The sequence below is a fragment of the Podarcis cretensis genome (assembly GCF_951804945.1).
Source record: "Podarcis cretensis genome assembly, chromosome: 8".
Lineage (NCBI taxonomy): Eukaryota > Metazoa > Chordata > Lepidosauria > Squamata > Lacertidae > Podarcis > Podarcis cretensis.
In genome coordinates, this window is record NC_137177.1 from 36,179,171 (window position 1) to 36,323,349 (window position 144,179).

General features: G+C 43.0%; 2 long non-coding RNA genes across 3 annotated transcripts; one reads left to right on the forward strand and one right to left on the reverse strand.

The window, feature by feature from the left end:
• Positions 1-43,935: 43,935 nt before the first annotated feature.
• On the reverse strand, positions 43,936-114,280 carry LOC307222922. Of its 2 annotated transcripts, none has more exons than XR_013841906.1 (3): positions 114,151-114,280; positions 49,659-49,747; positions 43,936-44,200 (listed from the first exon to the last, which is right to left on the reverse strand). It is a non-coding gene; the product is annotated as an uncharacterized lncRNA (long non-coding RNA). The 2 variants fall into 2 exon arrangements; XR_013841907.1 differs by lacking the exon at positions 49,659-49,747 and adding an exon at positions 94,105-94,187.
• A 1,046-nt stretch (positions 114,281-115,326) lies between these two features.
• On the forward strand, positions 115,327-117,821 carry LOC307222921. Its single transcript, XR_013841905.1, has 4 exons — positions 115,327-115,420; positions 115,764-116,088; positions 116,209-116,348; positions 116,933-117,821. It is a non-coding gene; the product is annotated as an uncharacterized lncRNA (long non-coding RNA).
• The last annotated feature ends 26,358 nt before the right edge of the window (positions 117,822-144,179 follow it).

Sequence of the window (144,179 nt, forward strand, 5' to 3'; positions counted from 1 at the left end):
GAACTGGATATGGAACAACTGATTGGTTCAAAATTGGGAAAGGAGTACGACAAGGCTGTATATTGTCTCCCTGCTTATTTAACTTATATGCAGAATTCATCATGCGAAAGGCTGGGCTGGATGAATCCCAAGCCGGAATTAAGATCGCCGGAAGAAATATCAATAACCTCAGATATGCAGATGACACAACCTTGATGGCAGAAAGTGAGGAGGAATTAAAGAGCCTTTTAATGAGGGTGAAAGAGGAGAGCGCAAAATATGGTCTGAAATATGGTCTTCAAAAAAACGAAGATCATGGCCACTGGGCCCATCAGCTCCTGGCAAATAGAAGGGGAAGAAATGGAGGCAGTGAGAGATTTTACTTTTTTGTGCTCCATGATCACTGCAGATGGTGACAGCAGTCACGAAATTAAAAGACGCCTGCTCCTTGGGAGAAAGGCGATGGCAAACCTGGACAGCGTCTTAAAAAGCAGAGACATCACCTTGCTAACAAAGGTCCGTATAGTTAAAGCCATGGTCTTCCCAGTAGTGATGTATGGAAGTGAGAGCTGGACCATAAAGAAGGCTGATTGCTGATGAATTGATGCTTTTGAATTATGGTGCTGGAGGAGACTCTTGAGAGTCCCATGGACTGCAAGAAGATCAAACGTATCCATTCTTAAGGAAATCAGCCCTGAGTGCTCACTGGAAGGACAGATCCTGAAGCTGAGACTCCAATACTTTGACCACCTCATGAGAAGAGAAGACTCCCTGGAAAAGACCCTGATGTTGGGAAAGATTAAGGGCACAAGGAGAAGGGGACGACAGAGGACGAGATGGTTGGACATTGTTCTTGAAGTTACCAGCATGAATTTGACCAAACTGCGGGAGGCAGTGGAAGACAGGAGTGCCTGGCGTGCTCTGGTCTATGGGGTCATGAAGAGTCAGACACGACTAAACAACTAAACAAAAACAACAAAAGACATCAGCAGCTGTGAGCCCTTGCCCCACCCCCAACATTGTTCTCAAAGCTACAAACATGAGTCTGACCAAACTGCGGGAGGCAGTGGAAGACAGGAGTGCCTGGCGTGCTCTGGTCCATGGGGTCACGAAGAGTTGGACACGACTAAATGACTAAACAACAACAACATTTTCATTGAAGAAATGTTGGAGGGGTATGGAGTTATCCAACCCCTGAGCCGTCTGAAGGGAATCCTGTCTAGAAAAGGGGTTTGTTTTTTTTTAATCATCATTATTTTTATATGTTGGAAGCTGCTCAGAGTGGCTGGGGCAACCCAGTAAGATGTGTGCGGTATAAATAGTAAAATTATCATTATGGAATGGGACGTCCCTATTTTCTTCAGAGAAATGTTGGAGGGTATGCATATAAGCACTATATATATATATATATATATATATATATATATATATATATATATAATTAAACTATCTACATCTGTCACTTTGGTCTGTTGGTCACGCTGAACTTCCAGAATGATCAATGTGACCAGGGGATAGACAAAAGGGGCCAATCATTCTGTGAGGAAGTGAAATTCCAGTGAAGATGTCAAATGGAGCTGGTGCTGAAGTCAGAAGCAGGTGAGCTACCTGCCCCCCTCCTTTGGCTCTAGCTGGAAGGAATGTAATCCATAAAGTTGTGTGATTCATGTTTAAAGATCCTTTTGGTTCTAATCTCTTTAGCCACATTGCTTTCTCCCTGAGCTCCACAGTAGGATCAGAGAGCCTTTGCTGCTCCCTTTCATCCTGCCTCTAGATTCCTGTCCCTCTCCATGTAAGCCTCCCACATCCCTCTGATGCAGCCCCCTCCCCCTCCCTCACTGGTGGGGATTTAACTCCCCTCTGAAGCCTGTGGCTGATTGCCACTTCTGCCTCCAGGATGGAAGGTCTGGAGAAGGTTTTTGTTGTTGCTGCTGCTGTTATTGAAGAGAATCCTTGCTTTGTTCATCCGTGTTGGCCCACAAAGGGTTAATAATCTCCCCCACGAAGGAGGGGTGGGTGGGGGGACGTGGAGCAGCTCCATTTATCCACTTTGGTAATTGAAATCAATTCCAGGGCCTTATCTTTAGGAAACCTATAGAGGCAGACACTAATCTGCAGTCTGTGGCATTTTTAAAGGAGAAATCTATTTGAAAGAGAGAGAAGGGGGAAGCATTATCCCCTCTCCCCACCTCCCTCCCAAAACCAATCTCCTGCTTTTCCTTTGCAGGAAAGAATACGACTCCCCTCCCTGCCCCATGCAAGAGAGTTTCTTTTCAAATGTTAACACAAAGTATTGTTCAGGGCTTGGAGCAGCGGAGACAAAAAAATTGCTTAGATTTGCCCTCTCTCGGCCTCCTGCGATCAATTAGCTGATATCTTTGGATTTGCTCAGGCAGGGAAGTTGTGGGGGAAGGCAGGGTGGCAAAAGTTTGGATTTGTGGGTGGAGGAGAAAGGATGTGTCTCAGTTGCTGAACAGCCTGCCCAGAAACCTGGAGTCCAGATGAAGGAAGATGAGAACAGAGAACATCAGAGGAGCCCTGCAGATGGATCAAGGCAAAGAATACCCATGTAGGCCAGCATCCTGTTCTTACAGTGGCCAAATGTCCCTAATAACCCAGGCATCCAAATGGACTGCTTCTGGACCTAAAAGTTCCACAAGAACCTAAGAAGAGCCTGGCTGGTGGATCAGGCCTAAGGCGGACCATCTAGGCCAGCATCAAGGTCTTACAGTGACCAACCAGATTCCCCAATGGGAAGCCTGACAGCAAAGATGTCAGATATGGAGGACAGGGCTATTGATGACTACTAGCCAGGATCGCTCTACTCTGCCTCCACAGTTGGAGGCAGCAATGCTTATGAATACCAGTTGTTAGAAACCGCAGGAGGAGAGAGGGCTCTTGCGCTGGAATCCTTTTCTGTGACTCCTCTACACTTAGCACATGTTCCTGAAGGATGGATTTCAAAGAGTCCTAAAAAGTTTCCACCAGTTTGATAGGATGAACCCGTAAATGCTAGACCATGTTCTCCCAAGAAGAGTACAACCTCAATGGTGCACTTGTACAGGCAATGACCATTTCACACAGGGTTGTGTTCCTGACCCCCACGGGCATTGGTGGAACACATGTAAACCCACTGTACCCCATTTCACACCCTCTCCACCCCCCTTTTCGGACTTCTGGGGTGCAGTGATGCCCATGTGCAAGATCACACCTTTTTTGAATCTTGAATGCTTGAATCTTGTGAAACAAAACATTTTGCTTGAGAGGCAATCTGCAAAGTACTTTGCAGTAATAGTAGATTCCACCCCAGATTCTTCCCATACTGAACAAGCAACAGTTCTTTGGAGATACATACTTTTGAAAGAAACGCTGCATGAGAGTCAAGACAGATTTCTCAAGTTTGCAGATCGTGGCGACGAAAGCGGGGAAGAAATTGCTCATTTGATAAATGAAAGATTGAAAGAACATGCTATTCCTCTCAGTGATTGTAGAGCTCAAGCCTATGATAATGAGGCAAATATGACCAGAAAATGCAATGATCCATAAGCAAAAATGCAAGAACAATACTGAGCAGCAAATTTTTCACCTTGCAGTTGTCACACACTCAACTTATGTGGAAATGGTGACGCTGAATCCATTCCTGCTGAAATAACCTTTTCCAGAACAATTCAAACTGTGTACCACCTGTTCAGTTCCAGTCCTAAGCAGTGGGAATTACTACAAAACAATATTGGTTGTTCTCTTCAAGGTATGTCTGAAACAGGATGGTCAGATTGTGTTGAATGTGCCTTTTGCAGCTCCCTTGCCTGGCATTAAATTAGCACTGGAAGACCTAGAACTAAATGTGATGGTCAAAATGACAAATGAAGTCCATAGAATTTCATTAAATGTGACATCTTTTGTCTCTGTGTTAATGTCAGCCTTGTGGTACAAAATACTAGCTGGCTTAGATATTTGCAACACGGTCATCCAAACTAGAGATGCCACACTGGATATTGAAGTAGCAAACATAGAAACTTCTCATACAGCTGACAAAACGATGAAACAATTGGAAATGCATGTGGAATAAAGCCAAATTGGTTGTGTCAAACCTAGATATAGAAATAAAACTCTCCCATAGATGTGATGGAGTTAGGTGCAAGAGGGTAAGGCCGCAAGACACCTGATTTGGCTAACCTGGAAGAAGTGAATGATACAGGTGATACTCCATAAGAGGCCTACTTCAGAAATTGTGTGTTTTATGTTTCTGCAGACAATGTTGCAGCAGGATTAACTGTCCACTTCAATGCTACTAAGCAGTAGGCAGGAAAAAAATTGATTTCTTGTGGAAATATCTCACCATGTACGAAAGTGATGTGGAGAGAAAAGCTTTATCTTAATCAGAGCAGCATTCCTTCTGACCTTAATGGTGATGATTTTGGAAAAGAAATGCAACATTTACCCTCAGTACATAAAGCAAATTTTGTAAATGCATGGTTAAATCCATGGGATCTGTTGAATTTGTTAACACGGTACAGACTTGGTGACCTGTTTTCAAATGTTTGTGTTAGCTTAAGAATACTATTAACAATTCCAGCAACAGTAGCTTCTGGGGAGAGGTCATTTAGCAAACTTCAGCTAATTAAGAATTATTTAAGGTCTACAACATCTCAGGAGCACCTTGTGGATTTGGCCAGGCTAAGTACTGAATCAAACATTGCCAGAACAATTAATTTTCTTGCTGTGAATTGAAGTTTTTCATGAGAAAGGTTAGAAAAACTCTTTTTGGAAAGCAAATAGTAAGTTTACCTACCTTATTTTTAAGTAATGACTATTGTTTTACTAATACTAATGATCTGATTTGCACTGCAGTAGAAAAGGATGTTTTGATGTGAATTCTTTCTCATTTTCTATATTGTAGCAAAAACAAAGACGTTCAAATCAAATGTGCTTTCTTATTACCAATCCTCTTTTATTTCTTTATATTTATTGTGGAGGGAGTATAAGAGCACATAAGGTCTTAAATGCAGAGAATGAACAGAGCGCTGCACTGTACCCCTCTCTTGTCTTCCATACCCTTTTAGACCTTACAGGCTACAGCTCATGGCATAAAACTGTTGTGGATAAAAACAGAATGATTAATGGAGAAGGGAAAGGGCCCCAAAGAAACTTTGTATCCCATGATAAAATTCCTCTCAGAGATCCTGTCCCTGAGTTGCTTCCTTCCTATGCCCTACAACTCTGAGGAGGCAAGATGGATTAGCCCCAAAGGTGATCCAATGGCTTCCAGAGAGCAGCAGTGAAGACTGACAAACCTCGGTCTGCCCATAGTCACCCTTTGCCCTGCTTGCTTGCTTACAACCAGACAAGGGGGGGTGAACCTGCCAGTCAGCTTTCTTCTCCTTAGTCTCCATGCTGCCCTTGTAGGACTCAGCAGGGAAGGGGATGGGGACAAAAACAAATTTATTTATTTATTTAAGTGCGGAATTACTTGCCTGCCCTTCACCACAAGGTCCCAGGGCGGATTGCAGAAAGAGAAAATGCAATTATGAAAACAGATAAAAGCATTACAATAATAGCATATGGAAAACTGTTCCGACTGGAGCAGAACAAGATCTAGTCTGAGAAAGAGGTAGGTTCCACAAAACAAAAAACAAAACACACCTTAGCTGTCAAAGGCCAAGGTAAAAAAAAGGTGCATCTTCAGAGTAGGAGCTGTTCAATGAAAATGCTAGATGTACCTCTGTGAAGAAGGGACGTGGGTGGCGCTGTGGTCTAAACCACAGAGCTTAGGACTTGCCGATCAGAAGGTCGGCGGTTCAAATCCCCATGACGGGGTGAGCTGCTCGGTCCCTGCTACTGCCAACCTAGCAGTTTGAAAGCATGTCAAAGTGCAAGTATATAAATAGGTACCGCTCCGGCGGGAAGGTAAACGGTGTTTCCGTGTGCTGCTCTGGTTTGCCAGAAGCAGCTTAGTCATGCTGGCCACATGACCCGGAAGCTGTACGCCGGCCAATAAAGTGCGATGAACGCCGCAACCCCAGAGTCGGTCATGACTGGACCTAATGGTCAGGGGTCCGTTTACCTTTACCTTTACCTCTGTGAAGAGGGAATTCCACAACTGAGGGGCTGCCCTCTCCTGGGCTGTCCTTCCTTGCACTTCTGAGGGTGGGCGGCAGAACTAGCCAGAGATTCCCCAGCTCTGCAAATCTTAATATCTAACAAGGTCAGCAGGGATGGAGATGACGTTTCTGCTCACCATTGTTTGTTTTTTTAAAAATAATTTTTTATTAAGGTTTTAAAGATTACAGAAAAAAAAGAAATAATAACAATCAAGAAAAAACGAAAAAACAATACATATAAAAAAAATCATCAAAAACCATAAAACAGAAGAAAAAAGATAGAAAAAAAAACAAGTCAAACCTGTACATCACTTGCTTACATTCCCTTATTTTCTTGACCTCCTCACACCTCCCATTTTTGTATTCTAATTCAATTTGTTATTCCAGCAAATCCTTCCAACCTTATTTTTATCTTAATAATTTGTCTTAATATACTATAATTTTACATTCTCTCTTTCACCAACTCATTTTTACTTAATCCTTTATGTCATTTCTACTAAAACCACATAATTTTCTTTTCTCAACATCTTTCTAGCAATCCTTAATTTTGCAATATTTTTGAAGATAAACTTTGAATTTTTTCCAATCTTCTTCCACCGACTCTTCTCCTTGGTTCCGGATTCTGCCAGTCATCTCAGCCAGTTCCATCTACTCCATCACCTTCATCTGCCATTCTTCCCGGGTGGGTAGATCTTGTGTCTTCCAATACTTTGCGATGAGTATTCTTGCTGCTGTTGTGGCATACATAAAAAAAGTTCTATCCTCCTTTCGCACCAATTGGCCGACCATGCCCAAGAGAAAGGCCTCTGGTTTCTTCTGGAAGGTATATTTAAATACCTTTTTCATTTCATTATAGATCATCTCCCGGAAGGTCTTAATCTTTGGGCATGTCCACCAAAGGTGAAAGAATGTACCTTCAATCTCTTTACATTTCCAACATTTATTATCGGGCAAATGATAAATTTTTGCAAGCTTGACTGGGGTCAAGTACCACCTGTAAATCATTTTCATTATATTCTCTCTTAAGGCATTACATGCCGTAAACTTCATACCTGTGATCCATAACTTTTCCCAGTCAGCCATCATAATGTTATGTCCCACATCTTGTGCCCATTTGATCATAACAGATTTAACCATTTCATCCTGAGTATTCCATTTCAACAGCAAGTTATACATTCTTGACAAATTCTTAGTTTCTGCTCACCATTGTTGTGTATAAGCTACTTGGACTTCTTGAAGACATTGTGTTCCCATGTATCCCTAGCATGAGGGCCACATGGATGGACTTTGCAAGGATCCACCTTCCTGTCTTTCCCAGGCTCCCCCAAAGCCATGTTCTCTTCAGAGAGCTTGTAAGGCCTTGGAAATCCCGGATGACTTCAGTTGAAATGCCCATGTGACTGATGATGATGGGGAAGAGGCATGTGAGCATGTGGGATGGACATCCACATGACTCAGCAAGGGAAGTGGCAGTGCTCAGGATCCAGTCCTGACCCCCTGACACCTACATTCACTCACACTTCTATGGAACTAATTCATCCTCCCAATCATGACCTTCTCTGTCTCTGTCATTGGAAGGAAGTGGACACCAGCCACCACTGTCAGATGGCCATCCATCAGGGCTGGATTTAGGTTTGATGAGTCCCTAAGCTACTGAAGGTAATGGGGCCCTTTATATGTCCAGCTGTCCTTTGTCAACAACAAATTGCCACTGTTTTTTGTCTTGAATATATGCTATATGGTAATTTATGGACCTAAAGGTAAAGGTAAAGGTACCCCTGCCCATTAGGTCCAATCGTGACCGACTCTGGGGTTGTGGCGCTCATCTCGCTCTATGGGCTGAGGGAGCCGGCGTTTATCCGCAGATAGCTTCCGGGTCATGTGGCCAGCATGACTAAGCCGCTTCTGGTGAACCAGAGCAGCGCACGGAAACGCCGTTTATCTTCCCGCCGGAGCGGTTCCTATTTATCTACTTGCACTTTGAATTTATGGACCTAATAGGTATCTAAAGCCATTTGCACATAACAAACAGGAGCCTACACAACACAAAACACTGCCACTGTATGAAGCTTTTATTTTATTTGCTTTTTATCTTATATTTTGGAACTGTACATCTAGGTTTTTTTCCCTTTAATTTTTTTTGGGGCCCCCAAGAGAGTGGGGCCCTAAGCTATAGCTTGTTTAGCTTATACGTAAATCCGGCACTGCCATCCATGCAAGATAGTGCAACACTTGTCTGGCATGTTGAGGCAACCCTTTTCGGAGCCCTACTAAGAAAGAGGAATCCTGAAGGACCAGCTCCCCCACCTCCTCCATTAGCCAGGAAGGATGGGGCAGTCAGACTGACTTTATAAACCTTCAGTTCCTGATGCAACAACTTCCTAGCCCAGCACAGAGTTCTAGAAAGTTCCAGGATTTGGCCCTCTAATGTTCCCATAACCTTTGGGAAAACCAATGATATATCAAACCAAACCACCACACCCAACATCTGGGTGCGTAGAAAAATGATTGCTTGGTTTGCAGTTTCCTGCTTTAATCTATGGTATTCACTCCTGGAACTGACAACAGCAGCAAGAAGGAGGACATGGATCTAGGCATGTGCTCTGTGGCTCACATGACATCTCACATGTGTCATGCGCAAAGCATATGTATCCAAGGTACCACATCCTATGGGCTCATGGGAGGCAAAGCCCTTGGTGTGACTGATCCTTGTAGTTTCTGAAAAAAATAATTGCACCCAAAGGAAAGTAAACAAGAAAACCAGACACAACAATGTTCCCCCATAATCGCTTGAAGTGAGAGTCCAACAAAGGGAATGGATTTCTAATTTGAAGCCAATCAGGCTTGAAATCCCGGCTGTTCTGATTGTAATTACATAGATCAGGTAATCGATAAAGAGTTATAATGCACAGGCCCTATAAATGCAAAGTGAAAAAGGGAGCGAAAGAAAGGAAAAAATAGGGAAGAGCCTTTGCATCCTATCAACCAGGTGGAGGGCGGAATGGGAGCTGAGATGGGTTGAAGATGTCAGTCATTCAAGAGGAATTCAGGATGACACAGGGGAGATAAAGGCAAAGGCATGCAGCCAATTCAGCCTCCTTTGATCTGAGGCAAGGTCCTAGGAAAGGTTCGTGCCAACAATTTTCACAGTATTTGCAAGTAGCTGGTGCAGTTTGTACCTAAGCACTGAATTATGACAGCCTTCCCCAACCTGGTGCCCTCAAGATGTTTTCGACTACAACTTCCACCATTCCTGATCATCGGGCTGTTTGGCCTGGGGCTTATTGGATCTGGAGTCCAACAACATTTGGAAGGTACCAGATTTACCTTTCAGGCTGAATTATTTGGAGCCAGATATAAATAACCCAGAGGGCTAGCAGAAGCCAGCTCAGGAGTTTCCACTACACACACACACACTGGGTGCCCCAAAGGAAAAGGTTGTGGGCAGATCCATAAGTGGGGTGAAAACCCTTTTGGGAGTGAAATAGCTCATAAGCAAAGCTTGCAATAAGGAATAAGTTCTTCTTAAAGTGATGAACCTGCTTCTCCACATTTGCACTCATTAGCAGTACAACAATTACTACCTTGAGGAAATATTCTTAAATTGTGATGGCATCCCTTTGAGCGAGACAGAGTCACTCAAATTTTGCCGCCTTCCCTAACTCAGTTGTTTTTCCCATCATTTCTTCCTCCTGTGGATCAATTTATCTTAAAATTTTGGTCTCAGTCAGTTTCCACATCTTAAATTCAGTTCTCCACATTTCCACATCAGTTTGCAATTTTTTTTTAAAAAAACCCCCCAACCCCCTCATTATTTACAGAATTTGGGTGCAAATTTGTCTTAATATACACTTTTTAAATGTAGTTTTTCATAATGTAGACTTTTGAAAACATTTTCCTGAGCATAATGCATTTTTATACATGTTATTTGGTTGAAGAAATGCATCACACAATCCAGAGAAGTGCAAAACCTGAAGGACAAGTGCATTTCGCTTTCCAAATGGTTTGGGGAAATTTGAATTGCAAAAGAAACCAAATTTCTCCCCTATCTCTACTCTCTTCACTTTATCAATCTCCCTTATCTTTTTTTTTAAAAAAATATTTTGCTCTGCTTGAGCAAGTCTTCACTCCCATCCAAATCTTTGCTAATAGAGATCTCTTGACTGATGGCAGAGTAGGATTTCTCCCTCTCAAATCTCCTATTTTCCTGTAAAAAGTTAACAATTCATAGTTTCCTCCAAACTTCTTCTGCAAGACAATATAATTAAATGAGGCACATTAATAGCATGAGATAAGCCTCACTGGTCACATTTATGACAATATAAAAAAAGAAAGATGGGGGGAGACTAGGAGCAAAGAACAGAACCCTCTTAGACGCGATAAATCAATGCATTTTGATGCATAAAATTTGGAAATACAACTCTATGAATTGTAATAGAGCGTGACGAATTCTCATCAACAGAAGTAAATATTAAAACTGCAATGACAAATCGGCGCCTTGCATCCCGATGTTGGAGTGTTTTCTTGACACGCAAACCTCCAGCGTGGCAGCTCCTCGAACTTCATTCCTTTTTAATATAGATAATTTGCTTAAGTGCTCATCACGGCTCACAACTGACAATTGCCCTTTTAATATTCTGCTAATATGAATCTGCATTTCTGGTGCTTGATGAGGCTAGTTCCCTTGTATTTGAGCCTGGCACTTCCACTGCAAGAAGGAAACGGAGACCAAAATGACAAACTGGGGGGCCAAAGAGTGAGGTGGAAGAAGGTAGGCTTGAGTCTCAGGGTTGTCTATGGCTACATTCACACTATATCTTTACAGCACAGTTATGAGGTGAGGGTGGGGGTCTGCATGACGCCCTGAGTCCCTTGCAATTCTTGGATTCCTGTATCTGTTGGGGTAGAAGGTATGAGAGCAAGCCTGACAAACCAGTCTCAGTGTCTAGGCCAGTGGTTTTCAACCAGTGTGCTGTGGCACCCTGAGGTACCTTGAATGATAGTCAGGGGTGCCGTGGGCAACACTGGCCTCTGTCCCTCTTTCCCTCCCTCCCTTCTCTGATGCCCTCTTGTGTCTCTGCGTCCCAAAGGCGTGCACAGCTGTTTGTTGCAGCAGACCTGGCTACAAGCTCACCAGGCAAATAGGGCCTCTTGGTCTAGCCTGGGTGTGCTTCCCAGGCCCCTGTGGGGCAGTGGGAGGAGGCACTTCTCTTTGGGGCAGGGAGGCAGCTCAGAGACCAGGGGCAGTGGCAGCAACTGCCCAGAGGACTCCCAAGGATAGAAGAGAGCAGGCTGAGGAAACACTCCACAAGGGAGGGTGTTTGAAAAAGGGTGAGAGGCTTTCAGCTTGGCAGGCAAGGGGTGACATAACTGGGCTCCTGAGCCCCACAGGGTGCCACAGAAAGAATGTAGTTGGTCAAGGGAGCCATGGACTCAAAAAGGTTTCCTCTGGTCTAGGCAATGGTTTTGGCTGACTAGTTAAGCACCACAATCAGCATAACCAAAGAAGCTGTTCTGTGCCATAGAACAAATGGGTGGAGGAACAATAGCTAGAGAGTTGTGTGTGAGTAAACTGGAAAGCAGGCTGGAAGCTGGACACAGAAACATGCTTGTTCTGTGTGGATACAAAGCTGGGACTAATGGAGAAGCCAGATCTGTTGGGGTGTTATACACAGGTTGTCTAGATGTAACAATAAAACCATATATCCTAAAGACATCAACATCTTTGTTGACCTTAATTCCAAGGAAACCATACCTGGGTAAGTGCTAGGACCCATGGAATTTTTCACTGCTCAGAGATTGGGGTATCTTTAAGATATATGGTTTTATTATACACCCCATTCTTGTTGCGAGCTAGTGGGGTGTAGCAGTTAAAGTGTCAGACTAGGACCTGGGAGAGACCAGGGTTCAAATCCCCATGAAGCCATGAAGCTCACTGGGTGACCTCGAGAGCCAGTTGCTGCCTCTCAGCCTAACTGACCTCATAAGGTTGTTGTGGATTAAACAAGAAAAGGGAGAACTCCCTGCAGAAACTCCTTGAGCTCCTTGGAGAAAAAAGTGGGGTACATGACCCCAGTCCAGCTTGCAAAAAATTATCATTTGCCCGATAATAAATGTTGGAAGTGTAAAGAGACTGAAGGTACATTCTTTCACCTTTGGTGGACATGCCCAAGGATTAAGGCTTTCTGGGAAATGATTTATAATGAAATGAAAAAGGTATTTAAATATACCTTCTTGAAGAAACCAGAGGCCTTTCTCCTGGGCATGGTTGGCCAATTGGTGCCAAAGAAAGATAGAACTTTTTTTATGTATGCTACAACAGCAGCAAGAATACTGATTGCAAAATATTGGAAGACACAAGATTTACCCACTCTGGAAGAATGGCAGATGAAGATGATCGACTTTATGGGACTGGCAGAAATGACCGGCAGAATCCGAGACCAGGGAAAAGAGTCGGCGGAAGAAGAATGGAAGAAATTTAAAGATTATTTACAGAAATATTGCCAAATTAATGAATGTTAGAATGATGTTGGATAGAAATTAAGTGGTTTCCAGCTGTAATGTTTAAAAGATATGAAAATAAGGTATAGAAATAAGTAATAATTAATGATGAGGATTTGCTGAACTAACATTTTGAATTGGAATACAAGAAAGGAAGGTATGAGGAGGTCTGGAAAATAGGTTAAAAGAAAATAAGTAATGAAAATGTTATTTGGTTTTTAACTATTTTTGTATTTTTGTATTTTTGTTGTTTTTTATTCCTTTTTTCTGTTTTGTCTTGCATTGTGCTGTTTCTTTTTTGGAAAACTTTAATAAATATTCTTTAAACAAAAGTGGGATATAAACACAGAAAGAAAGAAAGAAAGAAAGAAAGAAAGAAAGAAAGAAAGAAAGAAAGAAAGAAAGAAGTGAATTGGCTTCAGTTTTCTAGTCTTGAGAAAAAACACAATGCTTGTCAAGAATTGACAGGGTTGATATGTCATGTATATGCAGCTTCAAAAACTAACAATAGGAGGAAATTGGACACAAGATTGGTCATGCAAAGACTAAGTCATTCTTTATAGCTTAGAAAGTGCCCAAAGGTGCTTGGAGAAAGATGCAGAAGATTGTGGACTCCTGCCAGCAGCAGCATCTTGTGCAGGACTGGCCAGCTCTGTCATGCAAGGTCCTGGAGGTCCTGTTAAATATGATTAGGGGAGATCAGCTGGTAAAAGGGATTCAGGTCGGAGCCAGACATTACAAATTAAAAGCTTTTGCAGATGATTTAGTACTGACCTTGCAAGAGCCAGACACTAGTACCAAAAGAGCTTTGGAATTAATTCAAATATTTGGCCAGGTCGCAGGATTCAAGTTGAATAAACAAAAAACCAAGGTACTGGAAAAGAACTTAACAAATGTTGAAAGGGAAAGATTCCAAGAGGAAACTGGGTTAGTGGTGGCAAAGAGTGTAAAATACCTGGGGATTAACATGACATCTAAGAATGTGAACTTATTTAAGGACAACTATGATAAGTGCTGGACTGAGATAAAGAAAGATTTAGAAATATGGTCAAACCTGAAGCTTTCCTTGTTAGGTCGAATTGCTGTGATCAAAATGAATGTATTGCCTAGAATGTTATTTTTGTTTCAGACATTACAAATTGTTGATAAACTGGACTGTTTCAAGAAGTGGCAGAAAGACATATCTAAATTTGTCTGGCAGGGCAAAAAGCCCAGAATTAAGTTTAAGATACTTACTGACTCTAAAGAAAGAGGGGGGTTTGCCCTGCCGGACTTAAGACTTTACTATGAATCGGCAGCTTTCTGCTGGTTAAAAGATTGGCTACTTCTTGAAAATGCAGACATTCTAGATTTGGAAGGATTTGATAATAATTTTGGTTGGCATGCATATATCTGGTATGACAAGGTTAAAGTGTATAAGGGTTTCAAAAATCACATTGTCAGGAAAGCACTATATAATGTATGGATACGGTATAAAGATTTATTGGAAAATAGAACTCCCAGGTGGCTTTCACCTATGGAGGCTAAGGAGGTAAAGAAACTTAATATGACAACCAATTGGCCGAAATATTCTGAGATTTTAGAACAAGAAGGTGGTGAATTCAAACTACAAAGCTATGAGAAAATAAAGTCTAAGGTACGAGATTGGCTCCATTATTTTCAAATAGTGGAGGCTTTCAAACAAGACAGGAAAATTGGTTTCCAGGTGGAGAAATCGAAATTAGAAACAGAATTGTTAGAACCCAATACTAAGAATTTATCAAGAATGTACAACTTGCTGTTGAAGTGGAATACAATAGATGAGACAGTGAAGTCTGCTATGGTTAAATGGGCACAGGACATAGGTCATGACATTATGTTTGCTGACTGGGAGCAGTTATGGACCACAGGTATTAAATTTACGGCATGCAATGCCTTACGAGAAAACATAATGAAAATGATTTATAGGTGGTACATGACCCCAGTCAAGCTTGCGAAGATTTATCATTTGCCCAATAACAAATGCTGGAAATGTAAAGAGACTGAGGGTACCTTTTTCCACCTTTGGTGGACCTGCCCAAAGATTAAGGCCTTCTGGGAAATGATTTATAATGAAATTAAGAAAGCGCTTAAGTGCACCTTTAACAAGAAACCAGAGGCATTTCTCTTGGGTATGGTCGGCCAGTTGGTGCCGAAGAAGGATAAGAATTTCTTTTTGTACGCTACCACGGCAGCAAGGATTCTTCTAGCAAAGTATTGGAAGACACAAGAGCTACCCACGCTGGAGGAATGGCAGGCGAAAGTGATTGACTTTATGGGACTGGCAGAAATGACCGGCAGAATCCGCGACCAAGAGAAAGAGACTGTGGAAGAAGATTGGAAGAAATTTAAGATGTATCTTAAGAATTATTATAAAATTGAGGAGTGTTAAAATGCTGAGGGAAAAGAAGACGTAGAATTGCAGCGATAATTGGGTTTAAAATTTAGGGTGGAATAGAGAAAGAGGACGAATTTATATTTAATTGGGCAAGATAGGTTGCTGAACAATGGTACTAAACTAAGGATGCAAAAAGGGAAAGGTATGGGGAAGTCCGGGAAAAGAGGGTTATGAAAATAAGGTTATGAAAATATGAGTTTTTTGTTTGTCTGTTTTTTGTTGTTTTTTGTTTCTGTTAAAAAATTGGAAATTAATAAAAATCTTTATTAAAAAAAAAAAAGCTCTGTCATGCAAGCTCCACCTGCTGAAATCCTGCTTCTGCTCAACTCTTACAGAGCCCATCCTCTTTTGCGTTTGACTACCCTAAGATAGCATAAAGATCTGAGCATCTGTGAGGGAGGGTGGATCACCTGATATAACCCAAACCAGACGGGCTCATCTGCTTTCTGACCCTCCCCTCCACCCCTCCCCAATCATTTTTTGATAAAACAACCACCTCTCTTCCCATTCATGCTGGCCCATTAGCATACCGTCACGCTTCTCTTGGTCCAAGGAAGTGGAGGCTATAATTGGACCCTTTTAACAAGGTACACAAGGCATTTTCAATGCAACTGCTTTCCTCAAATCATGTTAACCTTTTCAGCGTTGTGCAAAGGAAATTAATTACTCGTATCAGAATACGTGACCTTTTCACGGCAAATGGGATTAGTGGCTGCTGTTCCCCCCCTCTCTCTCCTCCCCTCCCCTCCCCTCCCCTTCCCTTCCCTTCCCCTGCCCTTTTTTTGAGAGGTTTCAAGCTTTCATTGTGTCCAAAGCCAAGTTTGGTGTTTGCACACAGGTTTAACTAACTGCAATTATTTTTTTAATCATCTCCATGAAGGAAACAGCCCTCATATGTTTCTTTCTCCATCTTTTATGTTTCTGTTTCGGTGCTTCCATGACAGAGGCAGAAGGGCAAATTGTTTGTTTGTTTGCTTGTTTGTTTATTTCAAGTATTTGAAAACCTGCCCTTCACCAGATGATCCCAGGGCAGGAAATGCTTAGATGTTAAAAACTCAATTAAACAATATTTCAAAACTAAAGCAGATGATACAGCAACCACACTTAAAACATCCTGGACAGTGACTTAGAATCATAGAACTGTAAAGTTGGAAGGAACCCAAAGGGGTGTATAGTCTAAGGTTACCAGACATCCCCGTTTCCTGGGGACAGTCCCCGGATTTACAAATCAATCCCCATACAAAATCCATTGAAGTTGAAAAATGTCCCCAGATTCATTGAAAAGATCTGGGAACCTTAGTCTAGTCTATCCCTGCAATGCAGGAAAAGTGACTTGAAAGTGATGTGCTAGTAATACTCACTTTTGTTGCCCCAGCCACTTTTTTACTCCAACCTTACCTGTTGTGTTGTGGTTGTTGTTGCATTCACATACTTTTTCTTCCAATGAGCTCTAGGTGGTTCTCCATCCCATTTCATCCTCATAGTAACCTTGTGAGGGAGGTTAGGCAGAGAGACAGTGACTAGCCCAACACTTTCAGGCTGAGTGGGGATTCGAACCCTGTCCTCCCAGGTATTAGGTCAACATTCTAACCCTTACACCACACTGGCTCTTTTTTATCCTCTGTGTGTACATACAGCATGAATGCACATTCGGTGTAACCTAAGAACAGACCTTGATTGCCTGGTCTCAAATTGAGCTAATACCCTACTGGAAGGAGTAACCCCATGGATTCTGTTCTTCCTCCCTGCAGGTCTTTGCCTCTCTTTTGGAAGCACGAAGTCCTTCCATTCCATTCATCTGTAGAGCTGCTGAGCTACAGAAAAGGGTGATGATGAATATGCTTTTGGGATGTGGACTGTCCCATCAATCACCTGGGCAAGCTCATTAACAAGAAAGATGCAGAAAACCTCAAAGTCCTTCAGAGAAGATGGCTTAATGTGTTTTCTCTGGTTGAGAAAACTTGCTTAACAGAACACCCAAGAGAACAAATTTTGATTACTAATTTTCTGTGTCCCGGGCACACAGCTCACAGCAACCATCTTTTTTTTTTTATTTGAGGGCAGAGAGAGAAAGATGAAACTCCTATTGCTTTGGCAAACTTAGTGACTGGTGGCAGAATTAAATTTATAGTGAATCTGGAACTAAATCAGCGGTCTGAGACTGTAGATTACCTTGGACATACATCAGCATCATTGTAATGGGGAGGGAACTATGGAGGTGCAAGATGGGGCAGAATTAATGCACCAGAGTTTTCCAATAGCCCAATGAAACCATACCTCGAATAGCTGGATATATGTACATGAATATGGTACCTATGAAATGGCTAATCATGACTCGTTGCAAAGATAAAATTAGTTTAACGACCTGGCTTTGTCTGTTTCCAAGAGGATGAAAGATGTAATCAGGGCAGAACAAGTATAAATACAATACCAAAGAGTAATTTCAGACATTCTACTGATGTCCTATTTATCAGGGCTGTATATTATTCTTTGGATGTATCCCCAATCCAAAAATATTACCGGTAAGTTCCATTTCTTTGCCTATTAACATCACTAAACCCTTTTAGATACCTCCTAAAAACATCTATATAATTTCATGATTCTGTTGATTTTATCTGCATATTATTGGTAAATGATTTTCTATTGTTTTGATATTTACTTAATTTTTTTAAATAAGGTGGTTCCTAATTTTTCCTAAACAAACAAACAGACCAAAAGCCACAATGCTGCTTTTGATGCTCTTTTGTTTTTACTTTGAAGATGGTGATTTCCTGCCGAGTCAGGTTCTTGCTGAGCTAAGTTAGGTACTGAGATACCCCAGGCATATCCTGGAAGGCTCTTTCTGTGTTGCAGGAAAGTCCAAACTGGTTTTGACATATCTATGGATTTTGGGACATGCAGGTCACCAAAGTGCATTCTTGAAGTGTGCGTAATATGGTGATTTTTCCCAAATCTACACATCACAGCATCATACATTACAACACACTTTCTCCTGATTGATTGATTCCATGTGAGCTTTGCTTATTTTAGTCAAGTGACATGGAGGCAGAAGCAGCAACTTTAAAGCCTACTGGTTTTTTTTGTTTAACTAAAGGATTAAAGTGAAATCGTTCTGCACTCAAGTTCATTGTAAGTGGGAAGTTTTCATTTTCTTTGGAAAGTGAAGGCTTGCAGCAATAAACACTATTAAAACTGCAGAGTTTGGATAATCGGTCCTGAAGACCACACAAGTGCAGAAAATATAAATTGTTTTGAATAATAATAAAAAAAGCTTTTGGTGGAATGTAGCCAGGGCTTGTTTTATATTTACAGAGTCAACCTATGAGGGTTGAATTTTTGGACTCACTATTGCATATTTAAATGCAGATTTTCTTGATAACTAATTAACACTTTACAATTCACAATTTAATGTGGAAATATGACAGAGATGACCTATGGGTGAAAGTGAGATGTGAAAGTGATAAGCACTGGAAAGAGGGTGATGATTGGGCCATCCAGGCTTCCTGGCTAGACAAGAAACAACTCCTATTCTTCCCTGTGGGCTGCCTGGGGATAAGATTCCTGAGCACTACTCTGGGACATACTTTCCTTCACTGCTGTTTTGAGTACCAAGAGAGGAGGGTGCCATCACGCCCTACTTCCTGTTCTCTCTGCTGTGTTCAGTCCTCCCCCCTCCAAATGATTGTTTTTATTATGGCTTACCACCCACCTTATATCTGAGGGCACCCACAGTCTTCCTCCCAACCCATCCAAATAAATCTACTACTTTTTACTGTAGATCGTATTTTTCAACTTTTCTTTAATTTCCTTCAATTGCTCCTCGAGTTGCTGAACTCATCACAATCAAAATGCTAGAGTCAGCTCTATGTCGGGACTACATTTCAAATGGTGCAATATCACTGTGCCTTTCACTTTTTAAAAGAGAGAGAAAGTGGGAACCCTTAAAATGGTTAATTGTCGTTCCTCCTCATCTGCGCCATTTATTTATTTTTGCCCTTGCTTCAGTGATGCAGATATCAAAAGCCTAATGTTAAAAATCCAATTTAAAAATCATGGAAACAAACAACAGGTACCCAGGTGCTGATTAACTGTGCTTTTTGTTAAGAGAGGAAAACAGCATTAAAAAGAACAGTCTTTGAGAGAGGTCACAGTGATTTATTGCAAAGCGGTCTCATTCATTCAGAATAAAAGAATGTTTCATTCACAATAAAAGAATGCAGAATGGAGGCAGTTAAGAGCTCTAAGCAAAAACAGGCTTGGCTTTATCCAGGGAGGTGCCCCACACTCATCCTCGGGTGTGAGTGTGCAGGTAGTTTTTCTTGGTGAGCCCGCTCTACAATGCAAATGCTATGAAGAATGAAAAAACCCACATTGTAATAAACAGGGTCTCAGAACTGTTGGTGGGGCTATAAAAAAAAGAGGCACTTTTCCCATCTGTGGTGGGACTGCCCAAAGATATTCATGATCTGGACAATGGTTTGTCAATTAATGACAGAAACCCTAAAACATTCCATCCCAGCTTCAACACAGATTTGTTTACTAAATATATGGGATGATCAGCTGAAAGTTTTCAGCTCTCAGGAGCTCTTGAGATAGATGTCAGTGGCTGCCAGAACCTCAGTTGCCTCTGAATGGAAAACACTATGCTGTTGGGTGGGATTTTATCTTGTAAACAACAAATACAGGCACTCAGGACTGCCTCTCTGCAGTACAATGTGAAATTTGGCTTTTCTAATCACAGAATCATAGCATCGTAGAGTTGGAAGGGGTGGTCTTAAGTACTCTACCAGTTGAATGGTCACCCGTGCCCCCCTCAAAGTCCCATTTCTCCCCTCTACCACAATTTCTGACTATGGACAAGTCTAATATATGCTGCAGAATCCCAGGGATGAAGCAAATCTCAGTGGCAGAACATTTACTCTGCATGCTGAAGATCAAGCCCTGGCATCATAACTCAGAAAGGGTTTAGATCCACCACCAGCCACAGCAGACACTCCTACAGTAGATGGAGCTCAAACCACTTCATACATTCAACCAAAATCTTTCCTCTCACTTTCATCATGGAAAAAAGCTGGTTGCAGGGAATGTCCATTTTTATAAATTCCTTCTCCATGCATGTTTACCACAGTCGTACCTTGGTTCTCGAATGCCTTGTGACTTGAACATTTTCGCTTCCGAACGCTGCAAATCCGGAAGTGAGTGTTCTGGTTTGCAAACTTTTTTTGGAAGCCGAACATCCAATGCGGCTTCTGAGGCTTCTGACTGAGTGCAGGAAGCTCCTGCAGCCAATCGGAAGCCGTGCCTTGGTTTTTGAATGTTTTTGTAAGTCTAATGGACGTTCGGAATGGATTCTGTTTGAGAACCAAGGTACGACTGTATTTGAAATGATGTTTCCATTCCTGAGAGCAAAATCATGAAGGATCCACTCCAAAGTTAATCCATGAAATATCTCCAGTTCCAAATTGTTCTGTCCAGCTGCCAGGGTTTGTTTGGTAACAGTGGTGCCCGGCTAAACAACATGACACATTGAACAGGTGGAACAATGGAGTCTGGCCCATTACCAGCTGTGAATGTTAAATGAGCTATTTCTTGCAACGAGTAACAGACATGAAACACTGTCATTCTGTGGACAGTTTGAAATGATTGCAAAGAAGAGAAGGCAGAAAAAAGAGAACAGCCAGCAAGAGAGAATGAAACATAAGAAGAAGAATGAGGCAGGTAAAGAGTAGAAAATGTCTGGCCTATTGATTTAAAAATAGCATTTTTGTCAACCTGAAATTGTTTTAAGAATTGATCATGTTCCTTCAGTTTGCCAGCATTCTTACTCAAATGATGAAGTCCCTCTATCTTTTTCCTAAAAGCAAAATAGCTCTCCCATTTATGTGCAGATACTGTTGTCAAAATATGAGATACAAATATGTTCCTTTTAAAACTGAGAAATAATGGGGAAATTTCAGCAGAATATTTTATTAGTGGCAAAGTATCCTTCCCCTGGTGATTTTTGGTGCAGGGCGCTGTGAAGGAAGGTAAAAGTTTCTACCTGTTCCGAGTGAGGGAAATGACTCCCAAAGCAATGCTCTCACTCTGTGTTGTCTGTCCGATATTGCCAAGCCAAATCTGTGTAGTGTCATGATGACAATGCACCATCTGATCTCTAATTGGCTGGGGTTATTATCCTGGCAGAAGAAGATCCAGTAGCACCACAGCAAAGTCCAGCTGGGGAATGAGCAGCCAGAAAGTGGGGTAAGAATAGAGCAGGGGAGCTGGGCGGGGGGGATATCCCCACCAATACCATGAAAGCACTATAAGCCTGTTGCCAAAATATAAATGGATCACTATGTTTGGTGCAGTGTGGATCTGTTTCTTTCAACAGATGGGCCTCCCCAATGCATTAAAAAAATATTGGGGGGACGACCATGGGGTCACAAGCACTAACCCTCCCCTACATCTGTGTGTGCAGCATATGACACCCTTTGGATAAGCAGATACAGGAGAATTGTTATATAAGTCCCTTATCATTACAAAATAAAAAAATTCCTTCCAGTAGCACCTTAAAGACCAACTAAGTTAGTTCTAGGTATGAGCTTTCGTGTGCATGCACACTTCTTACGAAAGCTCATACCTAGAACTAACTTAGTTGGTCTTTAAGGTGCTACTGGAAGGAATTTTTTTATTTTGTTTTGACTATGGCAGACCAACACGGCTACCTATCTGTAACTCCCTTATCATTAGTACTCTGGTCGGCATCATTGGCTGTTTCCTTTCTGCTCACAGTTCTTTGGATATAACTCCATAGTTTGAATCCAAAGTATTATATTGTTATAGGTGTGAAGGTAGAATGCATAAGAGGGGACCTGGTTAGCCAGTCAAACCAGCTCCTTTCTGCCCCTAGCTGGCCAACCAAGCACTGCCATATACAAGTCCCAAGAGGTTGCCATAGAGTCTTTTCCTAATTTCCCTGGCTGGATGCCACATCCACAGAGAGCAACAGGCAAAGGGAGTCTGTATATGAAAGAATTGTGTGGGTGAGAGAAAGATTTTAGCTGTTGCTGGAAGCTAGAGACACAGAGTCATGTCTGCCAGGGCCGTCTTTACCCGGGGGTGCAAGAGGTGTTGAGGCATCTAATCATAGCCTGCATTTTACTTAGGCTTATATTTTGATCAGGGCCTGTATTTTAAAAAGAGCTTAAAGATTTTCAAATGTTTCATGCCAGGCAGAAGACCAGCTGCCTAAGTACTTTGGCAAGATGTTTATCCTCCTGGACAAGGGGGCCCCCTGATTTATAGCAGAAAACAATTCTCAAAGTCGTAAAAAGGGAATTACAGGCTGAGAGCCAAGGTTACACTGACCCTACATATTACAGAATATAAAAAAGCTGAGAAAAAACATAATTAAGACTTGGTAAATAGTAAAATAAAACCATGTGCCTCCCATTAAACTTGAGCCATATTTTCCTAAGGTTAAAAGGTCAAGAGCAAATGGAAAAAGCAACAGGCTTGGCTGGAGAAGGGAGGTGTAAACAGAAGAAGAGGTTTCTTCCTATTTTATCTTGAGGCTGTAAAATGTTCCTTCCTTTTTTACTTTGAGAAGGTTTATTCTTCTAAAAAGCTATCTATGATAATGTATGAAATATATTAGCTTAAATGTAATTATGTAAAGGATTTAGAAACTAAGAAATGTTAAATCCTTATGCTAGATTCTTATTTCATATAGTTGGAAGAGACCACAGGGGCCATCAGCCCAGCCCCCCTGCCAAGCAGGAAACATCATTAGAGCACACATATGGTTGTCAGGCCTTTGTTTAAAGACCTCCAAAAGAAGGAGATCTTTCAATGTTGATGTGAACTCAAGATCCTTGACATCTGTTTAAGATAAAAATTTAAAACTATTAACCATCTGTTTTGGAGGGCAAGAGGTGAGCTGGTAATTAAGGTTCCTTGTTGAGACAAATGTAAGATATATGACTACTTATTTGTCATTTATAGATAGAAGAATATATAGCTTTTTGTTTCCCATAAAAGGCAAAAAGGAAATGGGTGTATCTTTTGTGATTGGTTCTAGCAAACAGCCAATAGGAATTTCAACCAGGCTGATTGGACAGAGGCAGCCACAGGAGGAGCAAGGGGGCTGGGTTAAGGAAATATAAGTGCTGGCCATAATGGCAGGAGGGTAGGCCAGAGCTTGGTAACCATATACCACTGTGCCTCTCATTTATTTGTCTGACAAATAAATTATTATTTTAATTTCTCTATTGCTGCGTTGAATATTTCATTCCAGCTAAGCGTTAACCACAAGCAGGGTGCTACAGTGTGGTGCACCCGGGCGCCGAATTCTGGGAGGTTCCCGCCACTAAAGCTGCCTAAGCTCTTAACCGCGACCCCTGGGTGATTGCAGTCAATGGGTCATTTCTGTTCTCGTTTGCAGAAGAGCTGCAGAATCAATGTATCTGGTGGCACCTGCTACTGGTGTCTTTCATTTTCACATGATCGCAAAAACGGAAAGACCGAGTTATCACTGCCACTTTTAATTTTTTTCATGTTAGCAGTTTCTGCTGCTCCTCTCCTGCTGCCCCTGTAAAAAAAGCTCAACAACCTTGACCTGGCCTCCCTAAAAAATGGGGGGGGGGCCGCTGGGTGGATCTTTGCACCCTGGTGCTGCATATGCTAAAGGTGGCCCTGATGAAAAAAAAAAAGGAAAAAGAAGGAAAAACATTGAACATTTACATTACAGTATACATTTCAGATACACAAATACACATTCCTTTTTTTTTCTTTTTTGCCCTTTATTAATTCTTTTTTCGTGTTTTATGTGTAAGTGTACTTTTCTTTTTTTAATTCACTTTTTTTCACGTTTATGTCGAAGTCTATGTTTATGTTATGTACGTGGCAAATGAAAATTAATAAAAACATTTATAAAAAATAAATAAATAAAGGTGGCCCTGATGTCTGCTCTTCATCGAGCCCAAAACTGTAACTTGGGAATCTTATTGGGAAACCTAATTGAGAAGCACGGGCAGCTGGAGTGTTAATGGGGTGAGCCTTTAAATCCTATGCTTAGGTTGCATGGATGTGTAAATAAAACCACATACCCTAAACTAAAGACATCTTCCACTGCCCTTCATTCCAAGGAAACTGAACCATGGAGGTGCACTGGAACCCCTAAAGTCTCTTGTCGTTTGGAGGTTGGAGTGTGTGTAGAAATACATTATATATCTAATTAGTCATAACAAATACATTTTACTGCATTGGCTTAAACACTGCTGTTGCTTCTAGCTGACACTGACTGCCAGTTGCTGTGGCTCCAATTAACAACTGGAGGGCAAAATGCCCAAAGGCTTCACTTCATTGGCAAGAGGAGTTGCAGAGCAACTGAGACACCCCTTTTCTAGAAGGGTGCCAAGTCACAGCGGGCAAACACTGCAGGGCTGGCCTGCAAGAAGCAGGCTGGTGTTGATAGTGTTGCTATGGTTACAGTGAGCTATAACAGTTCAACCCAAGAAATGGAGCTTAATATTACAGTTGTGAGTTTTTGGGTTGGTTGTGTGTGTGTAATGTTGCCTTGAGTTCCTTCCAATTCTTGGGATCCTGTGTCTGTTGGGGTAGAGTTTGTGAGAGCAAGCGTGCCAAACCAGTCCCTTTGTCTAGGGCTAGGCAATGGTTGTGACTGACTAGTTTAAGCATCCTGCTTTGCATAACCAAAGAAGTTGCTCTGTGCCATAGAATAAATAGGCGGGCCTCCTCCCCTCCCTTAGCTGCTAGGTAAGAGAACAATAGGCAGAGTGGTGTGTGAGAGCTCAGCTAGAAGCAGGCTGGGAGCTGGACACTCTGAGACATGCTTGTTCTGTGCTGAATCCAAAGCTGTGACTAATGGAGAAGCAAGATCGGTTAGGGTGTTAGGGCTGTGAGCTCTTCCATCATATGCTTGTGGGATGTGTTACATCAGTACAGTCAATTACAACATGCTTTACTTCCTAGAGTGGATGCAACTTCCTGTTCCTGCTGTAAGTGACAACAGATGAGTGTGACACTATAAAAGCAGAGTCACGCAGCCATTTTGGTTCTGTTCGATTCAACTCTCAGTTAAGTCTCATCCATTTTGTTGTCTGCTGGCTCTCAGCCAGCAGCTCTTGGGCCCATCCTCACAAAGGATGTAAGCCACGTTCTATCTTTGTAACCAGAAGCTTAAAGCCTGCCTTCTAGGATGCGTACTGTGAACAACTTGTGAGTAAACTTATTGTTATGCTTTTAAAGACAGACTCGTGAGTCTTTATTGTATTTTAAGAGGGAGAAAAGGGGACACCAGAGATAATCCATCTGGGCAAACCAGATTGGATTAGTCATTTTGTAGAGAGTCAAACGAATCTGTCAACTAGCTTCTGTGAATATAGAGGGGATTTGCTCTGCTACATCACTCACTTGTGTGAGTGAAGGAAGGATAATACTTAACAAATATTTCCTTGCCTATTATCCTAAACATCCCCACAATGCTCAGGTTGTAGAGATGTGTAATTAAAACCATATATCCTAAAGATACCACTGTCTCCATTGACCTTCGTTCCAGGGAAACAGATCCTGGATAAGTTTTTAATGTTTGATGTTTTATTGCTTGATGATGATGTTGGTGGGGTATAAATAAATAAATAATAATTAGTTCCTGGAACCCCTGGAGTCTCTCATCGCTCAAAGATTGGGGTGGCATCATGTAACTTCACTTTTGCTTCTGTTTGATGAAGTTTATGCCATAATAAAATCTGTTAGTTTTTCAGGCACCCTGCAAAATGCTTCATTGATTTCACTGCAGCAGACTAGAACAGGGCTGTCCACCTGGGATTCTTTTTTGAAGTGTGATTATAGGCATATTAGGAATTACTTCTCCTTCTGTTTCCTCTGCTAAAACTTAAAAGCACATCCTTATTTGGATTCTCTCCCCCCCAGTAAAACGAGTGGCAATTTGCAGTAACCCTGCCCACCTCTTGCTTATTTCAATGGGGCTTGTGTAAGGGAATCTATCAGGATACTGTGTCCTTCAGTGGTCATCTATCGAATGCAGTAGCTGAAAATGTAGATTGCCGCCAGTGTTGTGCAACCTGAGGAAGGCGAAGATCCTAGCATCTCTTTCTGCCCACCCTGAATCCTGCCAAAGGCAGCAGGAAATAATGGAAATGCTTCAGTCAGAGCCACAGAGAAGATGTATACAAAGCCGATGTGATGCCTCAGACGGGCTGGTTTTGTTTGAAGAGTTTCATCTGTCTCAATTCAGTTCTTCCAGATGTCACCCCAATACTTTATTCACTGCTACAAATCACACAAACAAATGAAAAATTAAAACTATTGTTATCCAGATAATCCATCAGGGGGTTGCTTCCCCCTCCACATTCTTTGCATATTTATAATGCCTCTGTAGGCAGAATGTCCAATTAGAACAGATGGTTGATGTGTTGCATTGACTTACCTATCCAGAGAAACTGGGCAGGTAGCCACAGAGACTTGATAAATGTATTCCAGAGTTGTATTTTTAAATGTGGATTTTAACCCATATGATGCTATGGTTGCCGACCAACCAACCAGAAATATCCACATCTATCCATCTATATCCCAGCCTGCTTTGCAAGCCCTTGCCAGCAGCGTGAGTGGTGAGGCTGTTCAATTGCGAAATAAACAAATCTGTGCACCTCTGGTGAATAGACAGCTTTTGGGCTAGACTTCACCCACTCAAATCCACAAAACTCCTTCTGGGAACCACTCCTGGCTCCAGCCCTGGAAAAGAGGACTCCACCCCAACCCAGATGGTACAAGAGTGCTTTACTGAACTATTTCCCCCAAAGAGCTGCCAACCTTGCCCTAAGCCCAGCAGCTGCAGAAGGACAACATGTAAAAATGGTGATCCATCATCTGAAGGACTTGAATATGAAACAGAATCACAGAATTGTAGTGTTAGAAGGGACTGAAAGGGTCATCTAAGTGCAACTTCCTGCAATGCAGGAATCACACCTAAAGAGTCCTGGACAGGTGGCCACACAACCTCTGTTAGAAAACTTCCAGTGAAGGACAGTTCACCACTTTCCAATGCTGTGTGTTCCACTTCAAAAAGCTCTTACCATCTGTAAGTTCTTCCTGATGTTCAGTTGGAATCTCCTTTCTTGTAACTTGAATCCATTGGTTCAGGTTTCAGCCTCTGGAGCAGAAGAAAACAAGCCTGCTCCCTCTTCCATGTGACAACCCTTTAGACAGTTGAAGATGACTCTCATATAATCTCTCACTCTTCTCTTTTCCAGGCTGAACGTATCCAGCTCCATCAAGCATTCATCCTAAGGCTTTGCTTCCGGATCCTTGATCCTCTTGGTTGCCCACATCTTCACATGTTCCATGCCACCTATGGGCTCTGGAAGAGAATCCCAGGGCCCTAATCTCAGAGAAGGATAGTTGATATCAGATTTCCCCTCCCTGTCCCCACAGCAGCCCTGATTTTCCCAATGGCCGAGCTCTGATGGTGGAGCAGAAACACGTTTATCTCAGGGAAAGACCAGGGAAAGGTCTTGGGTGCAAAGTATCCATCAGGGTTAGTAACCACTGAGTTTCTGTATCTTCCATGAATTTGTCTACTCTTCTTTTTAGATTCATAAGATTGCTCTGTCTGTGTGTTGCCATCCATACTGCGTGTGGTTTTTTTTTTTTGCTGTTTGTGGTTTGTTTTCTTATTGATTTGTAAAACTTAATTTAAAAACAAAAAACCCAGCTTTGGGTGAGGGCAGTGGAACATGCTGCTCCCTAGTAACAGCCTTGTGTAAACCCTGGCTTTCCCCCTTGTTTTCTATGGGCAGGCATCACTTCTATTCTGGGGGAGAGAAAAAATGCAAGCTGGACAGATTTTGTGAGGTAAGCCTACAGCTGAAACACAGAATATCCACTGAGATTAAATGGGAAATGGAAATGCAGAGGGAACGGAGTTATTGCTTTACCATGTTATTATGAAATTGTTTTGTAGTGTTGACTTTGAAATACTTTCCTGTTTCCTTTGTTGTAAGCTACTTTGAGAATGATTTTTGTTTGTGTGGAAAAGTGGCATACAAATAATGGATGAATGCGGCTAGCTGAAACCCATGGGTATTTATAGTATTTCCTGCTATTTTCCCCTCCTATTGAGGAAAGGCAGGATCTCTCAGTAGTACAACATCTGCACTGCGTGCAGAAGGACCCAGGCTCAATCTCCAGGCAGGGCTCGGGGAGACCCCCTCTCTGAAATCCTAAACAGCTATTGCTAGTCAGAGTAGACAGCGCTGAACAATGGTCTGACTCAGTATAAGGCAGCTTCTTATGTTCCTATTGCTACAGTAAAAAACTCTGATTTAGGGCTGATAGCTATGCCCTTTAGCACTAAATAATATAGAGGTTTGAGGCTTCAGGATAAGTGTCCTCTGCAAGCTCCAAACAGTCTTACAGGACCCCTATTCCAAGCTGGCTGGAACATGGAATGAGCCCTCGTGTGATGTTTGCACCAATGATATAATAACATAAATGTTTCAAAGTTATTTCAAATATGCAACAGACAAGGCCTGCCATTTAAAAAAGGTCTTGAAGATCCCCAACTCAAAATAAACCCCTCACCTTGACTTGACATTAGACTTATTTCCAGAAATCTAATGTATTAATTGCTGAAAGTTACCTCCTGCTCTCTGTTTTGTCCCTCGTGATCTCTCAACCCTTCACAATTTTGTACCAGTTTCTGAAATTAAAATGGCACCAGAATTAAATCTATTTGCCTGAAGATAATGAAGCCCTGGTATATGTGTGACTGTATGTGTCCGTTTACGTATGATTTATGGGTTTTTCCTCAAACAAAAACGTCTTTCAAACAATTGAATTTCTCTTTTGTCTTCTGTATTTAATTTTCCTGTTAAACTTAAAAATTTAAATAATAAAATGATTTACAATGTACGACAACAGAGGCCCACATTATTCCGCTCATGGTCCTGTCTAATTTAAATTCTTTCAGCGCACTTTGCAAGAGCTGATTTAAAATGAAAGGGCAGAGAAAATAGACCAGCGCTACAATTGACAAAGGGGAATTTGCATTAAGGTTGGAAGTCCCCTGGGTCTGCAAACAAGAAAAGTGAGAAAAAAAGATGATGAACTAAAATGAGAACTAATTTTCTTATTGTAGCTTCGGGGTCTTGGGATGGGGGATATTAGCAAACACATTTCTGCATAGAAATTGGGTATCTGGTCATCTGGCAGCTGAAACAAGCAAGGAAGCCATGGCTTAATTTGACTCAGGGCTTTCCCTGGTACCTATTTCCAGCACTAACGATTAGCTAAAAATATTAAGGAAGACAGTATAGTCGTACATTGGATGCCGAACAGAATCCGTTCGACTTCCAAAACGTTCGGAAATGTTTCAAAAATAGTTCTCAAACTGTAACAGTCACTTCTGGGTTTGCCGCTTTCAGGAGCCAAAACGTTCTGGAACTAAGCTGTTCGAAAACCAAGGTATGATTGTATATCCCAGAGTGTGTACAAAGTAGCATGTACTTTGTGGAGAAAAGCCCTGATCTCTTGCCCTCCATTTCACCTGAGTGAGCCACATATGTTCTTCTGCTGAGCTCCAAGAGCCACAAGCACAGCTGCATCTGCATCAAGAAGTCCTGGTGATAATTGATAGTGAGATCAAGGCCACTGAGTGCTGGATCAGGGCCCCCAGCAAGGGCAGAATGGCTAAAAAACTTTACATAGGATATTTCATAGAATTTATATGGCACTTGATTGTAAAAAGCCTCAAAGTGGTTTACAAAAGATAAAAGAGTGCAGAAGCATCATAGCCAGACACTGGAGACACCTGTTGGGAGTAAGCACAGACCAATGGTATCAAATAGTATGGGAAACAGCCTAATTAGAAAAAGTAACCAACAAACTGAAACCGACACGGGGACAAATAGAAGAAGACGCCTTCACCCCAACATGGTTACCTTTTATCACATACACAGCCCAACAAGACAACAAGAAGAACCCACCAACAGTATTCGAATCAAACTGGCTAACCTGATCCTTTTTTCTTTTTTTTTTGGAAAAGTTTTTATTGTTAAAATAATTCAGCATTAATACACACATATTGCAAAAATACAAACATACATTTCATACAATCCTTAAAAATGTTTAAACATACCTACACTCAATCCCACAGATAATTCCTTTTCCCATCACCATCCACCACTCCTCACCCCACCTTTGTGATAGACTTCCAATCTACTCAATTGCAATTTCTTTCCACTTCTATTACTTTCTTTCACACACCTTTAACCTAATTTCATGCTTCTTTTTCTATTACACATTGTTATCCATCTTATTTAGTATTCCAGTATTTAAAACGGAACTTGTTTATTCTAATAGGAGTTCTGATTTTTCAATATGGTTTTGAAAGAACTGTCCAGAAGGAATAAAAGTAATGTTAGGATGGAGTTCTCTCGAGATTTGCTCTTTAGCATTAAAGAATATGAAGAAGATCTGCAGAAGGGACCTGGAAAAGAGTTAAGAGCCTCAGACATAAGATCTCCAGGTTGATGGACTATATGGAATTGACGGAAAGGACTGGCAGAATCCAAAACCAGGGAGAGGAGTTGATGGAAGAAGATTGGAAAATTTAAAGTTTATATATAGAAATATTGCAAAATTAATGAGTGATAGAAAAATGGTGGAATGATATTTTTTGGATTTAGCAGAAATGTTATAAGGAGTTAAGCATATATAAGTATTTTAGTTTTAATGTTAAAATAAGGTTAAAAAAAATTGGTGAAAGGAGGGAAAGTAAAGTTACATTATATTGAGATAAAATACAGAACAAAAATTGGAAAAGATGGAAAGGATTTGCTGAAATAGTTAATCGAATTAGAATACAAAAAAGGGAAGTGTGAGGAGGTCAAGGAAACAAGCAAATGAAAGATAAGTTGGGAAGATTAGTTGTGTTTTTTGTTTTTGTTTTTGTGGTTTTTTCTCTCTTTTTTTTTCTTATTGTGATGTGTGGTTTTGTTTTTGTTTAATATGGTGTTATTACTTTTACAGTGGTGCCCCGCAAGACGAATGCCTCGCTAGACGAAAAACGCGCAAGACGAAAGGGTTTTTCGTTTCTTGAGTTGCTTCGCAAGACGAATTTCCCTATGGGCTTGCTTCGCAAGACGAAAACGTCTTGCGGGTTTGCTTCCTTTTTCTTAAAGCCGTTAATACCCAGGGAATCTGCGCTCCGCAAGACGAAAAAATCGCAAGACGAAGCAACTTGCGGAACGAATTAATTTTGTCTTGCGAGGCACCACTGTACTTTTGTTTTTTGTAACCCTTAAAATTTTTAATAAATATTATTTTTTAAAAAATAATGAAATTATCCTTTAAACACCTTCCAGGCTAACCTGATCCTGTCTTGGTAGCAGAACAGCAACCAGTGCAGATCTCTGAGCCCAGGTGTTATATCCTGACAAGGCCTCCTTCTCAGCAGTAATCATAATGTGGCATTGTGCTTTAACTACAGCTTTTGTATCAAATACCAGAGAAGCCCAGTTAGAGCGCATTGCAGTACAGTGGTACCTCGGGTTACAGACACTTCAGGTTACATACGCTTTAGGTTACAGACTCCGCTAATCCAGAAATAGTACCTGGGCTTAAGAACTTTGCTTCAGGATGAGAACAGAAATCGTGCTCCAGTGGCGCGGCGGCAATGGGAGGCCCCATTAGCTAAAGTGGTACCTCAGGTTAAGAACAGTTTCAGGTTAAGAATGGACCTCCAGAACAAATTAAGTTCTTAACCCGAGGTACCACTGTAATCCAGTCTTGAAGCAAGTAACACATGAATTACTGTTGCAAGGCTCTCCTGTTCCAGGAATGAGCATAGCTGTCGAATCAGTCCCAGTTGGTAAAAGGCAGTTCTAGCCATGGAGGGTACCTGAGTCTCCAGTGACGGAGCTGAATCCAGAAGCATCTGCACACTGTGAACCTGCTCCTTTGGTGCAACCCTATCCATGGTAAACAACTGACCAATTTCTCAGACGTGGGAACTATTCACCCCCCCCCCCCAGTGCCTCCATCTTGCCAGTATGCAAGCTCAGCTCCCCCCCCCCATCCTTTTCACCACTGCACCCAGGCAATGGCCCTGGACTGTGTGTCCTCTTCTGATTCAGATGCTAAGGGAAAACAGAGCTGAGTGTCATACTGATGGCACCTTGTTCCGATACTCCTAATGACCACTCCCAATGGCTTCATGTAGATGTTAGATAGAACTGAAGATAAGCTAGTCCCCTGTGGCACCCTATAATGTAGTCTTAAGGGGAGTGAAAGGCACTCTCCCAATGCTCCTGGAGGAGACTGCTTTTAGACTGGCTGTCACATGAGAGCAGCACCCGATGAGCTAAAGCTGTGGTGGGCGAGAAGAGTGTAGCAGACTTGGAGCCTGCAGCCCATCTTGCTGGCACAAATCTCACTTGAAACATACAAGCCCCCTTCGTGGAAGAGAAAATCTAACCGCAGGCAGGAGCAAAAAAGGTCAATGGGAATATTAATTGGATATTATTTCATAGCAGGATTTATGCTTAAAATATACCTTTAGCTGGAAGATCTCACTCAATGGCCTGCTGTTTGTCCCCCCTCAAGCCCCGTCCCCCCCCAACCAGGCACCAGCATTCTGTCGGTTTTATAGGCATAATTCTTTTCTTTTATGGAGAATCCATTTTAATCTATTTTATTTTTAATGCCACCCCACTGAATGCATAAATCCATTTAAATGTCAGATTAAACAACAGTTGCGCAAACCCTGCAGGATGTTCAGACAGCAACATTATTTTAAAAGAGGAGGCTTGGCGAGATGCGAAGAGGTTGTGCTTCCTATATGGATGGGATCAAAAGGAGATTTTCTTTCCTGATCGTTGAGCAGAGCATGTTGAGTCAGGTGTATTTGGACAGTGTTTGTTGAAGGAGCACTTGGCACTTCATGAGATACCTTATCAGAAAGATAAACACTCTGCAGGAGAAGAGATCACATACAGCCAAGAAAAAAAGAGAAAAGAGAAAGCTGGAAAAAGCAACTTGCGTGCAGTGGGTGGACACTTGTACAGCCTTCCTCACTAAGCGAGATCAGCCCTTTCCCAACATGACGTCAAGCCCTTTCCTTCTCCTTCCTCACTAATAAATGTCCAGTCTTGTTAAGAAGATAAGAAGAGTCCTGTTGGACCAGGCCAATGGCCCATCTAGTCCAGCATCCCGTTCTCACAGTGGCTAACCTCTATTGTATATTGTTTATATAGGACAGTGGCAAAGTGTGAGTTGCCAGTGCCCAGGGTAAGGCATGTATTGTGCCCTCTAACCTGTGGAGAGAAGCAATCCTGCGTCACAGACAGGATAAAGTCTGGGGAGCCCACCATGCAAGAGTTGGTCCCTACTCTGCTCTTCAGGGTTTGGGGGCATCTAGGACCAACCACTGACATCACAGTTTATGGTGAGCACAGAGTAATCCTTCAGAAAGGAAAAGTGCTCTGATTATGCTTTCCTTTCGTCAGTATGCGCTCTGCACAAGCTCTGTGGCTCTGTCCTATTTGCACATGTGAGGAGAGCCCCACGCTTGGAGAAAAAGGTGGCAGCAGATTTGGTTTTGGAGAGTGGTGCATGGCAGCGGAGTTCCCTCCTTGGGGGACTCAACTTTCTCCATTTCTCCATTTGGAAAACTGTCCATTTATTCCTACTCTCTGCTTCCTGCTACTTAACCAATTCCTGATCCTAACCAACTTATTCTGTGACTGTTAAGCTTACTCAGGAGTCTTTGGAGAGGGTGTCACGAATTCCTCACGGCGCTTTTAGCAGAATGTTCAGAGTCCCAGGTTCTTTAGTGCAGTATTGTTTAATGTGAGCTAAATATATATACAAATATTTACAGAAGCAATTCAGACAGAGTACCTGCACCTTGAGGCAAAAGAAGACTCCACACTCATCTACACCACTCCACCACACCACCACCATTACTGTTGAACAGGCTCTACCTTTAAACCGGTGACAGCCAATCACATTACTGCTGAGTCATTCCACAGAGAGTATTGCATCAGCCTGTTGCAAACTGAAGCCTGCAGACTTACTTACACAGCATCCTGTGAATCCCAACAGAGGGACCCTGTGGAAAGCGTTTTGAAAGCCCAAGTACACTATGTCAACCAGATCACCCCAGTTTATATATTTGTTGCCACTCTCCAATAACTCCAATAGGTTTGTGACATAGGACTTACATTTGTAGAAGCCATGCTGATTCTTTTTTAGCAAGGCTTGTTTTTCTATATGCTTTGTTATTTTATCTTTAACAATACTTTCCACCAGATTTCTTGGGACAGACCTTAAGATCCCTTCTGTTTGTTTTTTAAATGGTGATACATTGGCCACTTTCCAGTCCTGGGGTGCAGTATAATGGCTGATACAGCAGTTTCACATTTGAATGCTATAAAAAATGGGCTTGTTGATTTGCCAATTTTTAATTTGTCAGTAAGGCCTGGAACTTTGTCTCTTGCCACCACTCTTGCCTCAGTTCCTTTGTTTCTCCCTTTGCTTCCTCCCAAAGCAAGTTCTGCTCTTGTTCTGCTTGAACCTCCTTTGCTAAGGCTGACCATTTCCCCATTACTAAGATCAGCTCATTTGTCTCCTTTCCCACTCAGGAAGTTTAGTCCCCTTTTTCTTCAGTTAAGGGTGAAGTAGAAATAGAGGTGATGCTACTTCAAGTGAGTGGGAAGGAGAGAAAAAAGACAAAAGCTATTTCTGTTGAGGACTTCTCAGAAAGATGGGCTGAAGCCACTTCTTGTGAGGCCAGAGGAGAAAGACAAGTGGGACTACCTCAACATAAAAGGGATATTATTTTAATGGTGAGTTCATTGAAAATTTCATATTTTACATAAAAAAGCATTTGATGCAATAGGTGAGGACAAAAAGCATTCAGTTCAGCCGAACTGGACGTCAGATTGAATGCCAACAAGACTGAAACTGGAATGAATCAGTTGCTCAGCCCATCCCTAAAATACAGGGGAAGCTTCTTCTTGTGAAGGTGAAGCAGAAACACTGGCTGAAGCCAGCTGAGAACAAAAGGGTACCAGGGAAAGAGAGGAGTGGAGACAGCCTGTCTGAAGTGCTGCTTTATGACAGAGTCTGCACACAGACACAGGCAGCCCCCACCTGAACCGGAAGCTGCAGAAGGTTGGGGCTGGAGATCAAAGCCAATCTCACATTTGCATTGGATCCCTGCAAAAAAGGGAAAGTGGTGACACCACAGCTCTAATTAAAAGGTTCCTCATGCATTCTGTTCTCTCTGCCCAAAGCCAGGTGTCTCCAGGGGAAAGCAGTACCTGGAAGCTTTGGGTAAATTTCAGACCAACATCTGAACCTGCCTCCGTTTGAAATGAACCTTTGAACTACCAGAGTTTACCCGCCAGCAGCTGACGAACCTGCCTTTCCCTAGAAATCCGAGCTACGGGGACCAGCCGATGTCAGCGCAGGAAGAGAATAAAAATGTAAATTTGATTCTTCTGAAATTGCCTTCATGTTCCTCTAAGTGTTTTTCCTGGATAAGGCAATGTATTTAACTAATTGATCCTGAACATGGCTGTGCGCTTCGAAAGCGCTCCCCACCAGCCACAGATGATGCATTATACAAAAGCATCAACGGACTCTTTGGTCTCTCATTGAGAGACTTCATGCATTTTGTTATTTACATGCATATAAATTAACCACTTTGATCTGAGGTTGTTAATAAAACAACTAAGCCTTGAAGTCTCCCGGAAGGAAAGCGAGGCGGGCTTGCGCTAAGATGCTTTTAATTAATAAATCTGCAAGTGTTGAGGAAAATGTACACACTGAGCATTTGGGGGTAGGTGGGGGGGGGACAGCAGAGGCAATCCTGGCCCATTACCATTTAAAAGGCATTGTAATTGCATGCCCTTTAGAATATGGGAGCTCTAAGCTGGTTGGATAACCCAGGCATTTAAGCACAAAGGAGCAGAAAAAAAGGGAATTCTAGGTGAGCCAAATCCCATCAGTGAATTAAAGGATGACTGTCTGGCTTTGGAAAACAGAGCCTGAGAGGGGCTAATGAATTGTCATACTGAGATTGCAAGCACAATGTCTGCACAAAGCAGAGCTACCAGGATCTGGTCCAATCCCTCCCCTGCAATCAGAGCCACCTCAATACATTTTGCTGCCTGAGGCAAAGAACAATATGGTTCCCTGCTTCCATGTCCAGAAGGTGACTAGACTGAGAGCTGACTCAAACTTCAATGCTGGCAACAGGATAGCAGCAATTCCCAGCACACCTGGGGGCTGCTGGGTAGTTTGAGGGGTGTGCAGGGAAGGCCACCAACACACCTGCTTCTGCCCTCGACAGAGGGGAACAGTCAAGGAGGTAGTTTTGCTGCCACCCATCAGCAACTGCCACCTGAGGCAGTTGCCTCCCTCTGCCCAATGGTTGTGCCAGCCTTGCCCCCAATTAAAACCACGAACCTGAAGAAAGGATGGAAAGAACCCAGGTTGCCAGATTAAGATTTAAGCGACACAACTGATGCACCAAAGAAGGCAGAATCAGATCACCAGAAAGGAAGCTGGAGAATTCTGGTGACCTGCATCTGGGCAAGGTCCAAGAAAGAAGAAAACTTCAGGGCTTGGATGGTTGCACAGCTCAGGCTGTGTTGCTGGTTTAGGCTGCAGACACACCATACTCCTAAAGCACATTTCCCATCCATCAGAGAAACCTGGGAACTGTAATTTGCTAAGGGTGATATGAATTGTAACTCTCTGAGGCATAAGCTTCCCGTTTTTTTGGGAGCGGGGCGGAAAGGAATATGCTTTAAATATATGGTGTGTGTGTGTAGCCTATATAAGGGAGGCATCGTCAGGTGAAGGTGTAGTTTGACATGCAATCTGTTGGAATCTGCTGACTATTAAAGGTACAGGAGCCCTATCCTCTTTTTCTTCTGCCACCCAAGGGAAGGCCTGCCACCCTCCATTTCTATCATTTCTTGCTTATGTTTGAGAGTTTGATTTAAGCATGAAACTTTAATGGCTAGTATAGCAAAGGCTGTTTCCATGCTAACCCTCTCAGCCCTGGAATTTCTAATTTTTGTTCGTTCATTCTTCAAACTCCAGCTGCTGCTGTCAAAAGAATTGATGCACCCCAGTGTTTTCTGTGTTTTTAAATACCCTGATACGTGTTAAATATTTTTGAGATTTCTATGAACTCCTGTGCCTTTAATTAAACACTTCCCGTTTGCTTGTTTTGATACATCTGTGCTCCACCTTGGATAACCCCTTATAAAGTGGCTTGCAAATTTTTTAACACAAGGACACATCACATAATCAACAACACACCATAAGCTCACAATAATGTAAAATAACATAAAACATATCATACCAGCCAATCCAAATGATAAAAGTGTTTACTAATAAAAGCATTTTCAAAGCATATGTGAATGTATAGAGAGAGGAGGCTTGCTAAATTTCTCTAGATGTGAGGTTTGCAGGTGCAGTCCAGTTTATTGCTTCCTGATGATTTGAGGAATAAGCAATGTGTGACCTATGTCAGTTTCTGCTGCTGTGGGAGGGGAAGGCTTTAATAATTGATCTCCACTTCTTATTTTTTTATTTTTCACCATAAAAAATGAAGAGGAAAAATAGGCATGTAACCTGTAATTAAAGCTTCACTCAGCTGAAGCAGATGCTGACATCAGGGCAATTAAGAGAGGCTTTTTAAAATCAGTAACCATTCACCAATGCTCATCAGAAAATAAAACTACGGAGAGGAAAGCTTTGAGCAGTGCTACTGGAACCTTTGCTGAATGGGACTGATGTGTGAACAAAAAATATAATAGATTAATAATATTATTTGTTTTTATATTGTTTTTAATTCTATTAGTGTTTAATTACTTTTTAACAATTATTATAAAAATATAATATTATAATAACATAACATAACATAACATAACATAACATAACATAACATAACATAACATAACATAACATAATATAAATATGTCATAATATACAATAATTATTTTTTGAATTTGTCAGTCACTTTCTCTTGCCCAGGGCAACCCAAAGCAACTTACAACCAAATAAACAGACAATAAACCTCACATTAAAACCAAGGGGAAAGAAAAATAGACTAAAAAAATCCTGCCCAAAAGGTTTTTAGCTTTTTGTATTTTGTCTCTTTTGTTTTTAATTTGTGTAAGCCACCTTGAGTCCCAGTCTAGGGAAAAGGTGGGATATAAATAAATATAACAACAAACAACCACCACTATTATGGGGGTATATTAATCCCAGGAAAGGTATGGAATAATAGCGTCATTGTAGAGTATAACTGAATAAATCAGGAATCGCCATCAACCCAGAACCTGTAGCACCTTCTTTGGTGTCCCCAGGATGAACCACAACCCCTAGATTCAAAGCCTTCATTTGTTTTAATTTAAGAAAGAGTAGGTTTTTAGCAGCCTGGGATATAAGCAATCAACAGCCCCAATGCTAGTTTCTATTCCTGAGAGGCATTAATTACTCGTTTCCTCTTCTGAATTTTCTTTTCTTTTAATATTTAATGGACATATTTAGATATGAAACTGAAAATACCTTTGCTAAATGGAGCTTGTTGTGGGTATACATTATTGAAGTTTCTAGGCTCTGAGAGTAGGGATGGCCGCATAATGCTTTGCAATATTAAGCACTGTTTGGAACTTCCATTATAATGTCACAATTCCAAGTAATTGTGGGGAAGCAATGCCTCAGCCGTGTTAAAGAGCTCTAGTTTTGTAGGAAACCCGGTTGAGCAAAGGGGCAACGGTCCATGCCAAAAACAAGCTTCACAGCTCAAGATAAAGTTTAGGTGTGTTGTGTTGCAATTCCGTGCCATTCTCACTGCAAGCCGCCCCCGAAGAGGGTTATCTGCACGCTGCACAAATGAAGGCTGCTCTTACCACAGGCAGATTGCTGCCTTCCCAACCTGCAACGCAACCCTCTGTGGACACAGAAGATGGAGAGCAATTTCATTGTAAAATATTCATAGACAGCTGCTCTATCGCATTTCATCTCAGTGTCGGTATAAACTAGAGCTGGTCTATAATTAAATCATTTATGTTTCAGATGCTTAACAGGGTGTTTTAAATGTTTGGGTCTTGTAAATGATGTTTATTTATGGGGAGCTAATTAAGCACTCAGCCAATGGGTCTCCGAGCCAGTCCAAAGGGCCAGTCACGGACTCTTCCTGCTGTGACTGCTGCTCCTTCCTTTCAGTGAGGAGCAAGGAAAATGGTCTCTGCACTGTGACAAAGTCAAAACAGGGGCAAATGATCCAGGATGAACACAATCCTGAAACTGGGGGGGGGGAAGGGACAGATCTGGAGAGCATCACTAACAGCTTGATGCAGCACCAGCCCAGAGGGTCAGGGAGGAGGTGTCACCATTGCCCATAGGCAGGGCTGTCTTAAGAATATCCGGCGCTGTGGTGCAAAGATCCCTCCAGCGCCTCCCTCCCCCCGTTTCCCAGAGTTGTCGCAGTGGTGGTGGAAGCCTGTTGAGACAGGACAGCGCTGCCAGCAACGCACCCAGCTTTGTGGGGCTGGAGGAGGTGGGCTCCTCCAGCAGGGAAGAGGCAGAGGCTAGACTTTGTCCTGTTTCTTTGTCCTGATTTATGTTTAATAAATCTGTAGTTATAGTATGACTTCACAAGCCTCACACCTATTCTGTGTGCGCAGTAAAAAGGTAAAGGTAAAGGTACCCCTGCCCGTACGGGCCAGTCTTGACAGACTCTGGGGTTGTGTGCCCATCTCACTTAAGAGGGCAGGGGCCAGCGCTGTCCGGAGACACTTCCGGGTCACGTGGCCAGCGTGACATCGCTGCTCTGGCGAGCCAGAGCCAGAGCCAGAGCCGCACACGGAAACGCCGTTTACCTTCCCGCTGGTAAGCGGTCCCTATTTATCTACTTGCACCCGGAGCTGCTTTCGAACTGCTAGGTTGGCAGGCACTGGGACCGAGCAGTGGGAGCGCACCCCGCCGCAGGGATTCGAACCGCGACCTTTCGATCGGCAAGCCCTAGGCGCTGAGGCTTTAACCCACAGCGCCACCTGCGTCCCGTGTGCGCAGTACACTCTGCTAATAGTGTGCCCTGGCTCTTGAAGTCCGGGTCGCTGATTTACGTCGGAGCACGGGCCGATGGACGGAGACAGCACAGCTGGGGCTTGCCAGCTGGCCTCCCAGCCCTCTGCATGTCGACATGGACATCCAATGAAGCTACATGTTGGAAGAGTCAGGACAGATAAAATGAGGTCCTCCTTCATGAGGTGCATAGTTAAACTCTGGAAATCACTTCTATAGGAGACAGTGATGACAACCAACCTAGGTGGCTTTAAGGAAGGATTGGGCAAATTCATGGAGGGGAGGGCTATCAATGGCTGCTAGCCACAATGACTCTGCCTCCATGGTTGGAGGCAGTAATGCTTCTGAATACCAGCTGCTTGAAGCCACAGGAGGGGGAGAGGAATCTTGTGCTCAGGTCCTGTTTGTGGGTGTTCCTTTGGGGCATCTGGTTGCCCTCTCTGAAAAGAAGATGCTGGACTAGATGACCATTAGCCTGATCCAGCAGGCTCTTCTTATCTTCTACGGTTCTGATAATCAGGTGATGGTGGACTGCAAACTGAATAAAAAAGCAAATTAAATTCTGCGTGCATTTCTGCTAGTGCAAAATAAACTGAATTGCATGGTTTCTGTTCTACAACACCCCCCCGAAAGACAGAGAGTTCTAAAGTGAACTTTCTTCCACTTCCTGAGAAATTATAAGTTAGACTAGCCTTTACCAACCTGGTGCCGTTCAGCTGTTTTGGAGGACAATTTACATCAGCCTCAGTCACCTGATGGGAGTTGTAGTCCAAAACAGCTGAAGAGCACCTAGTTGGCTAAGGCTTAGTTGGACTCATGAGGGTGCTCTACAATCACCTGCAAACTCCAGCTCCATGAGCCTCCCAATACTGGAAGAGCCAGGATCCAGATGGCATTGTCCTTTGCCAAATGTGGCACTTGAATCCATGACATTATCTGTGCCCCAGGAAGCTTTAAGTCACATCAGTCTAGCGTACAGCTTGGCATTATTTGAACATTTTGCAAATAGGTGCATTTAAAAATCCAATGAATGGAAAAGAACATTTCATGGGCTGGTGCAAGCTGGTGGTCGATTCCCAGAGCTCAGCAACTTCTGATCTCCTCTAGAATGTAACTTTGTTCAGAGTGATTCTGAAAGGGAAGATGCAGTAGAAATGTGACAAATTACCGTACTTTTCTGTGTATAAGATAAGGGATAAGAAGAGAACTAGGAAAGGTGGTGTAACGTAGAGATTCTGACCTGATTGAGCCAGCATGGTGTAGTGGTTAAGAGCGGTGGACTCGTAATCCGGTGAACCAGGTTCGCTTCCCTGCTCCTCCACATGCAACTGCATGTCTCTCAGCCTCACTCACCTCACAGAGTGTTTGTTGTGGGGGAGGAAGGGAAAGGAGAATGTTAGCCGCTTTGAGACTCCTTAAGGGGACTGAAAGGCAGGATATCAAGTCCAAACTCCAACTCCTCCTCCTCCTCCTCCTCCTCCTCCTCCTCCTCCTCCTCCTCTTCTTCTTTCTGTAACTTTCTCCTCTCTATAACTTCTATTCCTGAATCTGTGCATGTCTCAGATAAACACACCTGACTTAAATATCGAGTGAATGCAGCTTAAATTTTCTAGTTGGATTGAAGCCGCTTTGAGAAATGAAACACAACAGTGGCATTTCTGAAGAAACTATAGGACTGATGAATTGCATGGTTGATGTTGTATGTGGAGTGCACAGAATGTTAAGAAAATGCTCTTGTATAATACCCTAAGATCCTGAGAATCCTTGGTTCAAATCCCAGCGTTGCAAAGAACTTGCTTCCACAAGCCCCTCCTAACCTTCCCTGCAAGCTCATGGCCCGATAACTTCAGTTATGGGTACAAAATGTTACAATGAGAGAACGATTTACAGGAAGAGCCTCAGTAAACTGTAAGTGGCAGTATAATGACTTATTTGAGGTCCAAATGGTGGAGCAACAGCTATTTAGAAACTGTTGCCCTTAGAAGTGACCTTGAGGCGGCCCTTGAAAAAATCCTGAGTTATTCTTTTTAACACCCCATTTTCACTCTCCTTCTCTTGCCGTCTAGAAACTTTGCCATTGTTGCTCAAAAGGGTAAGTGCAATTCTCAGGTGGGTTTTTATTGTTTTTAGTCTTGACATTTTGATGTTGTTTTTCACTGCCTTGGGCATTATTGAGAGCAGAAAGGCAGGGTAGGCATGCCTTAATAAGCCAATGCATTAAAAATTACTACATCCAATATAATGATTTAATACTGATCTCAGGAAAAGCCTGGATTAGTTAGATGGACATATGTGGGGAGACCTGGCAATCCTGCCCATTCCCCCACATCAAGGGATGGGCTGGATGGCCTTTGTTTCCCTTTTGCCTGCTTTCTAACTTTTTGAGCCTCGGGAGGAAAATTGAAACTAACACAGGCAATTCTGGTATGCTCTTTGCTCCCCTCCCAGTGCCATCGCAAAAGCAGCTTTACAGCAAAGTTAACAATGTGGAAAATATAGGACAGGCACATTCAACAATGAATGGCTTCCATTTGCTTAAAAGGGATTTAGCCCTTTATGGGCTCTAATGCTTCCTTCCTGTCCTCTTTAAAAAGTTGCTGTGATCTGTTCCACACATTTCCCCTAAATCACAATTAGGTGCCATGGGTCAGTGGATGACATGGGCCACTTGGTGGTATCATGATTACCCTCTGGTTGGCCCAACCATGGCTTTTAGGGACATATCGCCTGGGGGTTATTTTCTCCTTTTTCAGAAAGATGGTAAGCAGAGGGTGAAGAGGCAGCTCCAGGAGTCTTCCTTCCTTCCTTCCTTCCTTCCTTCCTTCCTTCCTTCCTATTCCACCTTTTTCTCCAAGAGCTCAAGGTGGCATACATAGTTCTCCCCCATCTCATTTAATCCACACAACAGCCCTGTGAGGAAGATTAGGCTGAGACCCAGTGAAGGTCTTGCCCGAGTGGTGAGGATTCGAACTCTGGTCGCCTTGGTCTGACACTCTAACTGCTGCCCTGAGGGCAGCAGCACTTCAGCCATATAGCACCCTTCACCCTCCAGATTTTTTGGATTACAACTCCCATGAGCCCCAAAGGCACCTTCCAACATTTGGCTGACTCAGCTCTTTTCTGGGCAGGAAGGAGTATTAAAGGCTTCTTGTGGCAGTTGAGTCTTGCTTGAGCAATAAGCTCTGACTTGTTCCTCCATTCTTGGTTACTCTTTGGTTCTGACTTCTGGCTGGTCTCGCCAGAGCTCTGGGTTGAACCCACACTGCTGTCCATGGTCCTGACTAACCTTGGGCAGCCTGGACACCTCTTTGCTTAGGAGATGCTTACTTCCTATGGAAGGCAGCATAGGGGGAAGAGGCAAGTCACCAAAAGCCTCACATGAACATGAAGATTTCATTCTGTTCATTCCCTCAAATGGGGTAGACCTCATGGAATTTATTGGCAAGGAAGAAGGAGACTGAGGCACACCGAGGGGAGGGACAAAAGGATAATGGCACAATGTCGGGGACTCAAAGAAGCCAAGGGGAAGCCAATAATTTGCTTTTGGGGAAGGCATAGGAAGGGAAAGGGGGAACTTCCACTGCAATTTGCTCTCAAGATTGCAGGTAGGAACTGATCTAGGCACAACTGGCTGCAGGGTTTCTTGGACTGGACCCTCTTGATGCCTCCCTGCCTCCTTGGGAGATGGTTGTGGACTTTGTTGGAGAGAAGAAGATGGCCTCTCTCTAAAAAAAGAAAAGAAAAAAGGGGGCCGTAAAAATGTGTTTTAATTTGGTTTTTATCTTATCCTTTATTTTAATGATTTCTGAATGTTTTAAATAGTCTGTTTTAACTTTCCCCCTCTTACAGTTTCATTGTTTTATTCGCTTTGTAAATTGCTTGTAAATATTGGCCCATCTCCAGATGTATCTCTCATAGGATTAACTGCTCCAAAGCTTTGCTCCTTAACATGAAACTGCTGATATTGATTCCTGATCTAGATGGTCATGATCTCCTGGGCCCACATCAAGGGGCTGGCGGGGAAGTGTGCTGTGGCCATCTATCTCCTGGTCATTGCCGAGCTCACCTGTAGGAGAATGGAGAACAAGCTCTCAATTGATATTAATGCTGCAGTGCAGTGGCTCAGAACACTCTATGGGGAATTTGGAAATGTGAGTTGTAATCGTGTTTTAGGGGATTTTCCTCTTTCTAGTTCCAACCCTCTCACAAATTGAATTATATTCAATAAAATGCAATGCATACTACTTGTATGATTTTTGGTTTTGCATTTTGAGGAGGATGCTGGGGAGCAGCGATTCAGAGTCTCTCTGAATGTAAGAACCCCTAAGAAACATGGTTCTGTTCATTAATCCTGCCTCAAAGAGGTTCGGGGCGGGGGGGGGGGAATGTTCCTATGAGGGACTAGTAGTGGAGGCATTAAAGCCAATTTTTCACCTCAGCAAAATCACCAGGAGGTGGCAGGAGAAGGAGCTGTAAGGCTGTTGTTGCTGTTGTTATTTATTAAATTTGTATTCTGCCTTTCATCCAAAGTTCCCTGGATGGTTCACAACAGAAAAATACAAAATGTCCGCTGGCCTCCTGCTTCCCTGCTCTGTCATGAAGCTCACTGGGTGACCTTGGGCCAGTCACAGTCTCCCAGCCTAATCTATTTTGTTGTGAGGATAAAATGATTTAGAATATGTAGCTCTGCTGATCTTTCAAGCCACATAGGTATTTAAATTTACTAAGCAATAGTAATGACAAAGCCCATGTAATGCAAGCTGAGGGGAATCTGCTCACCTCTCCAAGTAAGTGCTGAGGCAAGAGGGGATCCCCCAGCATCCCTTGCACACCCTTGCTCTTCCCAAGGCATCTGCATAGGCAGGAATGGTTGGCCTTAGGCACTTAGAGTTGGGCTGCTTCAGCAACTGATTGATCCTAGGATCTGTGGCGCCAGCCTTTTGTGTTGGTGTTAGGTGCGGGAGGACAACATTTTGCAAATGAAAATGCAAGACATAAAGGGCAAGTTTGAAATGCAACTTTTCTTTCCCTGGTGGCAGGCAGAGTGAAGCAAAATAATTAGAAGGGAGGGGGCAGGAACGGAAGGGCGCCAAGGAAACTTTACAGCACTAAAACCACATGGCAATATATGGAAATGTTGTCAATTACTGTAAAGCAAAGAAATCCAGGATTGAATTTTCCATAAAGTGTTTAATACAGTCTTTCTAGTGATCCTCAGAAAGAAGTCTCCGAAATGTCAGTGAACCAGAATTGATTTTGGATGTACCATATCCATTAAAGCAGGAACATTTTCTTTAAACTGCTTATTAATCTAACCTTGCCTTATAGGTTTTCCATGTGAATCCTTCCCTTCAGCCTTTACAAATCAGGGAAGTGTCACCCCTTGATTTACTGACAAAGCCGATGAGTGACATAATTTACCTCGCTTGAGATCAGTTCATCAAACTGAGGAGTGCTTTAGTGGCCATAAAAACCCAGGCATTAGATACAATTGCGCCTGTTTAAAATGCAAAAGGGGTAACCTACATTTTGAAAATGCGGTAAAAGAGAACAAGAAGCGATGCCAGGATGAAAATTTATGAGGCACGGAAAGCCTGCATATGAATTCAGCAATTGCTGTGTGGGGTGGAATTGGCTTGAAAACTCGGCTCCCGCTATCTAGTTTCCACAGGCTCTTTGTTGAAGAGGAGCATTGTTAATGGATACTTCCAAGCAAGAGGGGCTGAGATGTTAGCATTCAGGCTGGCAGTATTATCTGGCCTCATGCTGCATGGGTCTTTTTAAAACACACACATTTTCCCCTTAGCATCACACTGGGGTGTTGCAACAGGGCTGTCTTGTTAGCGATACTGTGTAATAGCGAGGAACAAGCCTCCCGACGTATCAAGTGGCAAAGGTAGGCAGAACACAGAAAAATGTGGATCTCACTGAGAAGAGATACTGAAACTCCTGGCCAGTTGGCTTTGACAGAAAGGGAAAGACTTCCACCATTTCCCTAAGGGGAAACTGCAGTGCTTCTCAAGTGCTCAGAACCTCCGATGTCGTATAAAGGTTCAAATTAAAATGCAAAGCTGGCTTTTCTCTAGTTAGTCAGGATTCCTCCATTTAGTCATGGAATACTTTCTGTCTACAGTTCCATCTTTATGACCAGGACAGCAAGATATGAATGGGAGATCTGGGTGTTGCTTCCATTTCATCTGCTTCCAGTGATGTTCTGCCTTCAGAGGCATATCTATCCCCCCTTACGCTGTTGACAAGGGGATGTATTGGTACCTCCAAAGCTGGGAAAGATCATGGACCAGAAACGCAAAATGTTTGCTTTTTGTCACCTTTTGTGCTCCATCAGTGACTTCCATTAGCCATCAGGCTTGGATTGGGCCTATTCTTCTCCTTCTCCTTCTCCTTCTCCTTCTCCTTCTCCTTCTCCTTCTCCTTCTCCTTCTCCTCCTTCATCTGTTGTCTGTCTGCCTGCCTTCCTCCTTCCCTCTGCTCACTGCTTTCCACTTCCACCTCCTCCCTCCCTCCTTTCTTTTTTCCTCCTCTTGCAACTCTCACCTGCTCTCTCCATCTTTCTTCCCTCCAAGCCCTACTGGGCACTCCCACTCCTCTAAAAGCACTGCTGGCTGACTGGGCAGCCACCCCTCCAGGGTTGCTGCAATGGCTCAGGGACTGGCCCCAAGGTCACACCCAGTGAGCTTCATGGCAGAGTGAGGATTTGGACACCTTGCAATGTAGCAATGTGTCAAAAAATGCATATACTAGGAAAATTTGCCAAAAGATGCATATATTATGGAAGATAACCTACAAAAAATAGGGGAAATTTGATTGCAAAAACATGTACATTGGGCAAAATTGCATACACTTAAATTGCCGGGGGCTGCAACATCTAGGCCAATATTTATTTGAACTGTCCTCCTTGCTTGCCACAGAAAAAACTGCCTCAGGTGAATCATGGAAGAAATCCTTCCTGTTTGGGTTCAGAAAGTGGTAGAAATGCCCAAGTTCAACCTCAATCAAGTTTCCAAATAATATTTATCAGATGTTCTATGGTGTGCTCAGGGCAGTTCAATTTCCTGTTATCTGTCAAAAGTGTTGCATCTTGGAAGGCAGTGCTTTGATAGCCTCTGTTGGCTGGGATGGGAGGCAGAACTATTCCTAGTGGCTTAACAGGAAGGACTCCTCTCTAAAAGGCTTCCTTGGAAACACAATGACACCACAGTGTGGCTCCTGTTTGACTACCCGCTTCCTTTTCAGTGGAAAAAGCCAATCTATTTATGTACATACAAAGTGGAGAGTTTCTTCTTCCTCTAATCACAGAAACTGAAGGCACTGGCATGTGTTTTTCTAAAAACATTTTCTCTCTCTCCCTGAGATGCCCAACCTTCAGACATAGTGGCAGGCTGAGCAGTCAGTGATATGTCACCCTTCACCTGAGTAGACAGGATACATTCTTCACAATTTGCTTCTTCCAGTTCTCAACAAACCTAATATATTGTTGCCAAGGTTCACTTTCATCGCCTGTTTCAGCCTCCAGAACTCTGCAGTGTGAAGGCTTCCAGAACGTGTAGGAACAAGAGTGCTTCTGAGTACATGCAGACTGCTTCCCCCTTTTCACTGGCACCTTTTCTCCTTAAGTGGCGAGTCTCACTTCCAAGCAGGTTTGAAGAAGAAGAAGAGTTTGGATTTGATATCCCACTTTATCACTACCCGCGGATGGCGCTGTGGGTAAAAGCCTCAGTGCCTAGGGCTTGCCGATCGGAAGGTCGGTGGTTCGAATCCCCGCGGCGGGGTGCGCTCCCGCTGCTCGGTCCCAGCGCCTGCCAACCTAGCAGTTCGAAAGCACCCCCGGGTGCAAGTAGATAAATAGGGACCGCTTACTGGCGGGAAGGTAAACGGCGTTTCCGTGTGCTGCGCTGGCTCGCCAGATGCAGCTTTGTCACGCTGGCCACGTGACCCAGAAGTGTCTCTGGACAGCGCTGGCCCCCGGCCTCTTGAGTGAGATGGGCGCACCAACCCCAGAGTCTGTCAAGACTGGCCCGTACGGGCAGGGGTACCTTTACCTTTACCTTTATCACTATCCGAAGGAGTCTCAAAGCGGCTAACATTCTCCTTTCCCTTCCTCCCCCACAACAAACACTCTGTGAGGTGAGTGGGGCTGAGAGACTTCAGAGAAGTGTGACTAGCCCAAGGTCACCCAGCAGCTGCATGTGGAGGAGCGGAGATGCGAACCCGGTTCACCAGATTACGAGACTACCACTCTTAACCACTACACCACACTGGCTCTCAAGAGAGGCTGTATCATCAGAGCTGTGCCATTGGTAAGGAGCTGTATTGGTGCCTCCCCTTGTCCCTTACACTCTTCTCGAGGAGATGTGTCCGCCATCCCATCTCCAGAAAAAAAGACATAATTGAGTCATCACAAACAACTCTTAAACTGGGCGTTTAACAACACAATAATAGAATAATAGAATTTTGGAGTTGGAAGAGACCCTGAGAGTCATCTAGTCCAACTCCCTGCAATGCAGGAATCTTTTTGCCCAACATGGGAGTTTGAACCCACAAGCCTGAGATTACTCCTAAGAAAGTGGGTACACAGCGTTGCAGCCTAAATCTGGGAAGCCAGAGACAGGAACGTCTGGCAATACCACACTTGCCTTTTCTTTACTTCCAACAAAGCGCCAATAGAAAGACACTAACCTGGAGGTTATGGCCCAGTGCACCCTTTACTTGGAAGTAAGCCCTGCTTAAGTCAAAGGTAAACATGCTGTGGCACATACACTGGAAATTGGTCCCGGCAGGAAAGAAACCAGGGGAAAGCAACTTGGCTGCACATCCAGCAAAATAAAAATGGGTTGAGTAAGTATCTTCAAGGAAGAAGAAGAAGAAGAGTTTGGATTTGGTATCCTCCCTTTAAGGAGTCTCAAAGCGGCTAACATTCTCCTTTCCCTTCCTCCCCCACAACAAACACTCTGTGAGGTGAATGGGGCTGAGAGACTTCAAAGAAGTGTGACTGGCCCAGAGTCACCCAGCAGCTGCATGTGGAGGAGTGGAGACTCGAACCCGGTTCCCCAGATTACGAGACTACCGCTCTTAACCACTACACCACACTGGCTCTCAGTGATTGGATGAGCAATGGTGGGGCCAAGGGATGGCAGAATGTGGTTGGGGAGATCAGTGGAAAGGTCTCTATGAACTGAAAGCAGAGACACTGTATGTACTTTTGTTGCCCAAGAAAATTTTCAATAAAAACATTTTTTTAAAAAAACCCAGCCTATATTACATATATCATAATGGATATGCTCTCACAGACTCTTTTGGACTCTGTCCAGTAATGTATTACTGAATATAAGTCTGACCAGTTAGGAATCTGGTTTGTGCATCCATACTGAACCCACAAAGGGAGTTTTCTCCCACTGCTGCAACTGACAGAGTGTTACCAAGTATGTCCTTTATGGGTGCTGTGCTCTTGCAAACAACTAAGGTGCATTTGCAGACCTGTGGGCTGCGACGGTACATCCACTTACCTAGGAGTAGGTCCCAATGAATTTACTGGAACTTACTCCTGAGTAGGCATGTGTACTGTTATATACACTAAACATGTCCAGATCTTGTGCTTTTGAAGAAAAAAACAAAGAAGCCTGTTATTTACTTAAGCCCAGAAACTGACCCAGGGTGTAATAGGAATTTTTAAAAAACATTTTTTTTTAAAAAAATGCCTGAGGTAAACAAGAGGCACCTCTCAAGGCCATCTAATATTTTAATGCATCACTGCTAATAACTTCCGTTATGCATCATCAAGATATGGGATGCATTAAGAAGAAGATTAGAAAAAGGAGCTAGGAAGCAAGATTCCATTTTAGATGCATGCATGGCGGCAGCGGGAGGCGGGAGGCGGGAGGAGAATTCCAGGAACCAAATCACTGACACATGGCAGCTGTCACTCCAACTTATATGATTAAGGCACAAAAATTACATGTTCTTGCAGTGGAAAATAGGGAGGATTGATAAGAGGAACAGCTGGAGTTCAGCTTTCTTATCTGTATTTTACATACATCCCCTTGCATTTCACCTTCCTCCTCAGAATCCCAAGGGTTTAAAAATTCTCAACCTCCACCCCAAGAATGTTTCTGTTTCTTACATGCAGTTGTGTTATTGGTGTGTGTGTGTGTGTGTGTGTGTGTGTGTGTGTGTGTAGCATCCTTCACCAACTTTCTGCCCTCCAAATGCTTTTGGACTACAACTCCCATCAGCCCCAGTCTGTGTGGGTTTGCTAGGGCTGATTAATGGGATTCAGGTGAGGGTCAGATGCCTGTCAATCCCAGCAGGTATATAAGAGGACGATGTGGCCTGCCCAGGCCATAGGTTGCACTGACTGGATATCCCCGCCTGTGCTCACTCTAGGGAAATAAGGAATGCTGCATTTGACAGTACACAGCGCCGGATTTAGATGAAGGGAGGCCCTAGGCTACTCCACTTGTGAGGCCCCTCCTCATCCCTCACCCTCACAACTAGAAGAAAATGGAAGAGTGTTATAAACAAAATTGAGTGAAGCCAAGTATGATGAAGGGTATTTAAAACTCTACAATTCACAATTTCTCCTCAAAAACACATAGGGTATTATTGTTAAATACCATGGTGATGGGCCGGGTCATCCTCTTATATACCTGCTGGAATTAACAAGGCATCTGACCCTCACCTGAATCTCATCGATTTCCTGTAGCTGCCTCTGAATAGTTATCATTTAACTCTGGGGGGAAAGAATTAGCATCATTAGTGCCACTTTGTTTTGTACGATTCCTTGCAAATGAAGGAAAACAACTTTTCTGCTTGAATATGTTGATAATATAATTTTGGTTACTGAGGACAAACAAGATTGTACAAAAACAAGATTGAGTGCAGGCCTGGCCAGGACGTAGGCATCCTGACTGTGACAAAGATGACCTGTGTGCGTGTTTGCTTGATTAACAGCTGTTGGGAACTTCAAGGTCCCTGCTCTCCCTTCTTATGGTCTTTGTACTGGACCTGGAGACTCCAATAGAGAGCATTCCATTTCAAGAAGGAGGGCAAGTGGGCACTCTATCAAATGACAGGGCAGGAGTTACATGGAGCAGGGCCTTTTCACTGGTGGTGCCCATTGTATGCCTCGCTCTTCCCAGGCCTGCTCTCTTTTGGCCTGTATTTTGGAGCTTTATAATTTAGGTAGACTTTGGAAGAACTGGTTGACAAGTCTTATCAGTTGCTGACGTATGAGCGGATTTTATTTGCTGCTATTCTGTGCTTCTGCTACACCAGGGTTTACACCAGTGTAATAGAGTTGACCAGGATGCCAGAAGGGATACAATTTATGAGCTTTCTCCAATTTTGGGAGAGGGGAGACTGCCCCCTGGGGAGCGGGAGGGCTGGCGAGGCCCCCTAGATTTAGAGGCCCTAGGCTTCAGCCTACTTAGCCAATACATAAATCCAGCACTGACTGTACCAGTGAATTAAAGGTAAAGGGACCCCTGACCATTAGGTCCAGTTGTGACCGACTCTGGGGTTGCAGTGCTCATCTCGCTTTATTGGCCGAGGGAGCTGGCGTACAGCTTCCGGGTCATGTGGCCAGCATGACTAAGCCACTTCTGGTGAACCAGAGCAGCGCACGGAAGCGCCATTTACCTTCCCACCGGAGCAGTACCTATTTATCTACTTGCACTTTGACGTGCTTTCAAACTGCTAGATTGGCAGGAGACCAGTGGATTACATCCCACATATAGTTCGCGCAGAGTGGAGAAATACCAGGGAAATCTGCTGGTTGTAAACTTAAGGTGTACTACTGCTTGGGAGCAAAGTCATTCTGAGTACAGGCTTTCCTGTGGCCATTATGGAGGTATGAGGTTAACACTAACACCAGCTCACTGGAGAAAAAAAGAGGAAGGAGGTAAAGCCTTAGAAACAACCCGTATGCCAACAGTTGCTTAAGAAGGAATAGGCAAGGGAGTATCGGTTGCCTTTCTGTCTATTGCCCCCACAGTTCAGGTAAGGTATTACAAGCATTGCTGCTTTACTCCCAACACCAGTATGAGAAAGGGTTAGGGATTTCTGCTTCTGCTTCCAGATAGCTCTATCTTGGCCTGTGCATTTTACTACTCTTCTCCTGCAAACCCTATTCTCCAATTGCAAAGCACAGCTGGTTTCTGGGCCTGTTACTTTTCTGGAAAATTCAGATAGACTTTGCACCAAGTGAAGATATGGAAAACAATTTCCTCCAGAGAGATCCCTGTTTGGGATTAGTGCATAATTTTAACCCAGTATGTATAGCTTTCACAGACATCTCTAGAAACAAAGGAAAAAAAAATCAACTCTATAAACCCATTATTTTAAAAAGCTGCATGACTTGTCATCTCTATAACGGAATCAACAATGGGCAGAACTGCGAGCTTAGTATCCAAGCTAGGAGGACACTGCAGTCCAGCATTATACATCTCCCTTGGCTATATAACAGAACCTTATCTGGTGGAACTCACACAAGCACAGCCTGGAACATCCATCAGTTTATTTCAGCCCTTTGATAAATAGTTCTTTCAAAGTTTAGGCAGAACCCTTTGCTTCTGCTTTGCCAAGTCCTTTAATTTTTAAAATCAGTTGGCCAAGGTGCATTGATTAGGCCCATCTGCCCTGGAGATAAAGAGCCAGGACACCCTTGTTTTTCCTCTTTATTCAGCCTTTGGGCTCATTCAGTTAGTCACATGCAGACAAAGATACAGATGGGAGAATTAATCCAAGCCAGTGCCCAAAGACTGAATGAACTGGGCATGGCACCCAGGAACAGGGCTCAGGAACTGTGCCTCGGGGCAAATGGCAAGCCTACTATCAAGACAGGGGGAGATTATGGTAACTTGCAGATCAGGGATGGGGAGACCTGTGTTTTTGGACTACAGCTTTCATCATTCCTGACCATTGGCCATGCTAGCTGCATGGGCTGATGGGAGCTGGAGTACCACTACGTCTGAAGAACTGCCACAGGTACCAATTGTCTGTTGGAAACCACGCTTGAGGCTGACTATGCAACATTATTTTCTGTATCCATGGCCTGGTCTGCATGTCACGCTAAGCCAAGCCATGGCTTAGCATGAACATAAGAACCTAAGGAGAGCTTGCTGGATCATGCACCAAGTTGACTGAGCACATCATCTGAAACCTGGACTTGTGGTTTGGCTCTCTCCTGACTACCCATGAGCTTGAACCAAGGTTTTAGGCTCATGGTTCATTAAGGAGGACTAAAGCATGAGCCAAGGTGTGGCAATGGCTTAACTCAGCATGGTAGCAGAATGGCTGAGAAGAGGCAGAGCAGCCACCATTTCTTTTCTCAGAGCCTGTCCACTTGTGCATCTAGCATGATTTGCAAACCAGGTCACAGAAAGGAGATTTTCTGGAGCCAGTTAGAAGCAGCATTAAGCTGGAATGAGCAACATTTCAAATGGGATACTGCTGGCCCAGGCCACCTTCTGGAATAGAGAGAGTGGGAGAGGATAACTTCTTGGTCCCTGCTGGCACTTCCTATGCACAGGCAGACAGGAAGAAGCAACAGGGTTTGGCAATTGACTGGCAGCAGGAGGGACAGACAGGATGAGTCATAATCATCAGGCCCATTGAGATGCCAAGCAGAGTGGAGTAACTGCTGCTTATAGCATTGATGGGTCCCAGAACATCTGGGAGGAAACGAGTCAGACCTATGGTTCCCAGCATGCATAAGAGAACTGACATGATGAGATCCCAGGGACAAGGAACAGCACCAAAATGGGATTTGTGCCCTATCTGGTTATAATTCCAAATCAGACAGCTGGAAACACCAAAGAAGAAAGCAAAGGGGAGCAAAACACTAATCCAGTCTTCACCTTTTCAAAACAGGCAAGGGATCATTGCAGGGAGGGGGCAGGCTTACACACTGCCAAGGAAAATCTGTTGATCCCATGAGCTTAGTTTAGATCCCAGATGTACATGTGTGCAATTAAGGTTTGTTTTTGCCCTGACAAGCATCACTTTACAGTTCTTTACAATGTATTGCAATTGCTATTTTACCACCCATTCATTCAGTTTGGAGACGTCCTTCTGGAGCTCATCACAATCTCTTTTTGTCTGACTTATGTCATAAAAAGAGTCACTAGGGCCACGCTGCATATACTCCAGGATTGTGGTGGGCTATTCTTAAAAGAAAGTGTTCAAATATTCCCTTGGTTGATGTCATATTTCTGTCTGGCTTGTGCTCTTTTTGCCTTTTGGAAGTACTCCCATAACAGATCCTAGCCAATCAGGGATCCAAAAGCAAACAGGGTGATGCCACATTGCTACATAGATTTGGCTCTGCTATGTAAATGAATATATAATGTACATGAATGTCACTGAGGAAAACAAAATCAGTTGAGAATGAATTCCAGAAAGGCCAATATAAATAAACTGATGAGTATTTCGGCAAGTGGCGCTGCAAAAAAATCACCAACAGTACTGAAAATGTTCATGAAGTCGATTTGGAGTCGATTTGGCTCAGCCCCAGTAAGCATTTATTTCTCCACCAGTTCTGTTTTGTTGCTAGGGAAAGTTTCTTTTTAGAGGACAGAGAGAAGCTGTTCTATCAGAGTGTCCCTGCGCACGCACGCACACACAACACACCCTTTCTCCTGGGGAACACTGTGATTGAAATGGGTCACAGTGCCTTCCCAGAGCAGGTAACCAGAACCCATTTCCTCTCCCCTCCCTCCCCTCCTGGGATCTGTCCCAGCTCCTCTTCACATGCTTGGCAAACCCGGCATTAAATGTCCTGAAGCTGTGAATTAAGTGGCAAGATGCTGGTGCTGATGCATCTAACGATGCTCTTATCTGGAGACATCAGCCGAGAGCCAGCTTTGCCGGAGAGTTTCAAGCCATTAAACTCAGGCTTCCTTCCATTATCGGGTTAGCATTGTTGATTAGAAACAGCCTCTTCTTTTCCTCCTGACTAGCTGAGCTGTTTAATGATAGGCCTGCTTTCTCTGCTTCATTTAGCCGTGGGGACAGGAACAGGCGATGTGTTCCAGTAACCCTTGCCTGACTGGCTCTGTTTGCCAGATGAACTCCAGGACAGTTTTTCTCACAGCCTGGGGCTGAATGGGAATTTCTGGCCTCGATCACAGACCCTGCCTGGTGGTCCCACAAGAAGCAGTGAACACCTTTTCCAATGCTCAGGAAACCCTTCCCTCTGATGAAGCTAATATCTCTTGGCTGTGATTTTGGTTTAAGTTTTTTGTGTGGATAAGTGATCACCCTGTAGATTTTGTAATGGTGGCAGGAAAAAAAAAATGAAGGTAGAGAATTTGGGAAGATGAAGCTTTTTCATTGGAATTTCTGCTCTACACACACCTCAGGCTGGTTTCATTAATAAACCAACTGTAAGGCCCAACATACGCGGGTGGCGCTGTGGGTTAAACCACAGAGCCTAGGACTTGCCGATCAGAAGGTCGGCGGTTCGAATCCCCGCAACGGGGTGAGCTCCCATTGCTCAGTCCCTGCTCCTGCCAACCTAGCAGTTTGAAGGCACGCCAAAGTGCAAGTAGATAAATAGGTACTTCTCCGGCGGGAAGGTAAACGGCGTTTCCGTGCGCTGCTCTGGTTCGCCAGAAGCGGCTTAGTCATTCTGGCCACATGACCCGGAAGCTGTATGCCAGCTCCCTCAGCCAATAAAGCGAGATGAGCGCCGCAACCCCAGAGTCAGCCACGACTGGACCTAATGGTCAGGGGTCCCTTTACCTTTTAAGGCCCAGCATGGTGTGTATACCTGAGGAAACTTTGCAGAATCTTCTAGAAGGTGTAGGTCTTTGGCTAGAAAGTGTGAAAAACAAACACTGTTCAGACACTAACTGGAGCGGTCTGAGAAGTAGTCACCCGAACAGCAGCTGGGCACTCCCAAAATGCAAGCTTCCTACAAATATCCTCAGCAATGGCCCAGTTCTCTCCAAGTGGACTGACATAGTTGTGCATCCTCCCTCCCTGCAAAACCACCCACGCTGTTTCTTTCCTCCTGCCCCTCTCTGAATGCTGGATTTAGCATCCAACTTCTTCAGGTCAAGTTCTGTCACTGGGAAAAAACACCCAGCATTAGTTACGGCTGTGAGCAAAGTGTAGAAGCCACACCCTGGGCTCCCGCCTCCATCCCTGCTGCTGCCAGCAGGCTGCCCCTCCCTGAGGAATCAATTCCGCGTTTGTGGACTAGAAGGGAAGCATCAGCGCTGCTCAGGTATTTAATGCAAGTGGTTCCCCCCCTTCTTCTTCAGTGTAGGAGCCCTGGGAAGATTTTGTGTGCAGTGACCTGTAATCTTGTTACTTTCTGCCAACCTGCTAGGAGCAGGAGTTTTTGTTTTCACACACGGGAGCTTAATAGAAAAGCAAGCACTGGTGGGGCCGAGATTTTGCTAAACTCTTTTTCATTTTTGTAACGCTCGACTGAGCTCTTTTTATCTTGTTGAAGTGGGTGGATTGTTGAAAGTCTGAGTGTCTCCCCCCCCCTTCACCCACAATTTTGCCTGCTCACAAAGACATCTTAGCACAGAAAGTTTCACATCCACTAACAAAAACATCCCCTGAGATATTGTTTTGAAGTTTGCTTTCCAGCAGAACTCGATTGAACATAAGAAAAGCATGCTGGATCAGGCCGGTGACCCATCTAGTACAGCATCTTCTTCTCACAGTGGCCAATCAAACACCTGGTATTACAAACCCACAAATAGGATTCGAGCACATGCAGAGAGCATAGCCATCACAGCTAGTAGTAATTAGTAGCCCTCTCCTCCATGAATTTGACCAATCCTCTTTGAAATCCATCTAAGCTGGTGACCATCACTGCCTTCTATGAGAGCGACTTCCATAGTTTAGCTATGAGTGTGTGAAGAAGTCTTTTCTTTTACCTCTGTTGAATCTCCCAAAATTCAGCTTCGTTGGGTGCCCACAAGTGCTACTGTTACGAAAGAGGGAGAACATTTTATCTCTAGCCACAGTTTTCTTCTATCCCTCCTTCCCTCTAACCTCTGCTGTTCCTTAAACCACCATTTCCCTCTGTGTCCCTCCTTTCCTAAGTGGCCTTTGCCCCCCACCCTGACTTCAGGCAAGTCAAGGATTTTTATGTGGCACTACAAATGCTCCAGTTGGGCTGCGTGATGATAGCCTTACATTTTCATGTATATAGGAGGATATATTTTTACATGAATGTTATTTTGTATTTGTTTTTCACTATTTTATATTGATTTCGCACTATGCTGTCATTTTCTTAACTTTATCATTGGTCCCTGCCTTGAATACTTCGTAGAATGGTGAGACATCCATAGCAGCCTCTGACTGACCAGAAATAGCAAATAAGCTCTCTTTCTTTCTGCAGTTTGAATGTTTGTTCTCATTCCAGCTCAATCCCAGTTCTCCTGGTCAGATGAGTTCCTTTGCTTATTGCAGCAGCAATGGTGGACCACACCCCCGACTCTGCTTGTGTCCAGCTCTGATTGGCTATCTTTTTGGGTGTTTGTTTTGCAAAGCTTGGTGAAGGCAGTGAGGGGGGTGGGGTCCGGCCTGCCAGTCACTCTGCTAAATCACACTCTGTGAATTCTTGTCTTTCCAGTTGCCGTACCAGGCTAATTCAAAATCTTTTCATACAAACTACACATTTGGCATGGTAATTTCCAGTTGCTGTTGAGAGCCAAACCTACACACAAAGGGAGAAAAGGTTTTTATTTATTTTAAAAAACAGCATTTTATACTGCCTGACTATGATTTTATGAGGCTTCATTGAAGCATATCAAAGGGCCTCTTCTAGGAAAATATATCTACCTCTATCGATACATATTTTTTAAAGTATTGTGCAGCTTTATTTTTCTCTTCACAAAACAGAGAGACAGGCTGCCGTTGGCATCATGCCAGCACTCAGCCAGCTGTAAAGTTGGCAAGTGAATTAATTTTTAGTGCTTCCATGTGTTTTCCATTGTGTCCACTCATTGCCCATGGCAACCACCCAAGAATTGTGAAACGTATTTTCCTACCCTGCCACTGCAAAATACTTCTGACTGACCACGACAGAGTAGGATCATGCCAGGAAGGTCAAGTGGCCCTCTCCTGTCATGAAATGTTGTTTGACCTACTAGCTATATGTGTGGGGTTAGAATGCATTGCATGAGAATAAGAGAGAACCAGGTTCAAATCCTGATGGAACCACGAAGCTCACTGGGTGACCTTGGGCCAGTCATTATCTGTCAGCTTACTTTGCAGGACTGTTGTGTAGAGAAAGCAGGTGGGGTGGTAAACTGCTGTAGCCCCTTGGAGGTGTGGGGCGGGGCTCAAATTGAAATACAAAAATAAAAGGTACATGCAGGCTTTTATTCAGCTGGAGCTCACTGGAGTTCAGCTCCGGCACCTCTTAGGTGGACACCGTTGCCATTCTAAGAGAAGAAGGGAGAAGTTCATGGTGAGCTCTGGCACCTCTTTTTCTAGAAAAATAACACTGGGCACATGTAAATGTAAATGTTACATGTTATGTGTCACCTGCATGTATTCTGATTCACATCTTCACTTCTTTAATTAGATTGGGAACTTGTCTGTTCTGGTTTTAATTTTGGAAAAGCACCTCATGGTTTGGAGTATTTTAAATAATAACCCCCTTATTCATTTATTTTATTTAGTTCTCACAGAGTGACCCAAAGCAATTTACATGAAAGCCAACTAGAACATCCAATAAAAAAATCTAAAAGCACAGTTAAAAGAGCTAAAACAGATCAGGATTTACTGACCCCCAATCACCAAAAGAAGCCACATGCCACCCTTCAAATTAAGGGCCAAAAGTCTGGGTAAAGAGAAAAGTCTTTGCTTTGTTGAAAAATGGATAAAGGCATGCCTCCCTGGAGAGAGCATTCCACACATTGGGAGCCATCACTGAAAAGACCTGATCTCATGTTGCCACCCTCTGAACCTCACAAGCTGGGGACACATGAGGAAGGGTCTCAGGTGATGATTGCAGGATCTGGGTTGGTTCATGTGAGGAGAGGCGGTCTCTGAGGTATTGGGGTCCTGAGCTGCATAAGGCTTTATTGGTCAAAACAAGCCCTCTGGATTGAGCCTAGAAACAAATTGCCATGGAGTGCAGTCATGCCAGAATTGGTGTTATATGTTCAGACCCTCTTGCCATGATAAAATCTGGCCACCAGATTCTGCATCATCTGTAGTTTCTAAACCATCTTCAAAGGCACCATGACATATAACTCATTGCAGTGGTCCAACCTAGATGTTACCTAAGTTGTGGTTATTTCATTCACAGAACATCTCCATGAGGTTGAGTGAGCATCCCTCACCCAGCAAGCTTCATAGCTCTGAGGACTTTCATCTCAGGCCTCCCTGCTCCAAGATCTCTATTGCTATGCTGGATTTACTTGCAGGGCACTTGGATGGAGGTCTAAGAGTCATGGTATTGATAGCACATGCATTATCTTAAAGCACCTGGGAGAGGCGGCAGCTTGGGATTCAACTGGCTCTTCCTATGCTCTTAAAGAGGCCACTACAAGGTACTGGTAATGTCAGGCATGAGCCAGCTCCCAGTGAAGGTTTCCAGCCAACAGAAGAAAGCAGCCAGGAACAGAGAGAGTTAACTTTCATGCAGGATGAACAACAGCTTGTGGGGTGTGAAACACAGAGCAGTCAGATACAACATTCCTAGATTGGACATGTTTAGACATGAAGATTGATGTTTGTCCAGCCAGTAGATAAACTTCCTGTTTCCTCCTGGGCTGGGACAAACTTCCTCTGCATGTGACCAGAGATGGGCATGACCTCACCTGTGCAGGTAACAAAAGCACAGGGCTGGCCACCACATATCTCTCTTCTTCATTTTGCTTTCGTCATAGAAGCATCAGCCTGAGATGCTCTCTTGGCTTCCAACCAAAGGGGAATGTTACTCTGCTAAATTATAGAACTTGTTAATGCAAGTTGGAAAGGATATAATTAAACAATATATCCTCTCCTGCCTCCCTGAACATTCCCACACAGGTAGTGCCAACTCCCCCACCCCTTGGAATGCTGGGGGATAAGGGAACGGCTGAGAGGAGGCTGGAACCCAGCCAAAGCTCTTGGGAAGTTCAAACAGGAGTGAATGGAGAAATAAGTAGTTTGTCAGAAAGGGAGGAGGGGCAACCTGATCCAATCCTTCCTCAAAGTCGACTAAGGAGAGGGCTGTTAGACCAGAAACAAAGCAAGAGATGTAAGACGCAAAAGTTCTCTATCTTCTGTAGAAACCGGAAGGCGTCTTCAGAAGGGTCATCTTGATTGATGATGTCAGAGGATGTGTTAAAGCTGTCTGGAGCTGTTTGTTTTGACAATAAACCATCCTTTTTAATTAGCTACGCTTACTGTGTTGCTGGGAACCTGGACTCCTGACAGGTAATCCCATACCCCTTGCTCTAGCTGACACGCAGACATGGGATGGCAGGAAGGAACAAGACTAGGACAAATCCCACAGGGCTACTAGGTTGGTGATGGAGCAGAGGACCACCCTATTGTTAGAAAGGCTCTGTAATTTCTGATGATATTACAAAGAATGGGAACATAATTAATTTATTAATTCATTGGTGCTGACCTTTAAAGCCTAAACAGCCTCGGTCCTGTATACCCGAAGGAGCGTCTCCACCCCCATCATTCAGCCCAGACACTGAGGTCCAGCACCCAGGGCCTTCTGGCAGTTCCCTTGCTGTGAGAAGTGAGGTTACAGGGAACCAGGCAGAGGGTCGTCTTGGTGTTGCCCTCACAGTGGAATGCCCTCCCATCAGATGTCAAGGAAATAAACAACTACAGTGGTACCTTGGGTTAAGAACTTAATTCATTCTGGAGATCTGTTCTTAACCTGAAACTGTTCTTAACCTGAAGCACCACTTTAGCTAATGGGGCCTCCTGCTGCCGCTGCACCGCCGCTGCACAATTTCTGTTCTCTCTTTTTTTTTTTAAGATATTTATTAAAGATTTTTTGATTACCATACAAATAAAGAAAGAAACAAAATAACACATATCATTACATATTTTCTTAACTTCTTTGGACTCCCTCACATCTCCCACTCCTGCGTTCCTGATTTATAAATATCTAACCAGCAATTTATCCCCTTATTTCCATTCTTATTATCTATTTTTCCAATATTATATCTCTATTTTTAGATAACTTTTGTTCAAATCTATAAAATTTAAATTTAGCCTGATAATTATCCAAAATTTATCTTTTCTTCAATTTAGCTTATCTTCATACTTCAATTCATCTAGCTTAATGGTGCCAAATTACATTCCAGTCTAGCATCCTTCTTAACATTCATACAATTTACAATGTTTCTGTAGGTAGGTCTTGAATTCCTTCCAGTCTTCTTCTACCGTCTCCTCTCCCAGGTCTCGGATTCTGCCAGTCATCTCAGCCAGTTCCATATAATCTATCAGTTGCATCTGCCATTCTTCCAGTGTGGGTAAATCTTGGGTTTTCCAGTGCTTGGCAACGAGTATCCTTGCTGCTGTTGTTGCATACATAAAAAATGTTCGATCCTTCTTTAACACCCTCTGGCCGACGATACCCAGAAGGAAGGCCTCTGGTTTCTTAGGAAAGGTATACTTGAATACCTTTTTCAGCTCATTGTATATCATTTCCCAGAAAGCCTTCACTCTAGGGCAGGTCCACCAGAGGTGAAAGAAAGTTCCTTCATTTTCTTTACATTTCCAGCACTTATTATCAGACAAGTGGTATATTTTTGCAAGTTTGACTGGGGTCATGTACCATCTATATATCATTTTCATAACATTTTCTTTCAAAGCATTACATGCAGTGAAATTCAGCCCAACGGACCACAACCTTTCCCAGTCTTCAAACATGATATTGTACCCAATGTCCTGTGCCCACTTTATCATAGCCGATTTAACCGTTTCATCTTGTGTGTTCCATTTTAACAGCAAGTTATACATTCTTGAAAGTACCTTAGTCTTAGGTTCTAACAATTCTGTTTCCAACTTCGATTTTTCCACCTGGAATCCTAACTTTTTATCAAGTTTGAAAACTTCTTTAATCTGAGCGTAATGTAACCAATCTCGCACTTTGTCTCTCATTTTTTCCATACTCTGCAATTTCCAGTTATCTCCATCTTTTTCTAATATTTCCCAATACTTCGGCCAATTGGCCTCCATATTGAGTCTTTTGCGGGCCTTAGCTTCCAATGGTGAGAGCCACCTTGGAGTTTTATTTTCCAATAAGTCTTTGTATTTTGTCCAGACATTAAACACTGCTTTTCTGACAATATGGTTCTTGAAAGCCCTATTAATCTTAACCTTGTCATACCATAGATATGCATGCCAACCAAAAGCGTTATCAAAACCTTCCAAATCCAGTACATCAGTGTTTTCGAGAAGCAGCCAGTCTTTTAGCCAGCAGAAAGCTGCTGATTCGTAGTACAACCTTAAGTCTGGCAGGGCAAAGCCCCCTCTTTCTTTCGCATCAGTTAATATCTTAAACTTAATTCTGGGCTTTTTGCCCTGCCAGACAAATTTGGAAATATCTCTCTGCCACTTCCCAAAGCACTCCGTTCTGTCCACAATCTGCAAAGTTTGAAACAAAAACAACATTTTTGGCAATACATTCATCTTTATAGCAGCAATCCGGCCTAACAATGAAAGTTTCAATCTTGACCAACCTTTTAAATCTCTCTTAATTTCTGACCAGCATTTCTCGTAATTATCCTTAAATAAACTCAAATTTTTTGCTGTTATGTTCACCCCTAGGTACTTTACTTTTTTGACCACGTTTAACTCTGTCTCTTTCTGAAACCTTTCTGACTCTGTAACTGTTAAATTTTTTTCCAGTACCTTGGTTTTTTGCTTGTTTAATTTGAATCCCGCCACCTGACCAAACTCCTGAATCAATTGTAATACCCTTTTCGTACTAGATTCTGGCTCCTGTAAAGTCAAAACCAGGTCATCTGCAAAGGCTTTAAGTTTGTACTGTTTCGCTCCGACCTGAATTCCTTCAACCAACCGGTCTCCTCTAATCATGTTCAAGAGCACCTCCAGGACCGAGATAAATAACAGGGGAGAGATAGGGCAGCCTTGTCGTGTTCCTTTTTCAATATTAAACTCTTCTGTCACCACATTATTAACTATCAATTTAGCCTTTTGTTCTGAATAGATTGCATCTATCCCATTTTCAAAACCCTTTCCCACTCCCATCCCTTCCAAATTTTTCTTCATAAATTTCCAAGAGATGTTATCAAAGGCCTTCTCTGCATCTATAAAAATTAACACAGCTTTTGTATTGATATTTGTTTGTAGAAGTTCCAAAATATCAATAATGTTCCTTGTGTTAGCAAACAAATGTCTACCTGGGAGAAAGCCTGCTTGGTCCTTATGAATTACTTCATTTAAAACTTTTTTTAAGTCTGCTTGCTAAAATGTCTGCAAATATTTTGTAATCCACATTTAAAAGGGAGATGGGACGGTAGTTCTTGAGTTGTGTCTTTTCCGTTTCCAATTTAGGTATCAATGTGATGAAAGCTTCTTTCCACGATTCTGGCGCCTTCTTCCCCTCCAAAATTTCGTTGCCAACCTCCATCAATGGATGTATCAAATAGTCTTTCAGTATCTTATAGTACTTGGCAGTGAGCCCGTCTGGCCCTGGAGATTTGCCCAGTTGCATATTCTGAATGGCTTGTTCAATCTCTTGTCGTGTTATTTTACAGTTCAGGATTGATCTATTTTCCTGTGATAATTTTGGTAATCCATTCTTTATCAAAAATTGCTCTATTTCCACCTCATTTTGCGGCCCTTGAGTATACAGTTGTTTAAAATATCTCTGGAAACACTTTCTAATCTCTATAGGGTTCTGAATGTTTCTTCTTTCAATCTCTAAATTTGTGACTGTATTTAGTTTTTGTCTCTTCTTCAACTGCCATGCTAGCAGTTTTCCACATTTATCTGCCGATTCAAATGTTCTTTGTTTCATTAATTTGACTTTCCACTCTATTTCCTGGTTTATCAATTTAGAGTATTGTGCTTGATAGAGTTTAATTTCTCTCAGAATCAGTTGTGACTTCGGTTTTAATCTTAGCTTCTTCTCACATTCTTTAATTTTCTCCAAAATCTTGTCTTTTTTCTCATTTTGTATCCTTTTCTTTACAGCATTCTGTTGTATCAAGAACCCCCTCATCACAGCCTTACTTGCGTCCCAGATAGTTCTTTTTTCCACCGTAGTGTTCAAATTTATCTCAAAGTAATCCTTCAAAGCTTTTTGGGCCTTCTTGATAATCTCCTGATTTCTAAACAAATTGTCATTCATCTTCCATCTGAAGGAGCCGGTTGGTAGTAGTCTCATGTACATCTTTACTGCATTATGGTCGGAGCAGGTCTTTGGGCAGATTTCCACCTTTCTGATCTTTGGTGCCAGACCTCTAGATGTCCATATTTGGTCGATTCTTGTCCATGTCAGTTGGGCTTCAGAAAAGAATATTCCCTCTCTTCCCAAGGGGTTCCTTGTCCTCCAAATATCAATCAAGTCCATATTGTCAGTCAGCTCGAAAAAAGTCTTGGGTAGTCTGCCATCTTTTGTCACATTTTGGCTTTGTGACTTATCCATGTTGGTTGATACCACTCCATTCATATCTCCCATCATAATGATGTTATCATAGTCCAGATAATCCAGCATGCTCTCATGCAACTTCTTGTAAAATTCCGATTTCCCCTCATTTGGTGCATAAATTCCTAATATCAAAAGCTTCTCTCCTTGATGTTGTACCTCAATTGCTAAGATTCTTCCTTGCTCATCTTTAAATAAAAATTTTGGTGACAGGCTCTCCTTTGCATAGATCACCACTCCTCTTTTCTTCACCCGATCTGAAGAAATAAATTCTTGGCCTAATCTTTTATTTATTAACACTTTTTTATGGAGCCTAGTCACATGTGTTTCTTGCAAACAAATAATGTCCAATTGTTCCTTTTTCAATATATAAAATAATTTCCTCCTTTTTTCCGGAGAATTGCATCCGTTAATATTCCAGCTCAGAAGTTGCAGAGACATCCTGAATAAATCTGTTATTTCTCTGGCGGTGGTATCTTTTTCTCTGGATCTTCTGGTTCCAAAGGTGCAGGTATAGATGACGGTCCAGGCCCAAAGGGTGTTTCAATCCCCTTCTGAAGGTCCTCTCCGTAGGCAATCAGAAATTTTAATTTTAACCTTCTTCCCTCTGAAGGTGAAGGATAGTCCTTGGGGGAACTCCCACCTGAAAATAATTGAGTTGCTCCTCAGCAGCTTGACCAATTCAAAATAGGTGGATCTAAGGTCCAGAAGTTGTTTCGGAATATCTTTGTAAATTTCAGCTCTTATATCCGAAATATTCAGTGACTTTTCGTAGTGTAGGCCTAGTATTTTATCTCTTTCCTCCTTCGATCTCAAAGTTATCAAGCAGTGTCTGGGCTTGTCTTTCCTTGCCAACCTTCCAAGTCTAAAAGCCGACACAATTTTAAAATCCTTTTCCTCCTCTAAAGGCCAAAATTTAGAAAATTCTTTAGTCAGGAACTCAATTAAGTTTCCTTGTTCAAGTTCTGGTATCGACCTCAATCTTAAGTTGTTTTCCTGGTTCCGCAATTCTATCATAGACAAGTACATCTGTTGCTCGCCAACTTGTTTATGCAGTGGTTTGACCTCTTGTTCTAGATTTTCAACTTTTTGGCTAGTTGCCTCAGCCAATTTGCGGTTTTCTGCAGTGGCCTCAGATAACTGTCCAATTGATTGTACGTTCAGAGCCACTTGTTCAGTTATTTTGTTTAAGCAGGCTGCATTTTGGTCAATCTTGGCCGTTTGTTCATCCACTTTTTTATCCAAAGATTCCAATTTTTCAAAGATTTTCTCTAGAATTGAACGAGATGCTCCTGCAGCCATATCTTCCAACTGTAATTGCTCAGTCTCTTCTCCCCCTGCCAACGGCAGAGTAGGAACAGAAGATCTGCGGGCCTGTGAGCCTAAGGCTAAGGTTGTTTGTCTAGTTCTTACTCTGGCCTCTTTTTTTCTTGCACCGCTCATTCCAGTATTGTCTAGTGGTCAAGGTCAAGCTAAGTTGTTCCCATGGGAAAACAACAGCCCAGAGAATAAACAGTCAAATAAGAGGAAAGGAAAGAGAAAGTAAAATAAAATCACAGCTGTAAATCCAAAATCCTCTAGAGGGAGCTCAAAATATCTTGAGGGAAGAAGCCAAGTCAATAAAAGTCAATAAAATCCAATTTGGTTTCCAGGGACCTTCAACTTAACTTGTATTTAGCAGAGTTGGCTTGGAAAGCATTACATTGTCTCTAACAAGTGCCAGAATGATGTTTTGTAACCAGTCCACAGACACTCAGGTTGTAACAAATCCCAATTACAAAGTGTCAAAATCTGCAGTCTGACAGCTCTATTGTTTCAGGCAGTCCAAATACCTGGGTTGCTCAATAAAATTGTAATTCCAAAAGAAGAAGTTTATCACAGTCCAAATAAAAAATAAATCATAAAGATAAATAAAATCCTCACTTTACACGCAGGCGGCTTCAATGAATGCACAGATCAGTTATTTTTGACGCCTCTTCAAAGGCTCCAAACGTCAAAGTCTTTTGCTTTGAACTTTAAGCAGCAGCGGAAGACAGACTTCCTGTTTACATCTCTCCGCTTTTAGCCGAATTTGTAGTAATTTTAGGCTCAGATTTTACAGTCTTTTTCTTACTCACGGATTGTTGCTTTTTGAAGATCGGATATTTCCAGGAAGAAAGGTCAGCGCTCACCGACAGCGGCTGTGCGGCTTCACTCCACGGGAATAGCGATTGACTCACAGCGCCGCGATACCCCCTCCACGTTCCGGAGCCCCTTACGGGGTCCCTTCTGCATTTTGGGAGCCGCTTCTGGCACCCACCGAGTCCCACGACCACAGGCTCTTGCTGCCTGTGGGTTTTCAATGCGGGTCTCCGCTTCGCCGTAGCGGACGACCCGTTTTCCGCGGAGCTTCCCCTTCACAACAAGAAGAGGACCGCCATTGCCGTTCGCGCCGCCTCCGGAAGTCAATTTCTGTTCTCATCCTGAAGCAAAGTTCTTAACCCGAGGTAATATTTCTGGGCTAGCGGAGTCTGTAACCTGAAGTGTATGTAACCTGAAGCATATGTAACCCAAGGTACCACTGTATCTGACTTTTAGAAGACATCTCAAGGCAGCCCTATTTAGGGAAGTTTTTAATATTTTGTCTTTTATTGCATTTTTAATATTCTGTTGGAAGCCGCCCAGAGTGGCTGGGGAAACCCAACCAGATGGGTGGGGTATTAATAATAATAATAATAATAATAATAATAATAATAATAATAATTCTCCTGGAAGTATCACTAGGCTGGATAATGGTGCAATATAGAGAGATAGATATTATACCCATTATTGTCTTTATAAAGCTTCAAGCAAATAGAGGGTATGTTTTTTGGGGTCTTTGAGCACCTTGTGGCCCAAAATGTACCAGGGTTTGTGAGAGGTGAATGAACTGCCTCCATGTTGTGGGTGGCCTGCTTTAAAACAACTATTGTGACTTCCTGCTTTTCTTCCAGCAATGGAAAAGTATCTTCACATAATCTGTTTCTGTGCGTATCTTGCAGGACTGTCGATTATTCTTAAGCAACGTACGGAGTAGGAAACTTGGGAGAAGGCATGGGTTGCAAATGATAGCTTGTTTTGTTCCAAGCAATTTAGACAAATATGATAGATCACTTAACAGATGGATTACAAGCATCTCTCTCAGTGGAGATGACAAAACTTCAGTATGTTTGATGAATAAATAGAGCTGGGTTCTTTTTTTTGTCTTCTCTGTTGACTTGCGAAATGAGGTGTGCTTAAGTGGAATGTTCCATCAATACATAGACATGATTTGTTTAATGGACGTCTCATCCAACATTCCTTCTGCAGGTCTTTGCTGTTCACCTACAACAGCCTTCCCCAACCTGGTGCTCTCCAGATGTTACAACTCCCTCCAGACTCAGCAGGCATGGACATCACTCCTCCTTCTGGCCCTCATGCATGATGCTACCAGTGTCTTAAAGAAACCGATTGGCCCAGCAAGGCAGGCAGTGGCTGTTCAGCCTGAATATGAGATTTCCTGCCGTTTCCTGAGGCCTTGTGAATAAGCAAAGGTCTGCCTGCTTTCTGAGGAGGGGCCATGAAGTGGATAGAACAAAACTTCTAAATTTAGCAAATGAAACTATAAATGTCTCCAGGCCTTTATAATCTCCACATCAGCAGGACAAGATGCTTACTCAATAAAAGAGTTGAGCTAAGTGTTCGCAGCGTGTAATTCCATAAGGATTTTTTTTCCAGAGGAAAATGCTATCATTTTCCATCTCTGTTTAATGAATCATGTGAATTATAGGAACATTTACAAATGACTTTCTCTGCAGCCTATTAGTTTGTTTCTGTAGGGTTCTAATGGAAGACATGCCTCATTTAGAGCTCGCCTTGCCCCGAAGCCATAAAGAATAAATTGTATTATTATAAGCAGTTACCTTTGAAAATGATCTTGTAAAAAAAAAAAAAAAGTACATTGCATTATTGGCAAAATGGGTCGGGTGGAGGGGGGTGGGTGAAGTACTGTCGTTTTAGACCAAACGCTGCAGGCGGTGGCTTGAGTGAGGTTTTATTTTTGTGGCTGTTACCAGGCACTAAAGGAAGGCAGCTGGAAGAGGAATGGAAAATGCAATCTGAAGAAGGTCATTTGGCCCAATAATAACCCAGGGGCTGGCAGGCATAGGTGCCAACTCCTGCAGGCCCAGCTCTTTTGCCTCCCCCCAATATTTTTGAGGGAGCAGTCACCCAATGTTCAAAACAATCAGGGGGCAGAGAAGGCTGAGTATGGAGCTGAGAGCAGCACAACTTCAGCGGCTGGCTCCTCCTCCTCCTGCCATGGGGCAGGATGGGGGGAGGAGCAGTCCTTGGCTGAGAATCCTCTGGAAAAACAATCTCTCAAAGGACCTGTTGATGGCATTTTACCATTGTACTGTTGAGAGTGTATTAACTTATGGTCTCTGTGTGTAGTTTGGGAGCTGCATGGTCAGGGGAAAAACAATGCTGTCCAGGGTTGTAAAGACTGTGGAGAGAATAACTGGATGCACTCTTCCCACCTTGGATCAAATCTATGCTTCCAGGTGCCATAAGAAAGCTGCAGAGATAGCGCAGGATAGTATGCAGGACAGATCTCTTTCAGCTTCTGCCTTCTGGAAGAAGGTACAGGGTTATAAAGACTAGGACTAGCCGCCTGAGAAACAGTTTCTATTCAAATGCGATTTTGATTTTAAACGCAGTGTAAGGAGTCTCTATGGGAGTATATTGTATTTAAAAATGGGGTATCAGAGTTTTTAGGGGGCTAACCAGGTTGGGATAGCTGGGATAGCAGGCTTGTTGGTTTTTGAATGTCTTATGTAGATTTTTCAATTTCGTTGTTCTGTATGGGACAATGACAATAAAGATTATTGTATTGTATCGTATTGTATTGTGGTAGTGGTGGCAGGAGAAGGAAGAGGAGACTGATCATGGAGCCAAGGACAGTGCAGGGTAGCTTAAGTGGCCAGCAGCTTCTCCTTCTCCTGATACTTAAGGGAAAGACGGGGGAAGCAGTCCTCGGCTGGTCATTAGCGGCAGGAGGAGGAGGCCGAGTGAGATAGAAGAGACGTCACCAACCATTGAAGCCATGCTGCTGCCATGTTTGGCTCCGCCCAGGCTCCTCCCAACATCCTGATGTTGCATCCTGACATCATGCGTGCAATGTCCAAACGTCATGTGTATGTCATCGGCCCCCCAATCTTCTGCACAAGTTGGTGCCTCAGCTAGCAGGGATGATTTAAGACCAGGCAAGAAAGCCAAGAACCTGCCTTGGGCGCTGGGCTTCAGAGCTTCTTCTCCACTCAATTGTTCACTCAAAGGCAAACAGTAGGAGCAGCCTATCTTCAGTTGTCAAGCTGGCAGCCCTGGCCTGGTTGGCCAGCATTATGGTAATGGCACATGCTTTTGTGCTTCAGTCATAGGGATACTAATTTCAGTGCCAGCATAAATATAGGTGTGCATGAAAATGACTGTGATTAAATCCGGGTGTGCAAATTTAGCCTCTTCTACAGCAGGGATAAATGTTCACGCAAGTTGTGCAACAAACGCAAGAAAGTGAAATACAGTGGATTTGCAACTGACGTGTGCTTAACTTGCATGATTTCAACTTTATGTGGTTGATGGCTGACTGGCTGAAATCACACAAACTAAATGCATGGAAGATGGGGAGTTTAAAAGCTCTTCTTGTGCAAGGTTTTCCTGGTATGGAAATAACTTTTCAGCTCTCAAACTTGCTTACTGGGCTCTGGGAAGCTCTGGCAAGATCTCACAGGACCTTGGATGGCCCTGTGAGATCTTGTGACATCTTGTAAGAGCCTTCCAAAGGCTGGTAATCTTGAGAATTTTTTTTTTTTGGGGGGGGTTAAAACCCTGCTCAGTGTGTCAGTTGCAACATGTGAAATTGCTCATGTAGGGGCAGTTCTAAGGGGGTTATTTGACTATATGAAGGTTTTACCCAGGGCAAAAGAACCCAGCTAGCCCCCCATGGATACAGCTCTGACCAGCCTTAACCTAAAAAAATCTGAAAATGGAACAATGACAGATTCCTAAAGCATTATTTCCACTTCACAAACAAAGGCAATTTGGGATTAAGGAATTTGGTGAGAAATACAGATGAAGTGAATCTCAAAAGCAACTCACACTGGAAGTGGACAGAACAGAAAGAGAGGCTCTTTTATTTTATCCATATGTTTTCTGTGAAGAACCTAAAGTTTATCATGACAAGCAAAGCTGATCCAACATCTGTGTGATAAAATCCAAATAGCTTTTCTCCCTGTTCTAGTACTAAAATAAATAAACAACAGCAGTAATAGCAGAGCTAACCACTTGTCACAGGTCAGATTTTCCTCCAAGCACGTCTGCACCTTCATGGCAGATCTGATGCCAGATGGAGAAATCTCTCTCCCTTTGGAAGCCATGTGCAGAAAGAAATTCTCTCTCCTACTCTAAGAGATAGAATCACAGAATTTCAGAGATGGAAGGTACCCAAGGGTCATCTAGTCCAAGTCACTGCAATGCGAGAATCACAGCTAAGGAATCCCTGACAGATGGCCATCCAAGTTCTGTTTAAAAACCTCCAATGAATCACAGAATTGTAGAGTTGGGAGGGATCCCAAAAGGGGCATCTAGTCCAACCCTTCACAATGCAGCAATCCCAATGAAAGAAGCCCTGACAGATGGTCATTTGACCTGTTGAAAAATCTCCAATGAAGGAGAGTCCACCGTCTTCTGAAGCAGTCCGCTCCACTGTTGAACAGTTCTTACAGTCATGAAGTTCTTCCTATTCATTAGTCAGAGTCTCCTTCCTTGTAATTTGAATCCATTGGTTTAGGTCCCACCATTTGGAGCATCAGAAAACAAGCTAGCTCCATCTTCCATGTGACAGCCCTTTAGAGTCCTTGTAACCCACATTGACAGCTTGTTCCATGAGCTGCTCTTCACAGGGCTTCTCAGGATACAAGACAGATCTACCTTAGACACTGAAAGGCTGCAGGAATTCAGAAAGCTATTGATTATAATAATTAGGCAGTGGAGGGACATTGACCTGTGTGTCTGAGCTGCTGGAAGTGAGAGAGGAGGCAAAATTTCATGGTGGATTATGCTATTTGACTATTTCTCCCCCATTATGCCACACAATGAGCAATTTCCCAGCTTTTGAGTGGCTGTATGTCAGGATAATTTGCACTTAATAGCTCTTCTCCCCCTCCCCCATTGAGGAGATGAAGGGGAGCAGTGTTACCTTTTCAGTGCAATTGCTTGGAATGGCCGGCCTCATTCACCACCGGGAATGAGAACGATGAACAGGCTCTCATTGACAGAGGCAGTGAGATGCAATTTGAAAGAAGGTGGAATGGTCACATTGGATGTAAGATGTGACAAATGTGTGCAGGTGGGATGTACCAATTGCTCTGCAATCCTCTGGAATGGCCCGATCTGTCAGAGGATCCCAGATCTGGTAGCAGGACTCATCAATCGAACTAAATCCAGTTTAAATGCAGAATGCAAGCACCACACATTTAGCCAATTTAGTCATGGGGTTGATGCCACTGCTGTTATCTAATCATCTTCTTAAAATGTTAAGATGCAAATGTGGTCAGTGGCTCCCAAACCTGCCCCACCCCAAATACCATAGACTGCTTGAAAATTTCTAAATTGAAAATTTAGCCTGATATGATAGCTACCTTGCAATATCTGAAGGATGGAGCAAGCTTGTTTTCTGCTGCTCCAGAGGACGGGGATCCAAACCAATGGATTCAAATAATAAGGAAGGAGATTCCAGCTAAACATCAGGAAGAACTTCCTGTTTCTAAGAGCTGTTTGAAAGTGGAATGGACTCCCTTGGAAGGTGGTGGACTCTCCTTCACTGTTGGTTATTAAGCAGAAGTTGAATGGCCATTTGCCAGGGATTCTTTGGCTATGAGTCCTACAATGAAGGGGATTGGACCAGATGGCTTCCGGGATCCCTTCTAATAAACTACAATTCTACGATCCTATGCTGATGGTCTTGGTGGACCATTTAATGATTTTTCAGCCTATTGTAGCAACTGTAAGTACTAGATGCTGTACAATTTTCAATGTTATTTTTATTGCTTTCTTTCATTTCTTATATTGTATTTTATTTCAATGTGTAATCCATAAAATTCAAATTTCAATACAATGAAAGATGACATATAAAACAGAATAAGCAATAAGATGCAATTAAAAATCAATAGGAATATTTCATGCAGAAATGGATGACATTTGCAAACCGATGGTGGTCCATGGACCACAGCTTGGGAGTGAGCTCAGCATTTCAGGATGAGGCCTATTTTAGAAAATGTCCAAAAGGATCTGCATAAAAGAAGGCAGCAACAACCACCTGTGTGGGCAGGCACAATGGCACTCCACTTTTCTATGCAAACTCCTAAGTGTAAAGGACAGTGATACACTCAGCAACATCTCCCCTTCTGAATAACAAAAGCCTCAGTGAATGCAAGCCTGAAGTAGCCTTTTAACTGAAGTGTGTGGGGATAATTGCTTGCTGGGGAGAAAGGATTTTTCAACATGTTGTTGAAACCATTTCTTCATTGTTGCTATCAAGCAACTTCTTGAACATCTGGTGTGGGCCTTGCTTTTCTTCTGCAGTCCCCTCCCTGTGCCTGTCACTGATTTTCCAAGAATTGTTTGAAAGGCAGGATGTAGGAATATACCAAGTCAGAACGCTGACTGCTATGGGTGGAAGTGGCTCTTTGGGTTCTGGAGCTCTTTTCCATCACTTGATGCCTGATCCTTTACTTGCAGAGCAGTAGTTCCCAAATTGGGTGGTTCAAATGCCCCCTGGGGAGGGCAGTGGAATTATGGTGTGTGTGTTAAGAGGCAACGGGGCAGCAGGAGGGCAATGGAGGTGTAAATGACTATCAGACTTTGAAGAGCTAATATCCCTGGATCAAGTTCATCAATTTATTCATTCATTGCATTTATACCTCACTCTTTCCTCTCCATGGAGCTTGAGGTGGTTCTTCCACTCGTGATTCAATCACCACAAAAATCCTGTGAGGTTGCTTAGGCTGCGAGGCAGTGATTGGCCCTCAAGGTCAGCCAGTGAGATTTGTGGCCAAGTGGAGAATTAAACCCTACCCTCCCAGGTCCTAGTCCAGCACTCTATCCACTATACAACATTGGGAGGGAACATGGTTCCAGGGGCAAACCCTAATCTTCATAGCTTCCAAATGCTCTCGGCAGGTCACATAGCTGAGAATACAAAATACAGAGACAGCAAATGCATTGCAAAGTTTAGTATGTAGTATTTAATGACGACAAGCTATGTTAGGGGCCATGAATAATGGTTCACTAAACAGGCAAAAGAAAAAATGCCTGCCTGCCTAGAGAATCAGTGTTCATAGTTACTAATAAATGCGTCTGCTTTACTGGAACGCAAAAGCAACATCTTACAATTTCAGGAAATTAGAAACCATCATATCTATGAACATTATTTACCGTTACTAAAAGCAGAAATGATCAACCAGAAATGTGCCAAGAGCACAGTTATGTACTGTGGTAAATTTTACGTCGTTCCCATCATTTGTGTGTGTGGTGTGTGCGGGTGTGGGTGTGCCTGGCCTACAGGTTGGAACCAGCCCATAATGGTATAAGAGGCTGCTAGGGAGCCACCAACCTAAATGGCTTTAAAAGTGGATTAGACAAATTCAGGGAGGAGAGGGCTATTGATGGCTACTAGCCACGGTTGGAGGCAGCCATGCTGGAAACCACAGGAGAAGCAGGAGCCTTGTATCTTGGAACCCATGAAAATTGCACCCATTTAATGTTGTGCACCAAATTCAAGTAGTATGTTATGCATAAAGAAATTGGTCTAGTTGTGGTGGAAAAATTCTGAGATATATAATGCACATGGTCTCCAGCACTGCCTTTTGTCTTCTAGTGCAGGGCTGGGGCAACACTGGTCCTACTGTGGGATCCAGTCTCTCCTATTTTGGGGCCATCAATTACTGCAAAGAATTCAACAAAGGGAATAAATACGGCACAATCTCTTTTGCATGAGCCTGCTATAAGCCTTTATAGGGCCTTTATCTACCCAATATAACAAGGTGCTGATAACACGGCTGCTTTTAAACTTATCTTGTAGGTTTAACTGTTCGGCTATTCAGCGCTTGTAACTTGTTGCTAAGTAACTATCTGTTAAAAGCGAAACAAAGCCTTCTGAAAGTGGGAGAGGAATGATAATGCTGGTGTGCTTGTTGGCGCAATTCTGTCCGATGGAAGAGGTAAATGTGGGCAGCTCAGCCCAGCCGCCTCTGATGGAAAATGGCTGACAGGTCTCCTTGGCCCCCCAAGACAAGCAATTCATGCTGTTATAATGATTTTAAGCTCCACTTCATCTTGCCCATAGTATTGGGAGTCTGCTCATGCCACCCTAGTTATGTTGCTTGCAGGCAGGTATGCATGTGTTCCTTCTTGTTATTAGATAACAAAAGCATCATTGCGTGAGGGGGGGAAATCAATATTGTGATATCCACAATCTGGATCAGCAGAACATAGATGGCTTCCAGGAGTAAGCCTGAGGTTGTTGCGTGTGTGCTTGTGGGTTGTGAGACTCAGAATTTAAGAGACATACATATAATCTGGACATATAGAAAGGATGAATGGGGTAAGGGCGTTATGTGTTAATCCAATCTGGTTCTGTACATAATTTGTGTTTTTTTGTTGCAACATAGAAATTTCTAATCTCAGGTGAAGGGGTAAAGTATATTATGATGGTTAACTTTTGAAGTGTGCATTATCTGTTCACCTCTATGGGATTCAAGTTCTACATCTGATAGTGCAATTATATATCCACATCTACTCAGAAGTAAGGTCCGATGAGTTTCTCCCATATAAGTGTATAGATGTTACCTTTACAGATGACTGAAAATAAAAGGGCAACTAGTGAAATAGTAAAGTTTCTGTTTTTCTTTGACAGTAAGGCATTACCATATGGATCAAAATGTATTTTAATTGGTGGGGTTAAGAGGAAGGGGATGGCTTGAAGAAGAAAAGCAGAATGCATGGGCTCACTGACACATGGTGCCCAAGAGCACACAGAAACCAGCAGCTGGCTCTGACTCGGGTACAAGAGCATAGAATCATAGAATTGTAAGGTGAGAAGAGACCACAAGGGCAATCTAATCCAACCTCCGGGAATGAAGGAATCACAGCTCAAGAATCCCTGACAGATAGCCATCCAACCTCTGCTTAAAAATCCTCAGAAAGGGGTAGGCAACCTAAGGCCCATGGGCCACAAGCGGCCCACAGGGGTCATTTAACCGGCCCATGAGCTGCCCCCGAACCAAGCCACCAGCTCAGCGAGTCCCTGTGTGCTGTGCTAAACTGGCACAGTGTGGCGCGGGGACTTGCTTCCATGGCGCTGGAAATCTCATCTGCGTATGCGCAGACGCCGGAAATCACAGGCGCATGCGCGATCCAGCCCATGGAGGGATCTCCTCTGGAGTGAACCAGCCCAGACGAGATAAACCTTGCCTACCCCTGCCTTAAGTGAAGAAGACTCTACCACCTTCCAAGGGAGTCCATTCCATTCTTACTGCCAGAAAGTTCTTCCTATTGTTTAGATGAATCTCCTTTCTTGTTATTTGGATCCATTGGTTCAGGTCCCACCCTCTGAAGCAGCAAAAAACATAAAGAGGAACAGGACGGAAAAGACTGAAAGAAGCTCACCCAAAATGAATCAGAAGCTCCTCTTTGTCATGATCAAAGGCAATGCATGGAAGTTCTAGTCTCACTTCACTAGAGGCTAAATTCAAAATGCAGACACTTGATTATCCGAAGTTCTCCCCCCACATCCTGCTGTCCTAACCCCAAAACTCCCCCCTTCCTAAACTGAAGACCATCCTTTCCAGGCCCTCAAATCTCTTTAAAAGATCACTCAACTAGATCCAGCAATAGAGGGGCTGTGACAAATATGCATTGGAGTGACCCCTCCCAAGAGATTCCGTGGTAAACAAAAGTTCAGTTCAGCCTGAAGAGCACTCAGGGCCCCTGATCACTCATGTGTTCTTGAGGTGTCTTTAGAAGGAAACTTTGGTGGCCTTTGCCAGCCATCAAACCAACCACAGTCTGTTTGGAGAAACAGAATAATTATCTAGGAATGAATTGCCCCCCCCCCCGCTACTTTCACACATGCTCTATTTGCAGGTGGCAATTTTGGGGTGTTGGTCAATGGGTGTTTTAGAGAGTGTGGAACAGAAAGGTGTGTGTGTGTGTGTGTGTGTGTGTGTGTGAGAGAGAGAGAGAGAGAGAGAGAGAGAGAGAGAGAGACTCACTGGCATTGCTCCTCGCAGAACCTGACCGGCAGTCACCACGTTTGCATCTTGGAACCCCCTTGGTAAACCTTGTGACAGCCTTCGAAGGAGCATAGGAAAATGGTAGCCTTCACAAATTTTGCAATGGTGTGGGGGAAAGGTGCAGTCACTTTGCCTACCCTTTTGCCTCTGAAACTACCCCATATTTTTGGCAAACGTTTTCTCTGGAGAACCTTTGTCTCTACACTAAAGTGACCACTCCTGTAGCTGGAGAAAGTCCTTGTAGGGGATCCTTCTTTAGCAAAATCTTCTTCTTAAAGCAGAGGGGGTTGAAAATATCATGTAGACTTTATAAATTTTGCTCCTCCTGTTAGACATCCTTTGTGGCTTTACTTAGTCATCCTATTACACCAAAAGACCTCAAAATAATCTGGGTTCAGCACCTGGAGGCACATGACCAATGTCATGGACAACTCTTCCCTTTCCTCCTAATAATAAATCTGTCCTTTTCAGAAATCTAGGAATTTCAGACATGTCAGAGCTTGTCAGCCAAATGAAATGATGCTGATCAGACCATCATTTCCACAACCCTGCAAAAGAATTCTCTGGGATTACAGTCCCTGCCGTGTCACCAGCATGGAGCTTGAGGGAAAGGCCAGAAACATGGTCAAGGTTTGTAGGTCAAGGGGAAAGCCACTGTTTTGTCTCTCCTAAGGGAAGAAAAACATTTTAAAAAGCAGTGCTGGAGAAAAAGAGGATAGATTCACAATGACACTAAGATATAGGAGGAAGTTTAACAATAATGTCTCCTGCCTGAAGCATTTGGTGGAAAACTTCTGCAGGAGCACTGAAAGGATAACATGTTTTCTTTCTTTCTGTTATTATTTATGTTACATCCCAGAATAACAGAGAAAACATGGGTATTAACACAACATAAGCAACCATCAACAGAGGCCCGGAACAATTGCTTGATTCTGGCAGCATTTTACAAATTCCCTTGGAATTGCTGATCCATTTCCTTTATGTTCTTACATCTTAACATTTGAAAACAATTTGCCAGAAGTAACAGAATATGTTCAACTGAGAGAGAAAAAGGAGCACACAGGCTCATTTAGAACAAAAACAGGTTGTTGTTTTTTCATCAAATGCATGAAAGATATAATTTGGATACTGATAGATTTAGGAGTTTTGCAGTGACTTAAAGCTATATGAATAGGTTGCAACAAGAAGTTGAGTTACTTAAGAGAATAAGCTACAGTGATTTTGTGCTGTTTGTTATAATGTTGTGGGGTTGGGGGGGGGGCTCAGTCTGCATGAAGCCCTGAGTCCCTTCCAGTTTCTGGGAAGATATGAATTTCTGTAGAATGTATGAAAACAAACTTGCCAAACCAGCTCCATTGTCCAGGCAATGGTTGTGACTAACTAGCTAAGCACCCTGATGAGATGTCAGGGATTGTCAGGGCATTGATGAGTGTGTGATGGATACAGGGGGGCTGCAGACTCACCCAGGAGAGGGGGCCAGTGATTTTTGGAGTTTGGTGCCACCCATGAGGCAGGAGCCAGAGTGGGAGGAAAGGGAATGGTCTGAGAAGTCAAAGATGGAAGAGGGAGAGCAGGACATATCAGAAGCAGAGGTAGAGATTGTTCAGGTGAGGGGCAGTCCAGTTGGATCCCCATCACTCCCTGCCCCACCATCTCCTAGAACCAGGAGAGGCTTGAAGAGGGGAGCACAGTGACATCTTCAGAGCAGGAGAAGTCTCAGGTTACATGTGCACACTCCATCAAATGAAGGTGCATAGTCCTAGGGGGTATGTGTGACCCCACTGTTGGTTCAGCTGCTCCGCTGGGCACAAATGTGGAAAAGTTAATGCCAGGTAAGCAGATGCCAGAAGCATGTGTGCATGTGCATCTGGTGCACCTTTGGAGCTGCTGTAAGCGTGTGCTTTGGGCAATAAAGAATTAATTATCAGCTGTTTGTCTTCTTTGGCTGGGTGTGAGCAGGACAGATCAAGGCAACCTCAACCTCTTCCAGCCATCAATCATATAATATGAGGAGCCAACTCCTCATGGCTCATCTAGTCCAGGATCCTCTTCTCACATTGGCCAAGCAGATGTCTCTGGGAAACCTGCAAGCAGGACCTGAGCATAAGAGCCCACTCACCTCCTGCATTTTCTAACAACCGGTATGAAGAAGCACTGCTGTCTCCAGAAGCAGCAGCCGAGCATAGCCTCCATCACGGATGATAGTCACTGATAGCCTTCTCCTCCTTGAATTTGTCTAATCCTCTTTTTAAAGCTATCTAGGTTGGTGGCCATCACTACCTCTTGTGGGACTGACTTCCAGAATATGTGCTGTCTGAAGAAGCACTTCCTTTTGTCTGCCCTGAATCTTTCAACATTTGGCTTCACTGGATGTCCATGAGTTCTAGTGTTACGAGAGAGGGAGAATAAACTTTTCTCTATCCACTTCCTACCACGTGAAGTTCACTTCTAAGGAAATGACCTCAGACCCAACACCAGTTCCTTGGACTAGTATTCCCACAGGATCAGCCCAACTGATGGCTGCAGACTTGGATCCTCACGTCTTTTTTTTAAAAAAAAATAATATTTATTACTGTCAGGGACTCAGCGGGAGCGCAGGGAGGAGAGGAGATGGAGAGCGAGGGGGAGCAATCCGAGGGCAGCGTAGGAGAAGATGACAGCAGCCCGATAGATTCCATGAGCCTCTCCAGCGAATCGGAAGATTCACAGAAGGGGGCGCCGATGGGCAGGGCAAGGGGGGACCCAAGGGGGACACCCCAGAAGCAAGGGGCCAGCGGGGACTCCCAGAGCAGCAGTTGGAAATCAGGACCAGCTTCCCCACCAGAGCGTAGTGGGGGGGAGGAGTCCCAGGTATCAGAGCCCACATATGCACCACCAGCGAGAGAAGATGAGTCAGGGTTGGCCACGCCTCCATCGGAGAGCGAGGGAACGGTCAAGAGGAAAGTTGCAGGCTGGGCGCGCGCGCCAAGTTCAAATGTACAGGCGAGCGGCACAGAAGGTAGCCCGGATAGGGAACCAGGTCCTAAAGCCCGCCGGAAGGAGGGGGAAGAATCATCAGGGTCAGCGTCAGAGGAGTCCAGAAAGGATGAAACTCTAGCGGGCAGGAGGGCCCAGAGGAGAAAGGAACTTAGGAAGAGGTGGAGCAAAGCGAGAGTGTTAAACTGGTGTGGAAGGGGCGGAGACTCAGACGGGACTTCGCCGGTCTAAGGTCGAGACGTAGAGCTGCGCGCTGCGGCTTTAAAATGGAAACTGAACCTCAATAAAGACTTTTGTACATAACTACAGCCTAGCGTTGGTCCTCTGTGAGCTGGGACCTGGAGGCAGCTCTGACAATTACCTTTTCCAACAAATAAAACACTACAAAAAATAAAAACCATACAATACAATAGAATACAATACAATACAAAAAAGAAAAAGAAAAAAACACAAAAAAACTATACATTACACTAACAAAACACTAACAAAACAAAACAAACACAATTTGAAACACACAAATAATTTCAATATTTTATCTTTCATTCCCTTATTTCCGTGACCTCCTCACACCTCCCTTTTTGTATTCCACTTCTATTAATTTTTTCAGCAATTCCTTTCCATCTTCCTCTATTTTTAATCCTATAATTATCTTAACACATTCTAACCTTATTTTCCCTTTAATACTCTATTAATCTATTTATCCTTAATTCCTTATAACATTTCTACTAAAGCCATATAACTTCATTCCAACATTTTTCTAACATTCATTAAATTTACAGTATTTCCGTAAATAGTCTTTAAACTTTTTCCAGTCTTCTTCCACCGACTCTTCTCCCTGGTCTCGGATTCAGCCAGTCATTTCCGCTAATTCCATGTAGTCCATCAATTTCATCTGCCATTCTTCCCGGGTGGGTAAATCTTGTGTCTTCCAATATTTTGTGATGAGTATTCTTGCTGCTGTTGTTGCATACATAAAAAATGTTCTATCCTTCTTTGGCACTAGTTGGCCGACCATGCCCAGGAGAAAGGCCTCTGGTTTCTTCAGGAAGGTATATTTGAATACCTTTCTCATTTCATTATAAATCATCTCCCAGAATGTCTTAATCCTTGGGCATGTCCACCAAAGGTGAAAGAATGTACCTTCAATCTCATGACATTTCCAACATTTATTATTGGGCAAATGGTAAATTTTTGCAAGCTTGACTGGTGTCATGTACCACCTGTAAATCATTTTCATTAAGTTTTCTCTTAGGGCATCACATGCCGTAAATTTCATACCTGTGGTCCATAACTGTTCCCAGTCAGCCATCATTATGTTATGTCCAACCTCTTGTGCCCATTTAATCATAACTGATTTCACCATTTCATCCTGAGTGTTCCATCTCAGCAACAAGTTATACATTCTTGACAAATGCTTAGTTTTTGGATCAAACAATTCTGTTTCCAATTTTGATTTTTCCACCTGGAATTATATGTCCGAATTATATGCCTCCATTATTTGGTAATAATGCAGCCAATCTCGCACTTTATTTTTCAATTTTTCAAAACTCTGCAATTTTATTCTGTCTCCATCTTGTTCCAAAATTTCCCAATATTTCGGCCATTTGGCCTCCATATTGAGTTTTTTCTGTGCCTTCGCTTCCATTGGTGACAACCATCTTGGGGTTTTCTTTTCTAACAAATCCTTATATCTTATCCAAACATTAAACAATGCTTTCCTAACTATATGATTTTTAAACGCTTTATGTGCTTTTACCTTATCATACCACAAATATGCATGCCAACCAAATACATTATTAAAACCTTCTAAATCCAACACGTCAGTGTTTTCAAGAAGCAGCCATTCTCTCAGCCAGCAAAAAGCAGCTGATTCATAATATAGTTTAAGGTCTGGCAGGGCAAATCCACCTCTTTCTTTAGCATTGGTTAATATCTTAAATTTTATCCGAGGCTTCTTGCCCTGCAAGACAAATCTAGAAATATCTTTCTGCCACTTCTTGAAACAATCCATCTTATCCAAAATTTGCAATGTTTGAAACAAAAACAACATCCTTGGCAGCACATTCATTTTTATTGCAGCAAATCAGCCTAACAATGATAACTTCAAATTTGTCCATATTTCTAAATCCTTTTTCACTTCAGTCCAACATTTTTCATAATTATCCTTAAATAAATTCACATTTTTGGCTGTCATATTAACCCCTAAATATTTCACTTTCTTAACCAATGTTAATCCTGTCTCCTCCGGAAACTTTTCTCTCTCATTCACAGTTAAATTTTTCTCTAAAACCTTAGTTTTCATCTTGTTCAACTTAAAGCCTTCTACCTGTCCAAATTCTTGAATCAGTTCGAATACCCTTTTAGTACTAGAATCTGGCTCCTGTAAAGTTAACACTAAGTCATCAGCAAATGCTTTCAGTTTGTACTGTTTAACTCCCACTTGTATACCTTTAACCTCTTGGTCCTTTCTAATCATATTTAACAAGACCTCAAGGACCGATATAAAGAGCAATGGAGAGATTGGGCAACCTTGTCGTGTCCCTTTCTCAATCTTGAATTCTTCTGTCACCACATTGTTCACAATTAATTTTGCCTTTTGTTCTGAGTAAATTGCACCTATACCATTTTCAAAACCTTGGCCTACCCCCATCCCCTGTAGATTCTTCTTCATAAAACTCCATGAGATGTTGTCAAAGGCTTTCTCTGCATCCACAAATATCAAAACTACCTTGGTATTGATATACACTTGTAATTTTTCTAGAATATTAATTATAATCCTCGTGTTGTCAGACAAGTGTCTGCCCGGGAGAAAGCCCGCTTGGTCTTTATGAATTTCTTCTACTAGAACCTTTTTTAGTCTTTTAGCCAAGATGTCTGCAAAAATTTTGTAATCTACATTGAGCAGCGATATGGGGCGGTAGTTCTTAAGCTGTGTCTTTTCAGTCTCTGTTTTTGGTATAATTGTAATGTAAGCTTCCTTCCATGACTCTGGTGCCTTTCTCCCTTCCAAAATTTCGTTGCAGACTTCCTTCAATGGTTGTATTAACCATTTTTTCAAAGATCTGTAGTATCTTGAAGTCAAACCATCTGGTCCTGGAGATTTACCTAATTGCATATTCTGGATGGCCCCTTCCACCTCCTGATCCGTTATTTTATAATTCAACATTAGCTGTTTTTCCTGAGAAATTTTGTGTAGTCCGTTTATTTTCAGAAATTGATCAATGTCTATTTCTTTCAGCTTCTCCTGTGTATAGAGTTGTTTGAAATATCTCTGAAAACACTTCCTGATGTCCACTGGGTTCTGTATATTCTTTCCTTCCATATCCAAATTCGTAATAGTATTTAGTTTTTGTCTTTTTTTATTTGCCAGGCCAATAATTTTCCACACTTATTTGCCGATTCAAATGTCTTTTGCCTCATCTGTTTGATCTTCCATTCTATTTCCTGATTTATAAGCTTTGTATATTGTACTTGGTATAACTTTACCTCTTTCAGAATATCCTGTGACTTTGGTTTTGCTCTCAGTTTCTTCTCTCCTTCCTCTATTTTCCCCAGGATTTTATCCTTTTTTTCATTCTGAGTTCTCTTCTTAATTACATTCTGTTGTATTAGAAATCCCCTCATAACCGCTTTGCTTGCGTCCCAAATTACTCTTTTTTCCACTGTAGTATTCATATTTATTTCAAAATAGTCTCTTAGAGTTTTTTGGGCCTTCTTGGTCACCTCTTCATTCCTAAACAAGGTATTGTTCATCCTACATCTAAAGGAACCAGTTGGCATCAATTTCATTTCCATCTTCACAGCATTATGGTCAGAACAGGTTTTGGGGCAGATCTCCACTTTACTGATCTTCGGAACCAATCCCCTAGTTACCCAAATTTGATCAATTCTTGTCCATGTCATTTAAGCCTCGGAGAAGAAAGTTCCCTCTCTTCCCATCGGGTTCTTCACTATCCAGATGTCAACTAAATCCATATTATCAGTCATGTCAAAGAAAGTTTTAGGTAGTCTGCCATCTTTGTTGACTACCTGTCTCTGTGCCTTGTCCATATTTGTAGACACCACTCCATTCATATCTCCCATCAAGATCATGTTGTAGTCCATATAATCCATCAAAGACTCATGTAGCTTCTTAAAGGACTCCGATTTGCCTTCATTTGGCACATAAATACCTACAATTAGGAATTTCTCTCCTCGTGATTGAATTTCAATTGCAATAAATCTTCCTTGGTCATCTTTAAATATAAATTTCGGTGATAGGCTCTCCTTTGCATAAAGGACCACTCCTCTTTTTTTAACTTTATCTGATGAAATAAATTCTTGGCCCAATCTTTTATTACTCAATATCTTCCTATGTAGCCTTATCACATGTGTTTCTTGTAAACAAATCAAGTCCAAATGTTCTTTTTTCAATAAATGAAAGACTCTCCGCCTTTTTCCGGGGAATTCAGTCCATTCACATTCCAGCTCGAAATCTGCAACGCCATCATGTATTTACGCTGATATTCCTCCAACTGCACCCAATGCTTGCTCTTTTTCTGTTGGTGGTGGTGGCGGCATGTTCACTGGCAAATCCAGTCCAAAGGATAATGTTCATATATCCAATATTCCCCTATTTGGTGATCCTCTATCCAATGCTCTTTGCTCTGATCCTCTATCTGGTGATCTTCTATCCGTTGCTCTTGACTCTTTTCCAAGTCCTTTCTGCAGATCTTCTTCGTATTTATCCAAAAACTTTACTTTATCTTCTACTGATCTTATTTTTATTTTCCTTCCTTTGAAGCTGAAAGATAGACCTTGGGGAAACTCCCACCTAAAGATAATTTTGTTCCTTCTCAGCAGGGCAACCAGTGGATCCTCACATGTCAGGGAGTTTGATTCCACCTACAGCTGGCCAGGTTTAATGAGGGCTGGGTGAGAGGAGTGTGATCAGTGTAATGCAGGGGAGAAAGTGTTAATTTCACTTGCCACAGGCCAGGATGCTATACTGGCTGGTAATCCTTCTTCTTCACCACATTCATTTCTTTTAAGTCTATAGCTCGCTTTCTAGCCCTCTTGGGGATTTCATGTTTTGAAATGTAAAATGATTTAGCATCACAATGGATATGGTTGCATTAGTTACAGAAGAACTGCTGCTCATACACATTCTGCAAACTTCATTTCTTGAAGAGGGAGTGGTTAGAGGGGGTGAAGTGTAGGGGATCCTAGCACACTTTAGAAGCATGCACACACAGAAAAAGCAAAATTGGGGTCACCTTTTATCAGGACCAGAAAGAAGGGACAATTGACATGTCTGGCTTGGAGGGAGGAATGGAGCCAAAAGTCCAGCCATATGATGACAGGAATTGGAAAAACTGTCACAGAGTCAACCCTCTGAAGAGCAGCTGATGAATGTTGCAAGCCCTGCCATTAGAGGCGAGATTTGTGAGGGTTGCCTTGGTCCAGGGCAGAGCACAGTAAGTGACTTGAAACAAATTATTTAAAACTTGAGAGAGACAGAGCAAAGCCTTTCTGGGGTTTCTGACGGCATGTCAAAGTTCTGAGGCTTGCATTTAGAATCCCCTCCTGAGTGCCCGCATGTGTGAAAGAGAGGGGGGGCAGCCACTCTTCCCTGCAATTTGTTCGTCAGCTGATGCTTCTAAGTATTCTGGCCCATCTCCTCTGGTCCCGGCACGCTCTCCGCTCCCCAAAGTTTTTCCAACACTCCTTGTCATGTCAAATCCCATCTTAAAACCACTCTATTTCCATAATCCTCCTTCCAGGGCCTTCAAAGGCCCTCTTAGCCTCCCCCTCCCCCCCTCTGTTCCACCTCCCCCATGTGTCCTCCGTGTAGGTGAAACCAACATTAAATGCAGGAATTACGTTGTCACTCTGTTATAACTTTTCTACCATTCTGTAGCATCTTGAAGATGAAAGGCTTTATGTTGGCAAGAGGAGTTTTCACACACAGTGAGTCAGAACCCTGATTCAAAAGTGCCATCCTGCTCATTTTTCCATTGAGACACCTGCTTCACCCTGGTTCACTTTAGAGCTGGCCCTGGTGCAGTGTCCCTATCTCCCCAACCTTGCAGAAGTGAAAAACTGCCTTGCAGGGGTTGGACTAGATGACGTTCTGGGTCCCTTCCAACTCTACAGTTCTATGATTCTATGTAATAAGGCAAAGTCCCTTTATCTAGTTAGCCATATCTTCCAGAGAAGTGGATCTCATCCTACTCCATGACTGGCCTGCCTACTACATAAGACTTTAGTTGGCTATACAGTAGCTACCTCCAGAGACTACCGCTTCTATGGCTAGCTTAGATGGGCTTGTTGGAGCTGTCCAAGGTCCTGAATGCTCTTGCTCTCGTGAGCCTCAAGCACCCACTGAACTGTTATGTTCTTGGGCGAGTCCCCTGGTGAGTCCACCACTTCTTCGTCACTATCACCAGCTGCTCTTGCTCCTCTTCCTCCTCCTCCACCACCACCACCACCATTTGCTTGTTTGCTAAGCAGAGAACCAGTGAGCAAGCATGTCTATGGTTCCTCCTTTGCCTCCTGCTCCACCATTGTCTGGGCTAGAGTGAGAGATGGGAGAAGACTTTTGGAGAGCCACCTCTAATCAGAGTATGCCAGACTTCCCCAACCTACTGCCCTCCAAACTTTGGTGGATGACATCTCTCACCATCCTCGATGGCCATGCTGGCTGGGGCTGATGGGAGTTGGAATCCAACAAACAACAAAAGCTATAAGCCATAGGAAAGGAAAAAAGAGTTGAGCCACAAATCTGGCTCTTAATTTCCTGGCAGCCAAATACAGAAACAAGCAAGGCAATGTACTTCTCCCCACATAAAGCAACACACAAACCCATTGATGTAAACCCCCCCCCCCGGAAGCTTAACTCAGGCAGAATCCAAGGTAAGAAAATAAGAAAAGCCTGCTGGTTCAGAACAATGGTCCATCTAGTTCAGTATCCTGTTCTCACATTGGCCAGCCAGATGCCCCAGTGGGAAACCCACAAGCAGGACCTGAGCACAAGAGTTCCACCCCCTCTTGTGGTTTCATTGGGAGGGCACCAGATTAGGAAAGGCTGACATATGCAATCTCGGGATGGATGGGCAAGTGCTCTGGTTCATTTTTGTTGTACTTTTCCACTGTAACCTATACTGCCCCTGAGCAGCTCTGGGATTTGCATACTTTTGAGACCACTCCTTTGTTCCAGACAGATCCCTACAATAACCTATAAGTAGCCTCTAGGCAGCAAAGGCATTTAAAATCCCAACCTTGACACCACCGAGGTTATTTTGCTCGTTGAAATCACCCCATGCTCGATTATGCTTGCAACTGCTGACTCTAAGGCATCTTTGCGGTTCAGAACATCTGTCTGCAAAGCCACGCAATAAGAAGCGACATCGCTAAGCCGTTTGATGGAAAACGGCCATTTTTCATCCTTGGCATTAGCGTTCTTAATGTGACACCTCTTCTGTCGAGAAGCCCCCCTTGAGCTCCCACAAACAGCTCCCTGGCTGAGCAATCTTGCTCTCTAATTTAGAGTTTAAGTGTATTTACTAGGAGATCACCCCTAAAGAATACCATTTACCAAGCTGACAACCCCCAAATTGAATTTCAGCTTCCGCTACTGTACGTCAGTGACAAAAGTAGCAATCAGAATAAAGACTGCTGAGGCTGCATTTAACACACACACACACACACACACACACACGTCAGCCATGGCTGGGTTCAAATTTCTTTTCTCTTTAGTTCAAGAAGTTTAAAATTGCAATTGGTTTTGCCCCACCCTCTGGCCCTGGGACTCCTTATAAGGAAGCTGTGCCTGGAGGAAGAACTGTGAGGGGAGAGACTCCATCAGGCAAGGCCTCCTTCCATCTGCCTTGTCCCACCCTCTTGTCTCTGCTTCTCAATTTGTATTGTATTATTTTATGTACTTTGGCTTGCCATTGTTTTATTGATTATAGTTTAGAAATTATTTATTGTAACTGTTGAGTAGATTTCTGCTTAACTTTTATATGTTATTATTATTATTATTATATAATACTATTCTAATGATTGTTGAATGTTACTTTTTGATGTAGGTTGCCTATTTTAAAGTTATGTTTTATTATCACATTTTTGTATTGCATTAGATTGTTATAAGATGTACATTTTTTGTTTCTTCAGTTTGTAAACCGCCCTGCGTATTGTAAGATAGAAAGATGGTATACAAATTAAAAATAATGATGATGAAAAAATTGTTTTCCAATTTGTTGCTGCTAACATGGCACATTTTTAGGACATATGATATACATGTTGTGATTGTCATTTGTTTTAAACTGCTTTTAATATTGTGTTTTAATGTTGTAACCTGCCCTGGGACCTTACGGTAAAGGGCTGGCTATTGATTGATTGATTGATTGATTGATTGCATTTATAACCCACCTTTTTCTCAAGAAGCTCAAGCTGGCTGTCAGGAGTCCAAGTTCCCAGCATGATAACACACTAAGCGTAGCTAATTAAAAAAGGAGATTTATTGCAAAAACAAACAGATAGCTCTGGACGGCTCTGACAAAGCCACCGTCATCATTATTCAAGATGACCCTTCTGAAGGTCCCTTCCAGATTTTGTGGAATATATTGAACTTGCGTAGCTTACATTTCTTGTTTCGCTTCCTGTCTAATAGCCATCCCCTTAGCCGACTCTTAGGAGGGATTGGATCAGCTCCAATCTCTTCCCGTTTGGACAGACTACTTCCTTCTCTGTCCCTGCCTGTTGGAACTTCCTGAGAGCTTGGGCTGGGTTCCCACCAGCTCTCAGCCATTCCTTTATCAATCGGCATTCCAAGGGGCGGGGGAGTTGGTAATAGCCAATGTTTATCCTGCATGACAGTTAACTCTCTCTGTTCCTGGCTGCTTTCTTCAGTTGGTTGCAAACCTTCACTGGGAGCTGTCTCATTCATGACACTGGCTCACATGGTTCTTCTCTCCCTCCTCATTTATAATCCCCACAACAATCCTGCGAGGCAGGTTAGGCTGAGAGGCAGTGACTGGCCCAAGGTCACACCCAGTAAGCATCATATGGTGGAGAGTTCAACCCTGGTCTCCTGGGTCCTAGTCTGACACCCTCACCACTGTGCCACACTGGCTCTCTATATAGAATATAAATGAATAATTCAATTTGGGTACATAATGCTGCAAATGTTCTTCCTTGGTATTCCAAGCGGCCTTCTCTTGAGCTTTTGGTTTTGTTTGGATCTCAGTGGGCAGCAATAAATGGTTCTCATTTATGGCCATGGATTGATCTTGCCACAATGCTTCATTAAAACTAAAAATGTTAAAATTGTCTACCTGCCCCTCAGCCACCTCATCTAATCCTGTCCTCAGACACTTATATAGGCCACCACCAGGAAAAAAAACTTCAGGAAAATGTTACCACCTCCCTCCATTTGTCTGCCTTTCCCTCCACTAGTGTCCAAACACAACATCCTCTAGACCTAATGTGCCCTTGCAGGTGTGTCAGGGCAGATGTGTGGGTTTGTTGTTGTTGTTGTTGTTGTTGTTGTTGTTGTTGTTTTGCAATCTTGAATTTGGCTAGAGAAGGGGAAATCATTTGAGTAGATCTGGTTGGAGAAAGTGCCTTAACTGGTTTCTGGCTGGCTGACTAAACTTGCTGGACTCTTCAGGCACTGAAAGGCAAATCAGGAAGAGAAATCAATCATATCAAAGGTAGAAGATGGATTGAAAAGAAGAAGAATGGGCAAGAGGCTGTATGTGATTTAGCCAGGAGATCATTAGTGGGGACAGGCACAGTCAGGAGAATGGAAAGAACAGAAGCCAGGATGAAAAGGAGCAAGACAAGAAAATTAATAGACTGGAATAAGCAATATGCAATCAAGGAGCTTCGAAAAGGAAAGTGATGGGGTGGTAATTACTCAGAGCCTTGCATCTGGGGAAGTTGCATTTTACATAAAGGGGAGAGAATTGCCTGCTTTGAAATGAGAAGGAACAAGAGGAGAGAAAAGGGAGGTGGGCAGGGGAATCCTATTGCCGTGTATACAGAAGCAAGACCCATTGGGGTCAATAGGACTTACAAGCATAACACTGCAGCTGGAGAATACAAACTAAAAGGAACAACAGAAAGGAAGGTGGAATAAAGGGATAAACTAGGAGGGTGAATGGGTGGTTAGATTTTACACACCACCCAATCTCCAAAATGTGAGAGATTCTAGCGGTTCCAGAATCGGTTTCCTTGGAATGAAGGTCAGCAGAGACTGTGGTGACTTTAGGATATGTGGTTTATTTACACATATATAAAGCCTGAACCTAAGATGGAGGGGCTCTCAGCATTAGCACCACAGCAGAATTTGCTTCTCCCTTCATCACAGCCTTAGATTCCAGCACAAATCAAGCCTGCATCTGTATCCAGTTTCTCAGTTTACTTTCTTGCTGCTTAGCTCACGCACAATAACCCTGGCTATCACTGTTCTAACTACCAGCCAGGTGAGGGGTAAAACCCACCCACTTCCCCTTTGGCATAGGGCAACTTCTCTGGTGATGTTAATCCTGGTGCCAAAGTGGCCAGCTAATCTTGCAATTGCCTAGATGAAGAGACTGGTTTTGGCAAGCTTGCTCTCCTACTTTTTACCCCTGAAGTCTGTGGGCACTGGTAACTTCCCATTTATGATAGTTTTTATACAGCAGATCTTGCAAACAAAGCATTTTAGAGCTAGTTATCTGACCAAATTCTCACCAGCTTCCTTAAGAAATGCATTTATTAAGCCACATTTTCAAGTGAAGCCCACAGCAGTCTTAGATGGCCACTACAGTAAGGTCCTGTATGCAGACAGACTTTGTATTTGTGGTCAGCCTCAGGTGGAAGACGTCCCTCATTTTCTGTTAGCTTGCCCCTTATATAGATAGAGATCCAAGAGATCGCTTTCTGAAATCCATGTTCACACAAGCAAGCAGGTCCACCCTGGCAGACATGGTCCAGTTTCTTTTGAGTGACAGTTAATAGCTTTGTAACACACAGAGTGGCCCACTATGCACTGACTGCAAATAAAAAAATAAAAAAATAAAATCAAGAAAAAATGAGTTAGAGTAAATTGCTAATCAATTGTTGTGGTGATTCAGATGTTTAATTTGAAATCAAGATGGATTTGAGTTTGTTGGTGTCTCTGGTAGCCTCTCTCCAACATCATGGGATTTGGTTTATATTCTGGATGCATGATCTGTATTATTTTATTGATACAGTGGTACCTTGGTTCTCAAACTTAATCAATTTCAGAAGTCCATTCCAAAACCAAAGCATTCCAAAACCAAGGCGCACTTTCCCATAGAAAGTAATGCAAAATGGATTAATCCGTTCCAGACTTTTAAAAACAACCCCTAAAACAGCAATTTAACATGAATTTTACTCTCTAACAAGACCATTGAGCCATAAAATGAAAGCAATAATCAATGTACTGTACTATAAAAAAAAGACAGTATTGTAGATGATGAAAATTAAAAAAAATAATAATTCTTACTTGCTCTGATGATAGTCATTTTTGGAGGGGGGACTTTTATCCATTTCTGCAGTCACACAATCAATCAGTCAGCTGAACTGGGTTCCACACAGTCACAAAAACAAATTAACCAAAAAAGCCTCTAAAACAAAAACGCAAAATAAATAGCAAAACCAAAAGTGCCAAGTACAGTGGTACCTTGGTTCTTGAACTTAATCTGTTCTGGAAGTCCATTTGATTTCCAAAATGCTTGTAAACCAAGGAGCATCTTCTGATTGGTGCAGGCACCCCGGAAACAATAGCTAACAGCTGCATCAGACTTTCGGCTTCCAAAAATGTTTGAAAACCGGAACACTTACTTCTGGGTTTTCAGTGTTTGGAAACCAAGGCATTTGAGAACCAAGGTACCACTGTACTGTAATTGTGGTTTTGTCATGGCTTTGGCTAGAACAATAAATATATATTGAAACTTAGCTTTTGGTGAGGCTGCGGGGGTCAGAACTAATTTCCCCATTAACTGCCCTTTATTTAGTCAGCCTTTGACCTCCAAGGGCCAAAAATATTGCTATTTCTCTATAACAGAATGGGTAGGAAGGTGGAAGAAAAACAAAATAAGTGAGTAATTTTGTACCTCTTCCCTGCAGGGGACAAAAACAGACTAAGTGAGGGGCAATTCTGCACTAATCCCACAGCCCAAATGACCAAGAGTGAAAGTGCCTGAAGCTTTGTGCAGTAAGCTTTCTACTTAAAAGCAAGCATTTCCTCTTGAAAGCCCTAACGGTACACTGTGAACAAACTGTTGCTACAACTGAGTTTCATTGCAGGTATGATAATCATGATAACACCAGAAAATTGTGGAAGGATGGCATTGAAAACACTGGAGTGCTGCACCTTAACAATGCTGCCATGTGGACTGACTTCCTGTTAAAAGGTGCAAGGACAAAAGAAGTTGTCTTCTGCTGAGTCAGTCTTAAATAATGTCTACACACTGACTGGCAACAGCCCTCCAGGAGATGAACCTGGGAGCTTTGACATGCAAAGCAGGTGCTTTATGCCTTGAGAAGAAGGGCTGTATGGAAGCAACCCCATTTTAAGCCAACACCTGTGGCTCATGTCTTTATTCTGGGTGAAGGCAACCAAAATGTCAGAAGCAAAAAGAAAGAGAGAGACGAGAAGCCAGGTGTACCACCTTGCCCTCATGACAGTAGGTGCCCAGGGCATGCAGACATCACAGCAGTGTGCGTGTGTGCGTGTCATGTTGGCACGCACCATGACATGCTGATGTCACTCGCACATGCCACAGGGACCCAAGCCAATGGATTCAAATTACAACAAAGGGATTTTGACTATACATTAGGAAGAATTTTCTGGTGATGAGGGTTGTTCGGTAGTGGAATAATTACATCAGAAGGTGGTGGACTTTCCTTCATTGGAGGTTTTTAAACAGAGGTTAAAAACACCTGTCAGGAGTGGAATCCACACACATATAAAAAAACGCTGTGAAAATGCTTAGTAAAAAAAGTTTTGAAAAAAATACATTGAATTTGGCATAGCTCACTCTCGCCATCTAGTGTCACATTTGTATATTGCACTTAACAACACATTTAAAACGTTTTATTTGCAGCTGTGCAGCTGAGTTCGGGGTTTCCTTAGCTGTGTTTCCTGCATTGCAGGGGTTTGGACTAGATTACCCTTGGTTATCCCTTCCAACTCTACCATTCTATGAATTATACACCCACACTCCTAACTCTTCATCCCCCCCCCCCCGAGGAGTATTTCCTCTGACCAGAGGGGAAGGAATGTAGCCCAGTGGTGGAGCATCTGCCTTGGATGCAGAAGGTCCTACATTAGCATCATTGGCATCTCCAGAGAGGACTAGAAGACACCCTTGCCTGAAATGATGGAGAGCCGCTGTCAGTGTAGACAATACTGAGCTAGATGGACCAATGTATAAAGCAGCTTCCTATGCTGCTTTGTCGAGCGCCCCTGAACACTGCCCCCTCGCCAGTCTCCAATGCATCATGTGCTGCCTTGCATGGACCAGCTTCTTATCTCCTCCTCACCTGACAGTTGACCCTTCTGGAGAGCTGCCTGCCCTTGCCATGTTCTTCCTTGCGGCTTCTGCTGTCTCTGGCTGCCCTTTACCTGCTCCAACCTAACTGTGATGAATTTCAAGCCCAGCCATTCAGACTGTTTCTTAAACAGCACCAGATGGTTTCGCAGCCACCTAGGTGTACTCCAGAAGGCAGACAGATCAGTTTGGAAGCCTGACATAAGAAGCATGGCCGACTAGGTGAGGGAAAGGAGCAGAATCAGGACCTCGGAGAAGCAGGAGGCATTTGACACAGATCAAGAGGGCTGGTGGGGCTGATCTCCCTGGTGGGGATTTACTGGAGTCTGCATGAAACACACAACTACCCCATGTTCTGTTTCTCACAAACCAACCCTTCAGTGTTAAATATGTGCATGCAAAACAGTGTTCCAATAGCTAAGAAATTGCAGCATTGGATTTTATGTTTGTTTATTCATTAGGTGCATCTCTTTCTTACCTGTTCTGCACGTGTGGGTCTCAGAGCAGGGTATAATAGTTCTATTATCATTTCAGGATGCTCTTAGAGGAAGCAATTAATAACTGAAATTAATAAATAAAACAGTAAAATAACAATTATAATTTCAATTAGACAATAAACGAGATAGATGACGATGGGTTGTAGTCAATGCTAGTCTTAATTGAGAGTAGACTTGCTGAAATTAATGAACCTAAGTTAGCCATGTTAGTTAGCCTTAATGAGTCTACTCTGAGTAAGACCAGTGTTGGATGCCAACAAATTACATCATAAAACAAAATAACTATACCATCATACATTAAGTGAATATGTCTGTAAAAGTTCACCTCCTTCTTGGCTCCATACTTATTGGGCCATCTGTAATTCACCTAAATAAATACTATCCTTGAGCCTGGTCTGAATAGAGACATTGGATTCTTATCTCATTATACGTGATAAAGCTATTTTTAGCCATCTCACCCCTTGCTTTTTCCTGTAAGACCAATTGTAATCGTTAACAGTCGTCAACAGGTTTACCACACCTAACAGCCAATCACCCATTCCCACCACCCTTCTGAGTAATACCCCTCCCCACCCTCTCACTATATATAAGGGTCTGGTTGTGACTTCTTTTTCAGTGTATCTGATGAAGTGTGCATGCACACGAAAGCTCATACCAATAACAAACTTAGTTGCTCTCTAAGGTGCTACTGGAAGGAATTTTTTATTTTGTTTCGACTATGGCAGACAAACACGGCTACCTACCTGGAACTATCCTTGAACTATTAGGGCTATAAGTTGTTTCCCCCCCTTTTTTTTACATTGTGTTTTTTTTTTTCTTCACCATTCCCATGTTTTTTAAAAAGTGTAAGTGATTTTTAAATATCAGATTGTGTTTACTGTCTTTAAGCCACTTTGTTGGAAGGTAAAGTTTATATTGGCATCAATCTGATATACATCCTGTGGTCTTACTGATGAGTGCATATATAATACTGTTAATTGCCTTTTGGCAAATTCTGCTAAGCTTCATGAATGGAAATTAATAACAATCTATTCTCCTCTCTGCAGCTCAGCACTTTGCAACAACCAACGCTACAACATGGCTTAATTATATATTTTTTAATGTAATCTTTGCCACAAATTGATTTCTTGTTTTCTCGTGTAGGACCAAAGGCTTTAAACAACTCCTCCCCTGCATGAGATTCTGGGTCACGTTTGAAATTCAAAGAGGTCTTGAGATTCAAAGAGGTCCTTAAAGAAATCGATGGCTGCTAGTTCCATGCCAAAAATATCTCCTTCACATTATTTTTTTTATTTATTTAACCATCCTCTATCCGTTAGTGAGAAAAGAAAAGTCACTGGAAAAATTCAGTCAAATTATTGGGGTTTCTCTGTGGTGCAGTTGTTGTTGCTGGGCTCACTTTACTTTTGAAGTGGCTGAGGGGTATTCCTGAAATTCTGCAAATCATCTCTTAAGCAGTCTATGCTCTGCAGCTTTCCATTGTGCCCCAATGTTTCCTAAAAACCCCACAATATTCATGGGAAACTGGAGAGGCTGCCTACCATACACATGGCAACTGTCTATTGTTAGTGGTTTTTAAAGTTATGATGAGTCTGACCAAACTGCGGGGGGCAGTGGAAGACAGGAGTGCCTGGCGTGCTCTGGTCCATGGGGTCACGAAGAGTCGGACACGACTAAACGACTAAACAACAACAACAAAGTTATGATGATGATGGTGATGGTGGTGATGATTGTTTTACATAGGGGTAAAAGGAACAAATTCAGCAAAGAGGCTGGTTTTGGGTGTTCACTATTAAGCCTTCCTGACTTTTTATTTTTTTTTAAAAAAATTATACCACCCGTCATCCATAGACCTCTGGGCACCTCAAAGCATAAAAAGCATCAATCAGGGGCAGATGTAATGAGATTTATTTATTTGGTTAATAAAAGTAATATACTGCTTGGTTGCAGGAAAAAACCCAACACCTCGGTGCAGTTTACAAGATAAAACAATAACATTATCACCATATATATATATATATATATATATATATATATATATATATAACAGCTGTAATTTAAACATGCAGGAGATTGAAACTGCAATAAAACAGACTAAAACAAATGAAAACTCCTACAAACTTTCTAAACATTGGAGTAGGCTTATCTAAACAAGAATTGTGGTATGTAATTCACTGGGAGAAGTCAAATACAACATTCCTTGTTTTGCTAGAGTGGACATGCAAGGGAATGTTTGGTCCAGCCAGTCAAAACTTCCTGTTCCTCCTGGCCTGGAGCATCCTTGCTTGCATGTGACTAGTGGGTGGGCGTGACCTTTCCTGACCTGGTAAAAGGCCAAGGCAAGCTGCCACTCTCTCTTTTCCATCTTCCTTTTGTCCTGTGAACTTCCTGGACTGAACTGCTGGCTGCCAGCTGAGCAGTCCCCCAGGTCATCTCCCTTATGGGGTAAACCTGTCTGTACATGTTTGTAACTTTAAGCCTAAAGCCTGCCTTCAGGGGTTACACTGTGCTCTGCCTGGTCATGAGTAAACTTTCTTTTTATTGCTTATGAATAAGACTCTGGTGTCTTTATTCTTTTATTCTTTATTCAAGGGGTCTTACCAGGAAAATATTAGAACACATTTCAATCTGGACAAGCCAGACTGAATTACGTATTGTCTTAAGAAACTCACACGAGTTTGCAACTAGTTTTCTGCGGTGTAAAGGGGAATGCACTCTGCTAAGTAAAGGAACTAAAGTAAAGGAACTTGCTAGCACAAGTTAGGAAAGATATTAATAAACAATATATATCCTCTCCTGCCACCCTGAACATTCCCACAAGAATGTCTTCAGGAGGCACAACAACAACAACAACAACAACACAACAACCAGTGGAGGTGCCTGCCTCGTATCATTATGCAGGGAGTTCCAAATTGAGTCCTCTGCTAGGGCTTGTTCAGCTCAGGAAGCCCAGGCAGCTGAGGAGAGTGCAAGAGACTGAAGAAAAGTTCAATAGGAAGAAAGCAGCACACTTTAAAGGCCTCCAGCCCCCTTACGAGATAAGCTCAACCCCCACAGCTACTGAAATTATGAAGTGCCCTATGGATTTCAACAAAGCAATCATTTCTACTAATCGTAAACAAATTCCTTTATTTTTTTTATATATAGTTTTTATTAAATTTTCTGTTTTACAGTTTAGAATACTCATTTAAACATCCTTAAAATATCAATGACTTCCCTTCTTTACTTTCCATGGTTCATTTTCCATATCATAAATCCTTGCATATTTTACATTAACTAAACCATTCAGTATTCCATTATTACATCCATCAAAACTTATTTACACTGTTGAATTTATCTTAATGCTGGCAACATTTGCAAGTGTACACAATTCCCCCCATATATTCAATAAACATTTTCCAATCTTCTCTAAACGTATGTTGTCCTTGTTCCTTTAAAATGGCACTCCAGAACAATCCACCAACTATTATTTCATTGATAATGCCAGATTTTTAAAGCTCTGGTGCTCAAATCCTGCTTGCAGGTTTCACACAGGAACCTGGTTGGGCACTGAGAGAACAGGATGCTGAACTCGTTGGCCCACTGGCTTGACCCACCAGCAGGCTCTTCTGCTGTTCTTATGGCTGTCACATGATGAAAGACGTCTTAGTCAATCACATCAGTTTTAGTACATCAATCAATTAATCAAGCAATGAAACCTCTAGGGTAATTTTTCATTTCTGGATGACACATAAATGTTGCGTATCCTGGTCTTGAACTTGCAATTGGTTGCATTACAACTAAATACAATATTCACCATGTGCAATCTGATTTAGTTAATCCGAATGTTTTTAAAAGTAATACTGTGATTGATCAAGGAAACGCTGCAGATCTACTGGGGTGGCTTAGGGACACTAGTGGTGCTGGGTATTGAGCGTTAGTCACCAAGAAGGTGCCAAGGAGAACATCAATGGCGTTAGTATTCCTGCTCATTACAAAGGCATCCTGAGCAGCTGGACTGAACACAATTGATACCTCTCCATTGCTAAACTGTGCTGAAATAGAAGCTGAAATTGGTTTTCTGCTTCAGGTGGCTTCCTTGGTTATGTGTATGCTATCTGGGTTCCATTCATGGAGGATAAAGCCCAGGACTGCCAAAAATCAGGGAAAGTATTCCTCTTATACCCAAGTCATTACTTTTCTCAATGATGTTCCAACAAAAGATGATGTTGGGAATTACGAAGGGTTGCAGAACAAATCCAGATCCTTCGTTATACGGGTATGCAAACAAATCTCCACTGAACTATAGAGATAGGCTGTCAAAAGTGGTACTGGTTTTTTGTTTTAAATTCAACCTGGGACTTTCTTGATGGTTTGTGTCTTTATTAGCATTTAAAGGAAAAGAAAATTAAAGGGTTGTAGAGGTTTGAAAGCATCTCTTTATTTGAAAATGGCAGAGGAGTTGGGTTTAGGCCAAGTAATTAGGCACCAAACTTGAAATGAAATGTCTCTCTTGAAATGAGAATTTAAATGAATTAGCTGTATCTATCTCTGGGCTTTGAAAGAGCTGCTTAATTTGAGGGAGGGGGAGAGGAGCTAGGTATAATCCCAGTTTGGCATTGTACAACTTAATTATAGGCAGGCTTGACAACAAACAAAAACGCCGAGCCACGCATGTGGGTTCTGGCCTGCTCGACTTGGGGGCTCCGTTAATTATTTTACAAGTATTGGAATTGCTTCCTAATTAATTTTCTGTGTTCGACCCGATTGTAGGTCTGAGGAAATGAGGTTAGTTGGCTTGATCCTTTTCATCGAATTATGCAATTTCAAGTTTAAACTGCTTAGCCATTAAGGTTACGTTAGGATTTATCGCTGTTGACAAGTTCCTGCCGCCTCGGCTGGATATGAACAAGCTCTGAGCCAGATGGAAAACTTTTGGCCTTCTCAGCCATAAGGGGGAGCAAAAGCATTTGCACAGAAGAAATGGTGCCAATGACTTTAGAAAGGAGAGTAAACTTTTTTATTTTATTTTTATTTGAATATTTAGCCTTTTTCTTCAAAGGCAGTAAATACATTTAGAAACAGAAGCACACAAACATTGTTTTAAAGCTCTCTTTGGCCAAGTTTGAACACCATACCAAACCACAGCTAAAAACAAGAGTATGGTTTCATTTGAACAAGCAGCATGCTTAAAAGTTTCTTTAATGCTACTCAGTGACACTTGCTGCCCTGCTCAGAAACAAGAGCAAATAAAGCTAATGCAATTCTATGCTGCATTAATGGAAGTATAGTGTTCAGAAAGGGAAGTAAAAGTATCACTCTATTCTGCCTTGATCAGACCCCAACCGGAGTCCAGTATCCAGTTCTGGGCACCACAGTTTAAGAAGGATATAGACAAGCTAGAAGGTGTGCAGAATAGGGCAACCAAGATGATCAAGGGCCTGGAAACCAAGCCATATGAGGAATGGTTGAGGGAGATGGGTATGTTTAGCATAGAGAAGAGAAGATGTGATGTGACAACTAAGGTTACCAGACGTCCCCGTTTCCCGGGGACAGTCCCGGGATTTACAAATCAGTCCCTTGACAAAATCCATCTTTTTAGTAGAAAGTTGAAAAGTGTTCCCAGATTCATTGAAAAAAAATCTGGTAACTTTAGTGATAACCATCTTCAGTATCTAAAGGGCTGTTATGTGGGAAATGGAGTAAGCTTGTTTTCTGCTGCTCCAGAGGGGAGGACCTGATCTAATGGATTCAATGACAAGAAATGAGATCCCAGCTAAACACTGGGAAGAACTTCCTGATGGTAAGAGCTGTTCAATTGTAGAACAAACTGCCTCAGAAGATGGTGGACTCTCCTCCACTGGAGGTCTTGGATGCCCATCTGTCAGGGCTTCTTTAGCTGTGATTTCTGCATTGCAGGAAGTTGCACTAGATGACCCATGGGGATCTCTTCCAGCTGTGCAGTTCTGTGCTTCTATGAAAACTTGGGGATTTCTTCCAACTCTGCAGTTCTGCAATTACTTTTTTTTTTATTAATTTTTTAAGAAAAATTTTCTTTTACAAATTTAAATAACACATTCGTATCCACTATAATACAAAATTCTTTTGGACTTCCCCCCGCTCCCTCCACAATCCTCATAATTTTAAATTTAGTTCACATTTCCTTTGTAATTGTATTGCCAGTTAATAAATCTTTACAGCTCTTTTCCCTCTTACAATACCCTTTCTCCTCACAAAGCCTCTTTAAATCCAACTAGCGTTGTCTGTTCATCACAAATATTTTCCAGATAAATCGTAAACTTTCTCCAGTCCTGTGTGAACTTGTGATCTTTTTGGTATCTAATTTTTCCTGTCAGTTTATCTAATTCAACAAAGTCCATCAGTTTCCGTCTCCATTCTTCCAATGTTGGTAATTCTTCTTGTTTCCATTTTTGAGCCATTAAAATTCTTGCTGCAGTCACTGCATATTGAAAAAGTTTATAATCACTTCTATTAATTTCTCTTCCTGTAATTCCTAACAAAAAGGCTTCTGGTTTCTTCACAAACGTATATTTAAACATCTTTTTCAACTCATTATATATCATTTCCCAGAAGCCTTTTACTTTCTTACACTCCCACCACATATGATAAAATGACCCTCCCCTTTCCTTACATTTCCAACATTTGTTACATGTCTTATACATTTTTGCTAATTTAACGGGAGTGATATACCATCTATATACCATTTTCATAATGTTTTCCTTTATCGTCATGCATGCAGTGAATTTCATATTTTCGTTCCATACCTTCTCCCAATCTGCTAACTGTATATTATAACCAAAGTCCCTGGCCCAATGTATCATAACCGATTTAACTTCTTCGTCCTTTGTTTGCCATTCCAATAGCATTTTGTACATTTTTGACAATACCTTATAATCATTATTTATTATCTCTTTCTGAAATCTAGACTCTCCCTCAATATATTTCCTCTCTTTGCAATCCTTTTTAAACATTTCATTTGTTTGGAAGTAGTGCAACCAATCATATACATATTTTTTGACTTGTTCATATGGCTTCAATTTCCATTTCCCCCCTTCTTTAATTACAATGTCTCCATAAGTCATCCAATCCTCTCTCATGTTTGTCTTTTTGACACTCATGACCTCCAGTGGGGATAACCAATGAGGTACATTTGGTTCCAAAATATTTTGGTACCTATCCCATATTTCTATTAGGGCACCTCTGAAAATATGATTGGCAAAACTTTTATGAGCTTTCTTCTTTCCTGACCATAAGTAGGCGTGCCAGCCAAACCTGTTGTCAAACCCTTCCAGATCCAATAACTTATTGTCTTTTAGTGTTATCCAATCCTTTATCCAACAGAAAGATACTTCATAATAAAGTTTCAGGTCTGGCAGGGCGAAGCCACCTCTTTCTTTCGCATCAGTTAGTAACTTAAATTGTATTCGTGGCTTTTTGCCCTGCCAGATATATTTTGAAATCATTCTTTGCCACTCTCTGAAGATCTTTGTCCCCTTAATTATTGGAATCATTTGAAATAAGAACAACATCTTTGGAAGCACGCTCATCTTGATTGAAGAGATTCTGCCCCCAAAAGATAGTTTCATCCTACTCCACGCTTCGAGGTCTCTCTTAATAGTGTTCCAAGTTGTCACATAATTGTTTTGAAATAAGTCAATGTTTTTTTGGGTTAACCATATTCCTAAATATTTTACCTTCTTTGCCACTTCCATCTCTGTTTCTCTTTGCACTTCTTCTATCAAACTTTGGTCCAAATTCTTCACCATAAGTTTAGTTTTCCTCTTATTTAATGCAAATCCAGCCACTCTTCCAAATTGATCAATTTCTTTTATAACTTCTTTTAGACTACTTGTCGGATCTTCCACCGTAATTACCAGATCATCGGCAAAGGCTTTAACTTTATATTGGTTTTGACCTACTGTTACCCCCTTTATTAGTTCGTTTTGCCTAATAGAACTAAGCAGGACCTCCAGAACAGTAATGAATAACAGTGGTGAGAGAGCAACTCTGCAGTTCTGGGCGTCTATGAAAGCAGGGTATAACAACAGCAGCAGCAGCAGCAACAACAACAACAACAATGCTGCGCCTGGTGTGTCCTGACATCCAAATGGGGTCCTGGATGTTTTTCTTCCAAACAAGCCATGAATGTAAAAGGAGAGGGGAGGCCTTGAAGGAGTGTGAATATCAGCTGATAGGAAAGGGCTGCCCAAATCTCTGAGCAAATGGCTCCTTTGAACAAAGGGTATGCAGCATGCATAATTATTATATTTATCAGGATTGGCCATGGGCTCAACTGGATGTCCTTGGACAAGCCTTTCTCTCAGCATCATTTTGCCACTTGTAAAATGGGAGGACAACAATTCATTTGCTGGAAGTTTAGTATTTCCCAAACTTAAAATGACTATGTACACCATGGTTCCCTCATCTCAACATCAAGTTATCTGAAGAAGCAGAAATGAACAAGATACATTCTGGCCTAGCAAAACAAAGCTCCCATAAAAACGCCCTGGCAGAAGTGTTCAAATGTGTGAAATATTATTAGAAAGGGTATGCAGATTGGCTTTTCTGCATGTGGAAAAGGACAAGAGGGAACTGGCCTGTACTTCAAAAAGGTAAATTTAAATGTCAGTAGGAAGCCATATGCTTAATTGGGTTGGAGAACTGATTCCCACAAGGGATGTGCAGGCGTCCCCAGCCTGGATGTAAATCTATTTTTTAGTATAATTAATCCTGGCTTCTGTGTCAGGAGATGTAAATGGCATTTAAGATCTCTTTTATAACTTTTCATCTATGTTACTAAATTGATGCCAAGCTTGGGAGGGGTGTGGGGGAGCATGTATGCCTCCAATTTTAATGTGTGGATTATCCCAACTGTTTGTTTCCCCAAATTATTTTTATTAAATATTTTCTTGGTTTACAAAAGTACATGTGTTGTCTCTTATTTTCAGGTTGTACAGGCTTTCTTACAAATCAGTTACATTTGTTGTGAGACATTAGTGTTGAGTACAGTATAAGGTTGGGGAAGAAGAGGGGTGCGGTAGTGAGGTTTATATTCTCTTGTATAGTGTACGTGTGGGGTTTTATGTACCCGTCAGCTGGGTAGGTTCTCTTTCTATTCATTTATTACATTTTCTTGGTAGTGAGAGGTATTGGGGGGCAGGGTGTTGGTTGTCTTGGCTGGCTGCATTGGGGTTTGTTTGCATTTGTGAGGGAAGGAGGGCTTGTTGGGTTAGGTAAGCCAGATTGATTTGTATGCTGTTGGTAGATTTTTATTGTCTTGTTGGGCTGTGTATGTGATAAAGGGGAGCCATACTGGGGTGAAGGCAGTCTCTTCTATTTGTCCCAGGGTAAGTTTCAGTTTATTGATTAGCTTTTCTAGTAAGGCCGTTTCCCATACTATTTGATACCATTAGTCCATGTTTACTCCTGACAGGTCTCTCCAGTGTTTGGCTACGAGGCTTCTGGCTGCTGAGAGTAGGTGGGTTATAAGCTCTGTATAATGTGAATGGTCATTATGATCTTGAAAGCTGTTCAGTAGGGCCAGTTTTGGGGTGAGTTCTAATATCAGATTAGTTATTTTGCATATTTCTAGTAGGTCTGCTGTCCAGAAGGGTTGGATTTTAGGGCATTCCCACCACATGTGGAGGTATGTGCCTGTGGAGGTGCAGCATCTCCAACATCTTGGTGAGGTTCCTGGGCGTATCAGTGCCAATTTCTGTGGTGTTAAGTACCACCTGTAGGTGAGTTTTGGAGTGAGTTCCCTTCTTTGGGGTGATATGGACTTAATGTGAGGTTTAGGCCACTTTCTAGTCCATTGGGTGGGGTTAATTTCATAGTCTATGTCATGCTCCCATTGTTCTTTGATTGTGTCAAGGGGGTTTGTGGGATTTTGGAGCAGTATTTTGTATATTGTGGATACCATCTGTTTGCCATGTCCCTCTGCTGTCAGGAGAAGGTTTTCGAAGGTGTTCAAGGGCCTAGCGGCTGCTGATTTTACTGCTGGATTGTTTAAGAAGGCATGTGGTTGATGGTGTGTTAGCGAAGGTATTTGGGTGTCCCCTAGTTTGACATGTATTCCTTGTGTTGGAATGGGTTTGTTGTTGTTGTAGAAGTCTTTTAGAGAGTGTAGGCCTTTGGCTTGCCAGGTTTTTATCTGGAGGTTTTGTGCTGCATGTTGGAATAGTGGGTGACAGGCTGGGGGCTTAGTGGGGATGGGGATAGTTTGCCTACTTTCCCCTTTCATGCTTTAAGCATGGACTGTGTGAACCTGTTCAGTGTTGTAGGAATTTTCTTTTGTTTGTTTTGGCAAAATGGGTATGCTGTTGTGGGGATGTTTTCAATGGTGTCTCTCCAAGTAGACCCAGTGTTTCATCTCTTCTTCCAGAATATACAGGACTATGTGGCATACCTGGTTGGTGATGTGATATGATTCTATGTTGGGAATTCCCCATTCTCCTTCTGAGGAGGGGAGGTGCAGGTATTTGGGGCTTATTTTTGGCTTTTTGTGTGAGAAAATAAACGAGTGTAGTTTTTTCTGCCACTTCTGGCATTGGGTCAGGGGAATCCATATTGGAAGGGTTTGGAATAAATAGGTTAGTTCTGGTAAGGTCCTAATGTCAGCCTACCATTTACAGAGGGTTATTGCATTTGCATTTCTCCAGTCGTCTGCTACAGATATATGTGCCTCGACCAAATCCACCCTCCCACAATCCTCACAGCTGCAAGTTCCATCCGGAGCACTTCCAGAGCTTTGGTATCCCTGGAGACATCTGACAGCAGGACCAGAAGATGAGGAAGCTTATCTACTTCAGACTCCATCATTTTCACTTGCCTGTGTTGTCCTTTCTGCAGCCCTGTGTCCCAGGATGGCTTATCAGCCTGAAGTGGAAGAGGCACAATAAGAAGGTAGCAGCAGAAGTTGTCCAAGAAGTGTGGCTAAGCAGCTCTAATGGCCTGGAAAGAGGGTCGGGAAAGTGGTTCAAAGAAAGCCCCTTGCTACCAGTTAGCCCGGGAGTGCTGGGAACCCTAAGCAAAATAATGAAGAGTAGGCTTTGTATCTGTATCTGAGATGCCATTCAGCCTCTATGAAAGCAGCGGCAAAGGTTAGTGTAAAACCCAATACCTTTCCCAACTGCTGAGGTGTTCAGAAGGAGAATTTCTGTGATGCGATGCTAAGCCAGAAAGCAAAAGTCGCATCTTGTTAGCCTTGTAATTTTGCATGCAATATTTACTTAACAATCAAAAGTGTTATTGTCACATTTTGAAAAACACATCATTAACTCCCTTATTTGTGCCATTACCACAGCCCATCATGCATACAAGCCCACCAGAACTCAGCTTGCAGACCAAACTGGTTTCCCGGAGCAAGACTCAATGCTCTCAGCCCTGATTATAAACCAGAGCTGGCAAAACAGAGAGTGATTTAATGAAGTTTTGATACAGCTCATCAAATACTGAAATGGGAAGTTGCAATATTAATTTAGAAACTCATTATCATTTCAATTCCACTCATTCTAAACTGCATTAATAACGGGGCAGATCGTGGCATTTCTGAAGGATGATGTATCATTCAAAGGGCAAAAATATCATTCAAAATTACATTTCATTTGACACCCAAACATCAAGCATATTCTTCTTATAACCATGTAATCATTATTATTTTTGCCATGTGTTTCTTCCCACCTAAGTGTGGGGAAAATCATGGAGACGTCTTTCAGGAGGCTGTGACGATCTTTCGAATGAGGCCACAAAGGAAAAGCTTCTGTGATTGGAGAGAAAGAAGTGGAGAGGAAGTGACCAGCTGTGGCTTGCCATGGTTCTTCAGCCTTTCAGGAAGCAGGAAGAGCTTTTTTAAAATAGAATAATAGAATTGTAGAGTTGAAAAGGACCCCAAAAGTGACCTAGTTCAAGCTCTCTGTTCTCGTTCTGCTTCCTGGAGATACACTGGACTAGACCCAGAACCTTCCCTGTGCAAAGCATTTGCTCTGCCACTTGGTGGGAGACTTAGAGCTCTTATGAAACAATTTCTAAACTAGAATCATGGTTAGCTTGGTAGGCAGGTTCAGAATTATTGGAGCAGGAGGCATTGTGCAAAAGAGGCCAGAGAAACCAACCAACTGATGAAAATGAACAAGAAACAAATTGTTATTACAGAGACCACAATGGTTAAAAACAGCAATGGAATGAACTCTGCTACTTTGATCAGTAATGAGGCACAGGAATTAAAATTATGAATTGCAATCTGGATGTAGTGGGCACCGTCTCCAGTGTCGAACAACTGTAAGCCTTGCTGCCATCATCAGGTAAGTTATGAAGTCCTTAAAAATATCATGGAATTGTAGCATTGGATAGGATCCCCAAAAGGTAATTTAGTTTAACCCCCTGAAATGCAGGAATCACAGCTAAAGAATCCCTGACAGGTGGCTATCCAACCTCTGCTTAAAATTCTCCAGTGAAGAGATCTCCTGGTCCATCACCTTCTAAGGTAGTCAGTTCTATAGCTGAGCAGCTCTTACCACCAGTAAGTTTTTCCAAATGTTTAGTCAGAATTTATTTTCTTGTCAGTTGAATCCATTGGTTCAGGTCGTATCTTCTGGAGCAGCAGAGAAATATGCTTGCTCCTTCTTTCATGTGACAGTCCTTTAGATATCTGAAGATTGGTGAGATCCTGGCAGGCAATCTTCATGAGGCAAGGTCCCCATGAGGCAAGGTTAGGTGACTGCCTCAGGTGGCAGAATCCACAGGGGCAGCAGATCCCAATGTAGATTTTTATCCTGCCTCCTTGTTTCTGATGTAGATCTTCACTTACCCCTTCTTCCATGGTGAGGAGGGAGACATGTGGTTTGCCTCAGGAGCCAAAATATCTTGGACATTTATAGAGTAGATGGAAAAAGACCAATCTCATGGTTTATATCAATTGTCTGAGCCATGGTCAGTTCAAACATTAACCCTAAAGGGGTGTACTCATGGGCAGGACCGCCACATATGAACAAAAGACCCCAAGTTGCCACAATTTCTCCAGCATTGTGACAAGACACTTTTGATAACTTTACCTAAGCAGAGAGGGATATAAATACCATCTATGTCTTAATATGAGTGCATTTCATCTTTCACCAAGGATGATCAGAAAGGATGCATATCCCAAATCTGACTCCAACAAATATAACCATTGAGCTCACCCAGGTCTCTCTCCTAAAGGTGCTTTAATGTTATCAAGGTCTCTGAGGATTTGCTTACTTATGTATTCTGCTGGATGTAACTCTTCATTCAGGGAGACCCTTCTAATGTTGCTTGAAGGCAACACCCAGGAAGCAGAAAGGCTTCAAAATACAGTCACAAGCTGTATTAAACCCTGGGCTGATGTTGTGCATCCCAACATTTTTCCTACGTCTTACACTTTGTCTTTTTATTCAGATGCCAAGGGGCATTTCGCAGTCAACATTCTGACCATGTTTTAAGTGTATTTGTCAATCAAGTAATTCCCAGGCAAGTCTACTCAGAGTCCAAAGCAGGTGGTGTTTGCTTCTAGCATCATCAAGAACACACACACACAAAACAGTTAACACCCTGGGAAGCTTTTGCACATGCTCCATTCGTCATCTTTGACTTGTTGCATTTTAATCTAATTATTCTCTCATGGCTTTTTAATAAACCTACCGCTGGCACCTGGCTTGATGCTGACAGGTTCCCTGGGACTGCAGCTGTTTGGCTCTGAAGCCGTTTCTGTCAAGCAATGGGGCAGGCAACAGAGCATCCACCCAAAGGCTCTGCCTCGCTCTGTCTTTCTGTCACTCCTCAAGAAGGTTCCCAGAACCCATTTCCTTCTTCCTTCAGAAAGGGGGACCGAGTGATTGATGGCCATTCACGGCCTCCAAGGAAAGAGAATTGGTTCCAGCAATGTGTTGATGTGGACTTTGTAATGCCAGATTCAACTTTCTCTCTCTTTAGAGAGACTCCACTTACTTTACACCATGGAAATAAAAAACGCAGCCACACAACCTATGTGTTTATGTGAGTTTTGTTTTTTCCAGGGTATGAAGGAGCGTCTCCACCCCCATTGTTCTGCCCGGACACTGAGGTCCAGTGCCGAGGGCCTTCTGGTGGTTCCCTCACTGTGAGAAGTCAAGTTACAGGGAAGCAGGCAGAGGGCCTTCTTGGTAGTGGCATCTGCCCTGTGGAATACCCTCCCACCAGATCTCAAAGAGAAAAACAACTACCAGACTTTTAGAAGACATCGGAAGGCAGCCCTGTTTAGAGAAGCTTTTAATGTTTAACAGACTATTGTATTTTAATATTTTGTTGGAAGCCGCCCAGAGTGGCTGGGGAAACCCAGCCAGATGGGCGGGGTATAAATAATAAATTATTATTATTATTATTATTATTATTATTATTATTATTATTATTGATGCTAGGGCTGTGTCCCAGATTTGGCCCATTCTCAGACCAAATTGGGCCAATTCAGGACCTGGGCTGAATTAGCCCTGGAGTAGCCCTGGATTGCCCTGGGTCAGTTCAGCCCACCTGGAGCAACCCAGAGCTGTCAATCTCACTGGGACTTCCTTTCAAGTAAGTGACTGGTGGGATGGCATGGGAATGGTGTTGTTGCTTAGCTGACTTCCCAATACCATGAATTTCTGCCTATTACTGAGAGGGGGAGGCAGTAGGCAGTGGAAATCCCTGATGCTCCTATCACTGTGCCCATGCCATACGGATCTCCCCACCGTGCAGTGCTGGGAGGCCAGGTGAGCAACACCACACTCCCTGCACTGCCCCACCAGCCACTACTGCTCCCCACACCCCAACCACATGAGCTAATGCAATTCTAGGTTACATCCTCAGAAGTATAGTGTCCGGATCAAGGGAAGTAATAGTGTCACTCTATTCTGCCTTGGTCAGACTCCACCTGGAATCCCATGTCCAGTTCTGGGCACCACAGTTTAATAAGAATATTGACAGGCTGGAATGTGTGCAGTAAAGATTGACTAAGATGATCAAGGGTCTGGAAAACAAGCCTTATGAGGAGCAGTTGAGGGAGCTGGGTATGGTTAGTAATCTTCAAGTATCTGAAGGGCTGTCCCATCGAAGATGAAGCTTGTTCTCTGCTGCATTACAGGGAACTGGAATAAATGACCCTTTGGGTCCCTTCCAACTCTACTACAATCCTATGATTCTGTAATGAAGAGGGAAATGGAATTGAAAGGTAAAGTTACAGCGGGAGATGGATGAATGTGCCAGTCTGAGTTTCTCTCAGTTTCTCATTTTTACCATCTTAAATCCAGTTCTTCACATTTCCACATCAATTATCTATTTTTTTCAAAAAAAACCAAAACCTCATGAAAATTCATTAGCATTTTGATGCAAATTTCCCCTGATATACATGCTATTGTATGCAGTTTTGGCTAATATACACATTTTTGTATGCACTTTCCCCAAACAGAATGCGTTTTTGTATGTTATTTTGACCAATGGATACATTCCAATGCACGCTTTCCCCAAATATATGCAATTTTAAAAATACATTGGTTGGTTGAAGTACTGAATTGCAAAATTCAGAGAATTGCACATTTCTTAGAAGAATCATATTTTGGTTTCTGTATTGGGTGGAAAAGTGTGACTTGGGTCATTTCTCATTAAAAGGCAAACAAAACTGAATTCCTCCTCCACCCCTCACTGCAGCACTAAGACCTGTCAAAGTACCAGGTTTGTGTCTTGTGGTGGAGGGAACAGGGTCTTTAGGTATTTTTTGAGATGCCAAGGGGGAAACAAGGATGCAAAACCAGCAGGACTGAGTTCCTGCCAAAGCAAAGGCTGGGTGACAGCTGCCTTCGTGGACAGAAAGATCCCAACGGCAGTCCTCCAATCCAAGCGGGTCTAATTATGGGGCACCAGCTCATGCAATCCTCTCTGAAGGAGATCTGCCTAGAAATCCCCTCCTGTTTGCAAGGTGAGCACAGCAATTTGCAGGCTGAGCTGCGCCAGCAGGTTTGAGAAAAGGTCGAGGGCCTGGGAATCCACACCCCTTGCCTTCTGGGATTCATGACATGAAACAGTGGAAGACGCTGCTGACGCAGGAACTGCCCTTTCACAAAGGTCATGCCTCCTCCTGATTTTACTACAGAGCCCCCAGAGAAAATGGAGAGAAGGCAGGCTAGTGTGGAAGTCAGAGAGCTCATGCTCTGCTCTTACCCAAATGGCATCAGAGAGAGACATAGGCAAAAGAGGAATCTGCATGCTTCAGGAGGTGATTTCTTCCCCTCCCCCCCTCTCTCCTTCTGAGAAAGGGCTGTGAACAGCTTTGCTTAGAAACAGGTGTGGAATAGTGGTAAGCAGTGCTTTCCCCCCTAGAGAAATAGGTGCCGGTACTCACCATGAAGTTGTTACAATAATTGCCACACTTTTTAACCACCAAAAATGCCTGTACTGCATACCCCTGAGTACCCCCTGGGGAAAAAAAGCACTGTTAAGAGTGTCACACTGGGATCTGAGAGACCAGGGTTTAAATCCCCACTGAAACTCACTCGGGTGACCCTGCACCAGTCACAGTCTCTACTACTAACTTACCTCACAGTGCCAGATTTACGTATAAGCTAAACAAGCTATAGCTTAGGGCCCCACTCTCTTGGAGGCCCCCCCCCAATTTAATGGAAAGAACCCTGGATGTACATTTCCAAAATATAAGATAAAAAGCAAATAAAATAAAACCTACATACAACAACAGTGTTTTGTGTTGTGTAGGCTCCTATGATGTAAATAATGGGCCCTATCTGCTAGGCTTTTGTTATGTGCAGATGGCTTTAGATACCTATTAGGTCCATAAATTACCATATAGCATATATTCAAAACAAAAAACAGTGGCAATTTGTTGTTGACAAAGGACAGCTGGACATATAAAGGGCCCCATTACCTTCAGTAGCTTAGGGCCCCATCAGACCTAAATCTGGCCCTGCTCAAAGGTTATTGTGAGGATAAAATGCATACCACCCTGAGCTCCCTGGAGGTAGAGGGTGGGGTATAAATGCAATTTTTAAAACACTTTCCCTGAGCTCATTCTTATCAATTTGATTTGTACAAGACACTAGGAAACTATTTGCATCTAGCAAGGAAACAGAAGAGGTGTGAGAGCTGTCTCTGCTCAGTGGCAGAGCCTAAGCTCAGCTTGCAGAAGGAGCCCAGGTTTGTTGCTTGACTTCTCCAGTTCAAAGCTCTCAAATGGCAAGTGCTCCACTTTAGAAAGCCAACACCTATCCAAGCAGATAATGCAAGCCTAGATTGACAACTTCATGTGTTTCAATCGGCTAGAGATGGAGAAACTCACACCACTAGAGGGTAGCAGAGCACATGTGTGGGATTGCTAACTTCAGAAGACAAGGCCTAAGGTCCACCATGTTTTTCTACAGCAATGGACATACACCAGTCTGCTAGGGGGACAATATACTGTGCCAAAACTGTTTGCATGCAGATCTCATTTCATTATATTTCATTTCCAGTTCCATTAATCTCATTTTATTGTATTTTATTTTTATACCCAACTCCATTAAACAGCACAGCTGCTCAAGCAGCTAAGTGAATATAGCTAATGACCAGGCATGGCAAAAGCTAGATGGTTCAAGAACTAAATTGCTTTTGGAGTGAGCAAAGCAGAATGAGGAAAGGAACTTGTTTTGCAAATGATTTAAAAACTTGCATAAATTGTGGGAGTCTCTTTTTTTTAAAGTGTACAATACGTAGTGTTAAGTGGGTACACTTGTTGCAATTAAGTTAGCAAGGGAGGGTGGAAGTCCATGGTCAATAATGTACTTTAAGCACATTTTCTATATGGATATTGATACAGACCACTTGTGACAAGAAACTGATACACTATAGCACAAACAGGAACAGAGCAGCTTAACAAGACCAACACCGCTAAGGGGAATAGCAAGGAGGGGGCCAAGTAAGCAAAGGAGGGGGCTATGCTCATGAGGTGATTGGGAAATATGAGTATGGATGTATGAAAGCCTAAGGCAGAATCATACAGAAAATTCTGTGCACCTTCTCTTAAAAAATCATGCACACTCCAGTCTTGATTCTGCCTCGACTCAACATAATAAGAAGAGCCTGTTGGATCAGGCCAGTGACCCATCTAGTTCAACACTGTGTTCACACAGTGGCCAGCCTGATGCCTATAGGAAAACTGCAAGCAGGATTTGAGAACAAGAGCCCTCTCCCCTCCTGTGATTTCCAGCAACTGGTATTCAAAAGCATTGCTGCATCCAACTGTGGAGGCAGAGTCAAGCCATCATGACTAAGAGCCATCAATAGCCCTCTCCTCTATGAATTTGTCTAATCCTCTTTTAAAGTCATCTAGGTTGGTGGCCAACCTGGAGAGATCGGCTAGAGAGAGGATCCTTGGTGTGGCCCAGTATGGCAGGTCTGAGGTCACTCTGTGCTGTCAGCCTTAAGCCTAGAATGAATCAACCAAAACAAACCAGCTCTCTTGAGTGGAAATGTGCATGACTTTACTCCCTGACCCCATTTTCTTCCATATGGTGCCCTGCAAGAGAGAAATGTCCCGTCCAGATCTTTTGGATCTTTTTTTTTTTTTGCTGTCAATTTAATCCGACTGCCTTGCCTGGGACTGTCTATTTCAGCTCAGTGCAGCTCTGACGGAACAGCAAATTCATGAAGGAAAAAATAAACCCACACAAGTTACAATAATTTAAATAATTGGGTGTTTTTGTGTGTGTATGTGACAGCATCAGGAATACACAATGCTCATCCACTGTAAAATCCTGAGGGACTGCAGAAAACAGGAGCAGATGAATCCTTGTGAAAGAAAAATGCTATTTTCATGCAAATATCCCTCCGTAATAAAATACCCAGGGAATATAAAATGGCAAGGAAATGCATGAGATACATACTGCCTGGTTTTTAAAACACAACTGTGCCTCTCCTTAAAAAAATAGCACTGATTGTATTAACAGTAATGAATGAAGGAGCATTTTAACAACAGAGCAACAAGGAGGGCAAAGAAGGCAGGGGTGTGTGGAGGACGATAATGACACACTGTCTGGTTTTTATTGTGAAAGGCAAAGAGAGGCCAGGTCTTTGGGAATAAGAGAAGCCAGGGAGATTTGTAGAACCAGAGGAAGCATTCTTTAAGAACATGCCACACCAGGCAGTCTCCTGCCCCCATTATATACTACACAGTTCCACAAAAGCATCGGGGAAGGGGGCAGCCAGAATTCAGCTGCAGAGGAGACTAGTTCATCTGTCTGTGCTTCTCATGAGTCCTCTCCAATTCCCAAACATCTGGGCCCACCACAGTCTTCCCATCAGATATTCTGCAGCAAACTTCCCAGTGCAATATCTTGCAAGCTATTAACAAGCTCTTAACCTGTTTGTGTGTGGGGGGAATCCAGTGCACTGCTTTTTGGAGCTTTCCAAATTAGGTTTATTAATGTCAGATTATAGGAACGGTTTGAAAACAAACGATGGGCTGGGAGATTTCTCAGCACTAAAACCAAGCAAAACAAAAGCACCCCAGGCCCTATTAATCTTGCCGCTAATAAAAATGAAATAGACCCATGGCCCTTTTCTGGAGATGAAGTTCACTGTGATTATTTCTCTGCACCAGCCGTGAAGTGCTCGACTCCAACCCTCCAGAATACATCGGCTGTTTGGAGAGAGATCATTAGCTCGGACAGCGGGGGAGGTGTCACAGTACGGTAATTTATCAGTTGCCTATGGAGAAGTGAACAGCTTTCTCTGGATCATCTGAAAACGCCAAGAACATTTTCTCTCTCGAGACCAGCAGCGAGGGGAGATCTTAAAGCTGGGATTTTTATCTGCTAAAATAGAGTTTCGTCTTCTACAACTGGGCGTATTATGCAGTGCATTTAAAACAGCAACAGCAACCATTTTTTAAAAACCTCCACGCTCTGAAACAGCAGTTGAAGCCGTGCATTTTAGAAATACCATTAGCCTGTTTTATAACTGATGCCAGAGAAGGGGAGGCACTTCAAACCTGGATAAGAAAATGTCAAATTTACCTGTTGCTTTTCAGAGATGCAAATATATTGGTGCATCATCCTTAAGCTGGGTCGTGCAACCATTATAGTAACCACAGAATCCTTTGAAGCCCTAGCACTCAGCTGAGCAGAAGCAGGTGATGAAATCCATGCCGCCAAATCGAAGTCTCAAGCCATGTGATGACTTCTTGTAAAGGCCAGCGCTGGCACTTTTCCAGGGTGGTGGTGCAGCTCACTCACTTGAATACTTTCCACGTATCCCATAACCCCCTTCTTCTAAGCTGGTGCCCCTTCTGCCCTCAGATCACTGAGTGCTTTTGGAGCGTTGTTTTCCCTCAGTCAGCTGGGAGAAGAATAAAAATAGCATTTCCTATAAAGTTATGTTTAATGGCAATTCCCTTCTCCATGGATAAGATTCTTCTATAAAGCTTAAAGGTAAAGGGACCCCTGACCGTTAGGTCCAGTCGTGGATGACTCTGGGGTTGCGGCACTCATCTCGCTTTACTGGCTGAGGGAGCCGGTGTACAGCTTCTGGGTCATGTGGCCAGCATGACTAAGCTGCTTCTGGTAAACCAGAGCAGCACACGGAAACACCGTTTACCTTCCTGCCGGAGCGGTACCTATTTATCTACTTGCACTTTGACGTGCTTTCGAACTGCTAGGTCTATAAAGCTTACTTGGAGGCAAGTCTATGTCAGCAGAGGTGTCCTGAAGCTTTAATTAGATGCTCCCTTCTTGCAGTTTTTGCCCCTGCCATTGCTTCCTGTTCAGCATAGCCATTACGGATGCATAGACTCTTAATTGGCTCTTAATTAAACCATTCTTGTTCCTGGGGCACTGAGGCAGGGGACTACTGCTTTCCTCTCTTTGTTGTAATTATGAAATAGCATTATTTAATGACAAAGGGGGACATGCTATTGGTCTATGCGGTTCTTCTCCTGATTGGCTCAGGTGTGTTTGGCAGGGACTCCTTCCTATCATAGTGTGGCGTTTTGCCCTCCATTCATACCATGGACCCTCAGCTGGTTAAAATTTGAGCTGTTGTACCACACCAGAGCCTCTGTAATCCTGGGATGGGATGTCCCATGGCATGTATGACTGATGCATGCAGTTCTCACTGAGAGTTCAGGGGCTATTCTGAAATATTTGCAGTGCAGATTTGCATCTCAGAAACTCCTCATCTCCCCCCCCCCCCATGACATTCCTTTTTTGGTCTGGGCATGCAAAAGGGGACTGGAGGTGTTTTCCCCTCCTGCAGGGGTGGCTCCAACTGCTGTCTTCAGTGTCAGGAGTGTGTGCAGGCCCTGTGGCCAGTAGGGCTTCGCAAGACTGGGGGCTTCCTAAGTTTGTTCTGGAGAGGCAAGGCGCAGCCGTACAGGTGAGGCCACTTGGTAATTCACTGCACCTGGTGGCAAGAGCCGGGAAGGGATATAAGGTCAGCATTTCCCTTTCGTTCTTTGCCACAGCAACACGTTTCTTGCCTTGCTGCGTTTGGCTTCTTGCTTCCTGATCCTCAAACCTCGGCTTCTTGACTCTCGTTCCTGCTCCCACCCTGCCATCTTGTCCCCGGTCCCGATGTCCTCAGCTGGGACTTCAATCGCCCGTAGACCACACCGTGACATTCGGCTTCCTAGCACCATGCCCTGTGGAAGGCACCACTGTGACTGTTGGAGTGAGGAGGTTGCGGTGGAGTGATGTCCTGGCAAAGGCAAATGTAGGGGAGCACAACCGGTTCAGTCGCACCAGATGCAAAGCTTCTGGGGTGTCACAGTAGGCACCTCAACTGACATTCGACAGAAGGTGAGAGGCCAGGTGGGGGCAGATTTTGGTGTTGCATGGGACCCCACTGAAATATGAGACTGGTCCTGGATCATCACAACAGAGGGGAGGATGTGAACCAAAGGATTCAAATGACAAGAAAGGAGATTCCAACCAAACAGTAGGAAGAACTTTCAGGAGGTAAGAGTCATGGAATGGACTACTTCAGAACGTGGTGGACTCTTCTTCCTTGAAGGTTTCTCAGCTGAGGTTGGAGGTCCACCTGTCAGGGAGTCTTTAGCTTTGATTCCTGTGTTGCAGGGGGCCATACTTGATGACCTTTGGATTCCCTTCCAACTCTGCAGTTCTATGAGTCTAACATCACTGGCTGCCTCCATTTCCAGGTGACATGTCGGTATCATTGCCAGCTCTGTTCCCGACTGTTCGCTCTGGTGCACCAGGTAAGGGGAGGTCAGTTGCATCTAGTCAGTTGCACCAGGTAGGTGGGTGTCTGTCAATTACCCCCTCTCTTTGCGTATGTGTGTATATCCTTTTCTGGGCTGAGAAGGCATAGCATGCAACATACCTTCTGGTGATGTGGTGGCAGCATAACTTCAATGTAGTGTGAACCTAGGATCTCTCTATCTAGCTCCATACTATTGCATTTTATTGTGAAGTGTTGCTCAGTGGTAGAGCATTAACTTTGAAAGCAGAAGTGCCCAGGTTCAATTTCCAGCATTTCTTGGTAGGGTTGGGAAGGATTTATGCTTAAAATCCTGGAGAGCTGGTGCCGGTCAGTGCCAGCAATACTAGGCTCAATGGAATCAATGACTTGGGTTCCTGAGTTGTTGATGATGATTCCATTGCTATTTTCTTCTTAACCTTTGTAAGCCTTTTAGGACATTCTGTAAATATCCACAACTTTTATATTGATTCTATGCCTGCTTAACTATGATGGCTCCTGGGAGTTTTAATTTTGAGGAGGCTGCCAAATATTCTTCACTAAAGATCCCAACGCTTGCCTTCTTCCTTCACATAACTGCAGTTCTCAAAGTGAGAAGAATAAGAATGATTTTATTGAGCCTGTTTAAGAGGAGTCCAGTTCATCACCACTCCTGAATTCTACGAGACTTCTCCTTGCAACTAAAACTTGACAAATGTCATGTCCCCTTCTTCAGGAAATTTGAGGCTGGCAGCTTTCTCCCTTTTCAGAATGTTCCAAAACAGTTGCAAAACTGTCAGGTGGAAATTGCCACAACAGAAATCATATCGAGCAACATTTTGACAAAACCTCTTTTTTATTTTGCTCTAAATTTTCTCTGCTGATGGGATTTCAACCCAGCTCACGTGAATCAAGGTTTACTCGGAGCATCGTCCGGGAGCCTCAACACTCACTCTTGTTTTGTGTGTCGGCATAAAGATAGATATAATTTTGAAAATTGCAGCGGAAAAAGAAAGACATAGAAAATTACCTCTTTCAACAACGTTAAGCCATTCTGTTCCATTAATATATTTCTGAACCTGAATATTGCAAAGGGAAAAGTACATTATCTCAGAGGACGAAGCAACCTGGTAATGTATTCTGGCCATAATGCGGTCTCATTCAGGATGCAAAATGCAGGGTGTTGGAAAATGTAAAAAAACCACAGAGACTTGCTTAATGTGGGGTTTGAAAAACAACTAAATCAGATGGATGCATTATCCGTAAACTTCCCAACCTGCCGCTGGCTTATGTTAATTTCTTTTTTCTTTCTTTTATTTTGAGGAAGGGTTCGCAATGTTTATTCTTCCTGTAATTGAAAGCCCTTTCGGTCACAAGTCATATCACAGCTATTAGTCACTGCATTTCCTCATTGGAGGAATATGTAAGCAATGAGAATGGCGGGTGGAGGGACCCCAGTGAGCAAGATCCTGCACCACATTGTCTTACCCAATATATGTTCCGATCAGCAGAACACACACTGATACAGATGCCACATAACACCTGTTTTGCATTTGTAAGGGCTAGATCTTTTAGTGTGCCAGCCTACACTTTGGAACTCCCTGCCTATCAGTACCAGGCACCCTCACTGTACTCTTTTTCAGTGCCTGCTAAAAACATTTTTGTTTAAAGAAGCCTCCTCAAATGTTTAGAAAGCCAATGTGAGTTTTAATCTGTTTTTAAGTCTATTGCTATTTTAGCTTTTTGAAAGCATTGATAATTTTTCATATGGATAATAGTATCATGTAACCTTTTTGGTAAACTGCATCGAGTGTTGGCTTGTCTTTCGTTTCATTTTTATGATTAAATAGCGTATAAATTTTAAGGGGAAAACAAACAAACATCCTGCCCTCTGCCCTGAACCATCTCTGAGGAAGGGAGGAAAGCAAATGGCATTGGAGGGAGAGGCTGGGATCAATTCACTTGGACATTCTTCTGAGTCACAGCAGAATGGGGGGAGGGAGCAACAGTATCTAGAGTTCCCTCCCCCAAAAGGAGAGTTGCTTCCTTCTCCCCAACAAGCCCCTTCCTCCAATTTATCCCAAACATGGGAGAGGGTTGAGGGAAGCCAAAAGAGTTTCCCCAAGGTTGGGTATATTTCTCAAGGGGCTACACACCCCTGGGCAGCTCCAAATCATGTCAGTAGGGCTTTCAGTGGGGATGGATAAGAACCTAAGAAGAGCTTGCCAATGGGGCATCAAGTCCAGTATCCTGTTCTCACAGTGGCTCTGGGAAACCAGCAAGCAGGATTTGAGGGCAAAAGCCCTCTCCTCTCCCGTGGTTTCCAACAACTGGTATTCAGAAGCATTGCATTCTCCAACTGTGGATGCACAGCGTAGCCATCGTGGCTACTAGCCACCGACTGCCCTTTCCTCCATGAACGTGTCTAATCTTATTTTAAAGCCATCTAGGTTGGTAGGATTGTGCCCCATGGGTGAGACCTGGCTATCCCTCTCTCTGCCTCAGCAGTCACACCTGCCACCTCTCAGAGGCCACCTAATGGTCAGTTTGCCTGTACTTGAAAGGGCAAGGGTGTGGTATTTAATGAGAGAGGGCATGGGGGAAACACAAAGCATCTCAACTGGTTGAGGGTCGCAGGATCTGTGTGGCCTTGAGTCCTGGTTGCATTTCTGCATACATATAATTCTCGCCGCCTAGGAGAGGTTTGTTGCAGTGGCTGGAGGCAGCAACTGCAAGCTGCCTCGCTGTTAATCAATGCTTTCTCTGCTGTTATCTTGAGCATTGCGAGCCCAGATCTTAAGTTTCGATGAAATTAAATTAAATTAATGTATACATTAATTACCCTCAAACATCCTCCTCCCCGTCTTACACTTTGCCTCAGAGGCCACATTGGCAAGGGAGAAATGAGCGGCGCCCCCCGCCCCAAATGAAAAACCTCAATTATATTTTGCAAATAATGGGATGATTACAGTTTTTATGTTTGCATTAAATTGAGGGGAATTATGAGATATTTAACTGACATTTTATCCCGATAGCCCACAGCAAGCTAGGTAGCAGTTACATGCTGTAATAAATGTCACCATTTAAAAATTAATTGCTACACTATCTAACTTGCTGTGGGCTGTCTTGTTAAATATTAATGGGATGTCTTGGGAAAAAAAGTGTTGTGACTTGAAAGAATTATTTAGATGCAGACGGAGTGGCTGAGGAAAAGCCACGAGCTTGTTGAGTTGAAAGCGTGGCGCTAATGACATGGGGACTTTCCTTTCTTAATGCTGCCTCATCCCCACACCCATCAGCCAGGATTATCTTTGGCAAGGCCTTGCAGGTAGTGTAAGGCACCTCCTGAACTCCTGAGGAAAGGGGTTTCTGACTCATTGCCACAGAAATCCCTCATGCCCAGAATGAACATTTCAAGTCAAAACAGAAGCTGGCCAGCGTGTGCGAGTCTACACCTTTTTTTTTTTAGATCTATGACTCCACCTATCTCCTAGCTGCTCCTAGCCGCATTTGGTCAAGCTATGAGGTGGGAACAATCCATATTTCCTTTTCTTCAATCTGTCCTGTGTAACAGCTGTGGGCTTTAAGCTTTCCAGCCAGGTCTCTACTGTTTCGCGCGCGCACACATGTACGTGCGAGGGTCCTTCTGAGCAGCCCTAGCCATCCGCCTCAATCTATGAGAATGAGGGAGGTGGGGCACATTAACTTGACCTGCTCCAGAACCAGGGGTGACCCCCAAACCTGGTAGGGAGACAACTTGCCATAGTTTTTAACATCTCTGCGGGGGGGTGAACAGTTGTTGTTGTTGTTTAGTCGTTTAGTCGTATCCAACTCTTCGTGACCCCATGGACCAGAGCACGCCAGGCACTCCTGTCTTCCACTGCCTCCCGCAGTTTGGTCAGACTCATGTTTGTAGCTTCAAGAACACCATCCAACCATCTCGTCCTCTGTTGTCCCCTTCTCCTTGTGCCCTTCATCTTTCCCAACATCAGGGTCTTTTCCAGGGAGTCTTCTCTTCTCATGAGGTGGCCAAAGTATTGGAGTCTCAGCTTCAGGATCTGTCCTTCCAGTGAGCACTCAGGGCTGTCAAACCAGCATCTGTTCAGGGCTGTCCCGAGTCAACCAACAACTTACTGTTAACAACTTCATGGTGAGTTCCTGCACCTATTTTTCTTGGGAAAAGACATTGCAGATGCTGCTTAAGGGAAACCCACAAGCAGGATTTTAGCCCAAGAGTCCTCTCCCCTCCTGTAGTTTCCAGCAACTGGTATTCAAAAGCATTGCTGCCTCCAACTGTGGAGGCAGAGTATAGCCATCATGGCTAGCAGCCATTGCTAGCCCTCTCCTCCATGAATATCTTCATTTAAAGTCTTCACTGCCTCCTGTGGGAGTGAGTTTCCTAGTTTAGTGATGTGCTGCATGCAGGAGGGCTTTATTTCCTCTGTCTTGTGTCTTCCCACATTGGATGTTCACAAGTCCTAGTGTTTTGGGAGAAGAAGAAAAAAACTTTCTCTATCCACTTTCTCCATGCCTCACATAATTTCATAAACTTCTATCTACATCATTATCGTGTAAGACAGATGTGCCAGGAACCTGTGGCCAATTGTGGATGCCCAGTGTGGGTCCTTCTCCTCCTTATCCCTGAACTGTTCAAACACCAGAGGACTCTGTGTGTCTGGATGTCATTATCACAGCAAATACCAATGTTTCTGCAGCAAGTACAGTTGTTATGTAACGTGTATGGCTCAGGTGTGATTTCTTCAAAAGCTTTTCACAAGTTGCAAAAAAGCGTCTGCTTTGGGGCGATTTGTCTTTTTGTGGGAGCACAGTGAAGAAGGGTACAAACATTCAGAATGAGGACAATAAGTTCTTACCTCATAGAATCCTAGAATTGTAGGGTTTGAAGGGACTCTCCCCTCCACCACAAGGGTCACCGAGTCCAGGCAGGAATCATAGCTAAAGGATCCCTGACAGATGGCCATTAGACCTCTGTGAAGGAGAGTCAACCACCTTCTAAGGTAGTCTGTTATGCTGTCAAGCAGCTCTTATAATTCATTCTAATGCAGCTGTTTTAACAGTGGTCTCCAGTGGCATAGCGACAGTTGCCAGCACCCGGGGGAAGGAAAGTATTGTTCCTCCTAACTGGCACCATGTGCTGCTGCTGGGTGGAGCTTGGGAGCAGCGACGGGACATGCATGTGTGCCTCCTTGGACTGGGGTGCTGCCACCACTGCAAATCTCGCTTTCCGCCTGCCTCCCTTGCTGGCAGGGGATGCCACAATGGTTGCAAGGACCCATCCTCTCCCAGCTCCTGCTTGGTGTGCTGTTAAGGTGAGGTCGGTGGGTGGAATGGGGTGCACCTCCAATCAGAGTAGCAGCAGAGACGCGCCCCTAAAAATATTTGTGCTTGGGGCAATCGCCCTGGTAGCTCCCCCTCCCACTATTCCTCTGATAGTGCCCTATGTTATTGACCAGATATCCTCACCAGCAATCTGGCTGCCCTGTTCTGCACCAGCTGGAGCTTCTAAACCAGGCCCAAGGTCAGCCCCACATAGAGCGCATTGCAGTAATCCAGACTCAAGGATACCAACACATAAGAGGTGAGTAGCTAGCTCTGCCTTCAGTGACAGGAGGACCCTCCTCACTTCAGGGAACAGCCTACTTTAAATGTCAATCACCTCCAACTGAATAGGGGAGGCTCTGCTCCCTTGGGGGCTTCTGAGCTGGGGTCCTTGGGGGAGGGAAGTGCAAGGTCCAATGCAACTGGAGAGGTGCTGGACAAACAGGGTTCCCTCATGGTAGTGTACCTGGGTTGCTAGAAACATCTAGGGCTGGCTCCAAGGTTAACTCCTGTTCTAAGTTCCCGGCCTCATATCTTGAAGATGGGGAATCCAACCCCAGGGTCATGATAAGATGATTCCGTTGTGGCATTGTGGAAACATCATGTTATCCATATTACATTATCTATAACTGTTATGGATTAAGAGACCCTGATTTCCCCCCCTCAAAAATGTAGTGAAAGTACTACCAAGTAGGAAAAGAACAGCTTTCAAGCAGGGTGAAATAAGTAAATGGGGGTTTGTGAGAGTAAAGGTCTCCAAAAGCACATTTTTTTTGTCAGAAATGTTTCCCTGTGTGAAGCAATGCTGCTGCCAACGCGCAAAATTACTTGGTTCATAAATTGAATCGAGTAGGTTTGCAATTCCCGAATGTATTAGCAAACTCCAGCTTTGTTGCAATGAAATTTAATATTTTTGTAATTCAAACTGAGATTGATGTGTATTAATTCATGTTTTCTCTACTTGTGTGATCTGTATACCTGATTGTTGAACCCCCACATCATGTTTGTCTATGCTCATATCCTGGTTGTTGTAATATTTTCAAATAGCCAGTCTTGTGTAGTGGTTAGAGTTCCAAACTAAGGACTTGGGAGGCCTGGGTTCAAATCTCCACCAAGAAATGAAGCTCACTGGATGTGACCCTGAGCCAGTCACTATCTCTCAGCCTAAACAGGGAGGAGGGGAATTATGAACACCACCTTGGGCTCCTTGAAGGAAAGGTGGGATATAAATATAAAACATGTAATACAGGTAACACATACATACCTAATTCTGAAAGGAATGAAAACTTTCTCACCTTATATTTGAGAGGAACAGCAATCATTCTTCTTGCACCATTGTCTTTGCCTCCAAGCTGCTCAACTAAACAAAGCATCCTGAAAGCAGACAGTCTGATGCATTATTATTATAATTTATTGAATTTATATACCGCCGTATACCCGGGGGCCTCAGGGTGGTTCATAGAATAAAATCAAGATATAAAACCACAAAACACCTAATAAAAATAAAAACAGCAGCCCAATACCCCCTCCCCCACAAAAAACACATTTTGGTTAAGAGCGGTAGTCTGCTAATCTGGGGAACCGGGTTCGCGTCTCCGCTCCTCCACATGCAGCTGCTGGGTGACCTTGGGCCAGTCACACTTCTTTGAAGTCTCTCAGCCCCACTCACCTCACAGAGTGTTTGTTGTGGGGGAGGAAGGGAAAGGAGAATGTTAGCCGCTTTGAGACTCCTTAAAGGGAGTGAAAGGCGGGATATCAAATCCAAACTCTTCTTCTTCTTCTTCTTCTTCTAAATGAGCATAGAATGTCAATCAGTTCAACCAAAGGCCTGGTTAAAAAGGTACGTTTTTGCCTGGTGCCTAAAGGTGTATAATGAAGGTGCCAGGTGAATTTCCTTGGGGAGAGCATTCTACAGATGGGAGCCACTGCAGAGGAGGCCCATTCTCGTGTTGCCACCCTCTGAACCTTTCAAGGAGGGGGCACACGAAGGAGGGCCTCAGAAGATGATCTCAGGGTCTGGGGAGGTTCATATGGAAAGAGGAGGTCCTTCAGGTATTGCAGTCCTGAGCCGTTAAAGGCTTTATAGGTCAAAACCAGCACGTTGAATTGGGCCTGGAAACTAATTGGTAGCCAGTGCAGTTGGACGAAGATCAGTGTAATATGCTCAAACTGTCTTGCTCCGGTGAGCAACCTGGTCACTGAATTCTGCACCAGCTTAAGTTTCCGAACCATCTTCAGAGGCAGCCCTACTTATAACACATTGCAGTAATCTACAGTAAACTTGAGGTTACCAGAGCATAGACAACAGTAGTTAAGCTATCCCTGTCCAGATAGGAGCATAGCTGGGCCACCAGCTGAAGCTGGCATGGCTCTTAGGAAAAGCTAAATGTGATGGTGGAAGCACTTTGTGGGCTTTGAGCATGGCATTGTCCCATGGAAGTTGGAGCAAGCTTGCTTTCTGCTGCTCCAAAGGTTAAAGCCTGAACTGATGGATTCAAACTACCAGAAAGGAGGTTACTACTAAATATTAGGAAGAACCTTCTGATGGTAAGAGCCGTTCGACAGTGGAACAGACTTCCTTGGAAAATGGTGGATTCTTGTTTGTTGGAGATTTTTTAAAACAGAGGTCAGATGGCCATCTGATTTAGCTGCTATTTCTGCATTGCAGCGGGTTGGAGTAGATGACCCTTGGAGTTCCCTTTGAACTATTCAATTCTATGATTCTATGAAATTGGGTTGAGAGCTTGGGCGCCCTGCCAAGAGATGGAATTGTGTTCCTCACAAAATATGCTGCACTAAATTTTCTACTCCACCACCAACATGTGTGTGTGTTGGGGGGTGAACAGGCTTGTGACACAGGAAGTCCCAGGTGGTCTTGGAAGGGGGAGCAAACCAGACTTATTTCAAGCCAGCTAAAGAATTGCCCAGTAAAAGAAAGAGGCATTGAACCCCTGCCTTTGAGATCCCAAGCCGGTAATTGACGACAGGATCATCTTTCCTCTTTCTCCAACAAAGAGCCTCCAGAGGCCTCTAAAACACAGCAAAAACTCAAGTTGTTGGCTCTGAGCCGCCCCACAGCCCTATGGCACTTGCTCCTTCCTGCATGCAAATTACTTCATTCATCTCTCCCCTCCCTCCCTCCGCCTAAAAGCTTTATTAGTGTTAGGGGAATAGCAAGCCTCACGTGTAAAGTATTGAGCCGGCTGAGAAAATGCATAGCTCTAAATAGCGGCAACAGCGGCAGCAACATCATCAGTGTGCAAGGTCTTTAGCCTCCATTATGGGCAGTGTAACACATTTTCTGCTCTGTCTCGGAGGCAGAGAATTTCTGCTTACCCCGTGCACTCCCAGAGGAAGCTGGTGCATTATTCATGCCAGTTTATTGAATCACACGTGTGCCAACAGAAAGCCTTAACCCCATTATTTCACCTTGCTCCTTCTCCACCCACTTCTTAGCACCACCCTGGAGAGAATCACGTAAGATCAGAAAGCTGGAAGAGCCTGCTGGATCTTGTCCAGCAACTGTTCTCACACCGACCAATCAGATGCACTTGTGGGTGCTTGTGCATGAGTAGTTTTGCACTGGCAGCCTTGTACCTGGTGTTCTTAGAAAACCCCACCAAAAAACCCCCACCCAAATCAGTGCAGTTTTGAAAGGTTCAGTCCACCCATCCGGGTTCAAAATGGCATGCAAAGGTGCAGAAAAGTCTATTTATGTACGCGACCATGGCTGTGTGATTGCTACTAGCCCAGAGATGGAAAGAAGAAAAAGTCCCTACCAGAGAAGAATGGCAGATCTAGTTGATGGACTATGCCAAAATGGCAAAAATGATCGGAAGACTCAGAAATCAGGAAGACCAAAATTTTAATAAGGAATAGGAAAAAAATATTATCTACCTTATAAACCATTGTAAACAGCTAAAATCATTAGTGGGATTGGAATAACACGTGTAGTTTAATGGTGAATTTTGGACGTAATGGAGATGCAAAAGATTTGGATTATTATAAAAGATGCCGGAGGAAAGGACTAACGATAGGACCCACAAAGGGGAGGACGGAAGTCCAAGAGATTATGTGGAATCTTGTTTCTATATGTTTCTATATGTATGTTGATACGTTGTTGTGAAATTTTAATTTGAAAAACCCAAATAAATAAATTTACCAACTCCCCCCCCCCAATGGCATGCAGACAAAGATGAAAACCTGCTCCTTTATATCAGGAACCATCATGCAAAAGCTGGTTATGACGTTATCTTAAGAAGTGTCTAGATGCACAGAGAGCAAACAAACAACTTTCCAAAATGTCTAATCAATTAGTTTGTATGTCTTACTTTATATTAAAAATAGAATCATAGAGTTGGAAGGGACTCAAAAGATAATTTGGTCTAAACCTCTGAAATGCAGATGTGGAATACAAATTATGTCTATATGTAAGGAGCAGTATGGTACAAGAGGTTGATCCATGTGGCATCCCTGGAGGTGAGAGCTCTGTCCAGGGTGGAAGAAAGGACTTCTGGCATGGCCTAAGGCTTCCACCTCTCACATCTCCATCAGGACATACCCAGCATGACTCTTGAAGGTGAACACCTGCCATTTGCCTAGCTGCAAACCTCCTGCCACAGACCCTTTCTGGAAAAAGAGAAAGTATAATCCTGGCTGAAATTTGCCCCATCAAAATATATGCTTTCCCAAGGTGGGGGGAGAAAGATTGCTCAGTTGTTCAGAGCCGGATATCAAAATTGGTCTATTAGAGCTGATTCTTTCAAGTCAAATATATGCTTACCTGCTCCTTGCCGAGAGATTCAGATCTTCGCCATGGGAAGGGAAGAGGGAGGCTTTTAGCAATTACACCTGACTGAGCCTGTCTTGTTCCAAAGCCTCAATATTGGAACGCTGGCTTCTTAAGGGATGTGGTTTTAAAAGAGCAAAGTCTTAAGGCAAATTAACTCCCGTTAGGAACTAATGAAAACTACAGCCGGTGAAGTATCAATTGGCTCTCCACAGTGTGCACAAAACCATTCAGTGGTGCCAAAAGTCCTCTTGAGAATTGCCTTAGACTCATCACAATGGGAGTTGCAGAATGATGTACTGACTGAGCCAGTTGCATCTTCTAAAACCTATTTGGGACAGAGGGGATGGTTGGTGACGGTGCTGCAAATTTAATTTGATGTATAAATCTGAATTCTGGCTGGGGTTATTTGAGCACCTCTCTTGCACTCTAGCAGTGAGAGGGGGTTGGGGGAAAAGAAATGTTATGTTGACATTTTAATCCTTCAATATTTGCACATCCTCTAATGTTGTGATGTATTCCTCTGAGCAAAAGATACATGCAAAAAAATGGCATTTGGGGGAGAAGTGTGCATTAAAAGGCATATATTTGTGAAAATAACACACACAATGTATTAAATTAGGAGAAAGGTCTTGTAAAATAGGTATATTGGGCAGAATTACATGCCAGCTGCTGACGTAATTTTCATGATGTCTTCTTTAAAGAATTGCAAACTGGTGAAGAAAGATGTATAAGAATGGGAAAATGTGCAACAGAAATTGACAGCTCTGTCCATCCCTATCTGCTCTGCTCAGAAAGAAAGTTACCCTTGGTTACAACCCTTTGTCAACTGCTGTGAGAATCACAGAACTATAACACTGGAAGTGAACCCAAGGTTCATCTAGTCCAACCTCCTGCAATGTAATTCACAAGTAAAGAATCCCTGACAGATGGCCATCAAATCTCTGCTTAAAAACATCCAAGGAAGAAGTCATTGTTGCTGTTGTTTCTTGCTGTTGTGAATGGAAAATAATCATTTTTAAAAAACCAGTAGCCGCTTTTCACTGCCTGTGTGTGCAGGGATGAGTGAAGGGGCACAGGTAGGCCTCTCTACCAAGCAACAAAAAGAGAGTGAGGAGCTGTACAGCTGTGGCAGATTTAGCTGGGGAGAAAGGTGGCAAGCAGGTTGCTGATCACCTGCCAATTACTGCAGCTCCCAAAGGTACCTCCACTTTGTCGTAACACAATGCTAACACATTAACTACTGGGAGAAAATGGGTCTCTTCCGATTTAGGACTCCAGTGTTTCTTTTGAGGAGTTTTCCAATGTGCATTTGTTCACTTGGTGGCTTGGCAGAGGTGGGACTGCCACCTGCTCCTTTTGGAGCAGCAATGACTGGCATGGTGACATGCAGTCGGTGAGCTTGCTTGCTAATTCCTCTTGCTGAGGAGAGCAGTAGGAGACTGATTTGTAGGCAGAAGTTCCTGGGTTCAATTTACTTATTTATTTGTTAATTTGTTAAATTCCTTTGCTGCTCTTCATCTGAGGATCCCAGGGTGTTTTACAATATAAAAATACAAAAATATGTAACATAATAATAAGCAAAACGAAAACCCCCACCCCCAGTTTAAAGGGCCAAAGGTCTGAGAGAAGAGAAATGTTTTTGCCTGGCGCCTAAATATATTAACAAAGGCACCAGACAAGCCTCTCTGGGGAGAGAGCATTCCACAAATGGGGAGCCACCACAGGAAAGGCCTGTTCTTGTGTTGCCATCATATCTTATTATATCCCAGTAAAGCTGGGACTGACTCTAGTCTGAAATCTAAGAGCACTGGTACCAGTTGTTTTAAGTGATACTAAGCTTGATAGCATCAGGATCTGGAGTTCTGGATATGGTATTAAAACAGACTGCATTCCTGGAGCCTTTGCTGTTTTGCTTGCCTCTGAGGAGACACACAGAACAGGCCACTGTCTCCATTGGCGGTTTGTTGAGTGAAGCATCGCCACCACTGCGTGGTTGAGACAGATGACAAAGCATTCAGAACTACAAAGTCTTCAGCAAATGCATAAGAAAAGAGACCATTTGGTTTGACTCATTGCTCTGTGACCATTAATGGAAATGCTTTGCAGCCATTGTTAACATAGATCTTCAAATTTCTGAAGGATTGTCACATGGAAGACGGAGCAAGCCTGTTTCCTACTGCCCCAGAGAGAAGGACCCAAACCGATGGATTCAAACTGCAAGAAAGGAGATTCCGACTAACGTTTTGGAAGAACTTTACAGCGGTAAGAACTGCTTGACAGTAGAATGGATGACCTCAGAAAGTTGGAGGTATTTAAACAGAGGTTGGATGGCCATGTGTCAGGGATTATTTAGTTGTGATTTCTACACTGCAAGGGGTTGGATTAAAGGATTATTTGTGTCCCATCCCACTCTACAATTCTATGATGAAGGTGGAAATGGAACTGAAAGGCACAGTTACAGCTGGAGACGGTACCAGTTTGGATTTATTTCTCATTTTTGCAACCTTAAATCCAATTCTCCACATTTTGACACAGTTCAACATTGGAACAGATTGGTGGACTCTCCTTCATTGGAGCTTTTTAAACAGATGCTGGTCTGCCAGTGGTTTTTTTTGGCTGCGATTTCTGCATTGCAGGGAGTTGGACTAGATTTACCCTTGGGGTCCCTTGCAGCTCTATAATTTTTGGTTTCTATGATACCTTGCAATATGACTTCCACAGCCCCTGAAGCCAAGCCATGGTTTGCAATGGCCAGATGTGACCCCCATGAGATGGATGGAGCTTCAGAACCATCTCTTCCTCAGAGCTGCAGTTGTTGGAGGACTCTGTCTCCCAGATCCAGGCCCATTACAATCTTCACATATGCTGGACCTGCTTTTTCCGCATTACAGTGGTATCTCGGGTTACATATGCTTCAGGCTACATACGCTTCAGGATACAGACTTTGCTAACCCAGAAATATTACCTCGGGTTAAGAATTTTGCTTCAGGATGAGAACGGAAATCGTGCTCTGGCGGCACGGCAGCAGTGGGAGGCCCCATCAGCTAAAGTGGTGCTTTAGGTTAAGAACAGTTTCAGGTTAAGAACAGACCTCTGGAACTTAAGTATGTAACCAGAGGTACCACTGTATCGTTATCAACATACTAAGGAAAAAAGAGAGCAGCAAAACAGTGAAAGTTAAAATGATGTTCTAGAGAGATCTATTAAATAGGACATTGCCGTATATTTCTTATGTAGAATAAACCTATTAATATGTAATTATTCAATAAATATTAATAAGAGCTCATTTCTGGTGAAATAGGAGTTTACATGTCCTTAGAGTTTAATTAACACAAAGACTATATTAGTTCTGCGTTTGCTCTTAGCCTAAAACAACACCTCAGGAAATGCTGATGAATTTTGGTGACTTTTGTAAATATATTCTCCCTTTCCTCCTGAACCCCTCAAGTCTCCCTCATACCAGAACAGTTTTGCTTTTTTTTTTTTTTTTTTAAAAAAGATATTCCACCGCAACCCTCCTCCCCAGAAAATATAAATTCCTTTTATCTGGATTTTGTTTTTCTAATTTCCTGGCATTTTTTATTTCTAAAGAGAGAACTTCAAACCTTATCTCAACGATCTTGACAAAACTTTGAAATGTTGTGATATTTCCAGGATTTTTGACAAGCTGGAATGTCAGTGAAATGTCATGATCAATTTGTGTTCTTTCTACGGCAGAATTCAAAGCTTCGGCTTTCCCTGCTTTTATTCATTTAATTTTTAAACGACTGGATGTTATTCTCCCACTCTGAAGGAGAAAACACATCTACTCCTCTGAGCGTACAAATATTATTTTCTTTAATATGCCACCTGACTACTCTGTGTTGTTTTGGTTGTACCTCCAAGGTCTAAGAATAATGGCTTTTCACGTCTGCACAGTTCCTGCAGATGGAGACTGTTTTGCAAGGGGGGGGGGGATGTCAGATGTTGGGGTTTGATAAGAATCTGGAACATTCTGTGCCTTCTAAGATCTGTGTGTAAGATGTCAGAAGGCAGTTGGTTTAAGATTGCCAGGCTTGTTTTGGTGGAAAAGTCTCCCCAGGAAGACCTGAAAGAACAAACTAGCAAATTCAAATAACACTTAAAAGAATAGGGATGGGAGTGAATTTTCCTCAGCTCACCTACTTCATTTCCCCTTTCCCAAAAGTAATGCACTGATACCTCGGAATTTGCAGTCTTCCGAAGTTGCACTTCCGTGATGTAATGCAATAATTGTGCAGAAAACAATGGATCTATTATTAAAAACAAATGCAATATATTCTGGGAAATAGCTTGTAGAATAAAGCAGAATTATGTGCAAAAATATAAATCAGGAGAAATGTGTATCACAGTGCATTCATTTTTTGTAAGAAATGTGGAAAAGGTGAGGGGAACTGAACTTAAGACTGAGAAAAGTGAGGGGCTGAATGAAACCAAAATCAGAAAATTAATCAAAAAAACCCTAGTTTTTTGGGTTTTTTATTATTATTTTATTAAATTTGTATACCATCAACAACTGAATGAGGTGAAGATTCATGCCTTATCTGAGGCAAATGCAAATGCCTTATAGCTAAACCTTAGCTTTTAGGCTGTGCTTCTCATATTCTCAAGTATTCTCCAGTAATGGTACTTTCAGATGGGTGTTTATTGTGGGGTTGGCATTCTCCATGCATGCTTTAAAAAAACACACACAACACCTTCTATATGATGTCATCAGCTCAAAATGCTAGGCTGTATCTTCATCATCCTATTTAATTCAGATTTACCCTTTCTGGGGGAAACCCACTAAGTAAGAAATCTGTTGCCAATTACCTCCTTTGTGATATCTCAGTGAGTTCTCTGCAATATTAAACTCCTCTCTGGAGGCACCGTGAGTAATCCTTCCCTTTCCACAGCCCTCTAAAGCAGGTCAGTTGTGTTATGGGGTAGGAGTGGAGCTGGAGGGCTATGGCTTGGCTGCAATAGATCCCTCTGTGGAGAGAAGAATTGAACTGTCGCCATCCTGCCTCAAAGACTTCATTTGCCCAATCACTGCAGCAACACCCTGAAAAAAAACTGATGTTGGGATCCCCCTCCAGGACCCAGGAGTCATCACTTGTGCAAAATATTAAAAACAGTGCTTCTCAAAAGTTCATATCCCATGCTCAAAATTGAATATGGAACATTCTCCCTAAATTAAAAAAAAAAAGTTTGAGAAACTTTGGTATTGCTCTTTTAAAATTAAACTTTCACCTTGTTTCCATGGACAACTTTACCTTGTTAGCTACCAGTGACCTACTTTAACTATTCCTTCTCTCTTGGGGAGCCATTGATCAGAATCTCAGAGGCCTTCTGCCTGGGTTCACATTTTCAAACCCTTCAGATTTCCAGCAGGTTATTCTAAGAAGCACTATTCTCTGCCTGCGCAGGAACTTTTAGAGACCGATTGCAAGAGCATTGATGGATTCTCACTTTCCTTAGACTTTCTGCCTATTATCCCTAATAGACGTCCAAGCCTTTTAAAGAGCACTTCCCATTGCAAGCTTATTATTTTGTTAACTTTTTTTTAAAAAAAACAAAACCTCTGCCATGCATTGCTGGCGCACAAATTACCTTCTGCTTTCTTTACTCATTTCTAGGAAAAGGTGGAAAATAATGTTACATGCTCTGAGCAGTGAGAGTTTTCAGGGATTCTGGGCACTTAGCCAGGGTTCGGTTTTCTTGGAATGAAGGTCAGCTGAGACTGTGGTGTCTATAGGGTATATAGAATCATAGAAGTATAGAATTGGACGGGACCCCAAGAGTCATCTAGTCCAACCCCTGCAATGCAGGAATCCCAGCAAAAGCATCCCTGACAGATGGTTCTACTTTCTAATGTATATGAGCATTAAGGTGGAGGCGCTCACAGCACTCACACCCCAACAGATCTCGCTTCTCCATTAGTCACAGCATTGGACTCCAGCACAGATCAAGCATGTACCATATTTTTTGCTCTATAAGATGCACTTTTCCCCCTTCAAAAATTAAGGGGAAATGTGTGTGCATCTTATGGAGAGAATGCAGGCTCCTTGGCTTCAGCGATAGCAACGCAAAGCCTCCGAAGTGCAGAGGAAGAGCTCCCCCTGTGCTCCAGCGGCTTCGCGTTGCTTTCGCTGAAGCCACCTGGAGCGCATCGGAAACTCCTGCTGCTCCAGGGGCTTCAAGCAGCTATCTTCAAGCCTTCGGAGCACAGCAGGAGTGCCCGCTGTGCTCCGAAGGCTTGCGGATAGCCGCCTGAAGCCTGGAGAGTGAGAGGGGTCGGTGCACACCAATCCCTCTTGCTCTCCAGGCTTCACTTCGCTGGAGAGGCGCTGCAGTTTTCCCTCTCTGCGCAGTGCCCCTTCAGCGAAGCGGGAGGAGAAATGGAAGGGGCTCCATTTCTCCTGCCGCTTCACTGAAGGGGTGCTGAGCAGAGAGGGGGAGAATTTGTTTTTTCCTGTTCTCCCCCTCCTGTGGTCCGGTGCGTCCTATAGAGCGAAAAATACAGTATTTCTGTATCCAGCTTCTAGCCTGCTTTCTGCCCAGCTCACCCACAACTACATTCCTAGTGTTCTCGCCACCTAGTAGCTAGGTGAGGGATGAGGATACCCACCAATTTGCCCAGAGGACACCATCACTTGGTTGTAGCTCTTATAGCCTAGCCCATTCTTTTCGGATGCTGATGGATATACCTAAGTGGCCAGCTAAGGCCATTTTCTTACTATTGCCTAGTTATTATTTGTTTATTTAATAAAACTTGAACACAGCTTGATTGCAAAACAACAACCACCTCAAAGTGGTTTACAAAGATAATTAAACAATGAAATTACCAGTAAAAAACAACGTTCAAAAGATAAAATCAGTAATCAACTAAAAACAGATTAAAACATACATCAACATTCTACATGTTGGGACAGGCTTGCCTAAACTAGAATGTTTTTTTGCAGGTGCCAAAAAGAGTACATTGAAGGCACCTGCCTGATGTCAATAGGCAGGGAGTTCCAGCATGTAGGTGCTGCAACACTGAATTATCAGTTCCTTGCAAATGTGGAATGGGTATTTTTTGGCACTCGTAACAGTGCCAGTTCCACAGATCAAAGTGGTCGAGTGGGCATACATGGGGCAAAGCAGGTAAACTTTATATACTAAGAGTATATGCAAGAACCTGATTCAATCGCACGAGGATCACAATCATAGCTTGTGCTCCTGAGCTTTGAAACGCCTTCAAATCTAAAAACAAAATCCGAGCCTGTGATGAAAAACTATTGTACTATCTCCTCTATAGCTACCACAGAATTCAGCAGAGATTGTTTTGGTTTTGGCTGATAAAAGGCCTCCTGAGGAATGAGGCAGAACATACTCTGTCACTAAGGAGCAGCATGGGCTTGCTTACAGAGGTCTATGCCCACGTAGTTGGCACATGTACAGAGCCCTTTCTCACATGCATTGATGTGTGGACAGCAGGTAGGGGCAGATTCCGAGCAGAATAGCAGATCTGCTTCCAAAAGAAGTAGCAGGAGTTAAGGTTTCCTCTCAGTTTCTCAGTTGCCAATCTTCAGCTCAGTTCTCTATATTTCCATATCAGTTTGGAATACATTTCCTTTCTTTTCTCTTCTCCTCTTTTCTTAAGTCCTCATGAAAATTCACAAGCATTTCAGCACAATTTTCTCCATATGCACACTTTTGCATGCATGTAAACATATTTCATATGCAATTTTGCCTAACAGACACATTTTTACCCAGCAATTTCTCTCTAATATTTTTGTTTCTTATTTTCACCAACATGTTCATTTTCATGTGCACTTTCCCCTGGTATATGGGTTGTTTTTCTTTTTTTACATGGTGCTTTGCTGGAGAACTGCATTGCAAAATTCAAAGACATACAGAGTTTGAAGGACGGGTGTCCATGTATTATTTCAGGAAGTGCAAATTAGGTAGTTTTGCTTTTAAGGTAAAGGTAAAGGGTAAAGGGACCCCTGACCATTAGGTCCAGTCGTGCCCGACTCTGGGGTTGCGGCGCTCATCTCGCTTTCTTGGCTGAGGGAGCCGGCGTACAGCTTCCAGATCATGTGGCCAGCATGACTAAGCCGCTTCTGGTGAACCAGAGCAGTACATGGAAACGCCGTTTACCTTTCTGCCGGAGTGGTACCTATTTATCTACTTGCACTTTCACGTGCTTTTGAACTGCTAGGTGGGCAGGAGCAGGGACCGAGCAACAGGAGCTCACCCCGTCGCGGGGATTCGAACCGCCAACTTTCTGATCGGCAAGTCCTAGGCTCTGTGGTTTAACCCACAGCGCCACCCACGTCCCTTAGTTTTGCTTTTAAGTGCAAACTTAATCAAATACACCCCCACTCCCCAAACCCCTATTAGGACCTTCTGCATCTGTAATGTAAGTTGGGAGAGAGGAAGGATGTGGTGCTCTCTTCATCTCTTTAGACTAGACAGATTGATGCATTGCTGCTAGTCCATCTTATTTTGTAGCACCACAAGGCAGAAAGTGTAAGCAACAGTTCCCAGGAGTGATCCATGAGGTGACTCTGTTGTTTTACACCCTTGCTTCCAGGAGAGCCACACTGAAATGTCCTAAACAGCCATGATTTGTGCCGCTAGGAATCTACAGCCAGTGGCTGCCATTTTTGTCTGAGGTTATAAACACATTATGTAGGCAGTTTTGCATCGGACAGATCTAAGTTGGCGACTTGCTATTATCTCAGATCAGTCTAGAAATGCACACTCTTTCCCTAGACTTCAGCTGAATGGCTGTGATGTCATAGATCATTCATGAACATTACTTCTGGGGGCAGAGAGCAGAATGTCAACTTAGCTGAAGCCAATAAATAAATAAATAAATAAATTAAACAAACAAACAAACAAACAAATCTTCTCATGGAGATTAGGGAGGAAAGAGACTGAGGAAAAGGGGTGGGGAGACGCAGGGGTGGAGCAAGAAGTCAGGAGAAGGACTGGGCAGTGTGTGTGTAGGGGGGAAGAGTTGGTATAAGCCATACACATAGGCCATAAAGGGCGCAGAAGAAAGCAACCAAGATGATCAAGGCTCTGGAAACCAAGCCTTATGATATGATGGTATTAGTAAGAGGATATGTTAATTATATTTAATCCTCTACAGACCCACATGTGTGGGTTAATGGAGAAAGGAGAAAACAGCTGCTGCCTGTTTTTAAAACTGTGGGGTGAGCACATAAGGAGCCCCAGTAGCAAAGTATTAAATCCCATTATTAGGCAGATGAATGAAGCATAGGAATAGGTTATTAAGCATTCTTTTATTCTGCTCAACTGACTCCCATTTTGCCCCCTTTTCAATGAAACATACCACAGTCTGCAAAGTAAGTTTAAAACACTTTACTTACCGTTTCTAGTTCTCAGACATGCCTCTTTCCTTACACAAGAGCAATAAAATAATGCAGATAAAAATATTCTTAGAAATACAGCAAAGCAGCCTTGAACATGTGTCTGAGGCTGGGAACTAAGTTGAGGCATGCCTGCCTTTGTTGTTTGCAGCATGAAGAGAGGGGGAGACAGGAAACAGGCTTTACTTCCTCTCAGGAGAAGAGGGTGTGTCACCTCACTGAGTCTAGTCATTAGAACTCTGTGGTCTTTAACCCCTTGTTTTCTGCTGCTCTAGAGGTGAGGACTCTAGCCAATGGATTCAAATGACAAGAAATGAGATTGGAAGTCACTTTGGAATGCCGTGGGCAAGATAAAGTGACTAACAAGTTCAATAAATAATCAGAACAGGCTAAACATTAGGAAGAACTTTCTGACAGAGCTCTTCAACAGTGGAAAGAACTCCCTCAGAAGGTGGTCTCTCTCCTTCTTTGAAGGTTTTAAGCACAGCTTGTATAGCCACCTGTCAGGGATTCTTTAGTTGTGATTCTTGCATTCCTGGAATTCTATGATTTTACATTCTGAAATTATTCCCGCCAAGCACTTTTGTCGTAAGCTAGTGGACACCAGAAGTCCAGTCTGCTCTCTGTGTCTGCACCAGGTACCTTAAATAAGCCAAATGGAGATACAGAGGGATGCTTGCAATTTGTCTTCCTTAAAAAAAAAAAGTTCTCCAAATTTGCTGCCATAGGAAATGCAATCTGTCTTGCTTTCCCTCTTCTGCTGACACAGTGTTGGACTAAGGCTGGCTCCTTCAAAATTAGGCCAGCAGATGCCACTTTCCTTGGTTTTTATGGAACATTTTTTTAAGGCAGTCTGTAAATGCTTTGCCATCTTGGTAAAAAGCTCAATATGAGGGCCTGAGATCCACAATGGCTTGCCTTGCTTTCCATTTGTTAAAAGCCACTTTGACTGACCTTTTCCTTCTTCTTCCCCTCCCCCCTCCCTGATAATTTGAGAGAAGCCCCAGCGTCCCCTGGGAGAAGAACAAATTGAATACTTCCACTGTGGCACTTGAGAAACGTGGATTCAGAAAGCCAAACCCTTTCCACTTTCAGAGATATAACTAAATGTCGCCAAGGAATTTCTCATCTCTTGAGGCAAATTAAAGAGATATTGGTCTCCTTTGCACGTCTGACAGCTGCAATTCAAGCTCCCGAGGTACCCTCTCCACACCACCGCCACTCCAGTTTCCTTCTAGAAATTCATGTCAAACTGTCTGCACATTGGAGCCACTTTTTAATAGCTGTGCTGAACTTAAAATGAAATAGAGATATGCTTGCACACAATTAAATTTTCATGCCAATCATATTCAGAAAAAGAGGGCGCTGGTATGAACTCCGGAGGACCTTAGCCCCATTACGACTGACGTTTGAATGTACCCTTTGCACACAGACTGTGGTATTTTAAAGGTTAACCTCATTCACACTTGAAAGTAAGATGGAGAATTCTTTCATTATTGCTGCCGCAGAGGTTTGCACGGCAGCAAAACACCGCAGGATTAGGAGACTAGCACAGATCCCCCAGAAAGATTCTAGGGCAGCAGGTATGCCGTCTGCCCCAATGTTCTTGGTTATTTGCAGTATCTTTAGAGGCAACTCAGGAAGCAACTGGGCAGGGTAGCTTCCAATGGCCTGGTGTCAATTTTATTTATTAAGAACATAACAAGAGCCTGCATGATTTGGCCAATGGCCGATCTAGTTTAGTATAGACATTAGGATAAATATCTGCCTGCACTTTACAGATTGAGCAGGCCTTCCTTTAACTGGGTTGTATTTACTGTATTTTTCGCTCTATAAGACGCACCAGACCACAAGACGCACCAAGTTTTTGGAGCAGGAAAACAAGAAAAAAAAATATTCTGCGCAGTGAAAGCAGCAATCCCTCTTGCTGTTCTGGCTTCTGTGATAGCTGCGCAGCCTGCATTCGCTCCATAAGACGCACACACATTTCCCCTTACTTTTTAGGAGGGTTACAAATGCAAACTGAGATGCTATCAGGGCAGGTGTCAGAAGCAGGGCAGTGATAACTCTCAGGGTGTCAGTGAAGTTAACTCTTTATTCAAAGAATCAAAACAGCTCAGGAAGCCAGGCCTAGTGAGCACAGCAACTTTCCCCCATAGATCTTGCCCCAATGAGGCAGTTGTGAGGACTTCCCACAGCTCCCTGTCTCCTCCTCCCCTGGGTCCTTCACAAGCAATCTGAGACACCAACGCCTTGTCATTCTTTGCTCTACCCTCTTCATACCTCTTTGGGTTTGGAGAGACCAGGGGGAGGGGAGCTGGGCATCACAGGAGGGGGAGACAGCCTGACTTCCTCACCAGCCTGACTCATTGCTGCCTTTTGCCTTTGTCTTCTCCAGCCTCCTCTTCTGCCTCTGGTTCTGGACTACTTTCTGCCACAGACTCTTCCAGATCACTAATCCTTGTCAGCCCTTCAGCTTCTGACACCTCCTCCCTGTCTGCTTCCTCTTCTCCTTATGACCACTCATCATCATTCCACCACCAGGCCCTGGCGCTGAGCCTTCAACCCTTGGGGGTTCCTCAGCTGGTGCCTTCCATCACTCCTCTGCATCCAGTCAGTGCATGACAGATGCTATCACCGGAAAAATTAAATTTTGCTGAGATTTCTGCATGCTGCTGATTTGGCTATTTGTTTTTCCTGCTATGCAGTGAACCTGGAGTTTCCGGAAACAAAATATCAGCTAAGAAATATAGCCAACTTTTATGCAACAGAACAGAGAACTAATTACAGTGGTACCTCGGGTTACATATGCTTCAGGTTACAGACGCTTCAGGTTACAGACTCCGCTAACAAAGAAATAGTACCTTGGGTTAAGAACTTTGCTTCAGGATGAGAACAGAAATCGTGCTCCGGTGGCGTGGCAGCAGCGGGAGGCCCCATTACCTAATGTGGTGCTTCAGGTTAAGAACAGTTTCAGGTTAAGAACGGACCTCTGGAACGAATTAAGTACTTAACCCGAGGTACTACTGTATATCGTAAACCACCCCATGATTGTTGGATGAAGGGTAGTATAAAAATTTAATAATGAATAAAAAAAAAAAATAAGAGGACCAGGTTCACATAAGAGAATATGGTCTTTCAGATAACCTAGGCCTAAGCTCTATAGGGCTTTATAGGTCAAGACCAGCACTACTAGTACCACTCACAAACTTTACTTCATCTCCCAGACAAGTTGAGAGTATATGATGTCTATGGACAGACTCACAAAAATGGACCAGGGCAACCAAGACAAAACTGCTGTGGTGCCACATGGTAGGTGGCCCAGGAATAGGAAAATTAAAATGCAGTCTTAGAAACAGTCTCGTGTTTTCCAGATGGCTGCATATTTGAAACTGCTTTGCCAGGGCCAGGAAAAGGTTCTCTCCATCATTTTTCTTTTTATGATGAGAATCAAATCTTTCCCCTCTCCCCTACCCCCTCGAAAACAGTTTCTGGGCATGTTAGAAAATAGCCTCTACTGGGCTCTGAAAGAGAGCCTGGGTTCTGCACAAAAGGGCTTGCCTCCGAGCCTCCATTTGAAATGCAGGCTGTTCCTCTGCCTTTAAACGGCGGGCTGGCTTTTCAATAAAATATATAACCCACAGACTGCAAAATGATTAATGCGATAGCATTTCAGAATTTTCCAACCTGCAGGGTATCCCCAGCGCTCGCTCCACATCTTGGAGCAAAGCTGATTAGAAATTCTAATGGGCCATCTCATCTCACCTGGTAATGAGATGCCTGCCTACCTCGCCGCCTCTTTGCACAAGGCTGGCATGCCAGTGATGGAGCCGCACGTTTGCCTGGTCATGGGTTACTCTGCAAGGTTGATGGGGAGGGAGACTTCCATTAACCTGAGGAAGGGAGGGGAGAATTAACTCCATGGGTGTGGTGTGGCCGTCCATCTTTCCCTGAAGGCTAATGGCACAAGGAGGGGATGGGTTGAGGCCTCAATCACAATTTAGACTTCACGTCTCTCGGAGAGACTTTGACACATACAAGGTCTCCTACTTCCTTTGTGAAGGGCACAAGGCGGTGGGTGGGATGGCAATAATTGACTTGGTGCCCTAATACAGAGGTCGGTCTAGTTGGCGCCAGTAACTGGCAATACCACCAGCAGCAAAATGAATCTTGTCTTCCGCTTCCCTTCTCTCACAGAATTGACTGATGAACCACAGAACTGTAGATTTGAATGGGATCCCCAAGGATCATATAGTCCGACCCCTTTCAATACAGGAAGCACTGCTAAAGAACCCCTGGCAGATGGCCATCCAACCTCTGTTGTTTATTTTTTTTAATACATACAATTTTTATAGTTCTTAACAATAAATATAACAAGGAAAGAGAAGTAAAGACCAGAAGAGCCCACCACCTTCTGAGGGGGTCCATTCCACTGTCAAACAGCTCTTACTGTCAGAAAGTTCTTCCTAAGTTTTAGCTGGAATCTCTGTTCTTGCCATTTGAATCTACTTGTTCTGGTCCTCCCCTCTGGAGCAGCAGAAAAGAAGCTTGTTCCACCTTCCATGTGACAGCTCTTCAACTATTGGAAGATGGATATAATATCATATCTACCTCAGTCTGTGCTCTTCTCCAGACTAAACTTACCCAGTTCTCTCAACATTGGGCATAGCCGGGGGAGGGGCAGCTGCCCCCCATCAAATAGATAAATAAATAAAAATACTCAGTGCTTTTTTTCTATAAAAAATGTTTAGGGTATTCCTGTGTCCCCCCAGAAAAAAATCACCGGAAATACTTAACTAACTGACCAATTGTGTCACAGATAACTCAGTTCTGCCCCCCACCAACATAAAACCTTCCTCCCCTAAAATAAATCCTGGCTACACCCATGTTCTCAACCATTCCTAATAAGGCTTGGTTTCCAGGCCCTTTATCATCTTGGTCACCCTCTTCTGCACATGTTCCAGCTTGTCAATATTCTTCTAATGTACCTCACAGGGTTGTTGTGAGGATAAAATGGAAAGAGGAAGACCTCCAGCTTTTTAATACTAATACTAATACGAACACTAATACTATTGCCAGCAGCATCCCCCACACCCAAGATCTGCATGGGACAATATTAGAATATTATAGAATATTATACTACTGATACAAATAAAATAGCATTTTATACAGCTGATACAAATTTGAAACACCACATCTCAGCAGATGCATTTAAAAGGCAAAGGTTTACTAAAAATCAGACCTCTTGGTTCCCTCCTGACTTGACCTTCGCATGCCACGTTTCAGAAACTCTGAATATGCTGTGGGCTTCAAGCTGAGGGTGCTAAATTGTTTACCTGTTGAAGGATGAATGAACAAGAGAAGGTGGAAACAGCACAATTCAATGAATAGGAAAAAAATCTGGCATTGTTTACATGGCCCAATATCCAGCCCAACAAGAATTGTCTGCATCCCTTCAATAAGAGGATTGAGCTGGCTCTGTCCATTAAAAGTGAATGAAATAGATTCATACACCACAGAGGTTTAAAATTTAGGCTGCATGTTATGAGCGTTCACGTTTACTATGCTCTTCCAGTTTGATATCTCTGTTTTCATCATCTGTAATGGAAATATAATAATCCTGTCAATATTACCCTTGCATTCTTGAAAAGTATTTCTGTGGGAGTCAACCTGTCATGTTATCTTAAATTACAAAATTGTGTATCCAGCTGATTAGATAACCATAAAATTGTAGAATTGGAATGGAATCCAAGGGTCATATAGGAATGGAATGGAATCCAAGGGTCAACTCCCTGCAATGTGGGAATCACAGCTCAAGAATCCCAGACAGATGACCGTCCAACCTCTGCTTAAAAGCCTCCAAGGAAGGAGAGTCCACCACCACCTTCTGAGGGCATCTGCTGAGGAGATTTCACCCCTCCCATACCCAAGAATCTCCTGAGAATCTCCTGAGGTCTCTGCTGACTCTACAGAGAGGAGGAGCAATGTACTGCTCTCTGCTTAATTAGTCAAGTGAGTGAATCTGTGTGAGAGAGAGAGTCAGTCAGTGTGTCGGAGAGAGAGTGCAAGAGATCGTGTTTATAGATAAGATTGCTGCTAAGAGCAGCTGCAGGCACTCAGAGTATAGCATTGATTTATGCTCAGAATATTTAGCTCTGTATGTAGTTTTGTATCATAGCTGTAGTTATAGAATAAAAGGAGGATACTCTACAGAGCTGCTCTCCGAGTGGTTTATACTCTGCAAGACTCTGCAAAACGCTGCTGCGCGACGACTGTATTATTGAGACAGTGAATCTGGTGCTCTCAGCTCCAAGCTGTGAGTCCACAGCACTGTGACCTGTTCCTGTGAGAAAGGTGGTCTCTGGCAGTGCTACCCAGCTCGCCTAGCCCAGTCGGGGTTGAGGTGCATGAGTCCAGTTGGTACACTGGCTCAAGGGCGATGCTGACATCTGCTCCACTGTCAAACAGTTCTTACCACCAGAAAGTTCTTCCTAACTTTTAGTTGGAACCTCCTTTCTTGTCATTTGAATCCGTTGGTGTGGGTCCAACCTTCTGGAGCTGTAGACAAACTTGCTCCATCTTCCATGTGACAGCTCTTTAGATATTTGAAGATGGATCTAATATCACCTGTTCGTCTTCTCTTCTCCAGGCTAAATATACCTCCCAAACCCCACAGTCTTTAAAGGCTGCACCTCAGAATAGCACTTTTGAGAAGAATTCTAAAGCAATTCTAAAGAGCGGTGGGATTTCTGGTGAAAAGGAGATGGGGTACTGGTTACTTTTAGTTTGACAAATAGGTTCTCTGTTCTCATTATGTTTTGATTTTTTCATAACTTTGGGGTAAGTACTGGCATACTAAACTCTTCTGCTTTTCCTTATTTATAAAAAGCAGAGACTGGTTAAAATGTCATAGAAATTTCATTCCTGAAAAATTTGAGTTTAGTGTCTGCATTTGCCATCTTGTGTTTTGTAATGTAATCTTACTGTGACTCCCTTTTTCACTGTCCTTGTGGTCATAACCTCCTGGGATAAGAATATTCTCTAGCATTTGGAACTTCTTTGCATTCTCATGGCACAGTGTTGGTATAATCCACCCATGTAAGGTAATTATAGAGGCTGCAAATCTTATTTAAGAATCCAGCAGGGCACATTTGCGGCTTTTAAGGCTACTGTTTTCCCTATGCCACTCAGCAAATCACAGCGTTGTCTACTTCCCCCACCCTCCTGCAAATTTGTATGAAAGTGTTTGCTCTTTCCATTATGTGTTTCTTCTTATAATTGTAACGGATGCACACAAGGTGCTCCAGGGATACAGCAAGTCATAATGTGGCGTTGAAATGGGGTTCCGTGCCACCAGCTGGGTTTGAAATTAAGGGGAATAATACACAAACAATATACCTTGATGGGTAATTTTAGAAAACTACTGGACCAAATAAAATTAGATTTTTAAAACCTAAAACATACAGCAGGAAGTTGGCTTTCTAGCAGGATGTTTGGTTAGTTCACAGCTTTAATCAGCCATCAGTGCTCACATCAGCCTCTCAGAGTTGCTGTTAAGCATCGATTTCCACACCCCTGCAGCACCCAAGGAAGTGTTTTAAACTAGGACCAAATTGAATTCTAACCAACTTGAGCTTTCTGCAGCCTGATCTGTCCAAAATGCTCTCTTTCATGTTGGGAGGTTAGATGCCACAGTTAAATTGTGTGATGTACTTTCATTTTGGTCCATGTTCACAACAACCTCATCACTTGTTCCATGGAAGTCAGTTTTCAATCAAATCGCATGATGACCTCTTGCCACTCATGTGTAGATGCTCCCTTTTCTTCCTTTCCCTGCACTTCTTCCCACCCCTTTGCCAAATGTAATAGAATCATAGATTTGTAGAGTTGGAAGGGACACCAAGGGTCATCTAGTCCAATGCTCTGCAATGAAGCAGAAAAAATTCTTGACAGATGACCATCCAGCCTCTGTTTAAAAAGCTCCAGGGAAGGAGAGGCCACCGCCTTCCAAGGCAGGCTGTTCCAACATCAAACAGCTCAAATGTCTATGGAAGAGCTGGTCATTTGCTTCCTTATTAACATTGATTTCATGTCTCAGTTTATTATTAGATGTTCATTTTTATTTAAAAAATGTATATTGAAAAAAAGAAAAGAGTCCATAAAAATTAAAACGTACAGCCATTATTTTTTAAAAAAAATTCCTTATAATAGTGAATGTGGAGGCATGAATCTGGATCTAAACTGAATCAGGCAATCTCAAGATTAGTTTGGGCAATTTCCCAAAGTTCCAAACTGGGGTCTGAACTGAATCTTGTGGTTGATGCACACTCCT